Raw genomic sequence first — 138,885 nt, forward strand, 5'->3', positions numbered from 1 at the left:
GTGGTGGGGCGGGGCGGGAGCAGATCGGTGGCGGGGGGGGGGGGGGGGGGGGGGGGTGTGTGTGTGGGGGGGGGGGTGGGGGGGGAAGATCGGTCTGGTTCTCTCTCTCTCTCTCCCTGCCCCCCTCCTGTCTGAGGCCCCACACCCACTCCCGAGGACGCACGAGCAGCACGGATCGCGGGCTGCTTTGCTCGAACCCCCCCAGGCCCCGGCCCCCCCCCCTCCAACACCCCCCCACCTCGCAACGAGGGACCCGGAGCCTTGGCGATCGCGCCTCCCCGGAGGCTTCCCCCCGGGGAAGAGGCCGGGAGCCTCGGCCGCCACCCTCGGGCCACAGGGCTGCAACGGGGCGGGCCAGGGACAGCGCGGACACCCCCCCCCCCCCCCCCCCGTCTCGCGTGCGCGCGCACGGCCCCACCCCCCGCGCGCGATCCCGGACCCCTGAAGACCCCGGCCCAGCCCCCGAGCGCGACCCCGGGTCCCCGTTCCCGCCCCTGTGCGCGACCCCGGGCCCCCGGCCCCGCCCCCGTAGGCGACCCCGGACCCCCCCCGGCCCCGCCCCCGTGCGCGACCCCGGACCCCCGGCCCCGCGTGCGCGACCCCGGACCCCCGGCCCCGCCCCCGTAGGCGACCCCGGACCCCCCCGGCCCCGCCCCCGTGCGCGACCCCGGGCCCCCAGCCCCGCCCCCGTAGGCGACCCCGGAACCCCCCGGCCCCCGCCCCCGTGCGCGACCCCAGACCCCCGGCCGGCCCCGCGTGCGCGCGCACCTCTGGAAGACGCCCGAGTCGAGCGCGGCGCGCAGCACCCAGCCGATGAGCGGGACGCCGGCCAGGCGCCGGATGTTCTTCAGCGGTATGCCCTTGCTGCCGCCCGCGCGCCAGCACCAGCGCCGCCAGGTGAGGCGGCTTCTCCGCGCCCCGGGCCGCGCCGCCGCGGGGCGCTGCGCTGCAGCTTCGGGGGGCGGCCCCGCGCCGGCCGGCCCCGCGGGCTGGACGCCGAGGCGGCGGGCGCCCGCTCCACCGCGTCCATCTTCCTCCCGCGCCGCCGCCCCAGCTTCTCCGCATCCGGCAGCGCGGGGGCCCGCCCGCCCGCGCCGCTGCGCCCGGCGACGCCCGCCCGGGGCTCCCTCCCCGGACTCCCGCGCGCCCGCTCGCAGCCGCCGCCGCGCCGGCCCCGCCCCTCCGCGTCCTTCGCGAGGCACGCTGGGAGTTGTAGTCCACGCCGCCGATCCAGAATGTGGACGCATTCCGTCACGCCCCTTCTGGCAAGGCGCGTCGGGAAATGTAGTGTACGCCCCCGCCCCTCGGAAAGCGGCTGCCACTCCAGAAACGGCCACGCCTATGTCACGCACCTTCTGGCAAGGCATGCTGGGAAATGTAGTCCACACCGGCGCAGCTCTAAGGGCGGTCACGGATAGTCACACCTCCGCCACGCCCCCTCGTCGCAATGCACGTCGGGAAGTGTAGTCCACACCACCACCACTCCAGAATACGATTACACCTGTGTCATGCCCCTTCTGGTAAGGCACGCGGGGAAATATATTCCAAGGCCCACCGCTCCAGGGAAACGTCATACTTGTGCCACGCCGGGAAATACAGTCCAAGCAGCCGCTCGGAAGACGAACCATGCTCCCGTCGCACGTCACGCTCCAAACGTCTTGCGAGGCACGCCGGGAGATGTAGTCCGTGTTCCTGCTGGCCATTGCTCCACCTACGCCACGCCCCCTTTCACAAGGCATGCCGGCTGATGTAGTCCCAGCCGCAGTCTCTGACTCAGCCTTTCCACACAGGAGGCTGAGCTCTTAGGTTGGTGGTTCAAAGCTAGCCGAAGCAGGAAAGTCTGTGGGACTCCTATCCCCAATGAACCAGCACAAGGCTGGAAGTGGAGCTGTGACTTTGAGTGAAAAAGCTCAGGGACAGCGCCCAGGCCTTGAGTTCAAGACCCAGGACCTGCACACACGCACACGTGCACACATGTGCACACATTACCCATGGGCATGACGTCTTGTAGGTTCTTTTGAAGCACTGCTGCAGTGTGAACTCAGGCCCTTGAACTTGCCAGCTGGTGCCCTCCCCCCTTGAACCATGTATCCTGCCTGGCTTCTTGCTGGTTCCTTTGGAGATTGCACTCGTGTAAACTTTTCTGGTCAGGCTGGCCTCAAACCTTGATCCTCCAGACCTCAGCCTTCCATCTCAGCAGGATCACAGGAGAGAGCCACCATGCACGGTTGTGAGGTTGTTTTCTTTTCCTTTTGCTTTTAAATAGATTTTTTTTAATGCACATTATACATACTTCAGCTTTCTCTGTTTTGGCAAATCTGGATCTGTTGTGTGTTTTTTTAAAATTCATTTATTTTTGTTTATTTACTGCCCATCTTCTTAAAGGGACAGAACGAGGATGTGGTCTTTGGTACTGTGTTTGGGGTCCTATTTCATTCAAGGCTTGGTGCTCTGCCATTTTGAGCCACAGCTCCACTTCTGCTTTTTTGGTGGTTGGAGAGTAGAGTCTCACAGATTCTCCTGCCCAGGTTGGCTTTGAACTGCAATCCTTGGATATCAGCCTCCTGAGTAGTTAGGATGACAGGCGTGAGCCACTAGTATCTAGCTTGTCTAGATTGTTCAAAGAGGGAGACAGATGTGTCTGTGTAATAAGGAGAAAAAGAAATAGAAGTCAAAGCCGGGCACCCCCAGCTACTCAGAAGGCTGAGATCTGAGGATTGTGGTTCAAAGCCAGCCTGGGCAGGAAAGTCTGTGAGACTCTGATCTCCAGTGAACCACCAGAAAACTTGAAGTTGCGCTGTGGCTCAAGTGGTAGAGCACCAGCCTTGAGCAAAAGAGCTCAGGGACAGCACCCAGGCCCTGAGTTCAAGTCCCAGAAACAGCCTCCCTTCCCCCGCCCCCCCCAAGTTACTCCTCCAACTTTAGAGTAAAGATATAATCAGGCCACTAGATGGCTCCCTTTCCCTAGACTGGAGTTTGTTTCATGTGTTTGTGTGTGTGTGTACGTGCGTGTGTGCTGGGACTTGAGCTCTGTCCCTTGTTTTGCTCAAGGCTCTACCACTTAAGCCACAATCCTCTTCCTCCTCCTCCTCCTCCTCCTCCTCCTCCTCCTCCTCCTCCTCCTCCTCCTCCTCCTCCTCCTCCTCCTCCTCTCCTCCTCCTCCTCCTCCTCCTCCTCCTCCTCCTCCTCTTCCTCCTCCTCCTCTTCCTCCTCCTCCTTCTCCTTCTTCTTTTTTGCCAGTCCTGGGGCTTGAACTCAGGGCCTGAGCACTGTCCCTGGCTTCTTTTTGCTCAAGGCTAGCACTCTGCCACTTGAGCCACAGCGCCACTTCTGGCCGTTTTCTGTCTATGTGGTGCTGGGGAATCGAACCCAGGGCTTCATGTCTACGAGGCAAGCACTCTACCACTAGGCCATATTCCCAGCTCTCCATTTCTAACTCTTTACTGGTTCATTGACAAGTTTTATGGACTTTCCTACCAGGGCTGGCTTTGAACCATGATCCTCAGATCTCAGCCTCCCAAGTTACTAGGATGAAAAGCGTGAGCTACTGGTGCCTGGCTATGAGAAAATTTCTAGACATTCTCCTTTCTTAAGGGTGTATGTGGTTGGGATGGAACAGGCCGCATATATAGGAATTAATGGCTTTTCATTTCATGTTATCTGCCATAGATTTCACCTGTTTTGCTAGCCAACAATCAATTATTGAATGTTTGTTCTAGGCAAATTGCACAATTACTAAGCATGAAGCTGGACTATACAAGTTAAAAAAAACACCAAGATCTAACTATCAAAGCCCTTTGTGACGGGCTGGGGATATGGCCTAGTGGCAAGAGTGCCTGCCTCATATACATGAGGCCCTGGGTTCGATTCCCCAGCACCACATATACAGAAAATGGCCAGAAGTGGCGCTGTGGCTCAGGTGGCAGAGTGCTAGCCTTGAGCAAAAAGAAGCCAGGGACAGTGCTCAGGCCCTGAGTCCAAGGCCCAGGACTGCCCCCCCCCCAAAACAACAACAACAACAACAAAGCCCTTTGTGAGTTCATGGAGGAGAACAGATAGATAAATGATTAAATATGACATGTAGAAAGTACAATTTAAATTGTCTTCAGTCTCCATGCATTTATCATCTAGGAATGGGACTTCAACTCAGGGCCTGGTCTAAGATGGTGCTCTACTACTTGAACCATAGCTCTGCTTCCAACTTTTTGGTGGTTAACTGGAAATAAGAGTCTAATGGATTCTCCTGCCTGAGCTGGGCTTCAACCCGCAATCCTCAGAACTCAGCCTCCTTCACAAAGCCTAAACAAAGGAATCTGTAGAGTAAACTCATTCAAATCTCATGTGTGGCTCGATCCCTATTAAAAAAAAATTTAACCTATTACCGGGGTGCTGGTGGCTCACACCTTTTATCTGAGCTACTCAAGAGGCTGAGATCTGAGGATCACGGTTCAAAGCCAGCCTGGGCAGCAAAGTCCCATGAGATTCTTATCTCCAGTGAACTACCAGGAAACCAGAAGCGGTGGCTCAAAGGGGTAGAGGGTCAGTCTTGAATAAAAGAGCTTAGGGACAGTGCCCAGGCCCTGAGTTCAAACCCCAGGACAGGCACCAAAAAAAATCCACTAAGAGTACTATTAATAACAATAATAATAGAGCAGAATACTTTTCTCTGGAGCTTTTTGGCTGAGGATAGCATAAAGGGAAAAGAATATACTGAGTGCCCATGAAATTCCTGAGCCTGTCTGAAGAACTCGGGGCCAGTAGCTACCCCACCTAATCTGGTCCCCAGTAATGACTACTTAACCGTCACCACCAAACCCAATGGGTAGAATCACAGAACGTTCTCTCTCTCTCATGCCCTGGTGTGTTTGTTGAGTGACTTCACAGGCCAGGGAGAGAGAGAGAGAAAGAGAGAGAGAGAGAGAGAGAGAGAGAGAGAGAGAGTCCACCTCCTGTTTATTTTGGGGTCACACATCTAGGACACTAGGTCTGTGTGGATGACCAGCTCTGGTGTGTAAGCCTGCACGTCTACATTCTTCCTATCCGGACAAGGGAACCGGCCCACTATCGAGTTCTCACAACACCAAGGAGACTTAAGATTTAAAATACTCCTCAGTGGGGTAAAGGAACTCCCCCCCCCTGCCCTCCAATTTGGCCCAAGACCAAAGGCCCAGGAAAAAACTAAACAAAACAAAAAAAAAAAAACCCATCCTAAAACCACTGATGACAATACAACCCCTTTGGGCCAAGAGAATCTACAAATGATACACACATACAAGAACAGCTTATTATATTATTTTAAATCCTATGTGCTTCCCACATTTGTTTGTGTCCCCAGATATAGTGTTTAAATTTGATCAGCCGTCCAAAAAGATCCCACGGGAAGGACATTTCTCCCACCACAGCTTCCTGGCTGCTAAGAGATTCATGGAAAGAACCATCAAAGATTATTCTCACACAAGCCCGGGAGGCCTTCTAGAATAGTCTTTCCCCACAAATCCTCAGTCTCTGGGCCTAAATGAAAGGTGTTTCTGTGTGTGTGTGTGTGTGTGTGTGTGTGTGTGTGTGTGTGTGTGTGTGTGTGTGTGTGTGTGTGTAGTAGGTTCAATGTTTTTATGGGGAGAGAGGGGTTTGTGCTGGTCCTGGGACTTGAACTCAGGGCCTGGGTGCTGTCCCTTGTACTCAAGGCTGGTTCTACCACTTGAACCACAGCACCATTTCTGGTTTTCTGGTGGTTCATTGGAGATAGGACTTTCCTTTCCAGGCTGGCTGTGAACTGCGATCCTCAGATTTCAGCCTCCCAAGTAGCTGGGATGACAGGCGTGAGCCACTAGCACTTGACAAAGCCACTATTTTGTAATTGCATGATTGATTATATTCAGACCAACGACATCGACTGCGGTCAGTGGCAATCACCTTTCATTTTGTTCACTCAGAACGAATCACTTTCATTGCCTAATCACGTTTGGTCATACATGTTTAAAATGAGAAAAGACAGGGCTAAAGCCATTTTTTGAATTGTCTGAGTTATCTGTGGACAAGTAAGAACAGAATATTCCTGAGAGATTGATCAGTGTAATTATAGAAAATAAACCAACGCTTGCTGTGTATGACATAGCAATGATGAAACACATTCAAAATGCAGTGCAAAGTGCTCTATTTCCCATCCATCAAGCAGTCATTTTTATTGACTTAAAAGTTAACAAGTAGTTACTGATTTTCTAAAACCAGTCTTTCCTTCTTTCTTTCCTTCCTTCCTTCCTTCCTTCCTTCCTTCCTTCCTTCTCTTCCTCCCTGTCTTCATTACTTCTTTCCTTCTCGTCCTCCCTTTCTTCCTTCTCTCCCTCCCCTCTCCCTCCTTGCCTTCCTTCCTCCCTCTCTTCCTTCTTTCCTTCCTTCCTTCCTTCCTTCCTTCCTTCCTTCCTTCTTCCTCTTCCTGCCTGTCTTCATTCCTTCTTTCCTTATCTTCCTCCCTTTCTTCCTTCCTTCCTCCCTTCCTTCTTCCTTCCTTCTCTCCCTCCCTCCTTCCCCCCATTCTTCCTTCCTTCCTTCCTTCCTCCTTCCTTCTCTCCCTCTTCCCCCCTATTCTTCCTTCCTTCCTTCCTTCCTTCTTTCCTCCCCCTCTCCCTCCCTCCCTCCCTCCCTCCCTTCCTTCCTTCCTTCCTCCCAACCCCTCCTGATTTTTCCTCTTTCCTTCTTTTCTGTTTTTAAAGCAGCAAAAGGAAAAGCAGTATTCTTTTCAGATGATTGCACAAATGTCTTTGAAAATGCCTTGGAAAATTATCTTTTCAAAAGCAAAAAAGTATTCGAACAGCCATTTTGGAAGTCCAATAACATTTCCAGCTTCAATATGGCAAACAAATTGGTGATTTACCAAATTTTAAAATCAGGAGCTCTGTAAGTTTTCTGTCTTCCAATCAGTGTTATCAGTTATGATGTTATGATTCGTCTTTTGTTACTAATGACAGTTTAGTGAGATGTTCAATTTCTTGTGTGTGTGTGTGTGTGTGTGTGTGTGTGTGTGTATGTGTGTGTCCTAGGACTTGAACTCTTGGCCTGGGTGCTGTCCCCAAGCTCTTTTGCTCAAGGCTGGTGCTCTACCACCTGAACCACAGCTCCACTTCTGATTTTCTGGTGGTTCATTGGAGATAAGAGTCTCATGGACTTTCCTGCCCAGACTGGCTTCGAACCGTGATCCTCAGATCTCAGCCTCTTGAGTAGCTGGGATGACAGGCGTGAGCCACCAGTGCTGGGCTTTCTGCTGCTGTTTCAGTGTCTGCTTACTTAGTCCGTCCGGTTTGAATCTCCTAGCTCTTCTCTCTCTCTCTTAGATGAGTCCAAATTAAGTCAGGCTCTTGTCTTTCCACTGCTGGGGTGAACTTTGGAGAGTTGAGGCGAGGGTGGAGGGATTCGGGAAAGAGAAAAGCTAGAGGGAGGTGGTGGGAAATTGGCAAGCCAGTGCGTTCCAGGAAGGAAAGGGGAGAAAGCTGATGTTCCAGAAGGATAAACAGGAAAACCATGTCAGCAACTCACCTCAGAAGAGAAAGCTCACAAGCTCACACGCTTTCCCGATCGGCAGCTGGATTTCATAGTTTAGTTCTGCTGTCTCAGAAGTAGGGAAAAAGTCTCTTTTGTCCTGAGCCTTGCAAGAAAACAATGGCGGGGCCTTGTGGGTTCCTAAAGACAGGGGAAAGGAAATTCTCCTCCAAAGGAATGAAAACCGAGTACCTGCCACTCAGGAGGCTGAGGCCTGAGGATCGTGATTGGAGGCCAACCCAGGCAGGAAACTCTTGTGAGACTCTTACCAATGAGCCACCAAACAGCCAGGTGTGGAGCTGTGGCTCAAGTGGTCGAGCGCCAGCCTTGAGTGGAAAAGCTCAGAGACAGAGCCCAGGTCCTGAGTTCAAGCCCCAGGACTGGCACAAAACCAAAACAAAACCATAATGTCACTGAGTGCTTTCTTACCACAGCCTCAGTGTAAATGTTTGGCCTTTATTGAATAGGTTTCTTTTCTTTTTATTTTGGTCAGTCCTGGGGCTTGAACTCAGGGCCTGGATGCTGTCCCTACGCTCTTTCCACTCAAGGCTGGTGCTCTACCACTTGAACCACAGCTCCACTTCTAGTTATCTGATGGTTTATTGGAGATAAAAGTCTCACAGACTTTCCTGCCCAGGCTGGCTTTGAACCGTGATCCTCACATCTCAGCCTCCTGAGTAGATAGGATGACAGGTGTGAACCACCAGCCCCTAGCAGGTTTCTTTCTTATTAGACTGAAAGCTCTAGAAAGCCATTGCCTATATTACCTCATGACAGTTCTTCCGATCAGAGCAAAGATGTGTATGGAACACACAGCAAATACTTGTGAGTCAAGTATGTATCATCTGTCTCAAGACTCAAATGCTTTGTGTGTTTTGTGGCAAATGAATGAGGCACAACACCGCCTTGATGTCTTACTACTTGTTTCCAGAAAGATCGAATGTCTTGTATTGCTATTCTGTTCCTTTGCGTTTTGACCTATGACCTCGTCCTCTCCAATGACCCATTTCCAGTAGGGTGAAAAATTATTACGTGACAGCAGCCATGCACCATCTTTACTGTGTATCTGAGGTTTTAAAATATCCTCCGGATGGCTTTTCCACATTAGCCGGCTCTGATTTTGCTATTCCAGAATGACACCAATGACTCCCTGTTCTTTCTGTTGTTTGTTTTCTTTAACCTTTAACCTCATATCTTCTTTTAGCACGTTGCCTGGACATTTCTCTGTAGGGACACAGGCAAATGGATGTGTCATTTATTAAGATGGATGTGACTGAAGGTATACATTCGACCTCATTATTTGATTTTAGTTTTTGGTGATTCATTGGAGATAAGGGTCTCAGGGATTTTCCTGCCCCAGGCTGGCTTTGAACCGGTGATCCTCAGATCTCAGCTGCCTGAGTAGCTGGGATTACAGGTGTGAGTCATGGGTCTCCTGCTTCCAATATAGTTTTGCTCCATTTTATTTTAAATTTTTATTGTCAGACTGATATGCAGAGAGGTTACAGTTTCATATGTGAGGCATTGGTTACATCTCTTGTACTGTTACCTCCTCCCTCACTCCCCACTCCCCTCCCCCTTTCCCTCTCCCCCATGAGTTAGTTGTTCAGTAGATTTACACCAAACAGTTTTGCAAGTATTGTTTTGTAGTCGTTTGTCTTTTTTATCCTGTGTCTCTCGATTTTGGTATTCCCTTTCAGTTTCCTAGTTCTAATACCAGTATACACGGTTTCCAATGTAGTCAGATAAGATACAGAAATAGTGCAGGTACAACCACAGGAAGGGGATACAAGAGGATCATCAACAATAGAAGCTACAGTTTCACATCGCATGTTGAAAGTCATTACAACATGCTTCATTTTTTTCTTCTTCTTCTCTGGGTTGTTAAAGGTTCACAACTGGACTTTTGAGCTCTTTCAAGTTGAGTTTTGTTAACAGATAGCCGTGTAATAATTGTCTTTTTTTTTTCATTTTTTAAGGGAGGGGAAAAAAAGATGGCTATCTGCTACATTGGTATCTTCTTGATGTCAGTCTTCATCAGTCAGTTTTAATATTGACCTATTAGTAGCATTTATACCATTTGTTACCTCTGCCTTCTTCCTTTATTTCTGAACACAGGGACTGGAACTCAGTATCTGATGCTTTTGCTCAGTGGCTGCCCTTTTGCTGGGTTACCTAATGCCGTCATGAGAATAAGCTCGAGAGAAAAAGGTACAGGAGCCCTCTAAACATTATGTCTAAAACAAGAAAATGTCCAGTAAGGCCCTGATTACATGTGGCCAAGAGTAAATCCTCAGATCCAAATGAAACCCAAAATTGCCCGGCAGGATAATACAAGCCTAATAAAAATAAATCAATTCAAAGACCACCATCTAACTGTCCGATTTCTCTCAGTTAGATTATTTCAATTTTTTTCCACATGTGCTTATTCAATTGGATTATTCATCAAAATAATAAACAGTGCTCTTGCCTGCACATTTTAAAATTAATGTATTATTATTTATATATTTATGCATGTATGTATGTATTTATTTACCAGTCTTTGGGGCTTGAACTCAGGGCCTAGATGCTGTCCCTTATTTTATTTTTCTGATTCATTAGAGAGCAGAATCTCTTAGATTCCTCAGCCTGGGCTGGCTTCGAACTTCGAGCCTCAGATCTCTCAGCCTCCTGAGTAGCTGGGATGCTAGGTGTGAGCCACCGGTGCCTGAAATAGACTGTAAGTCAGGTTCCGAGAGACAGAAGGCTCATGTTGTCTCTCGTGTGTGGATCTGTGCATGGCCCTCACGTAGGCACAATCACACAAACACAAGCATGGAGAGGCAGGGCGGGGTTCAGCCGTGTTAGTCCTTTCAACAGCTAGCTTACGGTGGCTCAACATGAACAGGATTCTGGAGCTTGGGGGGGGGGGGGACGTGAATGCACTCAAGCATGCTTGCAATGTCCCTAGATGAAAATAGAAAGGGGGGGATGGGGTCAGGAAAGATGAGGGAGAAGGATGGAAGTGGGGGCATTGATCTTGTGGAATGGAAACGCCTTTGTATTTAAAGATTATCATTAAGAATATAATAAAACCATGTAAAATAGCACAAATACATCACCTAATCATAAGATAATATACAACCATATAAATACATAATATAAGCTAATATATAACAACATACCACATTACAAAAAGATTCAAGTAACATGCATAGGGTAATGAATAAAATACATACTGTAAAATGATATATAAATGATATAAAATAATAAAACAAGGCAATATGTAAATAATATGTGACACTACAAAGCTGTATCTAAATCACATGTATAAAATAGAGAGTAACAAAAATCCATAACAAAATGGTACGTAATGACATATAAACAATGTACATAAAACAAGGTAGTGCAATAAAATAATTATAATAAGAAAATCATGCGTCACATAGAAATAATGTACATAGACTGGGAAGGTGGCTTAGTGGTAGAGCGCTTGCCTAGCTTGCACGAAGCCCTGGGTTCGATTCCTCAGTACCACAGAAATAGAAAAATCCAGAAATGGCGCCGTGGCCCAAGTGGTAGAGCACTCGCCTTGAGCAAAAAGAAGCTCAGGGACAGCGTCCAAGCCCGGAGTTCAAGCCCCAGGCCTGGCAAAACAAACAAACAAAAGAGAATAAGATAACATGTAGCAACAAGAATAATATATAATAAGAAAATAAGTGATAATAGGCAAACAACGTATATACAATAATATATAGCAACAAATGAAGAGATAAGAACAAAATAATATATAAATGGTGTGGATGAACAATATACAATAATACAAATGACCTATAATAACAAAATAATATACTATATAAATGATGTGGACGAATAATATACAATAATACAAATGACCTATAATAAAATAATATGCGATAATATATAAGTGTATAAAGGGACATATATATAAATAAGATAGCATGTGATAAAATATAAAATAATATGTCATATCCATCCAATAACAGATGATAGCAACATAAAGCAGTAGTTAGACTAAGCGCAGGTTTTCTGGCTCAGACCTGTGAAGCGCTTGCCCCGCGCCGGCTGCATGGGCTCCGAGGGTGGGTGGGGGGAGTGGAGGAGGGAAGGGGGGTCGAGGCGCGAGGGGCACGCGGGGCGCCTGGCCCTATTTCCCGCCTGGCGCTCACCGCGACGGCGGGGTCTGCGGGCGTCGGCGTAGGCCCGCCGGGACCGTGGGTCGCCGGCGGTTTGTGTCTGGAAATCTGATAGGAGGCCGCAGTTGCGCTGCCCCCACCGCGCCCGCGGCCACTGCTGCCGCCGCCCTAAAAATACCCGGGGCCGGGCTGGGGAGCAGGGGGAGCCGGGGAGCCGCTGCAGCTCAGCTTGGAGCCGCCTGCCAGCGCCGGGTAAATACAGACATATATGCATATGAAGGAGGAAGAGGAGGAGGAAGAGGAGGAGGAGAGGAGGAGGAGGAAAGTTTCCCCAGAACTTTTCTTAGGGGGAGGAGAGAGGGGCAGGAGGGGGTGCGGGGAGGGCGCCGCCTTCTAGACCTTTCCGCCGCCACTGTTTGTTCATTTTTATCATTTTATTTTATTATTTTAATTTTTAGGAGTCCTTTGACCTTGACAGGAGCCTGAAGACTGTTCCCATCCCAAGACTCCAGGTATAACACTTGATTATTGTTATTATTCATTATTATTATTTTATTATTGTTGGAATGATGATGTGGGGGATAGGATTATCTCTCCTCGGCTGCTCAGTTCCCATTGCAAGGTAGAGAGAGAGAGAGAGAGAGAACTGGAGTCTCTTCTCCAACATTTCTCCTCTCAATCAGAAGCGCGTGTGTGTGAGTGTGTGAGCGTGTGTGTGCGCGTGTTTAATATCTTTATTGCTAGTGACTTGTCCATTTGAATCTGCCCTAGTGCCAACAGCCGGCTAGACAGCTAGTTGGTTAGCCAGATCATTAGCTAGCTGGTGACTGAAATAGAGAACTGCATAGCTAACCCCAACAGCCAGCCAGCTAGACAGTTTCAGCTGCAGGGCTAGTTAGCAAGCTGGATGGGTAGTCAGCAAGAAGGAGGGCTAGTTAGCAAGTCAGACGGCTAGTCAGAAAGCCAGAGAGCTAGTTAGCCAAAGAGCAATCGGCTAGCTGGACGCCCCAGCCCATTCTTGGCTGGCCACATCTTTGAGGTTGTTCTGTAAAGGTTGGACTGTGCAGGACCCTGCAGCCCACCCTTCCAGGGTGATCAGGCCCCAGGTGGGTGCTTGCAAGTGTCACCCTTCTGTCCTGGTTTTCATGGGGTTCATCTCCGAATAGCTGTGTAACCATCACGTATGTTTTTCTCCATGGGAAGAACAGAAAACTCTCCAGTGGGGTTAGTTATTAATTCATGTTTAATTTTACCGGAAGGGTTCAAGCAAGCCTTTGGCTGTCTGCAGAGTGTGGAGTTGGGGGTTCCCGGGCTCTCCAGTGACTCCTGATTGAGGGAAAAGCGTTAGGTCTTGGCTTGCTACCCCCCACCCCCCAAAGCCCACTGTCCAAGGTGGAGGGGGGGGGGCGGTGGTCAGGAGTGAGTGTGATCACCTGTGCAGCTGAATAACTTCCTCCACTGAACTGGTACCTGGGACTGGCCTGTTTGCTCCGGTCCCTCAGTTTACCCTCCCATCTTCCCCCTTATTCTGGGAGGCCGTGTGTGTGTGTGTGTGTGTGTGTGTGTGTGTAACGGCACCCCTGTACTTCAGGGAAGGAGAAAAGCCAGTATTCTAATTCCCAGATCCTGAATTGGAGCATCAGGAAATAATTTCCTTTTTCTCGTTTTTTCTTGGGTGGTGGTTGTGGCTTCTGTTCCACAGACCAGGCCTGCAATCAAAGGTTTGCTTTTGACAGGTTAAGTTGCTCTTTCCAATCAAGTTCTCAAAAGGAGGTCAAGAATGGGATTTTTCACTTAAAATTGTTGGTTGTTGTTGTTATTGTGATTACTGTCTTTAAGTAGTCAGGAGTGTAAAGGGTTATAATTCAACCATGTCCGTCCATGAGGACGAAGCCTCTTGATGCATCTTGACCCATGTCACCCCTTCCCTCCTTCTCCCCATTTATCCACACCCCTCCCTTCCCCTCCCCTCCCCCTGTGTTCACCTATGGACTTTGAATGCGAGGACTGCCTACTCCCTCCCACCCTCCCTCCCTCCCTCCATTCGGCTGCCTTCCACTCCCCTTAAGATAATTCACACACTCCCTCCTCAAATTCTAGCTTTTTGGTGTTCTTCTTTCCTCCTCTCCCTCCTTCCTTTCCTCCTCCTCCCTCTTCTTCTGTTTTTGGTTTGTGTTTTTTTCCGGGGGGGGGGGGGCTAATTCTGAAGCTTGAACTCAGGGCCTGGGCGCTGTCCTGAGCTCTCTTTGTTCAAGGCTGGTGCTCTACCACTTGAGCCACAGCTCTACTTCTGGTTTTCTGGTGGTTCGTTGGAGATTAGAGTCTCAAGGACTTTCCTACCTGGGGCTGGCTTTGAGCCGTGATCCTCAGATCTCAGCCTTCTGAGTAGCTGAGGTGACAGGCGTGAGCCACCAGCACTGGCAGGTTTTCATTTTGTTAAGACTATAAGTTCGTTGTTCAAAGGAATCACACCATTGGAATCCTCTCCTGCATGTATTCCATACTTTAGTTAATACATGATATATATATACAAAACGCATACGATATATATACTATATATAGTTGATATATATGCATATGAACCCGTATACACAGACATATGTATTAATAAATTAGATCCAACTCCATATAGGAGAGAAAATACATGTTCTTTGTCTCTCTGGTCTCAAGACCTACTGGCTGACATAAATGCTGGAATATCTTTCAGAAGGTTTTTGTGCTTGTAGGAAGAAAAAGAAAACAATTGTATTTTCCCATCACACCGGGTCATCTTCTTCCTCCCTGCTGGGCCTCTGTTAGCTGAAAAAGGAAATGGGCACAGAAGGAGGTCAGAGGTCAGCTAGCATCGCCTCCCTAACTTTACTGAATGACAAGTGGGAATTTAAGAATTAGAGTACTAGAGTACTAGTCACCGCCCCCCCCCCCCTCCCCGGGGCTCACACCTGTCATCCCAGCTACTCAGGAGGTGGAGATCTGAGGATGGCAGTTCAAAGCCAGCCTGGGCAGCAAAGTCTGTGAGACTCTGAACGCCATTGAACCACCAAAATGCTGGAAGTGGCGCTGTGGCTCACGTGGTAGAGGGCTAGCCTTGAGCAAAAAAGCTCAGGGACAGTGCCCAGGCCCTGAGTTCAAGCCCCATGACCAACAAAAAAACAAACAACAGAGAATTAGAGGGCTAGGTGAGAAGCTTAGATAGTAGAGGGTTTACATAGCTCGATGTTCAATCCCCAGCAACACACACACACACACAATTAGAAATCTTGACTGAATAAAATGTCCTCAGGAAATAATCTTCACCTTCCTTCTTTGCTTGCTTGCTTCCTTCCTTCCATCTGTCTTTTTCTTTCTGCCCCTCTTTTTCTTCCTCCCTTCCTTTTTTTCCTTCCTTCATTGTTCTGTAATGTAGAATTTACATGGGAAAGTAGATTCTGGAAAAGGAGGCTGGAAGTCAAGGAATAAAGGAGAAAGGCAGAAGATGGGGTGGTGGGCAGGTTGGGAGTCAGGGGTGGATGTAAAGCTAGAGATGAGAGCACAAAGAAAATCATTCTGTTTTCATTAGGGCTGGGCTTAAAGTTTCATCATTTCTAAAGGGAGTAGGGTGTTTATTTTTGTGTGTGTTTTGTTTTTTAAGTTCCTAACTATAAGCAAGCAGCTGGTGGCTCACGCCTGTCATCCTTGCTCATCAGGAGGCAGAGATCTAAGGATCTCAGTTCAAAGCCAGCTCGGGCAGCCACATCTAGGAGACTCTTACCTGCAAATTAATCAGCAGACAACCAAAAATGGAGATGTGGCTTAAGTGGTAGAGCTCTAACTTTGAGCGAACAAGCCAAGACCTTAGTTCAAGCCTCAATCCTGGCGCAGAAATAAATACAAATAAATAACAACAATAAAAATTTCCTTACTAGCTGTTACTTTTCAGTTGGTTTCTTTCATCTGTACTAGCAAAACACGTGTGAATTGCCAGCTTCCACTTTACTGCTATTTAACAAAACTCAGATGCTTTTCTTTTATTATCTCTCTCTCTCTTTCTGTCTCCATTTTTCCCTCTTTCTCTTCCTCCCTCCCTTGTGCCAGTATCGGGGCTTAAACTCAAGATCTTTCATTCTCACTTGGCTTTTTCACTCAAGGCTGGTGCTCTACCACTTGAGCCACAGCTCCACTTCCAGCTTTTTAGTCCTTAATTGAAGATGAAAGTCTCATGACCAGCTGAGTGCTGGTGGCTCACACCTGAGGATCACAGTTCGAAGCCAGCCCAGGCAGAAAAATCCCAGTGAGACTCTTATTTCCAATGAACCACACAGAAACCAGAAGTGGCACTGTGGCTCAAGTGGTAGAGCATTCGTCTTGAGCACTAAGAGGCTCAGGGACAGCGCCCAGGCCCCGAGTTCAAGCCCCACAACCGACAAAAAAAAAAAAGTTTCATGGTCTTTTCTGCCCTGACTGGCTTCAAACCACGATCCTCTCAAGATCTCAGCCTCCTAAGTGGCTAGGATTACAGGTGTGAGCCACCAGTGCCCAGTGGTATTGATCTTGAATTCCTCTATACCCCCATCAACTAGTAATCTAACAGAACGTAGATTTCCAACCCCCAGCTCCCCTTTGAGTCCAAACCAATAGAGTCCTTTTCATTCCACAGATTTCTGACTCTGAGACTCAAGCGGTTCCAGGGCTGGGAATATGGCCTAGTGGCAAGAGTGCTTGCCTTGTATACATGAAGGCCCTGGGTTCGATTCCTCAGCACCACATACATAGAAAAAGCCAAAAGTGGCGCTGTGGCTCAAGTGGTAGAGTGCTAGCCTTGAGCAAAAAGAAGCCAAGGACAGTGCTCAGGCCCTGAGTTCAAGGCCCAGGACTGGCCAAAAACAACAACAAAAAAAAAAGCTCACAGACTCAAGCGATTCCATCACTTGTCCCTTGACTTGAATTTCATTTGTCTTGGTCATTGGAGGTGAATTTTCCTCAGAGGAAAGCCCAGAACTACCTACAGCTGTGCCATTCCCTTTGCATTCCTGTCTTCTGCAATCAATGACTGTTTTAGTCATCTTTGTGTGTTTTTCCACCCGAGGGATGAACACAGGAAATGATTTGATATGGCATCATTTTGACTTTTCAGGCATTGCTTTAATTTTTGTTCTTTGTGCTTGAGTCATACCAACAACTCGATATAGGTCTTACTGTAACATTTTCCAATTAATGATAAAGTGTTTTTTCTTTTAATAACGGCTATAGAAAAGAGGCCTTATAGAAAACATAAAGTCCTGGAAAGAGACTCTCAAGTTTTGGGGCCTGGCTTTTATTTCCTTAATTACAAAAATAGGGAAAATTAATTTTATGACATGATCCCCTGTAGGTTTGGTTTATTTATTTGTTTTTGGTTGGTCTTGGGGCTTGAACTCAGGGCCTGGGCGCTGTCCCTGAGCTTCTTTTGCTCAAGGCTTAGCGCTCTACCACTTGAGCCACAGCGCCACTTCCGGTTTTCTGGTGGTTCATTGGAGATAAGAGTCTTATGGACTTTCCTGCCCAGGCTGGCTTTGAACCATGATCCTCAGATCTCAGCCTCCTGACTAGCTTTCTCGGCTCTGTTTCAGAGTAAAGCCTGGAAGGAGAGATGAGTTTCGCCTTCTGTGGGAACAACATTTCCTCCTACAATATCTACGATGGCGTGTTGCAGAACCCCTGCTTTGTCGACGCCCTCAATCTGGTCCCTCATGTCTTCCTGCTCTTCATCACCTTTCCCATCCTGTTCATTGGTGAGTACTCTGATGTCTGGTGTTAGGTCATTGGACATTTTCATGTCCTCCGTAAGGCTGTGAGTTAGAAAAAGGGGGCAGTGTTTTTCCTTCCAGCGTGAATGCTGATGTGTCCACAGGTGAGAAAATACAAGTATTGTGTGTTTTCTGATGATGCTTGGGTTCTGGCGGCCCAACACACAAGTCACTTGTGTGTCTATGTGTGTCACACGTGTGCTTAGAAATTGGAGGAGAAACTGGGAGAGAGCCAGGGAAGGGGGGGGGGACATGGTCCAAAAAGAAATGGACTCATGACCTGACATATGGAACTGTCACCCCTCTGTCCATCACCTTTATCATGACGATAAAACATAAATAAATGACAAAAAGAAATGGGACTTTTTTTTAAAACAAAGAGGGAAAGAGACATTCTATAAGGTAGAATGGAAGCTATGTGGATCTCTTGCTTAGGACCAGGAGAAGGGAAACAAAGAAGATGGGTTTAAAAAGTGGAGTACTAGGTGGCACTGAATTGTCTAGAGAAGCAGAAATGGCCAGGAGGAAAAAAAATGACAATACCACATTACCAGCCCATTTATACATTCCCCAAACTAATGACCTCAGGCATGAATCTTCCAGAAAAACAAAACTTAACTTTTTCATGGGGTTGGTGAAAGATTTCATAGAGCGAGATTTCTGGGGACTTAAAGTTAAAAAAAATAGGAGTGATGGAGTGTGTTTTAGGTAGAAATAATATACACAAAAACTATTCGGAAATGAGGAGGTAATATAGTTTCCCTATGATTTAACCATGGGCCTAATGAGAATAACAATCCAATTATTTAGGGAAGCTCTGTGTAATTTCCTCCAAAGAAACAAAATAGATTCTTTTGCTTTTGAAATATTATAAAACTGTTCTGTGATACCTAAGATAATCAAGGATTTAACAATTCATCTGAAAGAATGGAGCTGGAGAAGAAAAGAGATTTGCTCTGTCTACCATTCATTCATTCAAGTGTGAATTGAGAGCAATACACCTGTGTTTGGCCTTCAAAAAGAGATGGAAGATTTGTTTTTCTGTCATGTGATATGTACAGAGGCCGTGTTTTAGTTTTTACATTTGCCAGTTCTGGGGCTTGAACTCAGGGCCTGGGTGCTGTCCCTGAGCTCTTTGGCTCAAGGCTGGTGCTCTACCACTTCTGGTGGTTTATTGGAGATAAGGGACTTTCCTGCGTGGGCTGGCTTCGAACCACAATCCTCAGATCTCAGCTTCCTGAATAGCTAGGATGACAGGAACCATTTATTTCTTGATGTCCAGATAACTTGTTGAGGGATAAACTTGTGAGCTTCCCTATTTCATCCCAGAACAGAGGCTGGCAAATAAGAATCATTAAACAGAGAGATCCTGAAATGAACATTGGAAAAGGGATGTACAAAAAACAGGTGGTGGTTGCTAATTATCACTTTATCCTGCTAATTACTCAGGCTGCCTAAGTTAGCGGGATAGAGCATAGAGAAGTCTCAAGGAAGTGTCAGGAAAATTACAATGCCTCAGGAAAGACAGTGTTGAAGAGTTTATGGAGTTCTAGGGAGAATACACTAAATATCACTTAAATGCCAAAGTACATTTGGAAACAACTAAAGCATCAATCAGTTTTCTTTGCAAAGAATGTTTTAGGGTATTTTTTTTTCCATAGAGGAAATTCTTTCTACAAGCACATGTTCTTGTACATTCTTGAAATAAGTTGGTCTTTCCTAGAATCAAAAAGAAGAGAAATAAAAAGGAGAAAAGGAGAGGCGACTAGGTTATTTTCATAATATAATTTCACCAATGAAATATTATTCTACCTATCATGGTCAGGGGAAATCTGTCCATGAGATCTTGTTTTCCCCTTCCCTGGTGAGTGAGGATGAAGTGACCATGTTTCTGAAATTAGGAGGTTTCTGAACCTGTACAAAGCTTAACCTTTCTTTCTAGAAAAGCCAACAGAATACTTGGTCTTGGCAAAGCATCATTGCATTTCTCATCTGATAGGTTAACGCTTCCGACCGAGTCCAGTCGGCGAATCCTCTATTTCGTCACATCTGGTTCTTTTGTGTGAAATTCCCAACCAGCCCTGATTTTCAAGGTTGGAGACAAGCCAGGTACTGGTGGCTCACGCCTGTCATCCTAGCTACTCAGGAGACTGAGACTGGAGGATCTGGGTTCGAAACCAGCCCGGGCAGGAACATTCCCAAGAGACTCTTATCTCCAATGAGCCACTCAAAAACCACCGGAAGTGGAGCTGTGGCTCAAAGTGGTAGAGCCCTAATCTTGAGTACAAAGAGCACAGGGACAGTGCCCAGGCCCTGAGTTCAAGCCCCATGACTGACAAAACAAAAAACAAAAACAGTCTGGAGACATCAAATTTCTTTGTGTTCCAATGATCATATTGTCTCTTCTGGAATGAATCAGAAAGCTGTCAGTAAGAGCTTTTGATGTCCTTGATGCACACATGCACGCATGCTCAGACTTGCCTTTGTAAATAGTGCAACAGACAAATGGTGAAGGGATTGCTAGATTTAGTGCAAAGGGTTATTCTGTGTGTCGGGTATGTATGTGTGCGCATGTGCACATGTACATGGCGTGTGCAAGGACGTGAGTCAGGGTCTCACCCTCTTTCTTGGCTTTTCCACTCAAAGTTGGTGCTTTGCCATTTGAGCCACAGCTCCACTTCCAGCTTTTTGGCGGCTCGTTGGGCTGGATTTGAACTGTGATCCTCAGATCTCACCCTCCTGTGTAACTGGGATGACAGGCGTGAGCCGCTGCTGCTTGACTGGTTATATTTTTGCTTTTTGAATATCGTGAGAATGGTCTACAATTTCCCTTGTTAGTTTAAAAATGCTCAGGTTTCAGAAACCATACAGGAGTACGTTATAATAGTAATAAATCATAATAAATAATAAACCAAAACAAAATATGTTATAATAATAAACTATGCAGTAATATGTTATAATAATAAAAATTACTATTATAATTTGTTATAGTAGATATAGCCAACATATAATATAGATTTGCATTTACATGTTATTTACATTATAACAAATGTGTTATAGTTTCATAGAGATTTGCATATATTTATATGTTTTTATATTTATATATAAATATATCTGCCATAGTATTTGTGTAATATGCAAACATGTATATAGCTATCATTTTATAAATATGCATTATGTAGCTCACACACAATGAGACCAAAGGAGGATGCTCTTAGGGGAAGAACACAAAGGCACAAAGCCTATATGCCTCTATCATACAAAATAATGCCTATCAAAATGAATGCTAGGAAATGGAAAGGAGTGTGGTTGTTGTTTTTTATGGTTTGTCTTCTTTTTGTTCTGTTTATTCATTTCTCTGTCTTTGGGAGGGTGAGGGGGGGGCACAGAAATGGAGGGACAGAGGGTAAACAAAGGCAGCCGTGGTCCTCACTGGACACGATGTGGAAAATGAACTCAACAACTTGTGGGTGGGGATGGGAGGGGAAAACTAGGAGAGAGTGAGGGAAGGGGGGACACAGTCCAAAAAGAAATGCGCTCATGACCTGACTTATGGAACTGTCACCCCCTCGTCCATTACCTTTATAATAACAACAAAAATTTTAAAGATATATATTATATAAGTACTTATTATGTACATATTTATTATATAAATATATAATATAAATATAGAAGCAAATTGGTGGAGTATAATTAACGTATGATACAATTATATCCATAATTACAACCAATTCTTTTCTAAGAGGAATGATAACATCAATTAAAACATGTGTGGTTATCAATGATCACTTTGTCTCAGCTAGGCTTTGTTTTTGACCAGTCCTGGGGCTTGAACTCAGGGCCTGAGCACTGTCCCTGAGCTCCTTTTGCTCAAGGCTAGCACTCTACCACTTAAGCCACAGTGCCACTTCTGACTTTTTTCTGTGTATGTGGTGCTGAGGAATCAAACCCAGGGATTCATGCATGCTAGACAAGCACTCTACCACAGAGCCACATTCCCAGGGGTGTTCCAGCTAGTTTTAATCTCTCTCTTCCCCCTCTCTTTCCCTCCCTCCTCTCCACCCCCCCCCCCAGGATGGGGGAGCCAGAGCTCTAAGGTGCAAATCCATCACAACACTTGGCTGCACTTCCCGGGCCACAACCTGCGCTGGATTCTCACCTTCGCCCTGCTCTTCGTGCACGTGTGCGAAATAGCTGAGGGCGTCGTGTCCGACTCGTGAGTGTCTCAGCCTGCTGGGCGCAGTTCCTGGGGGCAGGGAGGTAAACTGAGGCCACCAGCAGCTGGAAGCAGTAGCAACTGGTGGGAGCAGCAGTGCAGCAGTGCTCGCCTGGTCCCGCAGGGTTTTATCTGCACTTGGGGGGTGGCACCTGCATTTCCCTGACCCAGGTGAGTTCAAATCAAAGACTTGGAACTCTCTCCTGGGCTTTGTATGTTTTGTCCTCTGGCTCAGGTCATTCTGAAATTGAAGAAGACTCTGTCTTTTTGAACAAGGTCATGTTAACTTCATCTGCAAATATAGGTATAAGTACAAAGATCATCCATGCGCGTCTATGTTGTTTTGTTCTCTGTCTTGTGCCAGGATTGGGGTTTGAATTCAGGGCCTCACAATCTCGCTTAGCTTTTTCTCTCAAGACTGGTGCTCTACCACTTGAGCCACAGCTCCACATCTGACTTTTTATGGTTCATTGGAGATAAGAGTCTCATGGACTTTCCTGCCTGGGCTGGCTTTGAACCGTGATCCTCAGAACTCGGCCTCCTGAGTAGCTGGGGTGATAGGCGTGACCGACTGGCCCCTGGCTGCTCTAATAGTTTTAAATTTATATTTTAATATACAAGGGAGTTCTCACATAAGCATTGGAATTTCTTCTGCAGAAGAAGCAAAGATGGACGATACAGGAAGGAAGTATAAGAAGGAGCTAATGTGGACCCACAAATTAAGGGAAAGGAAGAAAATACATCAAACCCAAGATTTCCCATAAACTCACATTGTTCAAGGCATTTTGCCTTGATAAATGTTTGCGTGAGGCAGTCAGGTATAAAGAATTGTCTTTATCATCTTGAACATACTGGGGCAGAATTATTTTTTTCATGTAATAAACAATCAAGTTAAGTAATAGTAATATCTCAGTTTTGAAATTATGCCAGAAGGGGGTTGGAACGTGTAGCTCCATTGAGAGAGTGCTAGCCAAAGTGTCAGGTACTGAGTTCAAATCCTTTAGGTCTCCTAACTTAAAAAAAAAGGAAAGGAAAGGGACGGAAAGGAAGGGAGGAAGGAAGGAAGGGATAAAGGAAGGAAGGAAGGGAAGAAATGAAAGAGGGAAGGAAGAAAGAAAGGAAGAAAGGAAGTTGTTATACAAAAAGGCACACTTTTCATTAAAGAATTGATAGGGCTGTAAAGTTGTTTTTATTCTTATTTATTGTCAAAGTGAGTTAAAAAAAAAAAACCACCAAAACTCCCAAGCCATTTGCTTCTTATCAGCTAGAAGCTCTTTCTCTGACATCTGTTTATGTTTTTCTGTTGCAGTTGACAAGGAATGAAAGCTCTGAGCTGTGTACTGGGGCCAACTGTTTGGAAATGCTATTTATGAGTGTTCTCTGCAGCTATGCCCACGTATTCTTTTCTGATAAAGTAGGAAAAATCAGAAACTAACATAAGCCAGCCCTCTGAGCCGCAGGAGCTCAGCTGTCCCTGATCTGATCCATGGAAGACTGATGCTCTGTGATGGATTGCCATTTGCATGAACAGACTCAGTTCTGTTAATGCTTTTGCTTGTTTAACATGTAATGTCCCCTCCCTTTCTTCCTTCTTTCCTTCCTTCCTTCCTTCCTTCCTTCCTTCTTCCCTACCATTCCCCTTCCTTCTTTTGCTCCCTCCCTTCTTTCTTTTATCCTTTTTTCTTTCTTTCCTTCCTTCTTTCTTCTTTCATCCATCTCTCCCTCCCTCCTTTCCTTCCTTCCTTCTTCCCCCTCCTTTCCTTCCTTTGCTTCCTTCCCCCCTTCCTCCTTCCCTCCTCTCCTCTCTCTTTTTTTATCTTCTTCCCTTATTTCCTTCCTTCTCCTCCTCCCTCTTTTCCTACTTTCTTTCTTCCCTCCCTCCCTCCCTCTGTCCCTTCCTTCCCTCCCTTTCTCTCTCTCTCTTCCCCTCTCTCCTTTTCTCTCATTTTAAAAAAATTTCTCTAGTCTTAGAGCTTGAACTCAGAGGCTTGCAAATGTCAAAGCTGGCTTGATCATGACTGAGATGCTACCACTTGAGCCAGGCCTCCAGCCTAGCTTTTTACTGTTTAATTGGCGATGGGGGGGTGTCTCTCAGATTTTTCTGCTCTGGATGGTTTTGAACATTCATTCTCCATGTTGCAGTCTCCTTTTAACTCCCCCCCCCACCCGGTGGTCAGCTGGCCCTGTTTCTGTGTGGATGAAATGGAAGAGAGACTAGGTCCCAGTTTTCTGGGAGTCTTGACATTATGAGAGGGAAAAAGGATTCCGAGGAAACATAAGCTGCACTGATAATCACCCATGCTAACAGGGGCCCTATGTCTTCCTTCTTCCCCTTCCAATGATTTCTCAACTAAATATTAGTACTATAGCTTGATTTGCACTCTCCCTTTCTTTCTGATTCTCCGCACAAGACCCAGAGAATGTGACTGACACATGAATGGATTCTGTTCTGTTTTTCATGAGTGCTAAGTTGGTGTTGATGATCAGACTCCATTTGTTGGTTATAGGGCATCCATGAGACTCTTATCTCCAGTGAGCCACCAGAAAACTGGAAGTGGAACTGAGGCTCAGGGACAGCACCCAGTCTCTGAGTTCAAGTCCCAGGACTGGACTGGCAAAACAAACAAACAAACCCTGTTTTGTTCTCCATAGTCGGCGGGAATCCAGGCATCTCCACCTTTTCATGCCAGCGGTGATGGGATTTGTTGCCACGACCACATCAATAGTATATTACCATAACATCGAAACATCCAACTTCCCTAAACTCCTTTTAGGTAAGCGTGGCTACAGAGAGAACATTTCCAGCCTAATGATACCGAGTCCCGGCTTATTCTCCATTTCTCTCTCTCTCTCTCTCTCTCTCTCTCTCTCTCTCTCTCTCTCTCTCTCTCTCTCTCTCTCTCTCTCTCTCTCTGTATCTCAGTATAGAAGTCTTCACATGTCTGGCTGTTTGTATATGTGTATGTGTATGATGGTGTCAGGACTTGAACTCAGGGCCTCAGGCTCTCACTTAGCTTTTCCCCTCAAGGCCGATGGCGCTCTACCACTTGAGCCACTCCACTTCCGGCTTCTTGCTAGTCAATGGGAGGTTAGGAGTCTCTCAGATTTGTCTCTCCAGGCTGACTTTCAAACTGAGATCCTTAGGTCGCAGCCTCCTGGGTAGCTGGGATTAAAGGAAGTGCACCAGAGCTCAGCCTGGATACTGTATCACTTGGTTTTTTGTTTTTTTTTTTCCCTACTGCTGTTGTAAATGGAATTGTACTTCTGATGTGACTTGCCACTTGTTTGGCACATGGTATAAAATAACAGTTGATTTCGTGTGTTGATTGTGTAACTGGTCATCTTGGAAACTGGTTTAACATTAATGCCAGCCTCTTAAGATTGCTAGCTAATAAGTACACATACCTCTACAAAAAGAGACAGGGCTCACTCTTCTAGCCCGCTCTTCTTTCCCTTAAATAAGATAAAAGGTAAAGTTAGCTGATGTCCTGATCTAATGAATATCTTCCCTTTCATTTTTTTTTTTTTTTTTTTTTTTGCCAGTCCTGGGCCTTGGACTCAGGGCTTGACCACTGTCCCTGGCTTCTTTTTGCTCAAGGCTAGCACTCTGCCACTTGAGCCACAGCGCCCCTTCTGGCCGTTTTCCAAATATGTGGTGCTGGGGAATCGAACTGAGAGCTTCATGTGTAGGAGGCAAGCACTCTTGCCACTAGGCCATACTCCCAGCCCCTCTTCCCTTTCTTGTTAACTGACAGTTATTGGAGTTTGATCTCAGTGCCTAGGCCCTGCGTTCAAGCCCCAAGACTGTCATCAATAAAAAAAATACCAAAAAAATAGACAATGGAGAAAGGACAGCCTTTCTTCAACCAACGATGATGAGAAAAAGAAATATTCACATGTAGAAGATTGACAATTGACCCCTTAGTGTTCCTTGCAAGTAGAATATTTAAAATTGCCTTTACTATTTCTTTCTTCCTTTAAGAAAAAATTTGTGCCTATCCTGGGTCTTGAACTCAGGTCCTAGGCATAGCCTCTGAGCTTATTTTACACAAGACTTGAGGTCTACCACTTTGAGCCACAGCTCCACTTCCAGCTTTATCAATGGTTGATTTTATTTATTCATTCATTCATTCATTTTTCCAGTCCTGGGGCTTGAACCCAGGGCCTAGGTGCTGTCCCTGAGCTTCTTTTGCTCAAGGCTAACACTCTACCACTTGAGCCACAGCTCCACTTCTACCTTTTCCTGTGTATGTGGTACCGAGGAATCGAACCCAGGGCTTTGTGCATGCTAGGCAAGCCTTCTACCGCTAAGCCACATTCCCAAACCTCCGTGGTTGATTCTGAGATGAAAACCTCATTCCTGCTCTGGCTGGCTTCGAACCGTGATCCTCAGATCTCAGCCTCCTGAGTAGCTAAGATGACACCAATTACACCCAATTGCCTTGGTGATTTGAAAGCATGATGTGTTGTTGTTTTTTTAATTGAGATATCAGTGGGGAAAAACATTTAAATTTCCAGGAGAGATCTCTTTTTACAAACACTTTCCCCACTCTCCTCTTTCTCTCTCTCTCTTTCTCTCTATTACAGCCTTGTTTCTGTATTGGGTAATGGCCTTTATTACCAAAACAATAAAACTGGTGAAGTACTGGCAGTCGGGCTGGGGCGTGTCGGATCTACGCTTCTGTATCACAGGCATCATGGTGATTTTGAACGGGCTTCTGATGGCGGTGGAGATTAACGTGATTCGGGTCAGAGTGAGTCGCCTTTCCTTCCCTTATGGCTCTTCTGGGCCTCAAGCAAGCATGGCAGTCAGCCGGAAATGACCCAGACTCAATAGAATGCCCAAATAGATGTGTGTGTAAATTCAATGTCGACTTGATCACTGAGCTTCCGGCCATTAAGGCTTCAGAGATTTCAAGCCAGGCGCTGGTGGCTCACGCCTCTTAATTCTAGCTATTCAGGAGGTTGAGATCTGAAGATCATGGTTCAAAGCCAGCTGGGCAAGAAAGTTTGTGTGAGACTCCAATGAACCACCAGAAAACCAGAAGTGGCGCTGTGGTTCAAGTGGTAGAGCGCTTGCCTTGAACACAAAAGCTCAAGAACAGCACCCAGGCCCTGAGTTCAAGTCCCAGAACTAGCAAACACACACATGGACACACACACACACAGACACACACACACAAGTACACACACACGCATGTACACAGGAAGACTGGGATCTGCTTTGCAAATGTTACTGTGGAAGAACTTTTCTCAGAGACAACTTTTGATATCTATCAAACATTCTTTCCATGTTTTGTCTCTACTCACAAAGTTATTACACTTTTTGTTGTTTTGGGTTGTGGGGCTTGAACTCAGAGCCTGGGTGGTGTCTCTGAGCTCTTTTTGATCAAGGCTGGTGCTTTACCACTTGAGCCACAGCTCCACTTTTGGCTTTATTTTCTGGTTTATTGGTGATGAGAGTCTCATGGACTTTCCTGCCTGGGCTGGCTTTGAACTGTGATCCTTAGATCTCAGCCTCCCGAGTAGCTAGGATGACAGGTGTGAACCCCATACCTGGCTTATTGTACTTTCTACCACATAGTTCTGTCAGTGTTATTTCATGAAATACTACTGACTGGGTCTTTGACACTCATTTTCTTTAAAAAGAAAGAGGTTTCCATTTAACACATCGGTTTATGAGGACAATACATTTTGATCCACATCTCCCCTTTCGTTCTTCTCCCCCATCTCTCCCCCCTCCCCCGCCATTCCCCTCCCCTCCGGTTACCTGGTCTATTTTCACATATGGACATTGAATATGACGACTTTATTCATTTTTCTAGCAGAGAACTTTGAATTTGCTATTTTCTTTCTTTTTAGTGTGGGTTGTTTGAGTCTCAAAGTCAGTATCTGATCCTTTTGCTCATTGGCAGGTGCTCTACCACCGGAGCTACGCCTCCAATTCCTTGAATTTGCTTATGAATAGAAACACATACACACTGATGAATGAAGACAGTAATGAACCACCCATCGACAGGGTAACTCAATGGTGGTGTTACTCATATGTTTCAAAATCTAAATAATATTTGAAAATTGGCCTAAGATTGACCCATGAGAATAAAGACAGGAATAATGGTTAAAATCTGGCATTCAATTATAAATCGATTGGAAACCAAATGAGAAGTACTGCAAATATTATTTCACAAAGGGACAGAGAGCCATAGGGTTTTGTTTTGTTTTAATGGCTACCTGAAATTAAATTGTAGGAGAAAAAAAAATTGAGCCTAGGGCTGGTGGTCACACCTATCATACCAGCTACTCAGGAGGCTGAGATCTGAGGATTGGGGTTCAAAACCAGCCCAGGCAGGAAAGTCCATGAGACTCTCATCTCCAGTGAACCACCAGGAAACCGGAAGTGAAGCTGTGGCTCAAGTGGTAGAGCACCAGCCTTGAGCAAAAAGAAACTCAGGGACGGACAGCACCCAGGCCCTGAGTTCAAGTCTTATGACTGACCAAAAAGAAAACAAAGTAATGAAATTTTACTTTCCAAATGTTAGAGGAGAAAGCAAAGAGCAAGAATTCAGCTAACGATAGCCCTGCGGGATTCTTCTCTGCCACAGAAATACGTCTTCTTTATGAATCCTCAGAAAGTGAAGCCTCCCGAAGACCTTCAGGACCTGGGGGTGAGGTTCCTTCAGCCCTTCGTGAATTTGCTCTCCAAAGCTACCTACTGGTGGATGAACACCCTAATCATCTCCGCCCACAAGAAGCCCATTGACCTGAAAACCATAGGCAAACTCCCCATCGCCATGAGGGCCGTGACCAATTACGTTTGCCTGAAGGACGCTTATGAGGAGCAGAAGGTGAGTTAGCCTGGTCCCCCCGGCTTCGTGAGATCGAATCCTCATGCTTCAAATCCTGGTGATGGGTTACCATACTTGCATGTGTCTTATCCAGGAGTTTTGATATCAGGGGACTGACACCACAGAGTGAAAAGAAAGGAAGAGCCAGGCAGTATAATGAATTACCTTGTATTATCTGCCCAATAAATGGGGGAGGAAAGATGGCGTGTGGCGCCAAGTAGAAATGAAGATTTTGCTTCAGTGGGTCCTTCAAATTAACGTGTCGAGCCGGGTGCTGGGATTCACGCCTGTCGTCCTAGCTACTCAGGAGGCTGAGCTCTGAGGATCACAGTTCAAAGTCAGCTTGGGCAGGAAAGTCTATGAGACGTTGATTGCCAATGAACCACCAAAAAAAAAAAAAAAGCTGGAAGTGGAGCTGTGGTTCACGTGGTAGAGCACCAGCGTGGAGTGAATAAAACCTCAGGGACAGAGTTCAGGCCCTGAGATGGAGCCTTAGTACTGTCGCATACACACACACACACACACACACACACACACACACACACATACACACTATATTCATGGAATCTGAACATTATTTCAGGTATCTTGTGAATCCTTCGTAACACATAGGCAAAAGAGATCACATTCACAACCAACCACGGTGAATCAATTCAAATTCTTGAACCGTCCCCCCTAATTTAGATTCTATAGTTGAAAGCTGGGAAACCCATTTACTTACTTTGTGTATCATCCTATAGATCCTCTCAAACTGGTTTATTCTGAGCCCCGCCTGTTGCTACATTCCTTTAATCCCTTACCCTCAGAGACAGAGGTGGGAGGATCTTAGTTTGAGGCTAGTCCGGGCAAAGACAGCAAGACATTTGATCAAAAAAACAAAAATAAGAACAAAAATGTTTCACACCTGACATAAAGCAAAAAAAAAAAAAATACACACACGTATACACTGGTTCCTTCTGGGACTTTCTTTGTGTATCCTTCATTGCTTTAAGAATTTAAATATCATTGGGTATTTCCCATTTTGTCTCGAAATGCTTCACCATTGTGATCATCCGCTCCTATCGGGATCTTTTAAGAAGAAAACGATGAATCTAGTCAAGATTCCTCTTATTATTTTGACTGCTCTAAAGCAAGCTCTGCTAAGCACTTATAGTAAATGATGAGAATGACCTTATGTGTCCAAAAAAAAAATTATCTCTTATGAAATTACGGCAAACCAGAAATGAACCCACGTCAACTCTTTTGTGTCCCGGGAGAAAACCATTACATAATAACTTCTCGATTTCTCTGCCAAGGTCAAAGATTTACGATGGAGAAGACGAACTTATGTTGCTTGCTTAAATCAAATCCTAACATTTGATGGATTTTAGAACAGAGCAAAATGGTGCCTTTTAAGAGGGAATTTAATATCTGATATGGTGCCTCTCCCATTCCTTGAAATCAATGAAACTAGTTTATCCCTTCCCAGGTTATGCTGAGTCTCAGAAACATTTTTAATTTATTTTTTGGTTGCCTATATTGGGGCTTGAACTGGGGCTTACATTCCTGCTTAGCTTTTTTTTCAAGATGAATGCTCTTACCATTTGAGCCACCCCTTCACTTCTAGCTTTTTGGTAGCTAATTACTTCTGGCTTTTTCTTTCTTTTTCTTTTTGGTGGTGGTGGAACTTGAACTCAGGGCCTGGGCATTGTCCCTGAGCTTTTTTGCTCATTGCTGGTGCTCTACCACTTGAGCCACAGCGCCACTTGTGGTTTTCTGGTGATTCATTGGAGATAAAAGTCTCATGGACTTTCCTGCTTGGGGTTGGCTTTGAACTGCCATCCTTCGATCTCAGTCTGCTGAGTAGCAGAGATGACAGGTGTGAGCTACTGGCTGGAAGTTTGATAGGAACCTACCTAGTTTTTGTTCTTGTTGTTTTGTTTTTCAGAAGAAAGTAGCAGATCATCCAAATCGGACCCCATCTATCTGGCTGGCCATGTATAGAGCTTTCGGCCGGCCTATTCTTCTCAGTAGCACATTCCGCTACCTGGCTGACCTGCTGGGCTTTGCAGGGCCTCTCTGTATTTCTGGAATAGTCCAGAGGGTGAATGACACACAGAACGGGACAGTGCATACCGGCGGTGTAAGTGTATGGTGCTTCAGGAAAGAAGCAGAAATTGTGGTCTGCCATTTTTGTTGTTGTTGTTACTGGGGCTTGAACTCATAGAATCTGGCTGGCTTGCTCAGTCCTGGTGCTCTACCACTTGAATAGGCCTCTAGCTCTGCTTTTTGCTAGTGATTCCAAAATAAGACAAGAACTATATCTATGATTTGATGCCAGTCCAGGCCAAAAAACAAAACAAAATAAAAAACAAGGCCCCCCTATCTCAACAACCACGTTGGGTGCGGTGGCTCATAATTACAATCCTGTGTACACAGAATATATAAATAGGAGGACTATAGTCTGGGTCCTATGCAACAATATAAGACACCATCTGAAAAGGAGCTAAAGGGAAAAAAATGGGAGTGGTGTGTGGCTCAAGGAAGTATGAAGCCTTGAGTTTAAACCCCAGAAGTAGATTGTTTTAACAATAAAATGATCAGCCAAGCAAGCACCGGTAGCTCAGGCCTATAATCCTAGCTACTCAGGAGGCTGAGATCTGAGGATCACGGTTCAAAGCCAGCCTGGGCAGGAAAGTCTATGAGACTCTTATCTCCAATGAACCTCCAGAAAACTGGAAGTGGAGCTGTGGTTCAAAATGGTAGAGAGCCAGCCTTGAGTGAAAGAAGCACAGGAACAGCACCCAGGCCCTGAGTTCAAGGCCCATGACTGACAAAAATACATAAATAACATAAAATGATCAATGAGAGATGCATGTATACAGTTCCTATCACATGATAAATGCTGATTAAATATTAGTGGACACCGAATCTGAGAAATAAATAAAACAAATTGTCTGACCAGATACATCAGTAAAAATAATAATGCATGGTTTTCTCCACAAGGAAAATTACTGATTTTGTTCTTAAAAAGTACTCAATCTTCTGTCATGGTAAGCTCATTAAGAGTAACTCATAAAAATGCGTTAATTAAAAAAATGAGAATTGCCAGGTGCTGTATAATCTTTGTTCTAGAGGATCAACATTCAAGGCCAGCTTGGGCTCTGTTAACAAGTTAGTCATATTTCTTCTAAGACCACTTTTCCTAAGAAGTGTTTTATATTTAGAAGCATCAAGTGGTTAAAATTGATGTTACCGTGGGCTGCGGATATGGCCTAGTGACAAGAGTGCTTGCCTCATATACATGAAGCCCTGGGTTCGATTCCCCAGCACCACATATACAGAAAATGGCCAGAAGTGGCACTGTGGCTCAAGTGGCAGAGTGCTAGCCTTGAGCAAAAAGAAGCCAGGGACAGTGCTCAGGCCCTGAGTTCAAGGCCCAGGACTGGCCAAAAAAAAAAATTGATGTTACCTATTTTGTAACATTAAGTTTAGTAATTTGATTGTATTGCTGATGTACAAAGGTGTTGCGGTTACATACGTAAGGCAGTGACATTTCCTGTCAAACTTGTTACCTCCTCCCTCATTTTTTTTTTTTTTTTTTTTTTTTTTGGCCAGTCCTGGGCCTTGGACTCAGGGCCTGCGCACTGTCCCTGGCTTCTTCCCGCTCAAGGCTAGCACTCTGCCACTTGAGCCACAGCGCCGCTTCTGGCCGTTTTCTGTATATGTGGTGCTGGGGAATCGAACCTAGGGCCTCGTGTATCCGAGGCAGGCACTCTTGCCACTAGGCTATATCCCCAGCCCTCCTCCCTCATTTTTTTTTTGTACCTTAAGTTGGTTTATTTATTTATTGGTTTGATTTTTATGTGTATTGCCGATCCTGAGGCTTGAACTCAAGGCCTAGGCTTTGGCTCTGAATTTTTTCACTCAAGGCTGGCGCTCTACCACTTGAGCCACAGCTCTGCTTCTGTGTGTGTGTGTGTGTGTGTGTGTGTGTGTGTGTGTGTGTGTGTTTCACTGGAGAAAAGAGTGTTAGAGATTTTCCTGCCCAGGCTGGCTTCGAACCGTGATCCTCAGACCTCAGCCTCCTGAGTAGCTGGGATGACAGGCGGGAGCCACTAGCTCCTTTTTTAAAAAAATAAATGCCAACTATCTACCTGCTAAATGAAAAGATCTGTTTTGATTTGTTTCCATTTGTGTCCCCTTTGCCAAAAGATATCAAAAACGCTCTCCTCAAAGGAATTTCTTGAGAACGCTTACGTCTTAGCGGTTCTACTCTTCCTAGCCTTAATTCTGCAAAGGACATTCTTGCAGGCGTCCTACTATGTGACCATCCAAACCGGCATCAACCTCCGAGGAGCCCTGCTGGTAAGTCCAAAAGCCCTGAGCGCTCTTTGTTTCTTGGCAATGCTCTTACCAGGTCTTGAACTTCTTGCTCACAGCTAGTACTCTACCACTTGAACCATGCCTCCAGGCTGGCTTTGCGGAATCCCACCATCTTCCTGGGCTGGCTTTGAACTGTGATCCTCTGGATCTTAGCCTCCTGAGTAGCTAGGACATTTAAAAGAATGATTATTATTACATTTATTTACTTATTTAGCCAGATTTCAGATGTGAGCCTCCGGCACCTCTTTTTTTTTTTTTGCCAGTCCTGGGGCTTGGACTCAGGGCCTGAGCACTGTCCCTGGCTTCTTTTTGCTCAAGGCTAGCACTCTGCCACTTGAGCCACAGCGCCACTTCTGGCCGTTTTCTATATATGTGGTGCTGGGGAATCGAACCCAGGGCTTCATGTATACAAGACAAGCACTTTTGCCACTAGGCCATATTCCCAGCCCTCACCTAACTATTCTAAAAAACAACAACAACAACAAAAAACACATTTTACTTTTTTACTTTTTACATTTTTACTTTCTTTTCATAGCAGCAACTCTTCTAGGATCTGCTTGATGAAAGAAGCAGAGCTAATTAATAGACTCACTGAATTCAAACTGACTTTTAAAACCATATTAAAGCCAAGCACTGGTGGCTCAATTCTGTCATCCCAGCTACTTAGGAGGCTGAGATCTCAGGACCACTGTTCAAACCCAACCCAGGCAGCAAAGTCTGTGGGACTCTCATCTCTAATGAACCACCAGAAAACCGGAAGTGGCGCTGTGGCTCAAGTGGTAGAGCACCAGCCTTGAGCAAAAGAGCTTAGGGACAGCGCCCAGGCCCTGAGTTCAAGCCCAGGACTGACCCCTCCACCCCCCCCCCAAAAAGTTTAAAATATATAGAGAACTTAATGTCCCTGTTTTTGTCTGTTTTTGAGCTTCTGTTCGGAGCTGAATGTAAGTTCTGGTTATACTGCTGAAAAAATAAGTTTGTATTTTATTGAGACAAAAACGTAACTATATTAATAGAATTAGCAGGTGATTTAAGAAGATAACCTTAGCATGTCCCTTTCTTATTCTTCATTTTATTAAAATAAATGTCTTTTTAAAGAACATGCCAGAACTGGGGCTTGAATTCAGAGCCTTCCATGCTTGCTTGAGTTTTTCCATTCAAGGCTGGCACTCTACCACTCGAGCCATGCCTCCACTTCCAGCTTTTAGCTGGTTCATTGGAGATGAGAGTCTCCTGGACTTTGCTGCATGGGCTGGCTTTGAACCTTGATCTTCAGATCTCAGCCTCCTGAGAAGCTGGGATGACAGGCGTGAGCCATTGGAGCTTAGCTAATCATTTTCTTTTGTTGTTGACCATGAAACTAAATCATGGCCATGCTGATTTTGTGTTGGGAGATTTACGTACCTTTTGTCGATTTCCTCCTAGGCCATGATCTACAATAAAATCCTGAGGCTCTCGACCTCGAACTTGTCAATGGGCGAGATGACTTTGGGGCAGGTGAACAACCTGGTGGCCATTGAAACCAACCAACTCATGTGGTTCCTCTTTCTGTGTCCTAATTTGTGGGCAATGCCTGTCCAGGTAAATCAACCTTAATTAGTTCTGGTTTGCAGAAGAAGACAAACAAACAGAAGGACCCAAGCAACAATGCTTTTGTGTGTGCTGGTCCTGGGATTTGAACTCAGGGCCTGGGCGCTGTTCCTGAGCGATTTCACTCAAGAATGGTGCTCTACCACTTGAGCCACAACTCCACTTCTGGCTTTTTGGTGGTTCTTTGGAGATAAGAGTCTCATGGACGTTCCTGCTGGGGCTGGCTTTGAACCGTGATCCTCAGATCTCAGCCTCCTGAGTAGCTGGGATTATAGGTGTGATGCACCAGCGCCCTACAAGGAGTAGCAATTTTTAAATGAGCTGCTACTATGATTCTTCTTTTAAAAAATATGCTTTATTGCTATTGTATTGTATTGTAATTATTGCGTTATTATATTGTATGTGCAGTGGGGTGATAAGTACCTAAATCAGGGCATTTGTGGTAACTAGAAGGTGACTATAAATCTACAAGTATATACACTGAAGGATTTCTTTAAAAAAATATACCAGGACATGATAAAGTATCCAGTCTCTAGTTCTTCACGCAATGAGGCCAAAGGAGAATTCTTCAGTAGTCAAGAAACCGACACTCAGAAAAAGATGGCGTCCATGAGCAAAGTCGGATTTGAAATGAAGCCACTGGGGTTCAAATAGCTGCTCAATTGGCTGCGTTTGCCAACAATGACATTCTGTAGGCATGGCTCTTCCTTAGCTGTGGAGGGTGACAATGTTTTTCTAGAAGGGTTCACCTCCTTTCAGAATGGAATATTATTTTACAAGACCCCAAAGCACCATGGGGCATTCGGTAGCTTTGTACAACCCATTGCATTCTTAGCATTCAACCTTCCCTAAAAACAAATGACAGCTGCATCACCGTTGAGTCAGCTTGCAAATAAAATGTAATCTGCTTCCAAGTAGAAACATGGCGTTCTTATGAAGAGACTTCCTTTCCAGGGATAGCTCTTGTGGAGGAGTGGGGAGGGGGGCACTGATTTTTCTCTGCTGCCTATGTTTCCTTCCTAGATCATTATGGGAGTGATTCTGCTCTACAACTTGCTTGGATCCAGTGCTCTGGTTGGGGCCGCTGTCATCGTCCTTCTTGCTCCCATCCAGTACTTCATCGCCACAAAGCTGGCAGAGGCTCAGAAGAGCACTCTGGTAAGGAGCAGGCTTTGGGAGACGTTCCGAGGGAAATCTAGCCAAGTTTGACATATTCATGCATGGATATTTTCATTTGTGTGTGTGTATTTATTAGTTTAATTGTTGTGCCAGTACTGGGACTTGAACTCAGGGCCCTGCATGCTTTTTCACTGAGGGCTAACACTTTGAGCCCCAGTTTAGAGATTCAAGAGTCTCCTTGGGCTTTCCTGCCAGGGTTGGTTTCGAACCAGGATCCTCAGATCTCAGGCTCCTTGAGTAGCTGTTCTATTTCCTGATCACTTATCTGAAGACTATTCTTTTTAGTCATATTTTATTAGGACACATGAATAATTCAAGCGGGGGGGGGGGAGGTTCCTTGTGGGAATTTCAAAGCAGACTTAAGAGATGATGTCAGTTGCTGACATAGAGGAAATAGATCTATGGAAGAGTGAAGGGTTGAGTTTGGTGCTTTTGAAGTTCAAATGTCCTGGGGTCGATTCTTCCTATTTGATTACTTATGTATTTTCACTGACCTATTTCCGTGGCAAGCCAGGAGCCGGTAGCTCACGCCTGCCATCCCAGCTACTCAGGGGGCTGAGATCTGAGGATCGGGGTTCAAAGCCAGCCAGGGCAGGAAAGTCTGTGAGACTCTTATCTCCAGTTAACCAGCAAAAGTCAGAGGTGGAGGTGTGGCTCAAGTAGTAGAGCACCAGGCTTGAAAAAGAAAAGCCAAGTAAGAGTTCCTGGGTTTAAGCCCTGGAACTGACACACAATAAAAGAAGCCTGCTGATCCTTTCTAAATTCAGTGTTCTTTTTCTTCGAGTATGAATGATACTTGCAAAGGAAGAATAATATATATAATATATAATACACAGTATTAATTTATAATATATGAATATATAGCAACATATGTATTGTGATATAGAACATATATTGTTATATATAATATATAATGAATTGTATCTTAATAAATATTAATACATTAATATATTATATTTATTATATTATTATATTAACATTAACATGTTGATATATTAATATTAATACATTATTAATATAATATTAATATAATTAAGATATTAATGAAATATTATGTTAATAATATTGTATTAATATATTATATGTGATATATTTATATTATGTTTATGTATGACATATATTAATATACATAAATATATTAATACAATATTATATACTATTTATACATGGCATGTGTAATATATAACATGTCATATAAAATGCAATGCACTGTATGATCTATTATCATAATAATTACATAATACATAATAATTATATAATATTGAGATATAGACTATAATATTACATAATATATTATATAATATATAACATTATATGTTATGTTGTATATTCTAGTTATCACTATATATTGTAATTAGTAATTATGCTTAGTATCATTAGTATATATGATACTATAATCGTATATATCATACAACATATAATACGTTACGTTATATGTGTATATATAAGTTTTAATTTTTTGGTCATGGAGCTTGAACTCAGGTTCTGAGCACTGTCCCTGAGGTGTTTTTTTTAGCTCCAGGCTGGTGCTCTACCACTTGAGCCAGAGCACCCCTTCCGGCTTTTTGCTGGTTCATTGGAGATAAGAGTCGCAGAGACTTTCCTGCCTGGGCTGGCTTTGAACTGTGATCCTCAGCTCTCAGGCTCCTGAGCAGCTGGGATGACAGGCGCTGGATGTCACCCCTCGGCTGTTGGGTTCATTCTTGGGGGACGGTCGCAGTCGGAGTGAACAGAGCCCATGCTGTGCATCCTATTGTATTCCTCCGAGTGTGTAGGATTATTCCACGGAGAGACTGAAGAAGACCAATGAGATCCTCAAGGGCATCAAGCTGCTCAAGTTGTACGCTTGGGAGCACATTTTCTGCAAGAGCGTGGAAGAGACAAGAATGAAGGAACTCTCCAGCCTGAAAACCTTCGCCCTGTACACGTCTCTATCCAGTAAGTTGGGGGGCTCTTGGGGGCAATCGGGTGACCACCAAGAGTCATCAACAAACACAGAACACACCCACCACACATTGTGTTCCTGACAGGAGAGCCCGGGGCTTTTCTGGGCCTGTGCTGACCACGTGCCACGAACCACACGTGGCTGATTCTGTGGGAGACACACCCAGGCCCACAGCAAGGAGACCTAGATTGTATTACTCCTTGCACATCCTCTCCCACGTCATTGGATGCCCTTGAATTCCTTTGCCCTTCACCCATCACGTGACTGGCCACAGTCCACTTGGGAATCAGTCACCGCTGGGGATGGAGAGCTCGTCTTCCCTACAGAAAATCAGTGTATTTGATTTTTATTACAGAGTGGCCATTTTGAATGCCCCCCCCCCCCCCGTCTCCCCAACCAATGACCCTGCTAAATGAATCTACAGTTGTTTGTTTTGCTGGAGCGCCATCTGGTCATACGCAGATTATACCATTTTCCACAAAGAAAGGAAAAAGAAGTCGAGATCAAACCAGACACCAGTGGCTCACACCTGTCAGAGGCTGAGGTCCAGAGGATCACAGTTCAAAGCCTATGTGGGCAGGGAGGTCTGGGAGATGCTTCTTTCCAGTTAACCAGCTGAAAGTCAAGCTGGAGGCATGGCTCAAGTGGTAGAGTACCAGTTACTTCATTTTTGGGTGGGGAAGGGGGAGCCTTGGTCCCTAAAATACTAAGGTATAAGCAGAACTACAAAGCAACTTGGCCATTGTATCTTTGGGCTGTTGCCCAAATGCTAGTCCTTTGGCTGAAAACTTTGAGTTTTCTTTGTTCTATCTGTGCATAGCTTGAGTATCACGTGACAATGATTAATATTTCTAGAGAGATCTTTGAACAAGATGTGGGGTTTTTTTTGTTTTGTTTTGTGCCAGTAGTAGGGATTGAACTCAGGGCTTGGGCACCATTGCGGAACTTTTTTGCTCAAGGTTAGCACACTACCACGTAAGCCACAGCTCCACTTTTATCTTTTTAGTGGCTCATTGGAGATTTGAATGTCACGGACTTTCCTGTCTGGACTGACTTCGAATCATGATTCTGAGATCTCAGCCTCGTGAGAAGTTGGGATGGCAGGCGTGAGCCTCTGATTAATATTTATATTACAATCTACATTTATGGTATAAATAGAGAATAATATAATATTAATATTTACAGATTAACTATAAATCCACTGAGGAATGTAGGTGACATTACTTTTTGTTCGCATCTTCGAAGGATGGTGTTTCCTCAATTCCGTTGCTTATTGTGTTTCCAATGGGGGAAAAAAAATAGATGCAATTCCTCAATTAGAAAAAAAATAGTTTCTCGCAAATGGCAATGCAATCTTTAGCTCCCCAAGAGGCTGAGATCTAGAGGATCAAAGTTTGAGGCCAGAGGCTAGGCTGACATGACAGGCATAAGCCACTCGCACCCAGCTTTTGAAATGTGTTTGGTTTTGCTCTGGACCCAAATGAAAATGGAAGGGGTCACGCCTGCAGAATTCCTTCCTCTTGGGGAATCTGTAGGGGACCCTCAGATGCGGGGTAGGGGGGAGAGGGGGGGAGGGATGGGAGAGCTAAGAGAATGGGAAATAAACAGAGACATGCAATGGAAGGAGTAAGAAACGCAGGGCCTTGGAAAGGTGGGAGAAGCTTGGAGGATGGAAAAGGATGCATGATGGGTTTTTCCATTGCAGTGGGCGGGGCCTGCTGACGTTTCCCATCTCTTGTTCAACTACAGCGGGAAAATGGTACCCAACCGATCCACAAATGGACTCCTGTGTCCACAGGTGTTCCCTCCATCTCATTGGAAACCCATGTACTTTCTCAATTTTTCTTTTCAAGCAACAAATTCCTTCCCAAACCAAACCTCCTAGTACAAGAATATGTGTGCATTTTTTAAAGGCTCAATAGCTATGTGCATATAGCCATCTAAAATGAAGCTTCTCGAAATGAACTCCCCCCCCAAAAAATACCCCACCCATGCACAAAGAATCCATCTCCAAAATAACCAGCAAAATGCCTGGCTAGTGGTATGGATCAAGTGGTAGAGCACCAAGCCTAGCAGGCAAGGGAAGCAAGAATGGGAGTCTGAGTTCAAACTTTGGTTACCTAAAAGGGGAAAAAAAAGTGAGAAAGAAGAAAGAAAAATGTTTCAGCTTAAGATTAGTGTGGATGGGGCAGGGAATCTGGCCTAGTGGTAGAGTGCTCACCTCATATACATGAAGCCCTGGGTTCGATTCCTCAGCACCATATAGATAGAAAAAGCCAGAAGTGGCGCTGTGGCTCAGGTGGTAGAGTGCTAGCCTTGAGCAAAAAGAAGCCAGGGACAGTGCTCAGGCCCTGAGTTCAAGCCCCAGGACTGGCAAAAAAAAAAAAACAACCACAAAACAAAACAGAAAAGATTAGTGTGGAAAGTTTATTCTAAAACAACAGACTGCCTTAGAAATGTTTGTGCACACCAAACAAAAGGTTATTTAATCTATTTGGGCCTTCAAGGAAATGAAAATATGAATCGAGGATTAATTAAAAATCCCCACAAAGTGTTTTACCCAGTCGAATGAGACTAATGTACTGGATTTCTTTCCACAGTCTTCATGAATGCCGCCATTCCGATTGCAGCCGTCCTTGCTGTAAGCCATTTTATTTCTTCTTCCTCTTCCCCTTCCCCTTCCTCCTCCTCCTCCTCCTCCTCCTTCTCCATGTTTGAAAAATGATTTATGAAACTGGGCACTGGTGGCTCACGCCTGTAATCCCAGCAACCCAGGAGGCTGAGATCGGAGGATCCAAGGTTCAAAGCCAGCCTGAGTAGGAAAGTTCCTAAGGGGCTCTGAGTACTCTTACCTCCAAGGAGCCAGCAAAAGTCAAAAATGGAGGTGTGGCTCAAGTGGTAGAGCACCAGCCTTGAGCAGAAAAAGCCAAGCGAGAGCATGAGGCCTTGAGTTCAAGCCCCAGGACTGGTACACACACACACACACACACACACACACACACACACACACACAAACACACAGAGATAAGTGTGGGTATGTGATTTCATCTCTGCCAGTTGTTTCTTGTAAAGAATGATTGCTAGGGCTCAGAGCTTCTCTGTTCTGATATTATGAGGCTGTTTGGGTGTTTTCTTCCATGTGATGCTTTATTGTAAGAAAATGTCTTTACCTTGAACTCAGGGCCAGGGCGCTGACCCCGAGCTTTTTCACTCAAGGCTGGCGCTCTACCACTTGAACCACGGCTCCACTTCCAGTTTCCTGGTGGTTCATTGGAGATCAGAGTCTCAGGGACTTTCCTGCCCAGGCTGGCTTTGAACCGCAATCCTCAGATCTCAGCCTCCTGAGTAGCTGGGCTGACAGGCGGGAGCCACCGGTACCTGCCTCCTCTTCAAATATTTTATATATGGTGGCGTCCCTCAAAGGCCCCCCAATGATCACTTCTGCCGCTCTCTCTGAGGGGAATCTTTCCTTTGCACAGACGTTCGTGACACACGCGTACGCCAGTGGGAATAACCTGAAGCCGGCCGAGGCCTTCGCTTCGCTGTCGCTTTTCCATATACTTGTCACACCGCTCTTCTTGCTTTCCACCGTGGTTAGGTTTGCCGTGAAAGCCATCATCAGGTAAGGCCGGGCCCAGCCAGAAGCCTTGGCTGATTGTTTCATGGAGGAAAGGGTTCTTTGGAAATAACCAGGAAGGGCCTGGCCTCGGTGGCTCCCGCCTGTCATCCCAGCTAAATCAGGAGGCTGAGATCTGAGGATCCTGGTTCAAAGCCAGCCCGGGCGGGAAAGTCCCCATGAAAGTCTTATCTCTAATGAACCACTCAAAAACCAGAGTGCTAGCCTTGAGCACAAAGAGGCTCAGGGACACAGCCCAGGGCCTGAGTTCAAGTCCCACAACCGACAAAAAATAGTGAAATAACCATGAAACAAAAAAAAATGTCTGTAGCTTTCACCTCCTAGTTCCTTTTCTGTTTTCCATTATTTTCTCTTACATTGTAGTCTTAAGATTATCAGGTATTTATTGCTATGGGATAATCTACTCTCTGATAGTATTATGATAATTCCCTTACTGTTTTTATTATTTTATTATTTCTTGAATGATTACTCTTTTTTTTTAAGTATTGGGGAGAATTCATGAAGTGAGGGTTTGTTTTTTTAACGTGGAAAATATAATTGAATATTCAACTGCAGTATAATGTGTTTAACAGAAACTTGTAGCAAAATCTAGGGGTTCAAGATGTTTCTCTAGCCAGGCACTGGTGGCTCGCGCCTGTCATCCCAGCTAAATCAGGAGGCTGAGATCTGAGGATCAAGGTTCAAAGCCAGCCTGGGGGCAGGAAAGTCCGTGAGACTCTGATCTCCAATATACAACTCAGAAAAAGCTGGAAGTGGCACTATGGCTCAAGTGCACAAATTGCACAGAAAGGCTCAGGGACAGCGCCCAGGCCCCGAGTTCAAACCCCAGGACCGACAAAAATAAAATAAACCCCCAAAAGATGTTCCTCTATATTGTTTAGCTAATCTTGACAAAGGCAAGAGGAAATATAAATATCTGCTATGATTAATGATTAGCCTGGGTCATATTTGGGCCTTCAAGGAAGTCTAGTCATTTAGAATATTTCTGTGTTCTAGATATGTATCTAGTATGTATCTATATCTATGATTATATATGCATATGTGATTATATTCTATCTGATTTTATACATATATGTATATACATTTATAATCCTATGTACACATATAATCCTATATACACACATCACACATATTGTATATATGTACATGACCATACATACATACATAATCAGATATATACATTTATATGTGATGATATACATACCACAGTCAAAGACTATCCATATAGTCTCTCTCTATATATGATTATTTATGAATATTATAATGTTTCATTGGAGCCATTGAAAAATTGAAAAATTAGGTATTCATATAGGAAAGTCCGTGAGACTCGAATCTCCATTGAACCACTAGAAAACCAGAATTGGAGCTGTGGCTCAAATGGTAGAGCGCTAGCCTTGAGCAGAAGAACTCAGGGACAGCACCCAGGTCCTGAGTTCAAGCCCCAGGATTGGCAAAACAATAACAACAACCATAACAATTGGCAAATGAAGGCCTTAGGTAAACAACCTAAGTTGTCCTTGACAAGCAGCGTGGAGCATTTAGACTTTGGAAATGAGACAATTTCCCCATTAAACATAGATTGAGAAAATCAGCGTGGGTTGTTCATTCCCATTTTAGGCAATGGCTCATTATCAACGTACTAGTGGCCTAAAACCAGATACCATTAAAATGTAGCCAGGTGCCAGGGGTTCACTCCTCTCATTGTCATGACGAAGGAGGTTGGGATCTGAGGATTACAGTTCAAAGCCAGCCTGGGCAGGAAAGGGCAGGAGAATCTTATCTCCCCAGAACCAGCAAAAAGTCAGAAGTGGCGGTGTGGCTCAAGTGGTAGAGCACCAGTGTTGGGTGGAAAAAGCTGAGTGAGAGTTTGAGGCCCTGAGTTCAAGCCTCAGTACTGACACACACACACACACACACACACACACACACACACATTGAAGTGCCTATAAATTGTCCTACTATAAATCAAGATCTGATAGGACACTTCTAGCCTCTTTTCTAAGTGAGGTCATTTGTAATCATTGGAGAGTTGTTAGGGGTTTGGAAGCTCAGGACCTCTGGCTTCAGCCCCCCTCAGTTTCTCTGACATATTGTTAAGCGCCCCAGAGCTACTCAGAAGAGATTACAGGCTGTACTTTGAAGCTCCACTTCCAAATTAGGCAGTGATCTGGAAAGAGAGAGGAGAGAGAGAGAGAGACACTTCAAACAATAAAGTTGATAAATGACCAGACTGCTATTTCTGGCTCCTCATTTTCATCTCTCTTCTCCACCCTACCCCCAACACCCTGGACTCCCCATTTCACAGCTATTCCTTTCATGGTTGCTGTATTAAATCAAAATTCTGACCCTCCCTTCCAACGCAGATCAAAAGCAGTGGAAGACAACACAGGCAAAAAGCAAACCAAAACAACAACAACAAAAAAAAAACCCTCTGGTGAAATCATGAAATTATCCAATGCCAAAAAGACCTTCAAGAGTTGGGTCCGGGGGAGGAGATCAAAGCAACCCAAACATTTGTTTTTTTCTGTCCTTCTACTCCCGTACATAGTTTGTAATGCTGTTCTAGTAAATTCCAGGACACTTAAGGGGAGATAATTCCCTAAGTGTTTCTGTATAAGCAACTCCCTTTTTTATATCTCCACCAAAGGGATTTACTGGTTTGATAAAAGGCCAGTCTGTTTATAAAAGTAACAGTTCCTGATTGCCAAAGGCACAGGCCAAGTAGAATCTCCTTCTAAAAACTTATTTCTCTGAAATGAATTTTAGGGGTGGACTTGATAGCTGTTTTCGATAGCGCTGGTCCACAGAGAAAAGGCAGAAGCTTTTATTTGATTTTTGTACCAGTCCCGGGACTTGAACTCAGGGCCTGGGCACTATCTTGAGCTTCTTTGTGCTCAAGGATGGAACTCTATGACTTAAGCCACAGCAACACATCTGGCTTCTTTTTGGATGGTTCGTTGGAAATGAGAGCCTCCTGGACTTCCCTGTCTGGGCTGGCTTCAAACTGTGATCCTCAGATCTTAGCCTCCTGGGTAGCTGGGATGGCAGGCGTGAGCTACTTTGCCTGACCAGTAAGCAGATCTTTTTCCTCACCACTAAACATTGGTTCTGCGGATCTAACAAACCATCGCCCGCTGTTGGCTGCCCTTTGTCTTTACTGCTGTGCCTAGAAACTCATGACTGGTCTTTGGAGCCAATTGGCTTACAGGGACTTGAACAGCTTGTTTGTCATGGGAGACTTTGGGTCAGCTGATTTTGAAATCTGCTCGTCAGGGCTGTGCAAAATCATCACCATTTCTTTGCTACGTGCTGTGCATGCCTTCCGCAGCGTGGAAGATTTAAGGGTGAGTAAATGCACACTCTCCAGTGTATGGTATACAAGCAGAGAAGAAACTCAAGAAGTTTCTAGGCTGAAGGAAAATGCCATACCTAGTCAAATAGCCTACTTCAGGTTAAATTGTCACTCTCTCTTGCCAATAAAGTCGTCTTTATGGCATTCATTGAATGGGTGAAACCATAGGTGCATATGTGTGTGTACCTAAAATACGTGTGCATATTTGTACATATAATGCCAATGTGCCTGTATACTGGATGGAACATGTAGAACATGGAAGAACAATCTAGCACATTCTACGTGCCCTATTTAAAACGTTGGGCACAGTGTGACAGTCTGTATTAGCAGAACCCAGTGGAGAGGAAAAAAGTCAGTTATTTATTAAATATTTTAAATGCTTGGACAAGAGTAATTTTTTTTTTCTTTTTGGTTGGTTGTGGGGCTTGAACTCAGGGCCTGGGCGCCGTCCGTGAGCTCTTTCACTCAGGGCTGGCGCTCTACCACTTGAGCCACAACTCCACTCCTGGCTTTTCTGATGGTTCATTGGAGGTAAGAGTCTCACGGGGACTTTTCTGCCCAGGCTGGCTTTGAACTGTGATCGTCAGATCTCAGCCTCCTGCGTAGCTGGGATGACAGGCGTGAGCCCCCGGCTCCTGGTTGCTTTCTGGACCTTTCTGAGCTCACCTGTGCCACTGGATGTAGAATGCCCGCCCTTCAGTGTGCAACGGGAAGGCATTCAGGCTAGCCGTCGTCCACACAGCCCTCTGCACAATGTTACCATGCAGCTTTTGCTTCTTAATTGCCCAGTGCCAGCAGAATGGGGCAGAGGTCGGAGATCCTGGGTGGGTAAACCAAGTGCGAAGTCCCCTAGAGTCTCCTGAACTCAGTCCTGGCATTTCCTTGTTTGTAGATTCCAGTGCTATATACCATGATACATGACATATATGTAATAATCACACACATCACGCTTCTACTTGGCTTAACTAGATACGATTCGACACTACCTGCGTTGAATGGAATAATGACACATTCTCTATTTATAATAAAAATGTGTGTAATTAGATACAATTATAAGTTACATGTACTGAATTTAATAACTATAAGTTTTTATGTATAACATAAATTATATGTTGTATGTATTGTGATATACAATCATACATTCTATGTTTTTAACTTAATAATTATAAATGTTGTAGCTATGACATAAATCTGTATAATTATATGTAATTATACATTCTATATCTAGCTTAATAACTAAATACTTATGTAAATTTGTATAGGTGTATGCAATCATACATTACACGTGTTCAATTTAAAAATTATAAATTTTCTAGTTATAACATGAATTTGTATAATTATATACAATTATACATTATATATTTAATTTAATAACTTTTATTTATGGCATATATTTGTATGATTATATGCAATCATACATTATATGTATTTAACTTGATAATTATGAGTTTTATATTTTCAACATAAATTTCTATAATTATATAATTAGGTACACATTATGTATTTAATTTGATAATTATAAATTTTATACTTGTACTATGAATTTATACATTTAATTTATATTATAAATATAAATGTTCATGTAATATTTATAATTATTATAATTATGCAATAATGACATAACTATAATTATACATTATATTATGTGTAGTTTTATAAAATATACTTGTATATTTTATATAGTTCTAGATTACATGTAATTACCTAATTTATTGTTATATATTATATATGAGTAATATTTTAAATTATATATAAATTTATTTTTGTGGCTTTACCTTTATGTATAACTGTGGTTATATTGATGGCTATATTATAACTCTCTGTATAGTTTGTATATGTTATTCTGTATATATATCCATATATAGATATTATTGTACATCTTATATCTAATTTACATTCTATATGTTCACTATATCTAATTTATTTGTATCTATATTATATCTACAATTATATTTACATTGTTTATATTTATGTCTCTATCATCTCTAACTTTATATCACATGTACATGACATTGACATCGACATCCATATATCTATATTTATATTTTTGTCTCACTATCATATCTACCTCTATGTCTAGCTTTATATTACATTTAAACTATATTTACATCTGTAATATATTTGTATTTATGTCTCTATCATCTCTTTATCTCTCACCCTATGTTCCACTTCTAGTCTATGTATGCATACATTTATATATCTGTGACATTTCTGTTTCTGTTTCTAGCATCTCAATCTCTATATTTCATTTATACTGTGTGTCTCCATTTATAACTACATATTATAGATACATGTCATACATATGTGTATATCATATACTACATATAATACATATTATATAGATATATGACACATAACACAATCATATAAAATGCAATGTACTATAATATATGGCATATCTATAATATGCTATATTATATTATATTAATTATATTATAATAGAATATTTATATAATATTTATTATAGATATATAATGTTTATATAGGTATATAATATTTATTATAGATACACCTGTAATATATAGATATATTCTATATACAATATAGATATATATTACATAATATACACTATACATTATGAAATATATAGCTATATATTCTACACGATGCTTTCTGCCCACTCTATTTCAGGTTCTTCCCACATTCTATGCTGCTTAACCAGGAGTGTCATTGAAACACAAAGCCAGCACCATGCCCACAGAGGCTTGCTAGCTCTGGGCTGGCCCTGGGGTGCTGGGCTAGGGTGCTCAGGAGGCCTGGCCCGTCCTCCCTAACCTCAGCCCCTCTGGAGAAGTGGCCCTGGGGGACTGGGGGCCGGCGGGGCTGGGCTGTGCGTTCGCTGGGCGGCCGGTCACCCTTGCTGACCTGGTGTTTGTCTCTTGGCCTGCGCAGTGTGCAGAAGCTCAATGAGTTCCTGTTGAGCGACGAGATCAGCAGCCACAGCTGGAGAGCTGGAGAAGGCTCGCTGCCCTTTGAGTCGTGCAAGAAACACACCGGAGTGGTAAGTGCCCTGCCTTGCTGGGGGAGGTGGGGGTGGGGGAGAAGGGGGGCTGTGGCCAGAGACGGGGTGCTGACATTCCATGGCTTTCCATGGCTGCCTTCATTTTCAAATCTATACAGACCTTCACAGAGCTGGAATGAGCAGACACACGCATACAACTTGTAGAAAGATCATCTAAGAACTGGGCTGAGCTGTAGCTCCATTGGCAAAGCGCGTGCCTAGCAAAGTCCAACGTCCTGGGTTCGATCCCCAGTAACCCCCCCCCCCCAAAAAAAAAAAATTCAACAACAAATACAGTTTAGAAAAATCAAAACTCAGGGTCTTGTACATGCTAGGGCAGGTGTTTGGCCACTTGAACCATACCCCTCTCCCCGTCTTTTTCTACGTTCGTCCTTTTTCAGGTAAGTTCACCAAATGGGATCGTGTGCCTTGCACATAGCTGGAATGGCAAGTGTCTGCTACCATACCTGGCTTACTGATTGAGATGGGATCGCCTGGGTATTTTTGTCCAGGCGGGTCTCAAAGCTCAGTCTTCCAACCTCTGCCTTTTGAGTAGTTGGGTATACAGATCTGAGCTGCCTTGTATGTCACATAAATAAACACACGCACACACACTCACACACACACACACGATAGATGGATGGATGTGTGTGTGTGTGTGTGTGTGTGTGTGTGTGTGTATACTGAGCCTTGAATTCAGTGCCTGGCCGCTGTCCCTTAGCTTTTTGGTTCAAGGCTGGTGCTCTACCACTTGAAACACACCTCCACTTCTGACTTTTTCAGTGCAGTGGAGATAAGGGTCTCACAAACTTTCCTTCCCCGGAAACCACAGTCTTCTGATCCCAGCCTCCTGGGTCGCTGGGGTTATGGGTGTGAACCGCTGGTGCCTGGCTCTATCATGTTTTTTAATTTAAAACATACTTTCTGAGGTATTTTGAATGTGGTCCACCTCCTATAATAGATGACTTATTTTTATTTCTAGTTGGATACTTAGAGTTTGTGATTTCATGTCACTTAATCAAAGTTTTGCCATTAGTTAGGGCAGAGCCCCAATTCCAAACCAGAGTCCATAGCCAGTTAGTTCACTGATCACTGATACACACATTTACTCAGCATCTGGAAACAATTAGCATTATTATTATTATTATTATTTGTTATCCTTAACTAGCTGTACAAAGGAATTACCACTGAAAGAAGTAGTTTATGAATACAATATATCTTGATGGATGGCACTCCTTCCAACATTCTCACCCGCCCCTCCCCTCTCCTACCTACCCCTTCCTTTGTTCTTCTTCATCTTATAGCATCTACACTGGGTTCTTCAAAAAATTATTCTTATTATAAAGATGATGTACAGGGGGTGACTTAAAGATTGCATGGTAGAGATGAGGAAGGGAGCTCAAAGCGATCTATACCTATATCTGTATCTACACACATATAATATATACACATATACACATGTACAATATATATGTTTATATGTGTAAATATATCTGTATCTACTGTATGTATGTATAAATATATGTATGTATATGTTTATATAAGTGTATACTTTGTGTATATGTATATATGTGTATGCTGTGTGCACATATATTGTATTTGTGTATGTGTATATTTGTGTATACACATATATGTATACCTATACACAAATATGAACACATGTGTGTATATATGTGCATGTATATATATAGAGAGAGAGAAAGAGAGAGATCCTATCCTAGAACACTGACTTGACCACTGGGGTGTTGAAGGGTGGAGCAATTAATTGAAGCAGACTGAGCAACGAGAGGCTTAGTGTTGAACTGAATTGTGGACATAACGATTGTGCGATACTTAAGGACACCCTAAGAACAGAAATGGGCATTGCAGATGTAAACATACAAGTCATTTGACTGGGGATGCTATTTGAATTAATGAGATTCTATCATAGCAGAGTCTAGTGGGAAGGGCGTTGTAGCCGGAAAAAAAAAACAACAACAAAACAATGCTGAAGGAAATCTTTAAAGGCAACATCTACATGTCACATGAAGTTAGACTGAGGATGAGACCCCCAAAGGAGCCATGTTATAAATTCCAACTTGCTTTTCCTGGGACCATTGGAACAATCCAAACATATTTTTGTGATATCCATCAATGTCCAAGCTCTCTGTCCTGACTGGTAGCTAAGGGCCAGTGGGAAAGTTTGCCAACAAGTCAGTGGACATTCCACTTTTCTTCCTATTTTGCTTAAAATGGCTGAAAATACTTAAGACAGGCACTTAGCCATATTTTGACTTCCCGCTTGCTTTTGCTTTCCCGAAGTGATTATTATTTTTTGACCCTTCTCAGAAGTCACTTTATCCAGCAGTTGGGATTTTTGTTTTTATCTGAGTTATACGGCTGTCGTGAGCGTAGCTCGAGATGCTGTTGGACGTGCTAAGAATAATAACCCACATACAGGGATGGCTGAAGGAATACCTGCTCTTAGCTGGGGGTGGTAGCACCTCACACTAGTCATCCCAGCTACTGAGGAGACTGAGATCTAAGGATTGTAGTTCGAACTCAGACCCTGGGTGAGAAACTGCATGTGACTCTTATCTCTAATGAACCAGCAAAAAGCCAGAAGTGGAGCTATGTTTCAAGTAGTGGAGCAATAGCTTTAAAAAAAAGAAACTCAGGGACAGTGCCCAGGCCTTGAGTTCAAGCCCCAGGACTGGTACACACACACACACACACACACACACACACACACACACACACACACAGAGGAAGGGTCAAATGTTAGAACTAGCCTGGTCACACTTTTTGTGTGATCTTAGCCTACCAAAGAAATCATTATATTAGCATCCAGAGAAATAGGAATGCAGAGAAACAGATAAACTCAAGAAAAGAGACATGGGAGGTCAAATTCCATGAGCTAGGAAAATTTATAAGAATGTGTGTGTGTGTGTGTGTGTGTGTGTGTGTGTGTGTGTGTAAGAAAGACAGACAGATGGAAAGAGTGGAGAGAGAGAGAAAGAAAGGGAGAGAGAGAGAAGGAGGGAGGGAAAAGCTAGTAAGGGATAGAAAAAAATTGAACCAAGAAAAAGATGTTGGGAGGAAAACCAGAGTCCCTTTCATGATGCTTCTAGTGTCATCTTCAGCGTGATTGAAACCAGACTGGATTTCTGATGTCTTGCAGGTCATTTGTCAATACCCAGGGGCCAAACCACAAATGACAAGCTTTTATAAACAGAGTGAAAAAAGCTGTGTGTGTTTGCAGAAAGAGCATTCGCGGGGAGCCCTTTCCGAGGGCCTTTTGATGCGATGCATTCTGTAACAGGTCCAGTGCTAAGTGGTTTTGGCGATGGTCTCTCCGTGGAGGGTTAGCGGCTGCTGAGCCAGAGTCTCTTCACATTACGCTTGCAGGACTCAAACCCAAGTCCCTGTCAACACATTTTTTCCTCCCAACCGCTCTTCAGCTCTGAGAGGCCAGAGGCATCGCTTTTGGAGCTCAGTGGGCCAATATGACAGAACTAAGGATTCTAAAAGATGGGATAGATAGGTAGGTAGATAGATAGATAGATAGATAGATAGATAGATAGATAGATAGATAGACAGACAGACACATACATACATATGTACATAGAGATGCAGATAGACAGATACCAATAAATAGATAAATACAGATAAATAGATAGATAAATACATAGATATAGATAGATACAAATAGATGATAGATAGGCAAATAGGTAGATATAGATAGATAGAGATAGATAGATGATAGATAGATACAGATAGATACAGATAGATGATAGATAGATAGATGATAGATAGATAGATAGATAGATAGATAGATAGATAGATAGATAGATAGATAGACAGACAGATAATGTGGAGATCTATTTTGTGGGGAACATACACTCACTAGAAAGAATGAAGGAAAATTTTGTCAGTCATGGGACTTGAACTCAGGGCCTGGGTGCTGTTGTTCCATCTCATTTATATGAGGACTTAAGAGTCATTAATCCTTAGCATTCTTTCTGGTGTGTGTGTGTGTGTGTGTGTGTGTGTGTGTGTGTGTGTGTGTGTGTTTGCCAATATGGAACTTGAATTCAGTGCCTGAGCACTGTCCCTGGCTTCTTTTTGCCCAAGGCTAGCACTCTTGAGCCACAGTGCCACTTCTGGCTTTTTCTATATATATGGTGCTGAGGAATTGAACCCATGCCAGGCAAGCACTCTACCACTAAGCCACATTCCCAGCCCATCTTACCATCCTAAGAATGAGGGATTGCTTTTTTTTTTTTTGAGTGCACAGCTGTAATAATCTTAAGAAATGCATTCTAATTTGACCTGCATTTGGTTTTTTTTTAATAGAACCCAGACTGTGTGTGTGTGTGTGTGTGTGTCTGTGTGTCTGTGTGTCTGTGTGTCTGTGTGTGTGTGCGTGAGCTAGTCTTAGGTCTTGAATTTGGTGCCTGGATGCTATCCTTGCTCTTCTTTTGCCCAAGACTGGTGCTCTACCACTTGAGTCACAGCTCTATCTGTGGCTTTTTGCTGGCTCATTGGAGAGAAGAGTCTCACAGACTTTCCTGCCTGGGCTAGCCTTGAACTGTGATCCTCAGATCTCACCCACCTTCCTGACTAGCTAGGATTACGGGCGTGTGCCACCGGAGTTTTTACTGCTTACATAGAATTCACTCATATGTCTGGACAAAAGAAAAATACTCTCTCACCTTGTTGGTGAGATGGAATTTTACATGCCATATTCCTTTCTGTTTTTTGTTTGTTTGTTTGTTTGTTTTCTCTTCTCATTTGGAATGTAGCAATCCAAAACCATAAACAGGAAGCAGCCGGGGAGGTATCACCTGGATGGCTGCGAATCCACACGACGCCTGCGGCCTGCAGAAACAGAAGATATTGCCATCAAGGTCCGGTCATTTCCTAGATTCTTGTACCAATAGAGGCACGCATGGGACTGGTTTGTGCTGGCTGTCTCGCAATGGTGTTCTCAACCGGGTTCTAGGGTGGCCCTTACTGGACCGTAGTTTGTAGTTAAAAATAACTGTGGAGCATTTGGTTTCTCAGTTCTGCCTCTCTGTCCCAGTTACTGTGCCCAATAGCACAAATGTAAGAAATTAGAACCTCTTTTGTGTGCGTGCGCGCGTGTGTGTGCGTGTGTGTGCGTGTGTGTGTGCATGCACGCTAGTCCTGGGGCTTGAACTTGGGGCCTGGGATCTGTCATTGAAGGGAGGGAAGGAGGGAAAGTGTATACAGTAGTGCCAAGCTCTGAGTTAGGTTTGCCTTTATCTGCTGTTGTAGTAAATCTGCCTCTGCGTTGAATAATCAAGTAAGCGCGTTGCTTGAACATGACTTTGGGGCAATGGCTTAGGCCTCTCTGAGCCATGGTTTGCCGCCAGAGGTGGACATGAAGCTTCAGTATAGGTACTTGGAGGGAAAAACTAAATGCTATGTCACCTGTGAGTTTTCAGGAGAATTCTCATGATTAACTTTGGTGATCCACCTAGGTAATCTACAGTGCTTTAAAAATGTAGCTATGTGTTGGGCGCTGTTTGCTCACGCCTGTCATCCCAGCTACTCAGGAGGCTGAGATTAGAGAATCATGGTTCAAAGCCAGCCAGGGCAGGGAAGTCTATGAGACTCTTGTCTCCAATGAACCGCCAGAAAACCGGAAGTGGAGCTGTGGCTCAAAGTGGTAGAGCACCAACCTTGAGTGAAAATGCTCAGACACAGTGCCCAGGCCCTGAGTTCAAGCCCCTAGACAGACAAAACAAAACAAAACAAAAAAAGACTTAGGAAAAAAAAACATTCAGGGAGAACCAGAAAGACACAATATCACCCCCTGATTTGGTGTTAGATAGGAAAAGAAGAGGGAACAATTGCCACCCAACATCAAGCGCCCATAGATGAAAGATCTGATCACTGCTTTACCATCCATCATATGATCTAAATGAGGGCATGGGCCATCTTAGTTTGTGCAGAGATAGCCTACAGTGTGCATAGTAGGACATACTTATTAAGTACACAGATAGCAGACAATATCCAACAGCAAGGTCTAAGCACCAAAGAGACAGAGAGAAACGGACAGTTCAGAGCAGCAGCAGGTTAGAGAGTAAGCGCTTGATGTCTGCCATGAGTCAAACGTGTCTGGAAGAAAGCTTTGTCGTGAAGTTGCGGGAAAATATATCTTGCATCCATGTGTGCATTGCTGGGTAAAAAGACTGCAGTGGGAACTCAACCACGCAGTTGAAAGACGATGAAATAGACACAGTCATGGGAAATGAAAGGAATAGAGCCAGCCCCAAGGGCTGTGGTTTAAGCCAGGCTGAGTTAAGTGACAAGTGACACACAGGAAGTGGCAGCGAGGGAGACCATGTTCCTTCATGGAGAACAGAGCACGGAGCCTCAGAGTGGTGGGAAAGTGGCCAAGCTTGTTATCGGGGCTGGATTCGAGAAGGCGATGGACCGGCCGTGCTGACAGGTGGAATGCTATGGTAGTTTGGGGAAAGAATGCCCATCGGAGACCTGTGGAAAGGTCTCGGACTCTGGAGGGCCAGTGTAGGTCAGAGAGAAAATCTGGGGGCGGTGTCAAGTCTTTTTGTTTGCGCCAGTCCTGGGGCTTGAACTCAAGGCCTGGGAGCTGTTCCTGAGCTTCCTTTTTCTCAAGGCTGGCGCTCTACCACTTGGAGCCACAGCGCCACTTCCTGCTTTATGGTGGATCATTGGAGATAAGAGTCTCACTGACTTTCCTGCTCAGGCTGGTTTTGAACCATGATCCTCAGATCTCAGCCTCCTGAGTAGCTGGGATGACAGGCGTGAGCCTGGTAATGTCAAGTTTGATCTCCATGTTGCTTTTCCCTACATTATCGAGAAGCCTGGCTACAGAAAGACCGGGATATGAAAAGCTGAAGTTTGGTTGATTACAGGAATTTGCTGGAGGCCTTGGGGAAAAACAAAGGGTTAGACGGCTCAGGTGTCAGCAGCCTGGGAAACAATTACCAGGAAGAGGCACTCTTGAGAACTTTGGAGGAGGATTGGCCCCCGCCTAGCCTTGTCAGGCCAATTGCATTTCCAACTTCATCTCATTCTAGAATAAGCTCTCTAGGGCTCTGCTGGTTGATCATCGAGACGGCGCCTGTCTCATTTTGCAAAAATTCCCGAAAAATCATGTGCTAGGGAATTGCATCATGTGTGTCTTGGAAATGCACACTGCTGTGTTTTGAACAAGGGATATCGAGTTTCCCCCTGAATTGTAGCCACCGCTTTCTCCTCCGTCTCTGTCTGCTTTATCCTTCAGAGACTTTGGAGTTCACATTTTGTATCTGTTCGTTGAAGCGGACGCCAGCAGCTCATGCTTGTAATCCCAGCTACTCAGGAGGTTGAGATCTGAGGGTTGAGGTTCAAAGCCAGCTCAGGGAGCAATGTCTATGAGGCTTTTCTATTTTTTTTTTTTTTTTGGCCAGTCCTGGGCCTTGGACTCAGGGCCTGAGCACTGTCCCTGGCTTCTTCCCGCTCAAGGCTAGCACTCTGCCACTTGAGCCACAGCACCCCTTCTGGCCGTTTTCTGTATATGTGGTGCTGGGGAATCGAACCTAGGGCCTCGTGTATCCGAGGCAGGCACTCTTGCCACTAGGCTATATCCCCAGCCCAAGGCTTTTCTATTTTTAAGCCCTGGGGCATGAGCTCTGGGCCAGGGCACTGCCCCTCCTACTTGATTTTTGCTCCACATTTGAACGCTCTACCACGTGAGCCACAGTGCCATTCCTAACTTTCTCTGAATAGTTCACAGACTCTCCTGCCAGCCTGGCTTTGAACCATGATCCTCATGGCTCAGCCTCCTGAGTAGCTGGGATGACAGGTGTGAGCCACTGGCGCCCATCTTGTGTGCTGTTGATATTTAAACCCAGTCTTGCTTCATGTCTGTGTTTATTTTCTGCTTTCCTGGACTTCTTCTGACATTACCAAACGGTGGTAAGTCTACACCTTTCCAGAAACTCATTCATTACAGTACCTCACTCAGCTACGAAGGCCTTCTTGTGGGAGCAATGTATGATGATTTATGTACTTTCTGTTGCTCATTTTGCAACCATGCCACTCTGAGCATTGTCTACTGGATGAGAAAAATAAGGGAGGGATTTCTTTGGAAAAAGTTCATGATCGTTTTTATTATTTTTCAGTAAAGAAAGCTTCCCCTGTAAATGATTCAGCAATGCCAAGTGTTCACAGGAACTTGCTACGCATTTTGGTATTTTTCATGACACCATGAATCAAAAGATCTGTGCACTTCCATTATTTTCTGTGCGTCATTGAAGCCTCTAGGCAGCTGTGACACAAAATTGGGATGTTTGCCTCCATGTTTTGAAGTGCTCAAAAAGAGACAAATCTAGGGCTGGGAATGTGGCTTATCGGTAGAGTGCTTGCCTAGCATGCATGAAGCCCTGGGTTCAATTCCTCAGCACCACATACACAGAAAAAGCCGGAAGTGGTGCTGTGGCTCAAGTGGTAGAGTGTTTGCCTTGAACAAAAGATCAGGACTAGCAAAAAAAAAAAAAAAAAAGAGTGAGAAAAATCTGTTTTAATTCTGAGGTGCCATATCTGTGATTCAACTTCAGCACTCTTATTTTCCAGGTCACCAATGGGTTTTTCTCCTGGGGCAGTAGTGTCCCTACGTTATCCAACATAGATATTCGAATTCCAACGGGTAAGAAAGGCTCATGGGGCAGTTTTTTGATTGTTTGTTTTGGTGATTGTGAATTGTAACTGCCAGTATATTCCAGAGGATTTGAGCACTAGGGAGGGAGAGTTTTCGAAGGCACAGATGCTAATAATGATGACTGACTTAGGACATGGGCTATTTATGGTTGCATACTTACAATGACTAGAACTGGTGAAGCCTGCCTTTTAATACAGAGCGTGTACCTTGAGATAGAGTATTCACCCCCTATTGGTCACCTGTAGCATTTATATAAAGGGTTATTGACGTCCTTATTTTGTTTGGGAGATGCTTTAAAGAAAGATGATATATAAGTTACTTTTATGTATTTATACATGGCATATATAAATACATAATATATGTTAGATATAATATAACATTATTGTGTTATACTATAAATGTATTATACTATATATAATAATATGCTGTATATATTATAGTATACGTAATACACTATATGTATTACATGCCAAACATATATACAGAAGATACATATACATATTATATGTAATACATATATACATGTCATATATAACGTAATGCAGATATACACAATACATTGTATATTATATACACATATACCTGTATATAACACATATACATATATTATATAATATGTATATTACATATACATGTGTTATGTATTACATATTATATATACTATATGTACAAAACATACACATTTTAATATGTATATCATGATATATGGTTATAATATATAACATAATACATGTATAATGCATAATATATGTAATAACAGCATGGTAGTATGCATAAAATATATATTATATTACATATATATGTATGTGTGTATATATATACACACACGCATACATATATATAGCCCTGAAGAACATGAATGGAGCTTTTCAACTAAAGAAGGCTTAACTGTCTGTTTTCACTCATTTTCTTATGTTTCCTTTGCATAATTAATCTACAAGAAATCACACACCTACAGCATTAATAATCGGGGAGGTTGGCCTTGTGAACTTACCTGTGATGCCATCAGTGCAAATAGGAAATTAATCACGTCTAACAATTCCCTTGTATTGTCCAGGCTCACACCAATAATCCTATCAATTCAGAAGCCTTAAGATCTAGAAGATCATGGGTTCAAAGCCATCCTGGGCCGAAAAGTCACAAAACCACCATCAGCTATGCTCAGTTTCAAAAATAATAAATCACTACTTATACATTTAAAACTTTCATTTTCTTTCCCAAAAAGACACGTGTATCAGGGTAAAGCTTTGTTTAGATTTTCTTATTTCCAGAAAGCAAACCAGGCCATTGGTAATTAAATGTGGGGCTTTTGGTTCATTTGCTTTTTTATTTTTGTTTATTTATTTTTTTGTACCAGGGGTACTAGGACTTAAAATCAGGGCTTATGTTCTATTTTCCAGCTTTTTCATTCAAAGTTGGTGCTTTACCATTTGAGCCACAGCTCCACTTCTGGCTTTTTTTTTTGCTGGTTCATTAGAGATAGGAGTCTCATGGATTGTCCTTCCTGGGCTGGCTTCAAACTCTGATGTCAGCCTCCTCAGAGGTTAGGATGACAGATAGGAGCCAACAGCGCCTGGGTTTAGATGTGTTTTCATTTTATTTTTTTTCCTAAGAAATTTCTTTCTCAGCTTGTGGTTGCCCTGTGTTGTTCTTGTAGGTCAGCTCACCATGATCGTGGGCCAGGTAGGGTGTGGCAAGTCCTCTCTTCTTCTAGCCATTCTTGGGGAGATGCAGACTTTGGATGGTAAAGTTCAGTGGAACAAGTAAGTATACTTTTAGTTCATTTGTATCGCCCTGGCATGCATCTGACCCTCTTCCAATGAAAGGCCATAGAAAGACCAAACCTCTGAGTTATATGGACCCTTCACAAATAAGCACAGGTCTTTTTTAAGTAGTGGAAATCTTAAATATTGTACATAAAAATTATGAAACAATTCACTCCTGGGGTGTGTGTGGTAGTATAAATAGTGCGTTGTGAGATAACAGTAAGATTGAGGTAGTGAAGACAAGATGTTAAAGGTAAATGAGTCATAAATATCTTTAAAAAATGGTATTAAAATCAATAGTAAACCGATTATTAATTTTTTTTTAAATAGAGAACTAGCATTATTTGTAAAGCTCAAATGTAGAATCTGGTGGATCCCTGTTCAGAGAAGAAATATGGAGTGGTCGATTGCAAAATCCTTACCACAGACTGAATCTCACCATTTTCTCTCCCCACCAGACCAAAGGAGACACTAGAAGAATCTATTTAGACATGTGCAGGCCGTCGTAGTGGGTTATTTAATTCAAAAGGGATGAAATAGGAAATTATCTCATCTGATGCCTTTTCTGAATATCAGAATGGTGGTTTGGGAGTCTTCAAAACAAATCATAGTAATAATGATCTAGATCCTCCATAATAACAAATTGAGTCCGAAAGAGTAAATCGTGTTTATTAACCCAGTAGACACCCACTAAATTGTTTTGCAGAAATTGTCAATTGCTTTCATATGAAATCAGATTATCATCTAGTGGTGGTCAAATGAGTAGGATTTGGCGAGGTGTGCAGATATAGTTGCTTGTTAAACTGCAGAATTGGACTTGTATTGCCCTGATTATTAGAAATCGGAGATGCTGATAAACTTCTTGCAATGCATAATGACCTCCCAGCATGCACTTTGGCCTAAATATTGGTTTTGCCAAAGCTGGGAAGCCTTGCTCAACAATTTCTAATTTTAAACCTACTGCTGGGAATTCTATCCTAGCCTTGTTTGTTATTTTTGTACACTGGCATCTCTCCGGGCGTGAACGAAGACTTATTTATAGAGCTGTTTTGATGAGGCTCCATTTTATTTTATTTTATTTTATCTTTGTCGGTCGGGGGAGGGGGAGAGACTTGAACTCAGGGCCTGGGTGCTGTCCCTGAGCTCCTTTTGCTCAAATCTAGTGCTCTACCACTTGAGCCACAGCTCCACTTCTGGTTTTCTGGTGGTTCATTGGAGATCAGAGCCTCATGGACTTCCCTGCCTGGGTTGGCTTTGAACCACAATCCTCAGATCTCAGTCTCCTGAGTAGCTGGGATGACAGGCGTGAGCCACTAAGCTCAGCTTTCTTTTACTCTTTGCATCACAATCTATATGCAGTACTCTCCTCAGTGACTGCATTACCACTGGCACTTGACTATGCCCTTAATGAGACTCAATCAGGAAACATTTCTACTTTATTTTGACCATCGTTGGAATGGAACCCATGAGTATTGGATATGTTGAGGGCATCTAAATTCGCATCTTCATCCTGGGCTGGCATTTTTCAGAGTCCAGTGGGCGTTTTCATCTGCATGACAGGCTACAAACAGTGCCATTTGCTCTCTGCTTCTCCTCTGGTCCTTATTCTCTTTCTCAGAGGAGCTAAAACACTGCTGAAGGCATCTGCTGGCATTTTAATCCAAAAAAGGACAAAAAGAGAGAGAAGTCCAAGTGTCATGGTAGGGCTGTCGTAGTTCTGAGACAATGTCTCCGGGACAAAGGGAATATAGTTCCTCTCATGTGGAAGTTTGATCTAAATAAGAAGAATTTAGGAGTCATGTGCTTATATATACAGTATATCATTGTATATATTATATGTGTTACATATAATATTGAGATATAATGATCTGAAATGACATATCCTATCTCAAATGACGTATAATTATATATATAATGTAAATATCATTTATGTATCTATAAATAGTTAATTTATATATAAGTATATATTTATACATATGTGTGTACTTATAGAATGACACATATTCTGTTATTTTTATATACAAACATATCATGTAATAATATAATTGCATAAGATAGATACCATATATTTTATTTAATTTATATATAATTATATATACACATAATTTCATTTAATGATATGCATATTACATATATAACAACATATTATATTGTCATTATATAATATATGTTAGTGTATCACATATTATAGTACTCTATCACACATATCAAATATAGCTTTCATAGATAATGATCTATTACGATAATGTTATAATATATAGTATTGGTACGTAAAACTCTATATTATAGCATTATGATAATATAATGATATAATGTATAGTATTAATACATGATACTATATATTACAACAACATAATATGTAGCATGTGTAATATAATAATAAAATATTATAATGGTCTATCAGTACTATATATTATATTGTGATATACACAGATCTTTCGTGTAAGGTAGAGTACGCACAGGAGAGGATCGCAACGGGCTGTCTGCTTTGAGAAGTGACCTCCTGGTTTAAGACAATGAATTATGAGGGGGCTGACGCATCTGTTGTGAGGGGAGGGGCTGAGCTCAAGGGGAGGGTTGGGTGGGAGAGATAGAGGAGGACGATGGAAGGGGGGACGTGGATCAAGATACCTCATTCTCACCCACACTATTTAAAGATTTTTTGTTTTAAACAACCAAGAGGGAATATGGCCTAGTGGCAAGAGTGCTTGCCTCGTATACACGAAGACCGGGGTTCGATTCCCCAGCACCACATAAATAGAAAACAGCCAGAAGTGGCGCTGTGGCTCAAGTGGCAGAGTGCTAGCCTTGAGCAAAAAGAAGCCAGGGACAGTGCTCAGGCCCTGAGGCAAGCTCCAGGGATGGCAAAAAATAAAAAATAAAAAATACATAAAATAAACAACCAAGAGCTAAATGTCTCTTGCATCGCTCAAATCAAGGACTGGCCATGTTTAGCTGTAACTCACTTCTTTCTGCATTTCTCAGCTGTCCTAGAAATGACACGAACACCCAGGGCGAAAATCACCCTTCCTGGTTCTCAACCAACCGTCATGAGTAACACAACAGGTTCCAATCAAATCGTGAAGCAATTGATCTTCAGGGACTGTTCCCCCCCACCCCCAATCACACAGGCAATAACCAAATCTCATTCTGAAACACACTCTCGAGGTACATTAGCTCCTCCAGAATATTGAATTAGACTCCCATATTGATTTTGTTTTGTTTTGTTTTGTTTTGTTTTTTGCCAGTCCTGGGGCTTGAACTCATGGCCTGAGCACCGTCACTGGCTTCATTTTGCTCAAGACTAGCACTCTACCACTTGAGCCACAGAGCTATTTCCAGCTTTTTCTATATGTGGTGCTCAGGAATCGAACCCAGGGCTTTGTATATATGAGGCGAGCACTTTACCACTAGGCCATACTCCCAGCCCTGGACTCCCATATTGGGAGTCTGATTTATTATGCATGTCTGTCTTTCCTCCCTGCTTGCTGGGGAACCTCAAGGTGATTGGCAGACCCTAAAAATATTTCTTCTGACAGCCAGCCATGGAAACAGATGAAATACAAATGGTGAAGATAAGGAGATACTGGAAATTCAGACCTCTTAGCTGCAGAAGGCATAAAAGAAAATGATTAGGGGCTCGTGTGTGTGTGTGTGTGTGTGTGTGTGTGTGTGTGTGTGTGTGTTTGTGTGTGTCAGGTAGCACCTTCCTATTGCCGATGTTTATTTTTTAATCTCTTGCCTCGTATCGCACACATTTCCTTCCGTGTTTGTGCTTCATTATTAATGAACGTCGTTTGCCATACTTGCAGTGTAAATGAATCTGAGTCTTCTTTTGAAGGAACCAGAAGGTATTATTATTATTATTATCTTAACTCATGTTTAATAAGAATAACTGTCTTCTTCCATCTTTACTTTAATCCCTTACTCCCCAACCATCTTGTGCGCATTCCCATATATAGTTGCTTATTAAAATATACCAGCCTCCTTTGGCAACTAGCAATGATTCTCCAACCTTGGTAGCCTGCCACACGGATTCATTTGCCAAAGGACATGGCTCCTTGGATTGGCTTTCTTCTTCTTCTTCTTTTTCTCCACCAGTCATGCCTCTCCACTTTGGGTTGATATTCCAATTGTCTTTCATAAAAGAGTTTTGGAGTTGATAAAATAATGGGAAATTGTAGCTGTACATTGACTGTGGGCAAGAAAGACATTCTTAGGGGAAATTCTGTAGAATGTAACTCAGGGGATCAAGCCCGTGTTTACGCTGATCGAAAGCTCTGGGTTCAAGTCCCAGTCATTTTTTTTTTTTTTGTAAAGCAACCAAAAACTCTTGCAAAGCCAAAGGGAGAAGGAGGCAGACAAATCAAAGTTTGGGAGTCATTGCTTCGTTGTGTATACACACACATATAATTATCTTAAAGATACCTAGTGGTAGCGGATATTCTCTTGTCTTCGAAATAACCTCCAAAAGCGAGGCTATTTCAGGATGACTCCTGGCCATCTCTAATGTCTCATTTAACCTTCCTCTCGGTTAACGGAAATTCCAGATCACTAACCGACTGCAGAATACTGACCTACCTGTCCCTTCCCCCAAACCCAAGCCCTTCGTCTTCATTATCTCCCTCGCCTCTTTATTTTCCTCATTATTGCAAATTAAACCCTTAACAGATAGAGCATCTGGTAAAATCTGCAAGCCAAATGAAAAAATAGGATGGGGGAAAGACTTTATTCATTTTTTTTTGACAATTAAACTCTTTCACTATGATTTCCAATAAGGAGCCCAGATGTACAATTTCAACATGGAATGGGCTTCCCATTTTTAAAGTTATAATTGTTATTATTATTATTATTGGTCCATGTGTGCCCGTTTAGGGCCTTATAGTCGTGTACAGCTCTCTTACTCATGGCTGGTGTTCTACCTCTTTGACAATGCCTCCAGTCCAGCTTTTTGCTGGTTAATTGGAATCCTTTGTCCTTTTCTGTCAAATCCTGATCCTTTAGGTCTTAGCCTCCTATGTAGCTAGGATTCTATTCTCAAGCCATAGGTGCCCGTTTCTTATTCTTTGTTTTGAAATATTCATATTGTTATATTATCTATGTATGTTTTACATACTTATAATTTAAAATGTGTTCATGAAGCCACAAACAAATGCTTTAGTTACAGCATCAATTCATGGTTTGTTTTTTTTTTTTGTTTGTTTTTTTTGGCCAGTCCTGGGCCTTGAACTCAGGGCCTGAGCACTATCCCTGGCTTCTTTTTGCTCAAGGCTAGCACTCTACCACTTGAGCCACAGCGCCACTTGTGGCTTTTTCTATATATGTGGTGCTGGGGAATCGAACCCAGGGCTTCATGTATATGAGGAGAGCACTTTACCACTAGGCCATATTCCCAGCCCCCAATTCATTTTTTAAAAAGGTTTATATACAATACTAACAGTTAATTAAAATGTTTTTTTGTTTTGTTTTTGTAGCAGCTTGAACTCAGGGCCTAGGCATTGTCCCTGAACTTTGTTGCTCAGGGCTGGTGCTCTTAGCCCTTGAGCTGTATGTAACACCACATGCAGCTTTTTAGTGGGTCATTGAAGAGAAGAGTCTCACGGACTTTCCTGCCCAGGCTGGCTTTGAACCAAGATCCTCAGATCTCAGCCTCTCGAGCAGCTGGGATGACAGGCCTTGAGCCACCAGTGTCTGGCTTTAAAGTGCTTTTTAATATAAAGCAAAGTATCTGGCTCCTTGAGAGACTTGAGTATTGGTTGGCTTTTAATTATTTTAAGGTGTTCTTTTCTCTCATTTTAGAAAAGTAAATTTCAATTTGTGGTTGATAACCTGCACTTTGTCAGAATAACATCCAGTGTTTCTATGACATTTTGATTTAATTCCAGCCTCTTCCATGTAGGTAGCTTATCTAATCATTTCCGAATTAGGCCGATGGTTCTTAAAGTTTTCTCTTTTAGAAGTTTACCCACTTCTGTGTCTGAGATAGGTCACCAACCTTTATTTTTCCTTAGTTGTATTAAAACACACACAGACCACAGGGCCTTTGCATAACTCCAGTATCTCCTTTTTCCTTTTCCATTCCCAGCAGAAACAGGTATTCGGTGGCTTATGCCGCTCAAAAGCCTTGGTTATTAAATGCCACCGTGGAAGAAAATATTACATTTGGAAGTCCTTTCAACAGACAGAGGTAATTGTTCATGTATAAATTTTTGAACTGGATCAAAATTAAAACAAACGAAAACCCCCAAATACAAAAAACCCCACAAAACTACTTTTTTTTTTGGTGCCAGTCTTAGGATTTGAACTCAGGGCATGGGTGCCGTCCCTCAGCTCTTTTGCTCAAGGCTAGCGCTCTACCACTTTAGCCACAGCGCCACTATTGGCTTTTATTGGTGGTTTATTGGAGATAAGAGTCTCACAGATTTTCCAGGCTGGTTTTGAACCATGATCCTCAGATCTCAGCCTCCTGAGTAGCTGGGATGACAGGCGTGAGCCACCAGCACCCAGCAAAAAAGAACAAAAAGGAAAAAAAAAAGCTACTCTGATCCATTGCTTTGGTCCTTGGTTTCTGCAGTATTTCCACCTGAAATTTCCTTCTCTCTCCTTACTTCATTTCCATTCTGCTGAACCAGGGCCTCTGAATCAGCTTGTGCATAGGTGTGCAAGTGCACACCCATGCACACGTACAGGGAGGGAGAGAGCGACAAAGAGAGAGGTAGACAGAAAGGAACAGAGGAAAACAGAGAGCTAGAGACAGAGAGACCAAGATGAAGAAACAACAGAGAGAAACAGAGACAGAGAAACAGAGAGAGGGGGAGGGAGGGAGGGGGGAGACGGAGAGGGAGGGAGAAGGAGGGAGAGATTCTGAATTCCCAGCCAGGAGAGGTTGGATAGGCAGCAGGTCTGCCCTGTAGCTGTTTACACCTGGGGTTGACAATAGAAATACAAACTCCAGAGCCCCGGGCTCTGTGGTTCACGCCTGTCATCCCAGCTAATCAGGAGGCTGAGATCTGAGGATCGCAGTTCAAGGCCAGCCTGGGCAGGGGAAAAAATAAATCTGTGAGGCTCTCATCTCCAATGAACCACCCCCCAAAAAGCCTGAAGTGGAGCTGTGGCTCAAGTGGTAGAGCACCAGCCTTGACAGACACACACACACACACACACACACACAGAGCTCAGGGGCAGCCCTCAGGCTCTGAGTTCAAGACCCAGAACCAGTAGAAAATAAAAATGTTTAACCCCCAAATACCTCACAATGTTGGTTATTTTTTTTTTTTTTGCCCCCACCAAAGGTACAAAGCTGTCACAGATGCCTGCTCCCTTCAGCCAGATATTGATTTATTACCATTCGGGGATCAAACTGAAATTGGAGAGAGGGTGAGCTGCCCATCATTTAATGAAGCAAATGCACAGGAAAGCCATTGACATGATCTAGCGAGGTCTCCTGGTTTGTACATGCAAGCGGGTCTCAGGAAGTCCCGGAAGCTTGGGAATTGGGTGCTATTCTAGCCACACGTCTGCAAGCACAGACTCAGGTGACACGTGATTACACAGTGCCTGGAGCCATTATTGAGTGACTACTGCATACATAACTCCGTCGAGACCACAGAGGAATTCTCTGGGAAAGGAAGATTCTAGAAGCCCTGGCTGGGACCAAATGTGATTCTGGCCAGCTGGGAATAAAAAATATTCAGGCCTGATAAATATTTATTTATTTATATGTATTTTATTTATTAATTAATTTATTTAGTGGTCCCTGGGGCTTGAACTCAGGGCCTGGGCGCTGTCCCTGAGCCTCTTTGTGCTCAAGGCTGGTGCTCTACCACTTGAGCCACAGCGCCACTTCCAGCTTTTTTTCTGAGTAGTTTATTAGAGAGAAGAGTCTCACAGACTTTCCTGCCCTGGCTGGATTTGAACTGCGGTCCTCAGATCTCAGCCTCCTGAGTAGAAATGAATGTAACTAGTCCAAACTATGGATATCCTTCAAGCATTGACTGCTAGAAACTTTGAGACTTTTTCTTCCCGATATTGCCATCGCTTAATTCATCTGTGACTAATCGTTTAAAAATTTTTTTGAGGTATTTAACAGATCCTTCACTAATGGGGGACATTGAGGGGATTCTCGATGCTTCTCTCCCAGGGTATCAACCTGAGCGGGGGCCAAAGGCAGAGGATTTGTGTAGCCAGAGCGCTCTATCAGAACACCAACATTGTTTTCTTGGTAAGATGGCGTTGCTTTTGTTCCTTCGTTACTTCTTTTATTTCTGTTTATTTTCCCTCTGCACCGATGAGTCTTTAAATACACAACTACCTTATGGAAGGAGGCTTTGTTTTGAAACAACTTGGCATATTCAAAACACACAGACTATCATGGCTTACTCGTGTGTGTGTGTGTGTGTGTGTGTGTGTCTGTCTGTCTGTCTGTCTGTCTGTCTGTGCCAGTCCTGGGGCTTGAACTCAGGGCCTGGACACTGTCTCTGAGCTCTTCTGCTCAAGGCTGGTGTTCTACCACTTGAGCCACAGCTCCACTTCTGGTTTTCTGGTGGTTCACCGGAGATTAGAGTCTCATGGACTTTCCAGCACAGGCTGGCTTTGAACCTTGATCCTTAGATCTCAGCCTCCTGAGTAGCTGGGATGACAGGCGTGAGCCACCAGTACCTGGAAAACATATATATATTTTTTTAAGATGAGAGAAAATAAAGCTTTTATTTTTGAATGAAAAAATCTTCCTCTTCAGTCCAGAGTCTTTTATTTTTATTTGCCGGTCTTGAACTCAAGCCCTGGGCGCTGTCCCTGAGCCTCTTTGTGCTCAAGGCTGGGGCTCTACCATTGAGCCACAGCTCCACTTCATGTTTCCTGGTGGTTCATGGGAAATGAGTGTCTCATGGACTTTCCTGCCCAGGCTGGCTTTGAACCGCGATCCTCAGATCTCCTGAGTCGCTGGGATGACAGGCGTGAGCCAGCAGGCTCCAGTTATTTCCATCTGTGCTCTTTGGGGCATGGAGTAGTATGCAGGAGAGAACACTCATGGTGTGTGTGACCCGATGGCAGGATGACCCATTCTCGGCCCTGGATATCCACCTGAGCGATCACCTGATGCAGGAAGGGATCCTGAAGTTTCTCCAGGATGACAAAAGGACGCTGGTTCTGGTGACACACAAGCTGCAGTACCTGACACACGCTGATTGGGTGAGCGCGGGAGGGGGGCGGGGCCTGCGGGGGGGGCGGAGCCCGCAGGCTCTGCAGAGCTTGCCCGTGACCTTCCCACTGACCTTGGCGCCTCGCAGATCATCGCCATGAAAGATGGAAGCGTGCTGAGGGAGGGGACGCTGAAAGACATCCAGACCAAAGACGTGGAGCTGTACGAACACTGGAAGACGCTGATGAACCGGCAGGATCAAGAGCTGGAAAAGGTGAGCCCCGTGGTAGAGCGCCCGCCTCCCATGCACGAGGCCCCGGGTTCGATTCCTCGCTTCCCCGGGAACACAAAAGAAGGCACGTGGTGCTGTGGCTCAAATGGTAGAGCGCCAGCCTTGAACCAAAGAAGCTCAGGGACAAAACCCAGGCCTTGAACTCCGGGCCTCAGGCTGGGACTTGAACTCAGAGCCCTGGGTGCTCTACCACTTGAACCACACCTCCAGTTTGGGCTTTTTGGGGGGGATGGTAAATTGGACCTAAGAATCGCTTGGGTTTGTCTTCTCTGGCTGGCTGTAAATCTCACTGCTTAGATCGCAGCCTCCTGAGCGGCTGGGATTACAGGTGTACACTACCAAACGCGTATTGGACCGGCAACCATGTTCTTTGTCCTATCAAGCAAGCAAAAATAAACTCCTGGGGGTGGGGGTTGATGTTTCCCAGAATTCTCCCCGCTCCCCTCTCCTGACCTGGTTTAGTAAAGATTTCTTGGATAAATGAAAGTGCTCTGTACTTAGTCCTCAACACAAACTCAAACCTCAGCACAGTTTCAAATAGTGAACCTGTCATGGATGTACTATGTGTATTTATGAAATTTGCTTTAATAAGGATTCCCTCCCCCCCCCCAGCTTTTTTTGTGGGTGTGCCAGTTCTGGCAGTTTGTCTTGAACTCAGGGCCTGGGGTGCTGTCCCTGAACTTCTTTTGCTCAAGGCTAGTGCTCTATCATTTCAGCCACAGCTCCACTTCCGGCTTCTTCTTCTCCTTCTTTTAACTGATAGTTTAGTGGAGATCACAGTCTCACGGACTTTCCTGCCTGGGCTGGTTTTTGAACCCCGATCCTCAGATCTCAGCCTCCTGAGTGGCTGGGATGACAGGCGGGAGCTACTGGCTCCAAACCACCAAATGCATTTCTAAAGGAGGGTATTTATGAACATCAGTGCTACCCTTAGAAGAAGCAGATCTTCCGAAAGGGATGTAAAAATAAAAATAACAGGGGCTGGGGATATGGCCTAGTGGCAGGAGTGCCCTGGGTTCGATTCCTCAGCACCACATATACAGAAAATGGCCAGAAGTGGCGCTGTGGCTGAAGTGGCAGAGTGCTAGCCTTGAGCAAAAAGAAGCCAGGGACAGTGCTCAGGCCCTGAGTCCAAGGCCCAGGACTGGCCAAAAAAAAAAATAAATAAATAAAATAAATAAAAATAACACAAGCAGCGGTGGCGGAAGGATGCTTTAAGACTGGAGGAGGAAGCACAGCCCTGGGGTGAGTTCGACCCCATTGTGAAATTCCCTCTGCACCTCTGGGACGTGAATTCTGGGTCTCAGTACTGAGTGTCAACCCTCGAGACTGATAGAAAGCCAGTGGTGTAAACCAGGCACTGGTGGCTCACGCCTGTCATCCCAGCTAATCAGGATGTGGAGATGTGGAGATCACGGTTCAAAGCCAGCCCAGGCAGGAAAGTCTGTGAGACTCTCATCTCCAATGAACCACCAAAAACAAAAGATGTTCAGGGGAGCTATGGCTCAAGGGGTAGAGCACCAGCCTTGAGCAAAAAAAAGGCTCAGGAAGAGCACCTAGGCCCTCAGTTCAAGCCCCAGGACCAGGAAGAAATAAAGCCATTGGTGTGTTGAAGTCATTCATGGGGAGGTAAAGGTGTTCTTTTTTTTTTTTTTTTTTTTTTGGCCAGTCCTGGGCCTTGGACTCAGGGCCTGAGCACTGTCCCTGGCTTCCTTTTGCTCAAGGCTAGCACTCTGCCAACTGAGCCACAGCGCCCCTTCTGGCCGTTTTCCATATATGTGGTACTGGGGAATTGAACCTGGGACTTCATGTATGGGAGGTGAGCACTCTTGCCACTAGGCCATATCCCCAGCCCCATTAAAGGTGTTCTTGTCATTACAAGAGATTCCATTTTCACTGCAGGACATGGAAGCGGACCAGACCACCCTAGAGAGAAAAACGCTGCGAAGAGCCATGTATTCAAGAGAGGGCAAAGCTCAGATGGAGGATGAAGATGAAGGTTAATCTCTTTCTCTCTCTTTTTATTTTGTCAGTGGTAGGGCTTGAACTCAGGCCCTGGACGCTGTCCCTGAGCTTCTTTCACTCAAGGCTGGCGCTCTACCACTTGAGCCACAGCGCCACTTCTGGTTTCCTGGCAATTCATTGCAGATAAGAGTCTCACCGACTTTCCTGCCTGGGCTGGCTTTGAACCTCGGTCCTCAGATCTTAGCCTCCAGAGGAGCTGGGATGACAGGCGTTAGCCACCAACTCCTGGCTCGCTTGGTTCTTTGCCTATAAAACCTCTCACTAGCTTAGCACTGGCTTTCCACTGAGCTGTTTTCCTTCCTCTTTCTCCACCTGCCAAGAATCTGGGATTACAGGCGGGAGTCCCTGTGCCCAGCCTCACTCCCCTTCTGTGTATGTAGAGGAAGAAGAGGAGGAAGATGACGATGATAACATGTCCACCGTGATGCGGTGTAGGACCAAGATGCCCTGGAAGACATGCTGGTGGTACTTGACTTCCGGAGGCTTCTTCCTGCTCTTTCTGATGATCTTCTCCAAGCTGCTGAAGCACTCTGTGATTGTGGCCATTGACTACTGGTTGGCCACCTGGACCTCCACCTATAGCATTGCCAGCGCCGGCAAGGCTGACCAGGTACCTGGGTGGTTCAAAGCCAGCCTGGGCAGGAAAGCCCATGAGACTCTTAGCTCCAATGAACCACCAGAAAACAAGAAGTGGAGCTGTGGCTCAAGTGGTAGAGCCCCAGCCCTAAGGAAAATAAATGGAGAGCTCTGAGACCGTGAGTTCAAGCCCTAGGACTGGCACGTGCGTGCACACACACACACGCACACAATTGAGATCTGCAATATTTCGGTCATCAGAAGAAACATTTGAGCAGAAGGCGTGGATTTGAACTGAAGGGAGTTCTGTTCACACGTGCAACACACGTGTAACTTGTGTGTGTCATGAGTCTCACAACCACACAGGTGTATATGTATATGCATACACGTATATATACACACACGCACATATATATGCACAATACAGATACATGCATACACGCATGCATGCTCATATATATACACACATACACGCACACATATATATGCCTGTGCACACGTATACACATACACGTGCATCTAGCACGTTTTTGTCATGGCTCTGATGAGTTTTGTTCTAACTCTCTCTACCACTGGTTGAGTGGATGATTCCAGAGAAGAATCAAGTTAATGTTACCAAAAAACAATCAAAGCATCTACTCTGATCTGAAAACACCATTGATTCCTCTACTATCCCAAACCTTGAAGGGAGTGAAGGAAGATGGCAGACTCAGGCTGGGCCCGTGGGGTGGGGTGGTGGTGGGACTCTACTTCAAACCTCCCATCCTTGGATCTCAGCTTCCTGAGTAGCAGGGATTACAGGCGGGCGCGCCTGAGCCCGGCCGTAGCTGCTTGCCGTCTGGATCTCTCGGGAGAATGAGGGCGCTGGTGAACTCTGGGCTTTTGCTTTGTAGACCTACTACGTGGCTGGATTCAGCATCCTCTGCGGAGCTGGCATTGTGCTGTGCCTTGTCACTTCCCTCACCGTGGAGTGGATGGGGCTGACGGCAGCCAAGAACCTGCACCACAATCTTCTCAATAAGATTATCCTGGGACCTATAAGGTAAAAAGTAAAGTCCTCATTTCCCCTTCCCACATGTGACACGATCAAAACCTCACCTTGCCCACTTCAGTGAAATGTGAAGAAGAAAAAAAACAAACTTCTAGAATGTCCAGAATGATGGAGAACAAAGTGAAAATCTTTCACGGAGCCAGGAGCTGGTGGCTCCCGCCTGTCATCCCAGCTACTCAGGAGGCTGAGATCTGAGGATCGTGGTTCAAAGCCAGCCCGGGCAGGAAAGTTGGTGAGATTCTTCTCTCCAAGGAACCACCAGAAAACCAGACATGGAGCTGTGGCTCAAGTGGTAGAGCACCAGCCTTGAGCATAGAAACAGACATATAAAATTGTACATAGAAACATAGTACATAGAAACAGACATGTTAAATTATACATAGAAACATAGTACATAGAAACAGACATATTAAATTATACATAGAAACAGACATATTAAATTATACATAGAAACATAGTACATAGAAACAGACATATTAAATTATACATAGAAACATAGTACATAGAAACAGACATATTAAATTGAACTCCCTTTGTACAACTCTTTAGACATGTCAACAATGTTGGAAAGAATATAAACAAATAATAATAATAATAATAAAAGGCGAAGACTTTCCACAATCATTCAGCAAATGCATGAGATAGCGTCTCGCCTCTGTGACCCACAATGTCCATGAGCCATGTGAAGGTTCTAGAACATTCAGTGAGATAATACAGAGCCGGTCTCCTCCTTGTGCAGGTTCTTTGATACAACACCCCTGGGACTGATTCTCAATCGATTTTCAGCGGATACTAATATCATCGATCAGGTGCGTCTCAAACTGCATTGCCCAATGGGGGCTCCACGGCGTCTCCCACACTTAGCACGGTGATTCTGGATCTTTCTTTTTCTGATCTTTGAGAAACATGATTATTTCCTCCATTCTCCATTTCCTGCCCATGTAAATACACCTATTTCCCCTTCCACACGTGGTGGAAACGTAACTCTAAAAGTGATTCTGGCTCTGGTGTCCCCCGCCTGTCATCCCAGCTACTCAGGAGGCTGAGATCTGAGGATCGTGGTTCAAAGCCAGCCTGGGCAGGAAAGTCCCTGAGACTCTTATCTCCAATGAACCACCAGAAAACCACAAGTGGAGCTGTGGCTCAAGTGGTAGAGCACCAGCCTTGAGCAAAAGAGCTCAGGGACAGCCCTGAGTGGAAAGAAGGGAGAGAAGGAAGGAAGGGAGGGAGGGAGGGAGGGAGGGCGGGAGGGAGGGAGGGAGGGAGGAGGAGAGTGAAGGAAGAAGGAAGGAAGGAAAGTAGGAAGGCAGGCAGAGCAAAGCAAGCAGGCAAAAGCACAAAAGGAAGGAGGAGGGAGGAAGAGAAGGAACAGAAGCGAATGCAATACAGGAAGGGGCCGGGCTGGGCAGGTGGGGTAGCTGGTCCTCCATGGCGGGTGGGAATGGGTGCGGGCTGGGATGGTCTCCTTGGCACTGAATCCAGACGTTCTGTGCCATCCTTCTTCTAGCACATTCCACCCACCCTGGAGTCCCTGACACGCTCCACCCTGCTCTGCCTGTCGGCCATTGGCATGATTTCCTACGCCACCCCCGTGTTCCTGGTGGCCCTCCTGCCCCTGGGGGTGGCCTTCTACTTCATCCAGAAGTACTTCCGGGTGGCCTCCAAGTAGGTCATGCTTTTCTTTCCTATTGCTGCTGGGGAAATAATGCAACAAAGCCCACGATGGTGGTGGGGGGGGGGAAGCCAAGCGCGGAACTGAGCAATGCCCCTTCCTGAGTTCAAATCCAGCTCTGGTTGTTACAATAATACTGACCCGCTCTGGCTGATGATTGATTTTTTTTCCGTTTTTTAAGCCGATCGCCACACATTTCTCTCAACTGCTTGTCTGGGCCTTTGCAATGGTAATGTGTGAACTGGTCTTTTGAAGTGTTTTCTTGTTGTTGTTGTTGTTCAATCAGTCCTGGGGCTTGAACTCAGGGCCTGGGCACTGTCCCTGAGCTATTCTGCTCAAGGCTGGCGCTCTACCACTTGAGCCACAGCGCCACTTCCAGGTTCCTGCTGGTTCATTTGGAGAGGAGAGTCTCATGGACTTTCCTGCCCTGGCTGGCTTTGAACCATGATCCTCAGATCTCAGCCTCTTGAGTAGCTGGGAGGATAGGCGGGAGCCACTGCTCTGGTGCCTGGCTTAGATGATTTTTGCTCATTTGTTAGTTTCATTGCGAATCATACCCTATTTCAACCAGTTATTCACTTGGGCTTTTTAGTTTTAACCATTTGGCAAGTCAATTTGAATGCAAAAGTCTGACACTATATATATTTTTATATATGTATATATAAATATATAATATAATATATAATATAATATAATATAGAATAATATAATTACTATAATATATAATATATAATGTCATCCCAGCTACTCAGGAGGCTGAGATCTGAGGATCGTGGTTCAAAGCCAGCCTGGGCAGGAAAGTCTGTGAGACTCTGATCTCCAATGAACCACCAGGAAACAAGAAGTGGCGCTATGTCTCAAGTGGTAGAGCACCAGCCTTGAGTGAAAGAGCTCAGGGACAGCACCCAGGCCCTGAGTTCAAGCCCCAGGACTGACCAAACAAACCCAACCCCCCTTTTTCAGATTGTGTCACACCTGAAGTAAGCGCTACAGGAAATCCAGCGACTTGCAGCTGCCATTCCGGCCTGGGGGATGCGTGGTGTTTATTTGGTCAGGGAAACTCGAGGACAGACCTTTGACGAGGATGTCCGTGGCGTAAATAAACATGGACTACAGGCGTCAGCGCAGCACTGGGCAGAACCCGGGAAGTTCAGTGCGGGTCTCTGACCCTTGACACAGGCGAAGCTTTCTTTTTCACCCGTTCCCTCTCCCCCTAGGGACCTCCAGGAGCTGGATGACAGCACCCAGCTCCCTCTGCTTTGCCACTTCTCAGAAACGGCGGAAGGACTCACCACCATTAGGGCCTTTAGGTGAGTATTCACCTTGCACACGTGAATGAAGGCCCTCTGGCTGGATGGGGAGGGGTCCCCCAGTGAGCTGACCCAGGAGTATAAAACCCGGGGTCCCCCACCCCAAGTGTTCACAGGCGATCACAGAGTCGGAGCGCCGGTGGCTCGAGCTCATGATCCTAGCTACAAGGATCGCAGTTCAAAGCCAGCCAAGTCCATGTGACTCTTCAGCAAAAAGCCAGAAGTGGCGCTGCGGCTCAAGGGGCAGAGCGCCAGCCTTGAACAAAAAGGGCTCAGGGGCAGTGCCCGGGCCCTGAGTTCAAGCCCCAGGACTGGCACACCCACAGAAAGGGTGCAAAAGAGGAGAGTCTGGGGGCAAGGCACATTTTATGCGTTTATAGACGTGCCAGAATGAAAGCTTCTTGCGTGAATAATGGAGGCTGCTCGCTAAACGCGAGGGGGAAAGCAGCAAGACCAACAAAAGACCAAATAATATTCTGGAGACATATTAACTCTGTGATTTAGGCCAGGTACTAAAAAATCCCGAATTCTGTTTGCTCATGGTAAGGTAGAGAAATTGATTTTATTGATGAAATCAATCTGGCTTATGTTTTTTTGTCTTGTTTTGTTTTTGCCAGTCCTGGGGCTTGAACTCAGGGCCTGAGCACTGTCCCTGGCTTCTTTTTGTTCAAGGCTACCACTCTGCCACTTGAGCCACAGCTCTACCTACACATTTTGCTGGTTCATTGGAGATGAGAATCTCACAGGACTTTCCTGCCCAGGCTGGCTTCAAACCTCGATCCTCACATCTCAGCCTCCTGAGGAGCTGGGATGACAGGTGGCAGCACCAGCGCCCAGCCGGTAGACCATTCCGTACTGTGAACTACCAACAGTTTTAAAAAGCTAGAATGATTGATTTCCCTTCCCCTCCCCACCCAAAAAAAAAAAGTCTCAGCAAAAGTTGAAATCATACTTCTCAGTCAAACTCTGTATTTTGGTGTGTGACTTGGGATATTTTTTTACTTCGCATTGACCATGTCTGGACACCTGAGAAGTCTGGGTGGTGGGTAGTGGGATAGCTTACCTAGGTCCTGGAAAACCCATGCAGGATCTTAGACATAACCAGAAGAATTCGTTATTAGCTGATGTTAACTCATTTGATAAGGGTTCTAACTATACCATCTTAAAGGTAAAAACTTCCCACAAAAAGTACATTCTGAGACTTTTGAAGGGTCCATGTGTTTAATTTTGTGTTAGGCACTGGCTCATATTGTTCATTTATTCCTTTGTCTCCCATCTCACTTAATAGTGGCTGGGAATATGGCCTAGTGGCAAGAGTGCTTGCCTCCTATACAAGAAGCCCTGGGTTCGATTCCCCAGCACCACATATACAGAAAATGGCCAGAAGTGGTGCTGTGGCTCAAGTGGCAGAGTGCTAGCCTTGAGCACAAAGAATCCAGGGACAGTGCTCAGGCCCTGAGTTCAAGCCCAGGACTGGCACAAAAAAAAAAAAGAGACTTAATAGTAAGTGTATGTAAAATTTTCACATTGAAATTATACAAACATTTGATAAAAAAAATAAAAACCTTGTTAGCTTGATACTTAACAGGAATTACAACCTAGCAGTCTTGTTGGAGAAAGAATTATCTTCATCCGTGGAGAGCTTGGAGAAGGAACCATATATAAACCCAGAGACAATATGCTATGGTACAGCAAAAAAAGGAAGTTTTGCAAACTCACATACTTCTAGGCTTGAAATTCTTTGCGGCAGGGCCTGTTTGCTATAATTCTTGAGAGTGTTGGTTGAAATTTTCAGAGCTTCTCTAAGGAAAAGGTTTGGGCTTCAACTAGTGTTAAGTCTGGTCCCAAATTTCAGTGGAAATTCAAATTCACACAATCGGGATTTTATTTAGAGGTTCTCCTAATAGACCAATCCTTCATTTTGCTCTATTGTCTTAAAATTTCTGTTTCAAACAGCTACATTACTTGATTAAGACAATGTTAAAATGAAAAAAAATATTTAAAAAGCCAGAACGAGCAAGCGTAGAAAAGGCAGGGTATGGCTGGCTCCTAAAGATGTTTCTAGATTCCTTCCATGTGATATTTGTGGCCTAGAAGGGGCTGTGTTCTTTAAATATTTTTTTTCTATCCGTTTGTTTCTATCTCTCACCTCCCCGATACGTTGCAATCTTGAGCTCTTTGGAAATAAGTGAGCATTTACTAATTAGTCTCCATCCACACTCTGAGTTCTTGCAGTTCCATATGCAAACACAAAGCTCTTTAAAAAAATAATAATAACCCCAAATAAAAACCCTACCACAGTTCAATTAGACTCCGAAGTCAACGGCCTTTCCTATATATTTTTTTAAAGACAAAACTTTTTATTTAATTAATTACTTTTTTTGGTCTGACAAAATAAAGGTCTCAGAATGTACAAGGAGATAAGTTGCATGTGGACGAAGAGACACAGGCAAGAATGAGTCCAAGTTTCCATTAGGAAAACGGGTTTCCTGCCAAGTTAGAGACAGGTTTAGTCCCCGCATCACCATGGTGCAGCCGGGGCTTTCTGACTGCTCTAACTGTTGTGTATGTAAAGCCTTCTGCTCAGCACGCCGGCTACCTGGAAAACTCTCCCTCATCCCTAAAAACCCTTTGCCCAGTGTATTCTGGGAGATCGGTCCTCCATGGAGTCGTAACCACTTCCAGCTCAGCTCCCTTCTCTGCAGTGCACAGAGCGTGTTTTTGCCTGACACTCACTCTGATTTAGAGTCTGGGATGTGCTTTTATTTTATTTGTTTATTTTTTGCTGGTCCTGGGACTTGAACTCAGGGCCTGGGCACTGTCCCTGAGTCTTTTGGCTCCAGGCTGGCGCTCTACCACTTGAGCCACAGCGCCACGTCCGGCTTTTGGGTGGTTCATTGGAAAGAAGAGTCTCCTAGAGTTTCCAACCAGGATCCTGGGATCTCAGCCTCCCGAGTGGCCGGAACGACAGGCCTCAGCTACCTGACACACACACACATCTCTCTTTATAGGTCACATTTACCACCTCTGTCAATCACCTTGGGACCCTGCCTGCTTCTGGTGCATTCACTGTACTGTGCCTTCAAGGCTCGTTTGGAGGCTGGTGATTGTGTTGGGGGGGGGAGGGGGTGGTTGGGTTCGGGCCCCCTGTGCAAGTTTGGGTCAAAGCTGCAGTCCTCCAAGTGAAGTCATCGTTTGGCTCTGATGACGGAATCTTCCAAGGCGTGCAGATGAGAGGCGGCTGTCTGACTGAGTTATCTCTCTGCTTTGGCACAGTGGAGTGACTAGATTGATTGGAATGATATGAGAAATTTGCTATGTATTGGCTGTGTGGATTGCTTGGGAGAGACAAGCCAACGCCCCACACAGGAATTCTTCATTCATATATATATATATATATATATATATATATATGCACACATAGATGCATATATATGCACACAAATGATCATTTACTAAGAAGATTTGCAGTTATGTGTTCGGGTTTTGTTTTGTTTTGCCAGTCCTGGGGCTTGAACTCAGGGCCTGGGCACTGTCCCAGAGCTTCTTTTGCTCAAGCCTGGTGCTCTACCACTTGAACCACAGCGCCACTCGTGGTTTTCTGGTGGTTCATTGGAGATAAGAGTCTGGTGGATGTTCCTGCCCAGGCTGGCTTTGAACTGTGATCCTCAGATCTCAGCCTCCTGAGAAGCTGGGATGACCGGCGAGGGCTGCCTTTTCCTCACCTGTCCTGTGGGGCTGACACGGCCATGTTGTTCACTGCAGGCATGAAGCAAGGTTTAAGCAGCGCATGCTGGAGCTGACTGACACCAACAACATCGCCTACTTGTTCCTGTCGGCGGCTAACAGGTGGCTGGAAGTCAGGACGGTGAGTCTCCTTCCCGGACTTCAAGATGGAAAACCCAACAGAAGGAGAAGGCCAGCAGGCTGCGAAGGTGGCTTAGTGGTAGAGTGCTTGCCTCGCATGCATGAAGCCCTGGGTTCGATTCCTCAGCACCACATATACAGAAAAAGCCGGAAGTGGCGCTGTGGCTCAAGTGGCAGAGTGCTAGCCTTGAGCAAAAGGGAGCCAGGGACAGTGCTCAGGCCCTGAGTTCAAGCCCCAGGGTGCTCTCTCTCTCTCTCTCTCTCTCTCTCTCTCTCTCTCTCTCTCTCTCACACACACACACACACACACACACACACACACACACACATTGTCATTCTCTGAGAACCAAGACCAGCCTCACATTTCTTTTTTTTTTTTTGGCCAGTCCTGGGCCTTGGACTCAGGGCCTGAGCACTGTCCCTGGCTTCTTCCCGCTCAAGGCTAGCACTCTGCCACTTGAGCCACAGCGCTGCTTCTGGCCGTTTTCTGTATATGTGGTGCTGGGGAATCGAACCTAGGGCCTCATGTATCCGAGGCAGGCACTCTTGCCACTAGGCTATATACCCAGCCCCCTCACATTTCTTGAATTGGGCAAAAGAGCTCATGCTGTTGAAGCGCCCAATGGAATTTAAGCTAAACATTTTAGTCAATTGCAAAGCAGCCTCAAAAGAAGCAAAAACCAAAAACAAATTATGTTTATGATGGTGCCTAGAACACATAACTTAACAGAATAGCAAATATTTACAGAACCGGAATTTTTTTTTAAAGGCTGAATTTGACACGTGGTCACACGCAGGGGGAGCTGGATTTGCCCAGAGAGAGGATGCAGGTTGCTAGGTGTTAAATCAAAAATAAAAACTACAGTTAATAGTCATAGCTTGTGGGCTGGGAATATGGCCTAGTGGCAAGAGTGCTTGCCTCGTATACATGAAGCCCTGGGTTCGATTCCCCAGCACCATATATATAGAAAACGGCCAGAAGTGGCGCTGTGGCTCAAGTGGCAGAGTGCTAGCCTTGAGCAAAGAGAAGCCAGGGACAGTGCTCAGGCCCTGAGTCCAAGCCCAGGACTGGCAAAAAAAAAAAAAAAAAAATAGTCATAGCTTGCTTTTGTGTTAATTTTTCTTTCTTTTTTGCTCAAGGCTGGAGCTTTGCCCCCTGGCCCACGTGTTCATAAGAGGCTCTCTGATGTCTGCCTGGTTTGGCTGGCCTCAAACCTCAATCCTCAGTTCTCAGCCTCTTCGGTCACTAGGGTTAGAATCATGAACCAGCAGTGCCTAGCTATCGTTTACAAAATTTAAAAAAAAACATTGATTTAAAAAAGAAAAAATATCTAGATACTTGTATGACTTAGGAGGCAGAATTTCTCCGAAATGACAGGTAACATAAAGACAAACTAAGTGTTGCTCAATATTTATAACCAAACACAAACATATTCCCGAACCCTCTCCATGCCTCCGTCCTCATGTTAAGCATCTATTTCTTGTGTGTATGTGTGTTTAACATTTGTGTTCTGGAAATCCAGCTGTGGCTCAAGTGGTAGAGCGCTAGCTAGCCTGGAGCAAAAACAGCTCAGAGACAGCACCCAGGCCTTGCATTTCAAGCCCTAGGACCAACACAAAAAATAATAATATGAACATTTGCCTAATATCTCCTAAAGGAAACCACCCTATTGCAGTAACAGAATTCACTGTAAAATATAGCTTAATAAAAGAACATTCCAGCCGACTCACTGAGGAGGCTGAGATCTGAGGATTGTGGTTCGAAGCCAGCCTGGGTAGGAAAGTCCGTGAGATTCTTCTGTGCAACGAACCACCAGAAAACTGGAAGTGGAGCTGTGGCTCAAGTGGTAGAGCACCAGCTTTGATCAGAAGAGCTCAGGGACAGCACCCAGGCCTTGAGTTCAAGTCCCACCACTGACAAAAAATAACGCAGACTATTCCAGAATTGTAATGGCGGAGTGGTAGTAGGTCTGTCTGTCTGGATGAGCAATAAGTGTGTATTTCATGTGCACGGATTTTTTGTGGTATGACAACCCCATTTCCCACACAAGTGTTGAACAAGAATCTGCACACAAGCCTTATGTTCTGTTCTCAAAGCCAAAACACCAGCTAGCAGAGCTGCACGCTTGCCAAGAAAGGCCCGGCCTGCCGGGGCCAGGAGAGCGCGTGGAGAGGTTTCATTAGGTCCCACAATTGCCACTCTGCGTGGAAAACCCATCCCACTCCCCGCGTGTTCAAGTCCCGGCTCCACGTGTGCAAACGTCAGGGAAATAATGCTATTTTGAGCAGCAAGAGCCACCGCTGGCGTTCATGGCTTTCCCTGTGCATCCTTCCTTCATGCTTGTGAGACAGGGCTCACTGTGCAACCAGGCTGGCCTTGAACTCATGGCCCTCCTGCCTTCCACCCTGCAAGGGCTGGGATTCCAGCCTCATTTCATCACGTTGTCATCCAGGGATTATGATGCATTGGCTTGCTTGGTGTGCATTGCAGTCGGTCCAAGATGGACTACAGCAGTCTTGTGGCTCAAAACAAATGTCCTTTAAAAAGGAAAAGAATAGGGGCTGGGGATATAGCCTAGTGGCAAGAGTGCCTGCCTCAGTATACCCGAGGCCCTAGGTTCGATTCCCCAGCACCACATATACAGAAAACGGCCAGAAGCGGCGCTGTGGCTCAAGTGGCAGAGTGCTAGCCTTGAGCAAAAAGAGGCCAGGGACAGTGCTCAGGCCCTGAGTCCAAGGCCCAGGACTGGCCAAAAAAAAAAAAAAAAAAAAAGGAAAAGAATATACACGGGCGTTCTTCCTGGGGTTGAGAGAGAGAGAGAGAGAGAGAGAGAGACAGACAGACAGACAAATAGAAACAGAGAGAGAGACAGAGACAGACAGAGAGACAGAGAGAGAGGAAGAGGGGAGGGGAGAGAAAAGAGAAGGAAGAACAGTAGGGGAGACCAGAAGAGGGGAGGGAAGGGAGAGAGAGGAGAGGTGGGAGGGTGGGAAGATGGGAGGAGAGAGAGAGAGAGAGAGAGAGAGAGAGAGAGAGAGAGAGAGAGAGAGAGAGATCACAGCATCCTTTGCGTCAGATTCTTTGCAGGAAAAAGCCAGTTTGGGTAAGGAACTTTAACTGATGGATTGCATTTCTTCTGCAGATAGATAGAAGGGTCCTTTGTGTGTCACAATGTCATCAGCTGTACTTGAATACCATCATGTTTGTGTGCACACTCACACGCATGTACACACACACACATTGTCCTGGGGACAAACCCGTAAGATTCATTCGGTTCAATGACTTTTTTTTTTTTTGTTAATGGTGGGGCTTGAACTCAGGGCCTGGGCACTGTCCATGAGCTTCTTTTTGTTCAAGGCTGGCGCTCTACCACTTGAGCCACAGCTCCACTTCCGGTTTCCTGGTGGTTCATTGGAGATAAGACTCTCACTGATTTTCCTGCCCAGGCTGGCTTTGAACTGTGATCCTCAGATCTCAGCTCCTGAGTAGCTGGGATGACAGGCGGGAGCCAACTTGCACCTGGCTTTCATATTTATTTGAACCTGGAGAAATGATATCATAAGACACATTAGGACAAAGGAGAAGAGTCTAGAAGAATATTTTTTTAATGTTTTGGCTGGTATTAAAGTCATTTTTTCCAGGCCCCCCTCCCCCCAGTTTTTCCTGGCAGGGGTTCGAGCTGTGATTTTGTGCAATGTGTCACTCATGGCCTAACCTTTGAAATGCTGTCCAGGGCAGGGTTTGTTTCTCTCTCTCTCTCTCTCTCTCTCTCTCTCTCTCTCTCTTTCTCTCTCTCTCTCTCTCTCTTCATCTCTCTACACTAAACAATTCCACTCTCTTGGCCTTCACACATCTACATTTGCAGAAGTTGTGTAATTCTATCTGAAGCCTATCTGTCTTTTCCCAGACTTTTGTCTTGCTCTGTGGTGAAAGATAAAAGAAAACTGACATGGAGAAGCCAAAAAAAAAATTTTTTTTTAAGATTTAAAAAAAAAAAAGCTTGGGTCAACATCAACATATTAAAATTAAAGTAGCCTTCAGGATGGGCTTGCACAAGAATCTGGCTTGGGAAATGACCAAGGCCCTGGAAATTTTGTGTGGATTCACAATATCACCCTAGACTGGTGGGCAACAATCCAATCATTTGGAGGCCCTCTACGGGGGTTTTGTGTCTGATTGGAATGGAAAGAAAGAGGTTGTTAGGCTTTTCTCAGTTCTACTTACAAATCTGTTTCATGGACGACTACAGTTTTGGTTGTAAGGCAGGGAATGTTGTTTAGTTCCTAGAAATATGACAAATGGCTCCATAAAATCGAAGTCTTCTCTTCTGTCGAGGAGATTCAGCTTCATACAAATTAATGGAAGTTAGGCTTGGTGCCAGTGGTTCACGCCTGTCATCCCAGTGATTCAGGAGGCTGAGATCTGAGGATCAGGGTTCAAAGCCAGCCTGGGCAGGAAAGTCCATGAGACTCTGATCTCCGACGACCACCAGAAAACTGGAAGTGGAGCCGTGGCTCAAGTGGTAGAGCACCAGCCTTGAGCTGAAGAGCTCAGGGACAGCGCCCAGGCCCTGAGTTCAAGCCCCAGGACTGGTATTAATATATATATATATGAATATATATACATACGTATATATATATATGTACATTCATATATATGTGTGTATATATATGGAAGGGAGTATTACTGCCTCTGGGATTTATTGCTTCAAGATATTAATGCAATCATTTTTCTTTTAAATTCTATGTGCTGATTGGGTGAATCAATATGGAAGTATAGTTTGGATGTTTGTCGTGCACACACTTGTGTGTGCGTGTGCATGTGTGTGTGCGCGCACGTATGCGTACCAATCATGGGGCTTGAACTCAGGGCCTGGGCGCCCACCCTGAGCTCTTCTGCTGAAGGCTAGCGCTCTACCACTTGGAGTCACGGCCCCACTTGCAATGTCCTGGTGGTTGATTAGAGATCAGAGTCTCATGGAGTTTCCTGTCCAGGCTGGCTTTGAACCGCGATCCTCAGATCGCAGCCTCCTGAGTCACTGGGATGACAGGCGGGAGCCACCAATGCCGGGCTACAAATGGAGATTTTTTTTGAGGAAGAAAATGTTGTGTCCAGTCCTGGCTGACACAGGGTTCACAGCAACCCCCCCTGGCAAAGTATTTAACTTCTGTGAACCCCAATTGTCTTCTATGGGGGGGTAGTGGGGGTCACTTAAAGCCATCAAAGGTCAGGTCATGTCTCCGGATCTGACCACCCGCAGCCTAAGACACGGTGAGTCCTCATTCCGACACCCCAGGGTCCTGGTGTGATCCCGTGTCCCCTCCACCTCTGCTCTTCTGCCACGGCTGGTGTGTTGGGGTGAGGAGCTGGGGGGGGGGGGCGTCTCCCCACTCCCCTCTTTGCTTCTCTCCCAGGACTACCTGGGTGCCTGCATCGTCCTGACCGCCTCCATCGCCTCCATCAGCCGGCCCTTCAACTCCGGCCTGGTGGGCCTGGGCCTTCTCTATGCCCTCACGGTAGGTTGATCCAGAACGTTCTGGAACATTCTCACTCTTTCCATCTGCCCTCCCTGGGTCACTGGAGAGGAAATGTGGGATGAGGAGCAAAATGATAGCTTGGGAATCAGCATTCTGTGGGCCCCAAAATGTCACACGGGCTTATTTCTGACATTTTCAACCCAGTGTGGACAGACTCCATTTTCTGGGCTCTCCCAAAGTTGTTGGGAAATCCCCCGGCCTGGGCTGTGCACACGCGGCTGGGGACGTGCAAACACTGTGAGCAGTGTGGAAGGGAAAATGAGGGGGGTCGAGGAGACGTGGAACCGCTTGTCCTGGGGTGATTGGTCTCACGTCTGCTACCCCACCGTGGAGTGCACCCCACAATGGAGCCCAACGGCCACTGGCACCCCACCCGAGAACGTCCAGTGATCAGGATAAGAGCACAGTCTCCTACTGATAGACATGTTCTAGACAGACAGGCAGGCAGGCAGACAGATGGACGAACAGATGGATGGATGGATGGACAGTCAGGTAGATAGACTGACAGACAGATGGACAGACAGGCAGACAGACAGATGGATGGATGGACAGATGGATAGATAAGTGGGTGGATAGATAGATGGATAGGTAGATGGCTGGACAGATGGATGGACAAAGATGGATAGGTGGACGGGTAGATGGGAGACAGACAGGTAGACAGATGGACAGATAAATAAATAGATGGGTGGATGGACAGAAAAATGGTGTGGACAGATGGACAGATGGATGGACAGAGAAAAATAGATGGACAAATGGACAGAGATGGAAGGATGGATAGATGAATGAATGGGTAGACAGACGGATGGATGGACAGATGGATGGATTGATAGAAGGATAGACAGACAATGGAAAGACAGGCAGCCAGACAGGTAGGTGGGTAGGTAGGTAGGTAGATAGATAGATAGATAGATAGATAGATAGATAGATAGATAGATGAACAGACAAGCGGATGGATGGATGGATGTGTGGATGAGTAAATGGATGGATGGGTGCATGATGGATGGATGGATGGGTGGATGGATGGTGGATGGATGGATGGGATGGATGGGTGGATGGATGAGTGGATGGATGGGTGGATGGATGGTGGATGGATGGATGGATGGGTCGATGGATGGATGGGTGAGTGGATGGATGGATGGATGGGTAGATGGGTGGGTGGGTGGATGGATGGATGGATGGATGGATGGTGGATGGATGGATGGATAGATGGGTGGATGAATGGTGGATGGATGGGTGGATGGATGGATGAATGGATGGGTGAGTGGATGGATGGATGGATGGATGGATGGATGGATGGGTGAGTGGATGGATGGATGGATGGGTAGATGGGGTGGGTGGATGGATGGTGGGTGGGTGGATGGATGGATGGATGGATGGGTGGATGGGTGGATGGGTGGATGGATAGATGGATGATTAGGGAAGATGGACAGAGACATCGAGCTGGCAGACATGACAATAGCAGATGGACAGATGATGGCTAGCCTCGGTGTGCCATGTCAGTGGGTGTGCCTTGGGTCCACGTGTGAGGTGATTTTCCCTGCACTCCCTCCCCCACGCTTACGACTTCGCCGCGGCACAGATCACCAACTACCTGAACTGGGTGGTGCGGAACCTGGCGGACCTAGAGGTGCAGATGGGCGCCGTGAAGAAGGTGAACAGCTTCCTGTCCATGGAGTCAGAGAATTACGAAGGCACCATGGGGTAATGCTGCTCCTTCCCCCGGGGCTCCCTGCTGGTCTCCATCTCTGTGTGTGTGTGTGTGTGTGTGTGTGTGTGTGTGTGTGCATTCTTTTTTTTTTTCCTTTTTCTTTTTCCTTTTTGTTCAGTCGTGGGACTTGAACTCAGAGCCTGGGCGCCATCCTTGAGCTCTTTTGCTCAAGGCTGGTGCTGTACCACTTGAACCACAGCCCCACTTCTGGTTTTCTGGTGGTTCATTGGAGATGAGAGTCTCACAGACTTTCCTGCCTGGGCTGACTTTGAACAAAAACAGTTCATTTAATTTGAATGTGAATTAAAATGTAAAAAGAAACAGAGAGGCTCCTCTGCCACAAAGCTTGATTCAACATTAAAATTGGGGGGAGCAGTTAGAGGTATATTAAATTATTACTGAAAATACACATTTAAAAGAATGAATTTCTGTATATCCATCCATCTATCTATCCATCCATCATCTCTATTATGTCATCAATTTGTCTATCTATCTATCTATCTATCTATCTATCTATCTATCTGTCTGTCTATCATTTATCTCTCATTTATTTATCTCTAATTATCTTCACTATCTACCCATCCACCTGCCAATCAGTGAATTCCTCCACTCCTTCTAGATCCTTCCCAAGTCCCAGAGCACTGGCCGCAGGAAGGGGAGATCAAGATTCACGATCTGTGCGTCAGATATGAGGAATAATCTCAAGCCCGTTCTTAAACACGTCAAAGCTTACATCAAACCTGGGCAAAAGGTACCGAATTCATGACCTCTTCATTTGCTGTCTAACATAAAATCTCCGATGAAGCCACTGAAACCCCTCATTCTTTCTTTCTTTTTTTTTTTTTTTTTTCTTGCCAGTCCTGGGGCTTGGACTCAGGGCCTGGAGCACTGTCCCTGGCTTCTTTTTGCTCAAGGCTAGCACTCTGCCACTTGAGCCACAGCGCCACTTCTGGCCATTTTCTGTATATGTGGTGCTAAGGAATTGAACCCAGGGCTTCATGTATACGAGGCAAGCGCTCTTGCCACTAGGCCATATTCCCAGCCCTAACCCCTCAGATTCTTGGTGCCTCCAATCCATCAGTATATTATTACTAGGGCCCATATGATTTGCCTTGCACAGCAGGGTAAAATTGTCTGCACAGAAGATAAAGGAAGGCCAGGTGCCCTGTCATCCCAGCCACCCAGGAGGCTGAGATCTGAGGATCACAGTTCAAAGCCAGCCCGGAAGGAAAGTCCATGAGACTCTTATCTCCAATGAACCACCAGGAAACCAGAAGTGGCGCTATGGCTCAAGTGGTTAGAGCGCCAACCTTGAGCAATAAAAAGCTCAGGGACAGTGCCCTGAGTTCAAGCCCCCAGGACTGGCATTAAAAAAAAACAAAGTGAAGAAAAAAAATGGACTCTGTCTACCTTTTCTTATAAACTCATACCTTCTAAGAAAAAGAAATAAATGGGACAACGTGTTCTTTGATCTAACTGTATACTAAGCCAACCATAAAGCCCAGAAGATAGACAGAACAGAAGATGAAAATGAAAAGATATAAGATTTAACCCTGGAGAATTGGCTGAGGACGTCAGCATTTTATTTTTTCATCATGATAATTCATCAGCCCTAAGCAGCAGAGATCATAGCCAGAACTGTGCTGTCATCATGCTAGCTTAGCTCAGCTCAAAATCCTATGCTCTTTCTCCTGTCTTTTGCCCAAATCTCCACCTTGATGGCAGTTGCTTTATTTCAGGTGGGAATCTGCGGTCGAACCGGCAGTGGGAAATCATCCTTATCTCTGGCTTTCTTCAGAATGGTTGATATATTTGATGGTGAGTAGTAAATTCAATTCCCCCCCCACCCACCCCCCATCAACTCCATGGTGCTTTCCTTTCAAAATTAAATAACTAAGGAAAAAAAAATAGCATCAGTTGACCTCATTCTGCAAATATTTCTGAGGACGCTGTGTCCTGCACAAGGTACAAGGCAGGTATCCCAAATAAACAGCCCAGAGATAAGGAGGGAACCTCAACTTGGGGAAAGAAAAAGAAAAATGATATGCTCAAAACACCAGTCTGGAATTGGGGTGACATGGGTTCTAACGAACTGGCAAAGTAAGACCCCCAACTCAGGGCCTGGGCGTTGTCCCTGAGCTCTGGTGTTCAAGGCGGGTGCTCTACCACTTGAACCACGGCGCCACTTCTGGTTTTCAGGTGGTTCATTGGAGATCAGAGCCTCATGGACTTTCTTGCCCTGGGCTGGCGTTGAACCATGGTCCTCAGATCTCAGCCTCTTGAGTGTCTAGGATGACAGGCGTGAGCCACAGGCACTTGGGGGTGAATGAGAGGAGACCCAGAAATGAACCAGCACCGCCCCCGCCCCCCTGCCAGCTAATCAGCATCGTCCTTACTCTCAATACTCTGCATCTTGATCGCACCTGACAGCTCATATATTTGATAATAACCCACCTCAGGGCTCTGACACACGTGGTTCAGCCCCGTCATCCTAGCTATTCAGGAACCTGAGCTCTGAGGTTCAGAGTTCAAAACCCACCCAGGCAGGAAAAAAAAAAATCCTTGAAAATCTTTTTCTTCAATGAACTACCCAAAACAAAAACAAAAAGAAACAAAAGCTTGAACTGGAGTTTGTGGCTTAAGTAGTAGAGTGCTAGCTTTGAATAAAAAAAAAAAACAAACCCAAAACAAGCTCTGCCACACAGCCCACAACCCGGGAGTTCAAATCCCAGGACCAGCACAAAACAAAAACAACTTGTTCACACTAAAGTGTAAATGACTTAAGAAATGGGAGTTCTTTTCAAGAAATCTTCTCCCTAAAGAAGTGTCTGGAGATATTCAGGGAGAAGAAAAACTTCCTGTTTCCCTTGCTGCCTCCAAAGATGGAGGCGTGGTTCAAGTGGTCGAGCACCAGCCTTGAGGAAAATTAATTTAACAACAAAACAAACTCCAGTGATAGAACCTAGGCCCTGAGTTCAAGCCCCAGGACCAGCATTCACACACACACACACACACACACACACACACACACACCCCTTTAAGCATTCCCCCTGGGAGCGTGTGACACACCTGTGACTTTGCTTTTCTCTTCTCCTCCACAGGGAAGATCGTGATCGATGGGATCGACATTTCCAAACTCCCTTTGCACACCCTGCGCTCCCGACTCTCCATCATTCTTCAGGACCCCATATTGTTCAGTGGCTCCATCCGGTAGGTGAACCCCTGCGTTTGGTGTTGGACGTCATCAGGATGCCATCAGTCACCCCTAAAAACCAGCTGCCCCGCCCCCCAGGAAAATGGATCCTGAGGTTGAACTTTGCACACTCCCCGCTGTCTCTTTCCTTTGTGCCCTAAGCAGAGATTCTTGGCAGGCAGTTCTGGAATGTTCTACAGCCTGTTTAATTCTTGGGGGGTAGGGGTGGGGGGTGGTGTCAACTTCGGCAGAGATTTTGAATTCAGTTGATCTCTTTACCCATCTCCCTGCCCCCCCGGCTACCATCTCCATCACAGCTGTGGTCTTCATGCTTGTTCATGGATGTACACGCAAACACAAATGAAGGAAGGAAGGAGGGAGGGGAAGGAGGGAGGGAGGAAGGGAGGGAGGAAGGAAGGGAGGGAGGGAGGAAGGGAGGGAGGAAGGAAGGAAGAAAGGAAGGAAAGAAGGAAGGAAGGAAGGAAGGAAGGAAGGAAGGAAGGAAGGAGGAAGGAAGGAAGGAGGAAGGAAGGAAGGAGGAAGGAAGGAGGAGGAAGGAAGGAAGAGAAGGAAGGAGAGGGAGGGAGGGAGGGAGGAAGGAAGGAAGGAAGGAAGGAAGGAAGGAAGGAAGGAAGGAAGGAAGGAAGGAAGGAAGGAAGGAAGGGCAGGAAGGGAGGGAAGGAAAGTCTGTGAGACTCTTCTCTCCAATTAACTATCCAAAAAACAAAGCCAGAAGTGGGGGCTATGGCTCAAATGGGTAGCCTTGAGCAAAAAGAAGGTCTGGGACAGCGCCCCAGGTCCTGAGTTCAAAACCAGGACTAGCAAAAAATAAAATAAAAAGGAAAAGAAACTTGAAGTAATTACAATTTTCCCATTTCTTGTACTTAGTAAGTTTCAGAAACATAATTTTAAATGAACCTTGTCTAATTTCTTGGACTCCCTTGGGGCAACCTATCAGATGATGCCCTCTTCCTATCCTTCCTCCCTTCCCCTCCCTACCCCCCTCTCCTTTTCCCTCCCGCTTCTTCCTCCAGTCTCTCTCCCTCCCTCCTTCCTGACTCTCTCCCTCGGTCTCTAGATCCCCTCTTCCATCCACTTATAAAGAGAAATGTTCTCTTCTCCATTTAATGATGTATTTCCCTCTACCTCCCCCCCCCCCTTTTTTTTGTCAGTCCTGGGCCTTGAACTCAGGGCCTAGGCGCTGTCCCTGAGCTCTGTCACTCAAGGTTGGGGCTCTACCACTTGAGCCACAGCGCCACCTCCGGTTTTCTGGTGGATCACTGGAGATAAGAGTCTCACGGACTTTCCTGCCCTGGCTGGCTTTGAACCACGATCCTCAGATCTCAGCCTCCTGGGTAGCTGGGATGACAGACGTGAGCCACTGACACCAAGCCCAGTGCTTTTTTTGTTTTTCTTCTGAGCACTTTTCCGAGACTGAGTTTCAGTACCCCCGCTCACCCAGGCAGGACTGTGATTGTAAGCAAATGCAGCAATGATACATTAGCAATTTTCTTTATTTATTGGCTAATACACTGTTGTTGTTTTGAACCCCCTCTCTCCTCCCACAGATTTAATTTAGATCCAGAGTGCAAATGTACAGATGACAGGCTGTGGGAAGCACTGGAAATCGCCCAGCTGAAGAACATGGTCAAATCTCTGCCTGGAGGTTTAGGTATATATATATATATATCTTCCAGAAAATAGCTATGTATTACATATATAATCAATAACATGAGAGCTTCAACCATGTCTTATACTAAAAAAAAAATTCACTACCTTTCTAGCATTAAAGCAATCTAACTGAAGATCCTTAGGGTATTTCTTGAGATATATAGATAGATAGATAGATATAGTATTTATTTATTTTTTATCAGTCCTAGGGCTTGAACTCAGGGCCTGGGCACTGTCCCTGAGCTCTTTTGCTCAAGGCTGGTGCTCTACCATGTGAGCCACAGCGCCACTCATGGTTTTTCTGGTGGTTCACTGGAGATGAGAGTCTCAGGAACTTTCTTGCCCAGGCTGGCTTTGAACCATGATCCTCAGATCTCAGCCTCCTGAGTAGCTGGGATGACAAGCTTGTACTCCTGGGGCCCGGCTTGTGTTCGATTGTCCCTTCCTTCTTCTTCTTCTTCTTTTTTTTTTTTTTTGCCAGTCCTGGGCCTCAGACTCAGGGCCTGAGCACTGTCCCCTGGCTTCTTTTTGCTCAAGGCTAGCACTCTGCCACCTGAGCCACAGCGCCACTTCTGGCCATTTTCTGTATATGTGGTGCTGGGGAATCGAACCCAGGGCCTCATGTATACGAGGCAAGCTCTCTTGCCACTAGGCCATATCCCCAGCTCCCCCTTCCTTCTTCTTGTGCCTCAGATGCGGTGGTCACAGAAGGCGGAGAGAACTTCAGCGTTGGGCAGCGGCAGCTGTTTTTGCCTGGCCAGGGCCTTCGTCCGCAAGAGTAGCATCCTTATCATGGATGAAGCCACGGCCTCCATCGACATGGCCACGGTGAGTGCGCCTAGCCTCTGAAAAGGGGCGCATTGGAGACAGAGAGACACAACTATGATAGTCCGTGTGTGGTATGTTAGCACTGAGTGCCGGTGGCTCACACCTGTCATCCCAGCTACTCAGGAGGCTGAGGTCTGAGGATCGGGGTTCAAAGCCAGCCAGGGCAAGAAAGTCCGTGAGACTCTAATCTCCAGTGAACCACCAGGAAATTAGAAGTGGAGCTGTGGCTCAAGTGGTAGAGCACCAACCTTGAGTGAAAGAGCTCAGGGACAGCCCAGGCCCTGAGTTCAAGCCCCAGGACTGACAGAAAGAGGGGGGGGGGGAGAGAAGTCTTCTGAGAATTTACCATCTGTTGTTTTTTTTTTTTTCTTCACCAGGAAAACATTTTGCAGAAAGTGGTCATGACAGCTTTTGCAGATCGCACAGTTGTAACCATTGCTGTAAGTATGAAAAATTAGGTTCATTTCTTTTTCTGGAAATTTCTTTTTCTCTTTTCTTTTCTTTTCTTTTTTTTTTTTTTTTTGGTCCAAGATTTTGTCATCTTCAAATCTGAGTGGTTTAAAAAACACGGATGTTGAATGAGGTAGTAGTAGTAGCAGTAGTAGTAGTTGTTGTTGTTGTTGTTCTTCTTCTTCTTTTAATGTTTCTGTATCTGTGTAAAACCAACTCAACTCCGAAAGCATCATTCTTTTCTCAACTTTGTACCCCACCTAATACCCCTAAATGACAATCACACGTCATCCTAATTCTAACTCCAGCAAGCTCGTTGCTAATTCGCTATATGAATTACCTTTCCCAGCATGCAATGGTCTGATGAGGAATTTTAACCACAAAAATCTTAAATTTTCCTGAGACTTTTGCTAATATTTATCCATATGTGTAAATCCTGTTGCTTTCATTTGTTTGTTTGTTTTCTTTTATTTTAAATAAACCAATGAGCTGGGCACTGTAGCTCATACCTATAATCCTAGCTATTCAGGAGGCTGAGATGTGAGGATCTTGGTTTGAATCCAGCCTGAGAAGAAAAGGCTGTGAGACTTTTATCTGCAGTGAACCAGCAAAATGCAAGATATGGAGATGTATCATATTGCTTAAGTGGTAGAGCACCAGCCTTGACCTAGAAAGCCAAGCAACAGTGCAAGCTCCTGAGTTCAAGTTTCAATCGGGCATGATAGATGAGAGGTAGATAGATAGATGGATGAATGGATGGATGGATAGATGGATCAGATGGATAGATAGATGGATGTAGATGATAGGTAGATAGATAGATGGATGAATGGAGGGGTAGACATGTGATAAAGGAGTATATGGATTAGATAGATACATAGATAGATAAATAGATATGTTGATCATAGATAAATACAAGGATAGATAGATAGATAGATAGGTAGATACACAGATAGATACACAGATAGATACATAGATAGATACATAAATAGATACAAGCATACATAGATAGATACATAGATACATAGATAGATAAATACAAAGATAGATAGATAGATAGATAGATAAATACAATGATAGATAGATAGACAGATAGATACATAGATACATACATAGATATGTAGATACATAGATAGGTACAAGGATACATAGATAGATAGATAGATACATACATACATACAGAGATAGACAGATACATACATAGATAGATAGATAGATAGATAGATAGATAGATACATACATACATACATACATACATACATACATACATACATACATATGATGGATTGATGGATAGATGATAGATGATGGATAAGATGGATGAATGGATGTATGTATGAGACAGATGATAGGTAGACAGGCAGACAGACAGATAATTTAATTTCCCTGTCTCCATATAATTCCCAATTTTCCATATAATTTCCCTGGCTCAGGTTGTACCACCCATGTAGAACAATACCTTGAGCTCTAGTAAATTCACCTTGTCTCTGACTTCCAACAGGACCTGGTTTTCCCACGCTTCCTCTTGCGGGCTGCTGAGATGCTGAACTCCCCATTTCCAATGTAGACTTTGCTTCCCAAATCCCATTCTTCCTCTGTCCCAGAACGAACGTGTTTTCCTCCTGCTGATTCTCCTCCTTTCTTCCCGTTATTTCCTTTTCTCTTCTCTCCAGCATCGTGTCTCTTCCATGTGGACGCGGGCCTGGTGTTAGTCTTTTCTGAGGGTATTTTAGTGGAGTGCGATTCAGGCCCCAATCTGCTCACGCATAAGAACGGACTCTTTTCTACTTTGGTGATGACCAACAAATAGACGGTCCTGATCTCCTGGGCCTCCCCATGTTCTGGTAGTTATTTGGGGGATGGGGTGGGGAGGGGGGAAACCTTTCAGTCAAGGAGGGCCTGGGAGAGGGAAAGTAACTGTTTAGAAGCTATGAAAACTCTAGTGAGCTCATCCTGCTACTCTTCCATGTAACACTTCTTTCCATTCAATACTAAATTTGCTTCCACAAATATGCAGATTGTATGCAAATCTATGCATAGCAGGTTGTGTTCATGAATCCGAAAGACCTGATTTACCTCCCTTCGCAGTACACGCTTCCCAGTTCCCTAAAGATGTTTTCTCTAGACAATCTTAAAATACCAGCTCAGTGGCACACGCCCACCATCCCAGCTACTCAGGAGGCTGAGATCTGAGGATCGCGGTTCAAAGCCAGCCTGGGCAGGAAAGTCAGACTCTCATCTCCAATGAACCACCAGGAAACCGGAAGTGGAGTGAGGGTTCAAACGGTAGAGCACTAGCCTTGAGAAGAAAAAGACCAGGGACAGCGCCCAGGCACTGAGTTCAAGCCCCAGGACTGACTGGCATACACACACACACACACACACACACACACACACACACACACACTTCATACAGCCCTGATAAAATTCCAGCATGCTGTTGATATTTTAGAATATGTACGGAAACCATGCATTCAAATAAGAGACAGAAAGGGAGCTTAATTTCCTGCAGACCCAAGGGAATAAATGCCCCCAAACACTGGATGACATTTACACACTCTATGGATCTTGGTTTTCAGTGTGCAATTTGTCCCATATATTTATCTGCACATATATATATATATATTTTTTTTCTTTTCTTTCACAGCATCGTGTTCATCACCATTCTCACAGCCGACCTGGTTATTGTGATGAAGCGAGGAAATATTTTAGAATATGACACCCCCGGAAGGCCTTCTGGCCAGAGAAGATAGCGTCTTTACTTCCTTTGTCCGTGCAGATATGTAAAGGGGGGGCTTAAGAGAAAGATATATATATTTCAGAGAAAACAGCCATCCCCTAATGAATGGCTCATTAGCTTGACCTTCGTAGAGAGGTATCAAACTTCTACACAGTTGTGTACAAGAAGTTGTATGTGGTGTGTGTGTGTGTGTGTTGTGTGTGTGTGTGTGTGTGTGTGTGTGCCAAGACACCTGCTTTCTCTTATTTTATTCCCACAAGACTGGCGCTCTACCATTTGAACCACGTCTCTCCTTCTGGCTTTTTGCTGACTCCTTGGAGATAAGAGTCTCCGATTTTTGTCTGCTCAGGCTGGCTTTGAACTGAAATCCTCAGATCTCAGCTTCCTGAGTGGCTGGGATTACTGGTGTGTGCTACAGGTTCCTAGCTGAGTAGATATTTCTCTCTCTCTCTCTTTTTTTTAAAGATATTACCACCTTAGTGCCATTTCATTTCCTAGAACTCAAGCCACTATACTTGTAAGAATAATAGGCTGTATTAGGCATGGGTGAGTTACTTTGATTATATCAACAGCTTATGTGTATTCATAATTTTAAGTCTGGCAAATATCTCCCAACCATATTATTATGTATACTTGCTAATTATTAAACTCTTCTTTGTACAAAGCAATGCTTCTGTGTTTGCCAAGTCTGTTGTAACTGAAAGAACTGAAACAAGGATACATTCTCTGGTGAAAACTCAAATTCCTTATGTGCTTCATGGAAATTTTTTTTTATTCATTCACATTAGCAGTATTGATTTTTTTTTTTTTTTTGGCCAGTCCTGGGCCTTGAACTCAGGGCCTGAGCACTGTCCCTGCCTTCTTTTTGCTCAAGGCTAGCACTCTGCCACCTGAGCCACAGCGCCACTTCTGGCCAGTTTCTGTATAGGTGGTGCTGAGGAATTGAACCCAGGGCTTCATGTATACGAGGCAAGCACTCTTGCCACTAGGCCATATCCCCAGCCTCAAGTATTGATTTTTTTTTTTTTAAGCAGTCGATTCATCCTTTCTTCATCGTTTTCTGTCACCAAAATTTGTCACATTTGTGGTAGTTGTACAAAGCTGCTGACTTCTCTGCTAGAAATCACAAGAAGGGTTTAGAAATTGGAGAAATTACTCACCCTCATTTCCATTTTTCTGTTTAATAAGACTGTTCTTTTTGTTGTTGTTGTTACTGCTGTTTTTGCTTGTGGGGCTTGAGCTTCTTTTGCTCAAGGCTGGTGCTCTTCCACTTGAGCCACAGCACCACTTCCGGTTTTTTGGTGGTTCATTGGCGAGAAGAGTCTCACAGACTTTCCTGCTCAGGCTGGCTTTGAACCATGATCGTGAAATCTCAGCCTCTGAGTAGCTGGGCCACTGGTACCTGGAGAAAATGACAGAAGGCATGCCTTTTGTACAACTACTTAAAGATAGTAACAAAATTTTAAAGCAATGCAGGGTCCCTATTGTCATGGAAAAAGTAGAGCTATTTTTAGAGGATTGTGACCTTCTGTTATTTCTCTAGACCCTTCAAAGATTAACTCTATTACCATTGGAAGATTTTCCTACATAACTGATATTTGAGATATGAAATTATAATCTCTGTACCCTTGGCACTAAATGCCAGCACCTAGCCCACCATAGACCTTAATAAAATATGACCGATTGATCTGTGGCTTTATTTTACTGTTATTCTCTTCCTTGATGATTTGTGTTTACTCCACTATCAATAAATGGGATTCGTCTGTGGGTTCATGTTCACTGTTCACCATGTACCTAGAGTTAGTATCTTCCTTTCTGGTTTGTGTTTATTCCATTATTGACTCTCTACAATATCTGAAATGATGTCTATCTCTACAGTAAATGTGTTCAACAAAATATTGGCTAGCTCTCCATTACATTACAAATATTCTGCAAGGGTGCTTTTATGACAAGCAACCATTCTACCACTACTAATTTTTTTTTTTTACATCTCAAGTAGAGCTAGACACTGCCAGCCAGCCAGAAAAACAATCTACAAATCACACACCAGGACTTTCAGAAAGAAGAAGAGGAATTTCTCATCATTACTACATTTTTCTTTTGGAAAAAAAATAAGACTCAAGCCATCCTTACTCACTAAACTGAGCTGGCTGACTACAGCTGTAGAGTGTGGAGAAACCCAAACAAGGATGTATTTTCTATGAAAATAATATATATATATAGAGAGAGAGAGAGAGTTTTATGTTGGTTTTTTTGTTGTTTTTGCTTGAACTAAAGGCCTATTCTCATTTGGCTTTCATGCTCAAGGCTGGAGCTCTGTTATTTGAGCCACAGCTCCACTTCAGGCTTTTTGCTGGTTCATTGGAGATCAGAGTCTCACAGACTTTCCTGCCCCGGGCTGGTTTCGAACCACGATCCTCCTATCTCAGCTTCCTGTGTAGCTGGGATGACAGGCATGAACCACAGCACCCAATAAGGTTTTACCCCTGGAAAGAATTGGACCTTCTCATCTTTGTTCTGGCTGGCCTGAATTTTCTAGCATGTATACCCACACTGCAATGAAATATGATATTGAAAATGCAAGAGAGCCAGGCCTTTGTCCAACAACGAAGGGGAAGAAAAACTATTGGCAAGCCAAAGAGTTCATGGGAAATTCTTGGCTTAAATAATATTTTAATAAAGCGCAGCTATGTGTGCCAATAAAGCAGAGATGACATAATGATTGATGATTTAAATATCCTACGAGACCGATAATGTCTAGGGCCATCTTGTACAAACACCCCAAAGAAGCAAAAATCACAGGGGAAAAGAACAGTGGAAAATTGTGAACCATTCAGCTATGACTATATAGAATATACGTCACATGAACTCATTAAAAAACCAAAGTTGCTCTGAGAGTAATGGTTGAGCTGGTTGCTCCCACCTGTAGTCCAAGCTACCTAGAAAGGTTGAGATCTGAAGATTGAGGTGTGCAAGTCAGGCCTGGGCAGGAAAACTCCCTGAGACTCTTTTAAATTTCCAATAAACCACCAAAAAAGCCAGAAAAGTGGGAAAGGGCCTTGAGTTATGAAAGCTCAGGAAACAGTGCTCAGGCTCTGAGTCCAAATCCCAGGATTAGCGCCATCAGCCAACAGAAAAACAAATACAGAAATAAGAAGATCGAGGCCACCAAAATGCTTGTACAGAAATACTCGTAATAGCAAAGACACAAATTGTTCCTAGTGTTTGGGACACACAATGAAATGCGATGGTATACAAAATAACCTGACTAGAGCTCACAGACAATTATATCCAAAGCAGGTAGAATTCCCCAAGCTCTGCTAGACAGGGAAAGAACCATGTTGGGGAAAAGGGCAAAGAATTTTCTAGAAGGAAGGAGATATTTTCATGGCTAGACTTGCAAAGCCGCAGCTCCACTACTGGCTTTCTTTAGCATGCATCTCAGGCAGTTTTTAGATTTTCTCAACTATTTGCAAAAGAAAAAATTTTTTTTACTTTCAATGCCTAATCTATTTCTGTAGTTATCTGATGGCAAGTTCATTATCCCCTATCTTTGGACATAACAAGCTAATTTGACATTCTGAATTAGCTACAACTCTCCACTCTTTAAGTCCAGCGTTGAAACTGGTTGTGGGGGAGAAACCGATCTAGAGAAAGTTTTTGGGGGGCTCAGATAGTTTTTACATCTCCCTATCTTCCCCAAATTATCTTTTAACAAGAGAAAAAAATAATCCTTAATAGAAGGAATAAAGGGAAAACCATTGCTAGATTTACTGGGTGCAACAAATTGGACTATCTCTTACACGTCAGGTTGGACTTCCCGAATCTGCAGCCTGTGCTTTTGAAAGGTGGTAGAGAAAAAAAAAAACAACACTCTACAGAAAGTTCTGGAAAATGTCACATTTCTCTTTCCAAGCATTGCCTATGAATCACTGGTTTTGCAAGGCTGAGATGGCTTTAGAAATCACCCTTTCCCTAAGAGCTAAGAGTTTTTATAGCAGGACAGATACCAGGCACATAGAAACTTGCCTTTTATTTTTTTTTCTGTCAGTTGTGGGGCTAGAACTCAGAGCCTAGACGCTGTCCCTGAGCCTCTCCCAGCCGAGCTGATTTCTGAGTCCCGGTGCTTTGGTGATTGTTCCTTTCAGTTTGAACAGTTAGATTCAATCATAGAGTGATAAATCTAAGATGCGGCTCCTTGGTAGGCTGGCCAGAGCTTAAGCACCAAATGCAAGTCTTAATCTCCCACAAGACAGAAAGCTAAGTAGTAGCTAAAGGAACCTGCCGTCTATGCCTGTATCTTCTCACCCACAGAACCAAACCCCTTAGATTACTAAGGGAGACGTGCAGCCGCTGGTTAAGTCAGGCTGGCGCTATTCCAAGAATTTTATAGAATGCAATGTGACTAGAACAAAACTCCCTAAAGTGAGATACTTTATAGAGAAAAGCCAATGGCCCCTGATGAATGCCTTAACACAGATTAAATCATGTCCAGAAAGGATATAAGAAGAAGAAAAAAAGACTGGGAAGGTAGCTTAGTGGTAGAGTGCTTGCCTAGCATGCATGAAGCCCTGGGTTCGATTCCTCTGTACCACATAAGCAGAAAATGCCAGAAGTGGCGCTGTGGCTCAAGTGGCAGAGTGCTAGCCTTGAGCAAAAAGCAGCCAGGTACAGTGCTCAGGCCTGAGTTCAAGCCCCAGGACTGGCAAAAAGAAGAAAAGAAATCACAGGGCAAACACAAAGCCAGAGAAAAACAGATGTTAAACTTGCTCTTTTCGACCCACTCTGTATGAACCAACTTGTCCTTGAGATCCACATTAATTCCTACTTTCAATTATGCTCCTGTGACCTAATTATTTTCCATTTGGCTTCATCTTTTTTTTTGTCTTTTTTTTGTACTGGTCCTGGGACTTGAACTCAGGGCCTGGGCACGGTCCCTGAGGTTTTTTTTTACCCAAGGCTAGCCCTCTACCATTTGAGCCACAGCTCCAGTTCCAGCTCTTTGTTGGTTCACTGAGAGAAGAATCTCATAGATTTTCCTGTCCAAGTTAGCTGTGAACTGTGGTCCTCCTATTTCCTCAGCCTCCTGAATAGCTAGCTGCAACTACAGATATGAGCCACTGGTGCTTGACTTGCTGTAGTTTCTTGCTGGAAGAATTTATACCTTCTTGTTAAAGATAGTTTCTTTTCTAGACCAAAGGTCTTACATTTCATTCTTTGTTCAGTAAAATCCTAGAGAGGCATAGCTGTGTGTGTGTGTGTGTGTGTGTGTGTGTGTGTGTGTGTGTGTGTGTTGGTCCTGAGGCTTGAACTCAGGGCCTAAGTGCTGTTCCTGAACTTCATTTTTCAAAGCTAGTGCTCAACTACTTGAACCACAGCTCCACTTCCAGTGTTTGATGGGGATTCATTGGAGTTAAGAGGCTTACCAACTTTCCTGCCTGGGCTGGCTTCGAACCGAGATCCTCAGATCTCAGCCTCCTGAATAGGTAGGATGACAGGCGTGAGCCACCTGTGACCATTGAGCTCCTCAATGCTCAACAGCTTCTGCCTCACGATTGTCTCAGAGTTGAGACAGGATTGGGTTCACCTAGACAACAGATGGAACCGTAGTGACTGCCTTTAATGTCTTCCTGACCAGTTGATTTAGACTTGTGCAGCGATCTGACCTGAGCACACCAAGCTAGAAGAAGAGCTCTTTTGTGACTAGTTCTGGAGAGTTCTAATTGAAAGGAGAGAGATCTTATTTTGCAGATAACCATCGTCTCTGAGCCAGGCATCATGCCTATAATCCCAGTGACTCAGGAGGCTAAGATCTGAGGATCGCAGTTTGAGGCCAGCAGGACAGAAAAGTTTGTGAGACTCTTTTATCTCCAATGAACCAGCAAAAAAAAAAAAGAAACAAACCCAAAATGGAGATGTGGTTCAAGTGGCAGAGTGCCAGCCTTGAGCAAAAAAGGCTCAGGGACAGAGCTCAGGCCTGGAGTTCAAGCCCTAGGTACACACACACACACACACACACACACACACACACACACACACACACAGAAATATTCTCTGAGCTCACTGGAACAGATAACAAGGATGAGTCACGCTGTCACTCTTGATGCATGATAACTCCAAAAAAAAAGTGAGTTTCTAACATGTTGTTTTGATTACAAGTTTATGTAACCATTTTTATTAAGCTGAGTCCAAAGCGATGTGTTCCACAGCGAGCTACATGAAGACATGTAAAGCAATCAGACCGATCAATGTGTGAGCACTAAACACGAATCTTTTCCGTCACCATGTTGAAGAATCTCTAAGTCCTTCAGTCTAATTCTTTTCTGACATGTCTGAAAGCACCAAACTATATTCAGAAAAACGAAACTGAGTAGACACCCGTGGCACACGCCTGTAATCCCAGCTACTCAGGAGGCTGGGATTTGAGGTTCGCCAAGTTCGAAGCCAGCTGGGCAGGAAAAACCCATGAGACTCTTATCTCCAGTAAATGACCAAAAAGCTGGAAGTGGAGCTGTGGCTCAAGTGGTAGAGCGCCAGCTTTGAGCTAAAATGCCAAGTAACAGTGCCAGGTCCTGAGTTCAAGCCCAAGTTTAAAAAAAAACATAATTAATGACATATTGATTGCCACTTACACACCAAGCTAGCTAGTCTTGAAGGGGTTAAATGTGATTTCTACACAATGGGGGAAAGAAGAGAAAAGAAATTGTCCTTCACTTGCCTTCCATTAAAGATGAATTTGAGGTCTTTGGGTAAATGAGCAGTGTGTTTATGCTCTGTATACGCTCAGCCCCTCGGGGGCCTGGGAAACGCACGAAATTTCCAAGAATTAAAGTTTCCATCGACAACAGTGCCAAAACCAGGGGGCCCCGATGATGCCAGAAAACAAGCCTGCCTCTGTGGTCAGCCCCTAAAGATAGACACTGGCTGGCTGTGCAGAGATAGTTACCGTCTATGGAGAGACAGTTACCGTCTATGGAGAGATAGTTACTGTCTATGGAGATATTCACTGTCTATGGAAAGATATGTACTGTCTGGAGAGACATTTACCGTCTATGGAAAGATAATTGCTGTCTGGAGAGATATTCACTATGGAGAGATATTCACTGTCTATGGAGAGAGATATTCACTGTCTATGGAAAGATACGTACTGTCTGGAGAGACATTTACCATCTATGGAAAGATATTTGCTGTCTATGGAGAGATATTCACTGCCTAAGGAGAGAGATTTACTGTCTATGGAGACATTTACTGTCTATGGAGAGACATTTACTGTCTATGGGAAGATATTTACTGTCTGGAGAGATATTTACTGTCTACGGAGAGATATTTACTGTCTATGGAGAGATAATCACTGTCTATGGAGAGACATTTACTGTCTGGAGAGATATGTACTGTCTATGGAGCCATTTACTGTCTGTGGAGATATTTACTGTCTGGAGAGATATTTACTGTCTATGGAGAGATAATCACTGTCTATGGATATTCATTGTGTATGGAGATATTTACCATCTATGGAGATAGATATTTACAGTCTGTCTATGGAGATAGTCGCTGTCTATGGAGCGGTGTCTGCCGTCTAGGGGGCCCTTTCCTGCCTGGCCGCCCCGTCAGTGCCCACCTGCCTGTTGAATCTTTTCTGATGATCTGTGTTGTCTCACAATCGCAAACCACTGAGGCCGCAGCCACTCAGAAAGCCCAGGGCCCCACTGGGGGCGAGATGTCCTTGTGAGATGAGGCTAAGTCCCCATCCTTCCTTCCTCCCTCCCTCCCTCCCTCCCTCCTTCCCTTCCTTCCTTCCTTCCTCCCTCCCTTCCTTCCTTTCTTCTTTCCTTCCTTCCTCCCTCCCTTCTTTCCTCCCTCCCTCCCTCCCTTCCTCCCTCCCTCCCTCCCTCCTTCCCTTTCTTCCTTCTTTCCCTCCCTTCCTCCTTCCCTTCCTTCCTTCTTTCCCTCCCTCCCTCCCTCCCTTCCTTCCTTTCTTCTTTCCTTCCTTCCTCCTTCCCTTCTTTCCTCCCTTCCTCCCTCCCTCCCTCCTTTCCTTTCTTCCTTCTTGCCCTCCCTCCCTCCCTTCCTTCCTTTCTAACTTCCTTCCTTCCTCCCTCCCTCCCTTCCTTCCTTCTTTCCCTCCCTCCCTCCTTCCCTTCCTTACTTCCTAACTTCCTCCCTCCCTCCCTCCTTCCCTCCTTCCCTTCCTTCCTTCCTTCCTTCTTTCCTTCCTTCCTTCCTTTTTGCCTTCCCTCCCTCCCTCCCTCCCTCCTTCCCTCCCTCCCTCCCTTCCTTCCTCCCTCCCTCCTTCCCTTTCTTCCTTCTTTCCCTCCTTCCCTTTCTTCCTTCTTTCCCTCCCTCCCTCCTTCCCTCCCTCCCTCCCTCCCTCCCTTCCTTCCTCCCTCCCTCCTTCCCTTTCTTCCTTCTTTCCCTCCCTCCCTCCCTCCCTCCCTCCCTCCCTCCTTCCCTCCCTCCCTCCCTTCCTTCCTCCCTTCCTTCCTTCCCCTGTTTTTCTGGCTCTTTCCCCAAGCCTCCATGTGTCTCCTCCCCATCAGAAGCTGGGGCTCAGGGCTAGGGCTCCCACACCTCCGCGGGGGGTGGGAGGGAGGCCGGGACTGATCTCTGCGATCTGATTTGAAAAGACAAATGTAAATAAAATAATGATAAGCAATAACAATAACAACAAGGCCCCACCGCCTCCCAGATCTATGTCAGGACGCTGGGACAGAAAGTTCTCTCTTAGGAGAGAGGAAACTTTCAAACGCTTCCTGTGACCCTAGCTGGCCGGGGGGGGGGGGGGACTGGGAAAAGAGCTGGCTGTTGGGGAGGGGACCCCCCCCCACCCAGACAGCCCCCCTCCCCCCCTGCTTCCCGCTGGTTCCCCAGCTCCCCAAGCTCTGGCCTTGGCCCCTCATCCTCTGGCACGCGTCAAAAGCCTCCTCCCTCCTCCTCCTCCTCCTCCTCCTCCCTCCCTCTTCCCTCCTCCCTCCGCCCTCCCCACGGGGGAGGGGAAGGCCGCCACCCAGCCCGCGCCGCCTCCCGCAGGCGCTCAGACGCGGCGGCGTGGGTCCGATCGGGCGGATCGCGGTCCGGGCGCGCATGGAGATGGAGATGAGGAAGATGGAGCCGCCCAGCCGCCCTGGGCGCGGGGAGCCCCGGCCGGGGAGCCCGCAACCTGCGCTCTGTGAGTCCCCGCAACTTCCCTGCCGTGCTATTCTGGGGTGCAGGGGAGGGGTGAGGAAAGAGATGGGCTCCCCACTATCATCACCACCCCAAAATGATCTTCCACTGCCAGGCAGGGTCTGCGCTAGGGGCCAGTGCGCTCTGGGTTTCCCTTTTCCAGCCTGTGTCTCTTGCGCCCCTTCTTCTGGGAGCCAAGGGCTCCATGCGGAACCCCAAGAACCTCCCTGGATGATTGGATTTCATGTGATGAATGCATTGTTCGATCTGACACCATTTATCCCCCGCCTCCTTATCCACCCGTCTGATTTCCATTGAACACATTGGAGCCATCTTGGGGTTCAAGAACTTGGACCCCACCATCCCATCCCCTGCCCCTGCTTTCTTCCTCCCACCCCCCACCACCACCTCCCTTTGCTTAGTTTCTAAAAATAAGAATGTCTTCCCTGGGCTGCTTGAAATAGTTCTCCCTCGACCCCACAGCCGGGGGTTCGGGTCCAGCCAAAGGGTTTGATTGGTGTGAGCTCTCCTGTTGGTGTGTTGATTGACTCGTCAGGAGTTGTGCAAAAAAGTGCTCTCCATTTCCGGAGTCAGGTGAGGGGCACAAGGCAGCTTCTTCTCCTCCAACCACCCCCCCCACACCCCCCTCTCTACCCTCCCACCCCGGTTTGGAAGAAAGTTCTGGGCTTTGTCTCACCAAAGCTGTGCCCCACAATGTATTCCGTGGGGAGGAGACTTGGAAGCAAGCTAGACTCCAGTCAGCCTCAGTGGACCCCCATCCTGCTTGCTTCCACCACAGACTTGTGAAGTTTGATCTGGGGGAGGGGTGTGTGTGTGTGTGTGTGTCAGTCCTGGGTCTTGAACTCAGGGCCTGGGTGCCTTCTCTGAGCTTTCTTTTGCTCAAGGCTGGAGGAACCTCTACTTCTCCCCTTTTGGGGGTTCATAAGAACCTCATGGATGTCCTTGCTCAGGCTGGCTTCGAACTGTGGTCTTCAGATCTCAGCCTCCTGGGTAGCTGGGATGACAGGCGGGAGCCAGGGTAAGCCAGCTCCCCATAGATTTTTTTTACTCTTATCTCTTGAGCCATGGCTCCCCTTCTGGCTTTTTCTGGTAGTTGATTTGGGGATGAGTCCCCACCCCCCAACCACCACCCCCAGCCCCCCGATTTTCCTGCCCTGGCTGGCTTTGAACTGTGATCCTCCGCCCTCAGCCTCCTGGGGTTGGCTTTGAACAGCCATCCTGAGACTTCCGCCTTGGGAGTGGCTGGGATTGCAGGCGTGAGCAGCGGTGCCCGGCTGGCATATTGGTAACGGGGTGGGGTGGGGGGGGGGTCTCCCCGGGGCAGGAGGACCGATCGGGACGGACGGACGGACGGACGCCGGCGGCGTGGCAGGTGATGGTGACCGGCCGGGACCATGCTGGCCAGGAAGAGCATCATCCCGGAGGAGTACGTGCTGGCCCGCATCGCGGCCGAGAACCTGCGGCGGCCGCGCGTGCGGGACCGGCTGGCGCGCGCGCGGTTCATCGCCAAGAGCGGCGCGTGCAACCTGGCGCACAAGAACATCCGCGAGCAGGGCCGCTTCCTGCAGGACATCTTCACCACGCTCGTGGACCTCAAGTGGCGCCACACGCTCGTCATCTTCACCATGGCCTTCCTGTGCAGCTGGCTCCTCTTCGCCATCATGTGGTGGCTCGTGGCCTTCGCGCACGGCGACCTGCACGCCTACATGGAGAGGGCGGCCGAGCGCGGGCCCGAGCCCACCGCCTGCGTGACCAACGTGCGGTGAGTGAGCCCGAGCCCCGCGCGGGGGGCCCGGCCCCGGGACACCGGACGCGGGACGGCGCATGCGTGCGGGGAGGGAGGGAGAGGGGGAGGAGGGAGGGAGGGAGGAAGGAGGGAGGGAGGGAGGAAGGAGGGAGGGAGGGATAGATGACAGATAATGGATTATGGATAGGTGGTTAGGTAGATGGATGGATAGATGATAGATAGATAGATAGATAGATAGATAGATAGATAGATAGATAGATAGATAGATAGATAGATAGATAGATAGATAGATAGTAGATGGATGGATATTTGGGTGCATAGATGGATGGATGGATGGATGGATATTTGTGTGGATGGATGGATGGATAGTTGGGTGATAGATGGATGGATGGAGAGATATTTGTGTGGATGGATGGATGGATGGATGGATATTTGTGTGGATGGATGGATGGATGGATGGATGGATGGATGAACAGATGTTTGTGTGGATAAATGGATGGATGGATATTTGTGTGGATGGATGGATGGATAGATGGATATTTCTGTGGATAGATGGATGGATGGATGGATATTTGTGTGGATGGATGGATGGATAGATGGATATTTCTGTGGATAGATGGATGGATGGATGGATATTTGTGTGGATGGATGGATGGATAGATGGATATTTCTGTGGATAGATGGATGGATGGATGGATATTTGTGTGGATGGATGGATATTTGTGTGGATGGATGGATGGATGGATGGATGGATATTTGTGTGGATAGATGGATGGATGGATGGATGGATGGATGGATGGATGGATGGATATTTGTGTGGATAGCTGAATGGATGGATGGACAGATGGATATTTGTGTGGATAGCTGGATGGATGGATGGCTATTTGGGTGGATAGATGGATGGATGGAGGAATGGATGGAGGGAGGGATGCATGGATGGATGGATGGTTACGTGGATGGATGGATGGATGGGCAGATAGATGGTAAATGGATGGATAGGTAGAGGGATGTATGGATAGATGACAGATGGATGATGGATAGATAGGTAGATAGATAGACAGGTAGGTAGATAGGTAGGTAGGTGGGTAGGTAGATAAGCAGACCAGGTAGGTAGACAGACAGACAGGTACATAGACACATACATACACAGATGGATAGATTAGACATAGATAGATAGGATATAGATGGATAAATGATAGATGGATGATTCATTTGATTACAGATAGTTGTATTGATTATTTGATAGCTGGAAGGATAGGTAGATCAGAAGATAGGATGATAGATGGATTAGTTGTTAGGTGGATATATGAAAGATTACATGATAGATGGATTGATTAGAATATAGATGGTGGTTGGAATGATTAGACAGATGGATAAAGACATATGATAGATTGAGTAGATGATAGATAGATGAGAAAGATTAGAGAGATGAGAGATAGGTAGATGGATTGATTAGATGATGGATAGATAAATGATAGATAGGTTGGTTGATTGGATGATAGATGGATAGATAGGTGCATTAAGTGATTGAGAGCTAGATGATTGATTAGATAATAGATGCTAGATAGATTGGTTAGATAATAGATGGATAGAAGATAGATTGATTAGGTGATAGATGAGAGACAGAGTAGATCGGAAGATGAATGATAAATAAATGGATTGATTAGATGATACGTGGATAGATGATGGGTAGATTGATAAGGTGATGGATGAACGATACATTAGAGAGATGAGATGTAGAATGATAGGTTGGTTAGGTGATAGATGGATAAGTGATAGGTAGATTAGATGGATGAAAGATAGATTAATAGATTAAATAGATGAGAGACTGATAGATTAAATAGATGAGAGATTGGTTAGGTGATAGATGATGAGAGATAGATAAATTGATAGACAGATGCATAAATAGAATAGGTAGATCGGATGACTGGAACTTTATGATTGATAGATGACATAGATTAATTAGGTGATAGATGGATAGATGATGGATAGATGATAGATTTAATAGACTGGAGATAGGTTGATAGATTAGATAGATGGATGAGAAAGACACATTAGATAGATGGAGATATAGATTGTTAGATTAGATACAGAGGTGGATGAGAAATCGATTAGATGAGAGATAGATTGATAGATAAGGTAAATAGATCAGATGAGAGATAGGAGGATAGATACACTGATAGAATGGATAGAACAGATAGAAGGATAGATAGAATGATAGAGACACATATCTAGATAGATATTGAGGGTGATGATGAAGATAGATGGGATAATCTATCGATTATAAATACATGCATAGATTGGTAGATGACAGATGGATGCTAGATAGATAGATGGTAGATAACGAATGGACAGATAAATAGATGGATGAATGGACAGATATAGATACCTATTTAAATGTCTTTTCTCTTATTCTCTCATTTCATTGATAGTGAAATAAAAGGTTTGTTCTAGAATATTCAGAAACAATCAAAATCAAGGGGGAGGAAGCACCTGACATATAAATAACGCTTGGTGGATGAATAATATTCTCTAAAACTGTGAGGCTTCAGTCCTTAGGAATGGCCTTCAAAATAGCACATCAGTTATTTAAAAATTGTTTTAGTTCAAAGGATTCCTGGCACCGAAAGCACACATGTGGGGTTGGAGGTTTGGTTCAGGTGGCAGAGCACCATCCAAAGAGTGAAATCGTCAGATACTGAGTTCAAGTCCAGGTCTTAGACATCCCCCCCCAACACACACACACACACACACACACACACACACACACACACACACACAAAAGCATAATTTAATTTTCAGTATGCAGTCAAGTAATAATGATGGTGTGTGGACCATTTTTCTTTGGCTACTCATATTTGTGGTGTTTTCAGAAATAATAGAAAGCATTTGAGGGAGGAGAAAGGAGGGCTCTTGACTTAAAAGTAGGCTAAAAATTAAATAACTAGCAGCTCTTCTTTAGTGAGGTTGTCTTAATATAACAGATTGGTTGCCTGGGATTCAGAAATCCAAAGTTGGCCTAAAGATTCAGAAATTACTAGTGGTTTCTTTTATTACTGCTGGTTAATTATGCAAAGAGTTTTCACCCAAGATATTTCACAATGCAGATATTGTACATTGATCAGATGAACTGCATTTCCATCTTTTCTTTTCCTCACAGTCTGCCTGCCTGCCTTCCTTTCTTCTCTCCCTCCCTCCCTCCCTCCCTTCCTCCCTCCCTCCCTCCCTCTCTCCCTCCTTCCCTTCCTCCCTTTCTCCCTCCTCTCTCTTCTCTTTCTTTATCTCCCTCTTTCACCCTCTCTCCTTCTTTCCCTCCTCCTCCTCCTTCTTTCTCTCTCTCTCCCTCCCTCCCTCCTTCCCTCCCTCCTTCCTTCCCTCCTTTCCTTCTGTGCCAGTCCTGGGGCTTGAACTCAGGGTCTGGGCATTGTCCCTGAGCTTTTTCCCTCACGTTTTTCACTCTACCACTTGAGCCACAGCACCACTCCTGGCTTTTTTGTTTTGGGCAGTTTGTTAGAGTTAAGAGTCTCAGCTGGGTGCTGGTGGCTCACATCTGTCATCCCAGTTACTCACCAGATCTTAGGACTGTGGTTCAAAGCCAGCCCGAACATGAAAGTCCATGAGACTCTTATCTCCAATGAACAACCAGAAAACTGGAAGTGGAGCTGTGGCTCGAAGTGGTAGAGTGCCTTGAGCCTTGAGCGAAAGAAACTCAGGCACAGCACCCAGGCCTTGAGTTCAAGCCTCATGACAGACAATTAAAATGAAAATGTTTCATGGACTTTCCTGCCCAGGCTGGCTTCAAACTTCCAATCCTCAGATCCAGCCTCCTGAGTAGCTGGGATTCTTGTTAGCTCCATGTAAAGGCAGGTAAAGTGCATTTGGTTATAATGATTCCCTTGCCAGTTTTTTCCATGGTCTAACAATAATTTAGTTGGAGTGACTTTCTTCATTTGTTTTATTGGAAGCTAGAAAGACATGATGTATAACAATTGCAAAAACCAAAGTTCTCTAAAACCAACCAATAGTAAATTATCATGCTGGCTATGTCACCTGGATCTTTTGAGAGTAATATTTCAATTTATATAAATGCACAAAGCAAAAATAAATCTTGAATAATCTACAAGGCTGCCTGACAGTTGTAAAGACTGAGACCTGGCTGGCAATTAAATTATTTTTTAAAAAATTAACTGATATAACCTGACGCTGGTGGCTCACACCTGTAATCTTAACTACTCAGGAGGCTGAGATCTGAGGATCACAGTTTGAAGCCAGCCAAGGTAAATAAGTCCAAGAGATTCTTATCTCCAGCAGCAAAAAAAACCCTGGGAATGGAGGTGTGGCTTAAGTGGCAGAGCACCAGTCTTGAGTGGAAAAGTTACGTGAGAGAGTTCAATTCCCAGTACTGGCACAATGAAATAACATGAAATAAAACATGTCATTAAAATACATTCTATGAACCCTGTCTCAAACCATTAAACAAATATTTGGGGATTTTTCACCATTAAACCTGAGCATGGACCATTATTCAAAATTACTATTGTGTCCAAGTCTCTCCTGTGGGTGCACTTTTGTTCGCTGACATATTTCTCGACTAAATTTGTATCTTATACTGTGTCATTTGCAAAAAAAAAAAAAACAACAATGCCTATCCTTTTCTTTGACTTCTTTTAACCACAACAGAGGTTTAAAAAAGAGCAGTTCTCACACTCCAATTAAAAGCAAATTGAAAGTCAGACTCCAATAGCTCATGCCTAGAATTCTACCTACTCAGCAGGCTGAGATCTGAGGATCATGGTTCAAAGCCAGCTTGGGCAAGGTAATCCCTGAGTCTTATCTCCAAATAAACACCCACAAGCAAGAAGCCAAAAGTGAAGCTGTGGCTCAAGTGGTAGAGCACCAGCCTGACTACAAAAGCTCAAGGACAGCACCCAGACCCTGAATTCAAACTCCAGGATACACACACATACACACACACGAAATGACTAGTATTTTACAGTGATGTCTTTTATACCAATTATAGGCACTGTGATTTGTCTAGATAAGGTACACAATAAATGTTGGCTGGTGATTATGATTTTGACTATTATATATAATGGAAAGTTCAGTCATTGTGCAATACTTTCCATGTGACTCAAGCCTCTTAAACCCCAGGCGTTAGCTAATGTACTAAATAACAAACAGCTATCTGGAAGAATACCCTGCAGAGTAAGCCTTCAAGAATGCAAAGTATTTCACAAAATATACCTATAAATGTAATGTAATAGCTACTACTGACATTTATTATGGTAATGCTTTCACATACTTGATGACTAAACAACATTAAGAAAATGTTGCCCTGGAAATCTATTGCAAGGAGGGGGGGAGGTAGGTAGATAGATAGACAGACAGACAGACAGACAGACAGATAGATAGATAGATAGATGATAGGTAACGGACTGAAACAGATGATTGATAAATATATACTTACATAGATGATAAAGAGAGACAGAGAAAGGAGGTAGATAGATGATTGATTGATAAGTGATAGATATATAGATAAAGAGAGACAGAGTGGATAGCTACATAGATAGAGACAGAAATAGATGATAGATAAACTGATAGACAGCTAGATGAGAGACAAACAGAAAGAAGATAGATAGATGGATAGATAGATGATAGATAGATAGATAGATAGACTGAAATAGACAGGAGATAGATAATAGATACGAAGAGGCAGGTAGATGATACAGAAAGAGTGGCAGAGACATGGGTATATGACAGATAACATGCATGCATACATACATACATACATACATACATATGTACATGGGTGCATAGACAGATGATAGATAGATAGTGACTGTGTTCCTAAAACATTGCATTTGATAAGTCAGCTAGTCTTTCCAAAAACATTTAATAGCCATTTGAAGGAGAAAATGCAGGTCCTGCTTGGGGTATGATTTTGAAGCCAGAGTTTGAGACCCCAGGCTCAAACTTCAGGGAGTTTGCACCTGTCTGGTCCAGCCACTCATCCAACATGGCGGCCACTCATCCAACATGGCGGCCACTCATCCAACATGGCGGCCACTCATCCCACATAGAGGCTGTTCATCCAACATAGGGGCCACTCATCCAACATGGAAGCCACACATCCAACATGGTGGCCACTGGTCCAACATGCCCAGTAAAGGCTCAGCTCATGGAGGAGGGGAGGGGGACACAGGAAGGAGAGATGCTGCATGATGAGAACAGGGCAGCTAGGGGAAGAGACCACGTGAGTGTCTCACACCATCGGGATACAGACCTGAACTTTAGGTTTGACTAGGCAGAGACACAGGGGGGTAAGGGAAGAGAGGTGAGCGCAAGAGTGAAATGATCTTGGTCAAAAGATCACGGTTCAAAGCCAGTCTGGGAGAGGAAGTGATCATGAGACTCTTCTTTCTAAGGAATGCCCTCCCCCCTCCAGAAAAACAAAAACAAAAACAGAAGTAAAGCTGTGACTCAAGTGAAAGAGCACCAGTCTTGGGTGTCCAAATTCTGTCCAGGGGGCTGGGAAGGTGGCTTCGTGGTAGAGCGCTTGCCTAGCATGCACAAAGCCCTGGGTTCGATTCCCTAGTACGACACACACAGAAAAAGCCACAAGTGGCTCAAAGTGGTAGAACGCTCGCCTTGAGCAAAAGCAGCCCAGGGACAGAGCCCAGGCCCTGAGTTCAAGTCCGGGTACTGACACAAGGAAGCAAAAGGTGGCAACAAGCTTTTTCCCCCTGCATCTAATCACAGTTCAGTCTCTGGGTCCAAAGAAGGTGTGGGTGCTTTTTCAGCCCAAGCAGTTTGATTTCACCCAAACAGCAAGGGGCTCCTTCCCCCATCAATCCATGATCCCCTTTGGTTGGTTGGTTGGTTGGTTGGTTGGTTGTTGCCAGGCCTGGGGCTTGAACTTCTGCCTTTGTTTTCTGTGTCTGTGGCACCGAGGAATCGAACCCAGGGCCTCACGCATGCTAGGCGAGCACTCTCACCACCGAGCCCCCCTTTCCCAGGTCCTCACGATCGGTGGATCTTCCCCCCACCCCTCCCCTTGGCCCTCCTGCCCACCCCACCCCACCCCACCCCACCCACCCCCCACCCCACAGGTCCTTCGCCTCGGCCTTCCTCTTCTCCATTGAGGTGCAGGTGACCATCGGCTTCGGGGGGCGCATGATGACGGAGGAGTGCCCGCTGGCCATCACGGTGCTCATCCTGCAGAACATCGTGGGGCTGATCATCAACGCGGTGATGCTGGGCTGCATCTTCATGAAGACGGCGCAGGCGCACCGGCGCGCCGAGACGCTCATCTTCAGCCGCCACGCGGTGATCGCCGTGCGCAACGGCCGCCTGTGCTTCATGTTCCGCGTGGGGGACCTGCGCAAGAGCATGATCATCAGCGCCTCGGTGCGCATCCAGGTGGTCAAGAAGACCACCACCCCGGAGGGCGAGGTGGTCCCCATCCACCAGGTGGACATCCCCGTGGACAACCCCATGGACAGCAACAACGTCTTCCTGGTGGCCCCCCTGATCATCTGCCACGTGATCGACAAGCGCAGCCCCCTCTACGACGTCTCGGCCAACGACCTCGCCACCCAGGACCTGGAGGTCATCGTCATCCTGGAGGGGGTGGTGGAGACCACGGGGATCACCACGCAAGCGCGCACCTCCTACGTGGCCGAGGAGATCCAGTGGGGCCACCGCTTCGTGTCCATCGTCACCGAGGAGGAAGGGGTCTACTCGGTGGATTACTCCAAGTTCGGCAACACCGTCAAGGTGGCCGCCCCGCGCTGCAGCGCCCGCGAGCTGGACGACAAGCCCTCCATCCTCATCCAGACCCTGCAGAAGAGCGAGCTCTCCCACCAGAACTCGCTGCGCAAGCGCAACTCCATGCGCAGGAACAACTCCATGCGCCGCAGTAACAACTCCCTGCGCAGGACCCACGCCCCCCTGCTGGTGCCCAAGGTGCAGTTCGTCACCCCCGAGGGCGGCCAGGGCCCAACTGAATCCTGACAGCAAGATAACCAACCATCACGGGACTGAATGGGGGGAGTGGGATGGGGTGGGGTGTGGGGTGGGGGGTGGGGGGGAGTTTGGATCTGGGGAGTGGGAGGGAGGAGAGGTGAGGCCCAGAGTCACCTCTTCTCCCTGGGCATGAATAACACTCACCAAGTTGCTTCAAGACTCAAAAAAAAAAAAAAAAAAACACCATACTTTTCTGTATGCAGAAGACAAAAATAAAATAAATCAATCACCTGAGCTGCAACTCTACTCAGGAAGCTGAGATCTGAAGATCCCGGTTCAAAGCCAGCCTGGGCAGGAAAGTCCGTGAGACTCTTATCTCCAATGAACCGCCGCACACATACACACAAAAGACACACAAAAAGCAAAACAAACGAACGAAGCAGACACAGAGAGATGGTTCCAGTGGTAGAACACTTAGTGTTGGGCACAAAATCGTACGGACAGCGCCCAGGCTCTGAGCTCAAGCCCCAGGACCAGCACACAAAAAAGAGAAGAAGAAGAAAATCTGATTAAACACCTTTTGTGTTCGTGAAAGTATCTTCCAGAGAAAATGCTCATTTCATGAGATTTTTTTTCTTGTGGTTCAAAAAGCAAATGGTCCCAGGCTTGGGTCTCTCTGTCTGCAGGTAGATTCACTTCAGTCATCTGACCTTTTTGTTATTCCACTCGTGTTTCCTTATCCTTCTTGCCTCAGCCTGACGAGAGAAGGACTTCACAGAGAAATCCTGTATTGAATATTTTTATTAAACCATTTTCTTTATGACTCACTGGGGTTGTGTGGTTCCTCATACAACAACTTGTCTCAAATCAAAACTCAAAGGGGCTGGGAATATGGCCTAGTGGCAAGAGTGCTTGCCTCCTATACATGAAGCCCTGGGTTCGATTCCCCAGCACCACATATATAGAGAATGGCCAGAAGTGGTGCTGTGGCTCAAGTGGCAGAGTGCTAGCTTTGAGCAAAAAGAAGCCAGGGACAGTGCTCAGGCCCTGAGTCCACGCTCCAGGACTGGCCAAAAAGAAAAAACTAAAAAAGACTCAAGAAAAGATGCACTGCTCATGCCTGTCATTCCAGCTATTCTGGAGGCCAGGAGCCAAGGATTGAGGTTCACCAAGGGCAGACAAATTCGTGTGACTCAGACAAATCTGTGTTACCAGCAAAAAGGCAAGGAGTGGAGCTGTGGCTCAAGTGGTAAAGCACCAGCCTTGAGTGAAAACGCCAGTGAGAAAGTGAGGCCCTGAGTTCAAGTGCCAGTATCAGCGAGAACACACACACACACACACACACACACACACACACAATACTGAAACATTTCTGTATGGGTTGCTAAAAGAAAACCTTTCTCTCCCTTTCTCTCTTCTTCCCTGTCTCTCTTCTTTCTTTCTCCTTCCTTCCTTCCTTCCTTCTTTCCTTCCTTCCTTTCTTCCTTCCTTCCTCCTTCCTTCCTTCCTTCCTTCCTTCCTCCTTCCTTCCTTCCTTCCTTCCCTTCTTTCCACGTTTTTGTGCCCGTCCTAGGCTTGAACTCAGAACCTGAGCACCGTCCCTGAGCTTTTGCTCAAGGCTAGCACTCTACCACTTGAGCCACAGCACCACCTCTGGCTTTTACTTACTTATTTTTAGTGGTTCATTGGAGCTAAGAGTCTCATGGACTTTCCTGCCCAGGCTGGCTTTGAACCATGAACCTCAGATCTTGGCCTCCAGAGTAGCTGGGATGACAGGTGGGAGCCACAGTACCCGGCCAGAAATCTTTGGTATGAATACTCAGCCCCGTTCCAGTGAGAGATGGCTGCGGGATTTCTTAGTAATGTGGAACGCCTCTCCATCTTCCCCCACCCTGGGAGTGGGGAAGATCTGGAAGGTTCCAGCCATGCTGGCGGTAGGAAGAGGTACCGTGCTTGTGTTCTGCCTATCATGAAAGGTAGATGATTCTGCACAGATCCAGGCTCAGAATAGTTGAATTCAGGGGTGTCCATTAAAGAACCTCGCCATTTCCCCCACAGTCTCCAGCCACCAAACCGTCACCTGAACACGGAAGTCAAAGGAAAGGTTTGATGGAGCTGCTCACTGTATTACCAGAATATTCTGTTGCAGTCCTTGACCTCTGGGTCTCTACAAGAGAAAATACAAAGCATTACGAAAGCAACAACAATGTTTATTCAGAAAAATAGGGCTGGGCACGGGTGGCTTACCCTATAATCCTAGTTACCCGGGAGGCTGAGACCTGAAGATCACAGTTCAAAGCCAGCCCAAGCAGCAAAGTCCCAATTAACCACCACACAGGCAGGAAGTGGCTCTGTGGCTCAGCCTTGAGTGAAAAAGCTCAGAGACTGCAGTGAGGCCCTGAGTTCAAGCCCCAGGGATGATATAAAATAATAAAGTAGGTGGCTATAGATAGATACATGTACAGATACTCAGATATATAGATCAAAGATAGACAGATCATAGATACATAGATATATGTGTTATATAGATACATGGATACATAGATCATAAATAGAACATGGACAGATAAATCACATGTATATAGATACGTGCATACATAAATGGATATGTATATACTTATGTAGATAGAAACATAAATGGAGAGAGACATACATAGATACATAGATCACAGATAACTCATAGATAAATATCGATGGATATATAGATGCATCAATCATAAATAAGTCATACATACATAGGTGGAAAGATACATAGATATATGTACATAGATCATAAACTGATCATAGATCAATCATATTCATAGATACATGCATAGATAGATGGATACATAATATATTTATATAGATGGATATGGAGAGAGATTCATAGATCATAGATAAATATAAACATACATGGATGATATATAGATACATAAATAAATATGTAGATCATAAATAATAGATGGATGGATAGATAGATGGACAGAGGGATGGATAGATACATACATACATATAAATAGATACATAGATGGATAGATAGATGAACGGATGGATGGATAGGTGAATGGATGGATAGATAGATGAATAGATACATAGATGGATAGATGGATAAAGATAGATAGATAGATAGATAGATAGATAGAGTGGGTGGGTGGATGGAAAGAGAGAGAAAAAGGAAGAAAGATGGATGGATAGACAGATAGATAGATTCACAATGCATAGAGCCCTGGCCAATGTTGTACCGTACAAATGTGTCTCAGAATTCAGTGTCCCAGTCCTTTAAGAAAATGACCTATTTCCCCCAAGAAGTGGTCACTCCCAGAGAAGTAGGTGGCTTTACCGAATCTGAAGCAGGTGTGTGGTGTGTGTGTGTGTGTGTGTGTGTGTGTGTTCATTTCTCCCCCTCCAACAACAGAAAACTCATTGTTTCATGGTTTGTCTTCCATGGATGAAGAAGTTTCCATTTCTGGATAAGAAATCAATCCAAGACAGCAAAGAAAGAATGAATGAGAAATTATCACCATCTCCTCGCCCCCCCTCCCCCGTCCTTACATCCTGCCCCCCAACTTTGGCTCTGTTCCGGATGTGGAAGGTAGAGGAAGAAGTTGACATGTGTGTCTCTAAGGACCCAGGGAATTGGAGTGAACATAACAAATCTCTAGGCCTTAGAGGAGGAAAACAAAGGCCACAAAATTCCCATGCTCTCTGCCCACCCATTCCTCTCTACGGTGGTGGGAATTTCCTGACGGACTCTAATCCCACCCCTTGATAATTCACGACTCTCATTCAAGTTCAAGTTCATGAGAACCCTGATCCGCCTTGCACCAGGCCCTTCCAATTATCACGTCACAAGGGCGCCCAATGACATAGCTGGTTATTTCCATCTCCATTAGCACTGTCTTTTCTTTTCTTTTTTTTTTTTTTTCCCAAGAGGTGCCTTTATTCTCAGGGAGAACAAATGAATGCTATCCATGGCTCCTTTCCAGAACTCTCTGGCGGGGGGGGGGGGGGGGTGTCATTGAAATGTAATTCCTGCACCCCAAGGGATTGCTTTTAATTACTTTAAGAAGCAAAAAAAAAAAGAATAATAAATAGGCAGCATACTCTCATGACATTGGAGTGATAGCTCCATGGGAATGGATGAAGGAGAGAATAAAACAATTATCTGTAAAAACCGAGTTGACTGTAAAATAAAACTCAATTATCTGTAAAAAAAAAAATGAATTGGAATCACGAGTCAGACTGGGGACTCATTTCTTTCTCTCTGTGAAACTATACAATTTCATGAGTATTCAAAAGGCTACAATTATTTGCCAAATTGAATATTGGAAAAAGGCTATACTTTCTTGTGTGATGTGTGCTGGTCCTGGGGCTTGAACTCAGGGCCTAGGCTTTGTCCCTGAGCTCTTTTTTCCACAGCGTGAGCCACAGCTCCACTTCCAGCTTTCTGGTGGTTCCCTGGAAATAAGAGTCTTACGGACTTCCTTGCTCAGGCTGGCTTTGAACCATGGTCCTCAGATCTCAGCCTCCTGAGTAGCTAGGATGACAGGCACAAGCATTTGCCTTTGTTCCAGGCTCCTCGAGGACCCCAAATTCTTGCCGCCACCCTGCTTTAGCAACTGTGATTTTCAAAGGTGATTTGTCTATTAAATGTTGGAACGTTGGGTTAAGAAGGTGGCTTAGCCGTAGAGCGCTTGCCTAGCATGCATGAAGTCCTGAGTTCGATTCCTCAGCACCACATACCCAGAAAAGGCCAGAAGTGGCGCTGTGGCTCAAGTGGCAGAGTGCTAGCCTTGAGCAAAAAGAAGCCAGGGACAGTGCTCAGGCCCTGAGTTCAAGCCCCAGGACTGGCAAAAAAAAAAAAATGGAGCCATAATGATGTACAATTATCCCTAAATAAACAAAAGATAGGTGTTGTCAGATGCCCCCTTAACACACGTTTCTATCTCATCCTTGAGAGAAATATTCTCCTTTGCAAATACTTTTTGTGGCCAGGAAAATCATGGCTCTGAGTGTTTAACCTCCCACCAGGGCAAGAATCTGCCTTTAATATGTCCTTGCTTGGTTCCCACAGTACAATAATTATCCCAGCAAGCAGACAAAGGTCAGAGGGAGAAAAAGTCACTTTTGCAACTTTTCTTATGTTTTTTTCTTCCCTTTTTTTTTTTTTTTGTCAGTCCTGGGGCTTGAACTCAGCGCCTGGGCGCTGTCCCTGAGCTTCTTTCACTCAAGGCTGGTGCTCTATCACTTGAGCCACAACACCACTTCTGGTTTTCTGATGGTTCATTGGAGATCAGAGTCTCACAGTCCTTCCTGCCCGGGCTGCCTTTGAACTGTGATCCTCACATCTCAGCCTCCTGAGTAGCTGGGATGTCAGGCCTGAGCCACCATGCCCAGTTTTCTTCTTTTTAAACCAAACATTGCAGCTTGTTGAAGAAGCAAAGGGCTTAAAACAAAGAAAATAGTTCCTGTGTGCGCTTAATCAAGCAGATCACGGATACAGTCTTTGTCTCTGGATTCCTGGGTGCTGTTCCCCAAGGCCTCTTTTTCTCTGGTGTATTTGGCCTCAACTGGACCAGTTCTTCCTCTTGTCTCATCCTCAGTCTTCATGGCTCCTGTTCCTTTACCTGGAGAGCTGAGTCCAGTTACACCCAGGGAAATTGTCTGGGGTCCGTCTCAAATAGCTCCAAATGCCAAGCAAACATTATAATTCATGAACGTCTTACAGACTTCTGAGGATGTAAATAAATGGCTTATCCAACAGTAGTCAACCTCCTTCCATCTAAGAATATCTGTAAGCCAGGCACCAGTAGCTCACACCTGTCCTCCCGGATACTCAGGAGGCTGAGATCTGAGGATCACAGTTCGAAGCCAGCCCGGCCAGGAAAGCCCATGAGACTCTTATTTCCAATGAACCACCAGAAAACCGGAGATGGAGCTGTGGCTCAAGTGGTAGAGCACCAGCCTTGAGTGAAAGAGCTCAGGGACAGTGCCCAGGCCCTGAGTTCAAGCCCCAATGGTTTCAAAAATAAAAATAAAACAAGTAGAGAAATCTGTTTTTTTGTGTTGTATATAATAAATGAACTGTGGGTCTTGTGTTACTAACACAGACAACAGGCATCCTAACCAAAGTGTACAGCAAGTCCTTGCATTGTATTTATTACGCGTGGAGGAGTGGGGTTGGGGGGTTGGGCTGAGGGGGGGGGCAATTAGCTGTGATTTCCAGAATTAGTAAAGCTGGTCTGTTACATTGGCCAAATGTCAGCCTCTGGACCAGCTAATGAACAGCCGTGCCTTAATTCAACATTTGGAGGAGGTCCAAAGCCAGCCACAGTAAATCTTAAAAAAAACACACACACCAAAAAACGACTGCTCATTTTCAGCTGGAGTCAGGCACTTGGTTTATTTTCTAGGCCTGCTCCGTGGGTTCGTCCTCCAGAGAAAATGACCTTGTTTGGATCTCCAAAGGCCTGGAGACCACTTCTTTTTTTATATAATTTATTTATTAATTAAACAAAAATTTTTGACAAGGTGTTGTGCACAAGGGGTACAGTTACATAGTAGGGCAGTGTGTACATTTCTTGTGGTATCTTACACCCTGTTTTTCTTTCCCTTCCCTAGGTCAGGTAGACATATATATAATACACAATGTACCAAGAACATATATAGTAGCCACATGGCCTACGCCAAAGAAAATTCGTCTAGGGCTTTATGTCAACAATAGTCTTATATGAACGTACATACATAGCTTTTGAGCTATTGTGATCCACTGAGAGGTCTATTTTTGACCTTTATATGTTGAGTAGTTGTTTGGTTCTGGATACATAATGTAAGGTCACTGACCTACACCTGAGGGAAATACCATTTGACAAGAAGTTTTTGGTTTCACGGACCTGGTCTCTACTGTCTCTCCATCACCCCATCTTAACAGTCATATATCAGGGAGATCATGCCCCTTTGTTTTCTGTGTTCTAGGCTTGCCTCGCTCAACATTATTTGTTCAAGTTCTGACCATTTCCCTGCGAATACCAATATGTCACCATTTCTAATCGCTATGTAGTATATTCCATTGGTATAGGTACCATATTTTTTGGATCCATTCATCTGTGGAGGGGCATCTGGGTTGGTTCCATATTTTGGCTATTGTGAATTGTGCAGCGATAAACATGGAACTGCAGATGTCTTTTTGATATCTTGGGACTTGTTGTTCAGGATAGATGCCTAGGAGTGGTATGGCTGGGTCATAGGGTAGGTCTATGTTGAGCTTTTTGAGAAACCTCCATACTGGTCTCCAAAGTGGTTGTACTAATTTGCACTCCCACCAACAGTGGAGAAGGGTTCCTCTTTCCCCGCACCCCCTCCAGCATTTGTTGTTGCCTGAGTTCAGAGTATAGGCCATTCTTTTTTTTGGCCAGTCCTGGGCCTTGGACTCAGGGCCTGAGCACTGTCCCTGGCTTCTTTTTGCTCAAGGCTAGCACTCTGCCACTTGAGCCACAGCGCCGCTTCTGGCCATTTTTTCTGTATATGTGGTGCTGGGGAATCGAACCTAGGGCCTCGTGTATCCGAGGCAGGCACTCTTGCCACTAGGCTATATCCCCAGCCCAAGTATAGGCCATTCTAACTGGAGTGAGGTGGTATCTCAGGGTTGTTTTTATTTGCATTTCCTTTACTGCCAGGGATGTTGAACATTTCCTCATATGTTTCCTTGCCATTTTTATTTCTTCTCTTGTGAAGTCTCTCTTTAGCTCCTTTGCCCATTTCCTAATTGGTTTACTGGGCTTGGAGGGGCTTAGTTTTTTGAGTTCTCTGTAGATGATGGATATTAGGCCTTTGTCTGTTGCTGTGCTGGTAAAGATCCTTTCCCATATGGTTGGCTGTCTTTCTAGTTTGGTGCCTATGTCCTTAGCTGTGCAGAAACTTTTTAATTTGTAGTAGTCCCATTTGTCAGTCTTTCCCCTATTTGTTGTGCCCCTGGGACTCTATTCAGGAAGTTCCTTCCTGTGCCTGTAAGTTCTAGCGTCTTTCCTACTCTGTCCTTCAGTAGTTTCAAGCATTCAGGTCTGATGTTGAGGTGCTTGATCCATTTTGAGTTGATCTTGGTGCATGGTGATAGGCTAGGGTCCACCTTGAGTTTTCTGCATATGGCTGCCCAGTTTTCCCAGCACCAGTAGTTGAAGAGGCTCTGTTTATTCTGGAGACCATTTCTTAACATGGTGGACTCTTCATTCTAGAAGGTTCCTGCAAAGGTGTAAACTCGCAGGCTTGCATGAACACCTAGCATGGCTTTTACTTCATTAGCCAGGGTTTTGATTTATTTTATTTTTTTCCTTTCAAACCGATGTGCAGAAGACTGTGGGAACATTTCCCCCTTGTTTTTTTTCCTCCATCTCTGCTGATCCCAAAACAAACAGAATAAATGCCCGTGGCACGTTGCTCCAAGCTGATTTTAGTGATTATGAAGGTGTGCATAGGAAACATTCTGCTGCTAAATCCTCGATTCTTTTGCCATCTTGCACGAGAAGAATCCCAGAAAGACTTAGAAAGCCAGAAGGCAAATGGTGAAAGAAGTTTTAGGCAAATCCAGGTGAGAGTTTTCCACCTGGGAAAAGAGGCAGGCTTGACTAGGCTCTGGCCCATCCATGCTGCTTCAGAGTTAGGTGTGGGTGATTCTTTGATTTTATTTTATTTGGGGGCGGGAATTCTGCTGGGCAGATTCATTGACAGGCGTGGTCTGTGGGTCCCAGATGTGCCATCTGCGCATGCGCGGCTCTGGAGCCGACTTCCTATAGAGACAGAAGAGTAGAATGAAGGTCCTGGAGTTGGGCCAAGATATCATTCTAGGGGCCTCGACTTTACCTGGTTAGCAGGGCTGGGCACCAGCTAGGCTGACACTCAGGAATGTTCTTAGCCTGTTCTTAGCATTTATTTATTTATTTATTTACTTATTTATTTATTTATTTATTTATTTTGCCAATCCTGGGGCTTGAACTCAGGGCCTGGGCACTGTCCCTGAGCTTCTTTTGCTCAAGGCTAGCGCGCTATCACTTGAGCCACAGAGCCACTGTTAGGTTTCGAGTAGTTCATGGGAGATAAGAGTCTCACTGAAATCCCCTCCCCCCCACCCCTTCTAGGCTGGCTTCGAACTGTGATCCTCAGATCTCAGCCTCCTGAGTAGCTGGGGTGACAGGTGTGAACCACCAGCATCTGGCCAGAAACGTTATTTTAAAAATAAGAAAACTTAAAGCCCCAGGACTGACACATGCATGAAATCAGAATAAATAATGATCATTATAATAACAATAGTCAATATGTTCAAGAGAATGACACTACTGAACTTAGCACCATGAACTGCAACAAGACAGATGTGACAGCCAATTATAAGTCAGTAGATACAATTAAAAGTGTGGAAAAGACACAAGAAAAGCAGGACAGATGGGGTGAGAAGAGGGTTAAGAGACAGAAAGGAAAAAAATGCATAAGGAAGTATGTAGCAGTATGTGGGTGGAATACCTAGAAGAAGACATAAATAAGAAGTATAAAGAGTAGAATATTTTCTATGGAGTTAAAGTACTTGTACTTGGGTTCCAGAGAGGGAAGAATTGAGAAAATAGCCACCAGGGGCTGGTACCTCACACTTGTCATCTTAGCCACTCAAGAGGCTGAGATCTGAGGATCACGGTTCAAAGCCAGCCTGGGCAAAGGGGACAAAGAGCTCAGGGACAGCACCCAGGTCCTGAGTTCAAGCCCCAGGACCAGCACCCAAAAGAAAAAAAAAATGACATAAAATTAACATATTAAAATGGAGACGTAGAATTAAATGACGTTAACCCACCTAACAAATACCCATTACAACCCATGAGTTTGGACTTGCTAATTACTTTCCTTCTTAGCCTCTAAAGTCCTGGAGTCTAATATTTATGAATCTTAAGAAGTGGCTGGAATCATTTTGTATTCATGGAGCCAACTGGGATTTTTTTTCTTTCCTGGCAGGAAGAAAGAAACGTGGAAGAAACTCAGCAAACCAAACTGACAGCCAAAATACAACATCCTCTAAATGACCCATATTTATTGAAACACAAGTAAAGATAAAGTTCATGGGAGTTTCAAGTATGTGCCATGGACCACAATGTCTTTAAAAAAATTCCATAACTGATTTGCAAACACCACTCTCTTAGCTAATTATAGTTTTTGTTTTTTTAAAGGCCCAGCGAGTTAGAAAAGCTGAAGACTTGTAACAAGTCCATAAAGATGTCAATGATTTAATAAGGGTGATTTTTCACCTACAGATATTGATGGAAATCCAGAAGAAAATGACCCTGTTCGCTAGGCTTCTTGTCCTTATCTGCCCCGGGCAGGCTGTTTATCTCTCTCACTCTCGTTCAAGTTCAAATCAAATGTCTCCTGCTAAAATAGGAGGAATTCTAAGCGAATTAAAGAAATTGGTTACCAGAGTCCATGCAAACACCCAAACTGTAGTTTTCCCCCCTTTCCTGGGATATTTATTTCCAACATTTAACTCTATGGAATTGTAACCGGAGATTTTTTTTCTTTTACCCATAGGAAATAATCCGATTTTAACCCACTGCTGGTGGCTCACGCCTGTCAGCCCAGTGACTCAGGAGACTGAGATCTGCAGGATCGTATAACTCCAAAGTCAGCCTGGTCAGGAAAGTTCACCATGTTCCATCCCCAAAGTAACCAGCAAAAGCTGAACTGGAGGCTTGGCTCAAGGGGTAGAGCACCAGTTGAGCAAAGTAAAACCCTGAGTTCAAACCTGACTATCCTAGGAAAGGAAGGAAGGAAGGGAGGGAGGGAGGGAGGGAGGGAGGGAGGGAGGGAGGGAGGGAGGGAAGGAAGGAAGGAAGGAAGGAAGGAAGGAAGGGAGGGAGGAAGGAAAGAAGGGAAGGAAAGGAGGGAGGGAGGGAAGGTATATATACCATACTATATTGTTTAAGCTCTAATTGCTATAACAATGATTCTTAAAACTCTCCAGACTAATTAGGCTATTTCCAAAGAAATTCTCTATTTTAAAATATGATTGTCATCCAGGTATCCACACACAGGGAGACCAAGGAGGACGCTCTTAGGGGAGGGACACAAGGGTTCAAGGCCTCTGTGTATATGATCATATACAGTAATATTGATAGAAAGGAACTCCAGGAAATGGAGACAAGTTGCTTTCTTCTGTGTTGTCTTTGTTTTCTTTTCTCTTTGTCTTGTTTGTTGGTTTCTCAGTCATTGGGAGGGTAAATGGAGGCACAGAAATGGGGGGACACAGGGTGAGCAAAGGCAGCCGTGGTCCTCACTGGACACGATGTGGAAAATGAACTCGACAACTTGTGGGTGGGGACGGGAGGGGAAAACTGGGAGAGAGCGAGGGAAGGGGGGACACGGTCCAAAAAGAAATGCGCTCATGACCTGACTTATGTCACTGTCACCCTTTGTACATCGCTTTTATCATCACAATAAAAAATCAGATTAAACAAAATCGGATTCTCAGAATGGTTCTTGCTTGGCTATTTGGAGAAGCTGTGAGTGGTTTCTCATGTACATATACACTTCAGAGTTCATTCTCCAATTACCAAAAAATGTGCAGGAATAAAAGCAGCCCATGCAGAGAGCTTTAGGGAATACGAATACTTGAAGCCATGACTGAAATAATGGCTGATTTTCTGAGGCCCAGCCATGTGCTTAGCATGAGGAGAGACAAGCCCAGCCATTGGGCTTCTGTGAGAGCCGGACACACAAGCAAACAAATCACACATCACAATGGCTAAGACCACGGTGTGAATTTCACAGGCGTATGTCATGGTGTTGATTGACTCTTCTGAGACATTAAAAAAAATTAAGTTGTTCCAGAAATCACAAAGCTCATCAATGCATGTGACTGATCCAAACCCAGAAGGAGCAGCCTGACTGAAGTGTGTGTGTGTGTGTGTATGTGTGTGTGTGTGCGTGTGTTTTGCCAGACCCAGGCTGGCTTTGAACCATGATCCTCAGATTTCAGCCACCTGAGTAGTTGGGATTCCAGGCGTGAGCATCAATGCCCAGCCTTCATAGATTTCTCTTAATCTGGTAGATGTAAGTCTCTTCTCCTTATATTTCCTAAGTTAACATACTTTTCCCCTTGGCTCTGATGAGCGTTCAAGTCTACAGAAATTTAGTGGCGTCTACAGTGCCAAAGCTAAAAGTAGAGTGGAAAGAATTTGCTAGAATATACACAGCCATCAGTAAACCCCAGCCACTTGTTATGGCTTAATCAGGATCCATTTCCACAAGCCATCTTAAGGAAGCTCATTCTTTTCTTTCCCAGGGACAGATGCCAGAGACTCAGTTTCTCATTTATTCAATGTCTTCTTCTATGGACATACCCCATGAAGGAAAGGTTTCAAGTAGTCACTCATTTAAACTTCCCTCCCCCACACCCCCTAGCCTGGAGAAGAAAGTGGCGTTTGCACTTGTATTTCATAGTTAAGTGTGGGTCAGTTGGATGAAGTGGGGAGTCACCCAGCGTGGGAAGAGCAAATGGGGACTCAAGTTGAGGGGGTACTCGAGGCTAGAGCAGCCTTGGCCACATCCTTTGGACACCCCAAACATGGCAGGAGGCGACCGGAAGTGGTGATGTGGTTCAAGGGGTAGAGCAGCCACCTGGGAGTGGAGAGAAAGAAAGCTAAGCAAGAATGCAAGGTCCTGAGTTCAGATCTCAGTACTGGTGTGTGTGTGCGCGCACACACACACACACACACACACACACACACACACACACAAGCAAATAGAGGGAAATTAGTGAGACTGAGTCCTTACTTATTCAGACTGCTGTGGCCATGCTGGGTAAGGAGAACAGGTTCCTCATCTCAGTTCATCTTGAGGATGACATAGCTACCTTGTATCCAAAACACTCATCCAAGATTCAAGGCAGGCATCAATAGCTCCCGCCTGTCATCCCAGCTACTCAGGAGACTGAGATCTGAGGATCATGGTTCAAAGCCAGCCCAGGCAAGAAAGTCCATAAGACTCTTATTCCCAATGAACCACCAAAAAGTCAGAAGTGGAGCTGTGGCTCAAGTGGTAGAGGGCCAGCCTTGAGCACAAAAGCTCAGGGACAGCGTCCAGGCCCTGAGTTCAAGGGTGAGAACCAGAAAAAAAAAATGTGTAAAAATATATGGTCTGGGACTGGGAAGGTGGCTTAGGGGTAGAGTACTTGCTTAGCATGCATGAAGCCCTGGGTTCGATTCCTCAGTACCACATACACAGAAAAGGCTGGAAGTGGCGCTGTGGCTCAAGTGGTAGAGGGCTAGCCTTGAGCCAAAGAATCTCAGGGACAGTGCCCAGGCCCTGAGTTCAAACCCCAAGACAGACGGACAGAAGGGAAAAGAAAGGGAGGGGAGGGGAGGGGAGAGGAGGGGAGGGAAAAAAAGGGAAGGGAAGGGAAGGGGAGGGGAGGAAAAGGAAGGGAAGGGAAGGGAAGGGAAGGGAAGGGAAGGGAAGGGAAGGGAAGGGAAGGGAAGGAAAAGGTTAGGGGCCAAGTGCAGGGGTGAAGTTGACCAAGAAGAGGCCATCACGCACTAGGAGCAGGAATAGGAAAATCCTCGCAGGTGCCTGGCTTGCAGAACCATCTGGAATTCTCAATCTCTGTCCTCCCACCCTGACAGCCCTGAGGACCACGCCGTCCATCCTGCGATATACAAGCGCCCCTCAAGATGGCAGAAACCACGAGTCGGTCCCCACTTGGACCTTTGTCAGCTTCTCTCCTGACATTCGCTGTTCTCCTGCGCCGGAGCAGACATTGCGCGGAGCTTCCTACAAGTGAATTTCCTGTTATTTTAAAAAGACATGTTTGCAGGGAAATGTATTTAAAAAAAAAAAAAGACAAGAGACAGCTGCAGAAATTCGGCCACTCAGTTAAAAGCTTTAACCTTTCCAGGGAGGTGGAAAATTCCACGCCTGTCACCATGTTTGGGGGCCTCTCTGTTGGACCTGTGCACGCCTTATTTCTAAGGACTTGGTGTCATTTCTCTTTCTAGTCTCAGGCTTTGCAGATGTGTGGTATCAATCTAGCCACTGCAAAATCCATTGGTGTAAACGTGTGTGTGTGTGTGTGTGTGTGTGTGTTTACTTGGTATTTGAACCCAGGACCTGCGCTCTGTCCCTGAGTTCTTTCACTCAAGGCTGGTGCTCTACCCCTTGAGCCACAGCTCCACGTCTGGTTTTCTGGTGGTTCATTGGAGATCAGAGTCTCCCAGACTTTCCTGCCCAGGCTGGCTTTGAACCTCCAACCTCAGATCTCAGCCTCCTGAGTAGCTGGGATGACAGGCGTGAGCCACCAACATCTGGGGCTGTTTGTCTTCCATGCAACAGAACAACACATTCACCATCAAGGATTCATGTTTTCTGAGGATGGAAAGAAATCTCCCAGAGGAAAATAGCAGTTTTAGTAGATAGCACGGCATGGGAAGAAAGACCATGTCTGGATTGTCTGACAAGGCAATGAAAAGAAGGCTTAATCCCCCTAATTTCCCCCCAACCAGGCCAGGACAGAACTACCGAACCTCAATGTGCCAAAGAACAGCACTCAGAGAAGCTGTTTAAACGGCTGCAAACGTCGGTTCAATTTATGACCCCAAGGAACATGGTAAGTGCTAGAACACCCTGCCAAGAAACCGCCTCGCTGGGTTACTGTAAACGGACTGCAAGTTTACAGGCCTTTAACCAGACTTAAAACTTTGAAGTGTGTGTGTGTGTGTGTGTGTGCGTGTGTGTGTGTTTTATACAAGAGCCAGAAAACTCTAAGTGAAAAGAATCAGAGAGATAGGGAGGAGAAGAATTTAAGTATTTCATGCTATTAGATAATTGGGGCAGGGGGCAGGGAGAGATCCTATTCCCTTCCCCCCTACCAAACAGTGAGATATATATATGTGTGTGTGTGTGTGTATACACACACATATGTATATATTTTTGCACTATTGTAATATCTTTGCCTTGGCTCTTTGCCACTCAAAGGCTACTTTGTGAAATTCTGCTGTGTTAGCTGGCTCTTCCTAGCAAAGATGCAAGCCATAAGAAGACACAAGAGATTACTGTCTCATTTTAGATAGAAAGAGAGAGAGAAAGAGAGAGGAAGGGGGGAGGAGGAGGAGGAGGAGGAGGAGGAGGAGGAGGAGGAGGAGGAGGAGGAGGAGGAGGAGGAGGAGGAGGAGGAGGAGGAGGAGGAAGAGGAACTATTTTCATACATACATCTTGGTCCTGGCTATGTTCATGTCTTAAATAACTTTTTTTGTCTTGTCTAATTTTTTTTATTTTTTACTTCCTGCGGGGCTCTTTCTCAGAGGAAATGCAATGTGTGTCCTTGCAAACTTTATTTCCGGAGTAAACAAAGTGTCAGGGAAACTGTCAGAAATCACGCAGAGCATTTTTTTTTCCTTGATGTGAAGAATGGTTATCTTCCCCACACATTTCTTGTTGTTGTTGGATTGGAGATTGAACTTGGGGCCTTGAGCTTACTGCGCAAGCACGCTCCCGAGGGGGGGCCACATCCTTGAGACGGGGTAGCCTAGGGCATGGCAAATGGCTGCCAGGAATTGAAAAACTCAAGTGTAAGGTGTATTCATCTACTCCCATTAAGATTAAGGGGACAGGGCTGGGGATATGGCCTAGTGGCAAGAGTGCTTGCCTTGTATACATGAGGCCCTGGGTTCGATTCCCCAGCACCACATATACAGAAAATGGCCAGAAGTGGCGCTGTGGCTCAAGTGGCAGAGTGCTAGCCTTGAGCAAAAAGAAGCCAGGGACAGTGCTCAGGCCCTGAGTTCAAGGCCCAGGACTGGCCAAAAAAAAAAAAAAAAAAGATTAAGGGGACAAAAGTCATTTAGGGGTGGGGGGTGGGGGTGGGGGAATGAAGCCAGATAGACTTAGGAGAGAATGGGTTCTGGTCAGCTTAAGCAAATGTATTTATTCATCTACTTCCCTTAGGATTAAGGGACCAAAGGGACCAAAGTCATTTAGGAACAGGATAACATAGGGAAACTGAGGCTTAGTGAAGGCAACTCAGAAGTATGGTATTTAGAAACACAGAAGCGCTGTCTTGCATCAAAGAGAAACAACAGGATTCCTTTCTTTCTGGGGGGGGGGGGAGACGCATACCCCAAGAATGACCACTTGTCTGATTTGTAGGCCAAGTGTTCTTCCCATCGCGATGTTCAAATGGCTTTTGACGCTTCCAATCAGTTTACCCACTTGTAACCCTGTTTGAGAGGAGCGTTGCTCAACGCTGACCAGTGAGAGGAAGCATTAAATGAGCACATACTAAACTCCAGGGCACACCACTGACCCGCAGATGTATTGGGTACATGGATATGTATCTCAGTTCTAACAGCAGAGTCAGAGAAGCAAAGGACAGCTCTGTGAGTCAAACGTCCTCTCTCCTTTCTATTTTTAGAGGTGAGTGACAATAAGGTACTTAATAATGTCTTCTGTGCCAAGCCTGGAGAACGTGCTGTCTGTGAATAGGCACACAGGAGACCCCAACTTCTGCCTTACAAGTTTTTCACTTTGCAATGGCGAGAAAGCCATCCGACATCCTAATGGTGGTGATTTGGGGCCATTTTGATGTTTTCCCCAGCTATCAATACACAAGACTGTATTTTCTAGCTGTGTTGGAGAGTCACAGTGGGCAGCTCCCAATCAACTATTGGTTGGATCATCTGTCACTCTTCACTGGGCGGGGCTTTGTGGGGCAGCTTCCAATCAGCCATTGGTTGGATCATCTGTCACTCTTCAGTGGGCTGGGCTTTGTGGGGCAGCTTCCAATCAGCCATTGGTTGGATCATCTGTCACTCTCCAGTGGGCTGGGCTTTGTGGGGCAGCTTCCAATCAGCCATTGGTTGGATCATCTGTCACTCCTTAGTGGGAGGGGCTTTGTGAGCCCTTGTAGTCAGGAGGCCCTGGTGTATCAAATGTGTTTTTAGTGTATGATATTATCAACTTCCTGTGTTTCTCAGGATGAAAGATGAGGAGTATCTCTATATGTATGTATATGAATAAATATAACCAATTATATGTAACTCATACGTGGTGCGTGCATACGTGAAAAGGTACACAAAAATTTGTAACAGAAGTCTGTTAACTAAGTATTTATAGGGAAAACCCAAGTCTGTTTTCAACAGAGGAATATCCATATCCTCCTCAAAATGATCACATTTTTATAATGGAAAGGTTAAAGATCCAGCCTTTTAAAGTTTTCATCCAGGGCTAATGTAGTGCCCTACGCCCACCTGCAATCCCAGCTACTGAGGAGGCTGAGATTTGAGGATCATGGTTCAAAGCCAACCCAAGCAGCAAAGTCTGTGAGACTCTTATCACCAATGAACCACCCAAAAAAAAAGGCCGGAAGTGGCACCGTGGCTCAAGTGGTAGAGTCCTAGCCTTGGGCAACAAAAGCTCAGGGATGGTGCCTAGGCCCTGAGTTCAAGCCCCAGGACTGGTACCAAAAAAAAAAAAAAGAAAAGAAAAAGTAAAGAAAATTCTAGTCTTTCAACCTTTCATCTAGATTCCCCCTGGTATTCTCAGATTGTCAACTTGAGTTACAAAAACTCCACCATTTCCGGCTAATTTCCAACAGCTGTGGCTGTTATTGTTCAAGATGTTATTTTCATTTCCTGTTCCCTACTTCACACAGAGAGAGTTCTAGAAATCTGCCTCCCAGCCAAGATCAACTTACCTCACCAAACCCTACAGTAGGAGACAGTTGGACCCCATGACTGGGCAAACATGGCTGACAAGCGTAGGAGACTCCTACTGCGATCCTCACACGCTTGGGTTTCATGGAGATAGGCGGTGAATTGAGATTCTTCTGACAATTATAATGTACCAGGCACCAGTGGCTCACACCCGTCATCCCAGGTACTCAAGAGGCTGAGATCTGAGGATGGCAGTTCAAAGCCAGCTAGAGCAGGAAAGTCCAGGAGACTCTTATTCCAAGGAATCACCAAAAAACTACAAGTGGGGGTGTGGTTCAAGTGGTAGAGCACCAGTCTAAAGTGATAAATCTCTAGCGGGAGCACAAGGTCCTGAGTTCAAGTCCCTGGTCCACACACACACACACACACACACACACACACACACACACGGGCTAGTTCAACCTCGGAGCATTCTAAAACCCTTTGCACAATTCCAGACACTGTGCTTGCCTTGTTATTGGATCTTGAGGCTTTGCAGGAAATAGAGACGTTTCTCATGACCCAGAGACTCAGCAAAATGACCTCAGATGGTGTAGACCAAGAAAATTGCATGAAGTCCCGCGGAAAAAAACTTTTTTAAAGGTTAGAAACAACAACAACCATAAAGAGGAAACGAATAAAGTGAGGCCAGCAGGAAGGTACGTGCGTAAGGGAAACACCCGATCTACGGCTCTGAGATTTTTAGCATGTGGAGTTTGTAAAAAAAAAAAAAAAACCACAAAGGCAAAAAAAATGAGAACCAAAGTGACTTCCAGACCCTGGGGTTTGCATTTCCCATCTTTATGCACAACAGAGATTTATGGAGCCTCATTCCCATAGTTTTTTTTGTTTTTTGTCAGTCATGGGGCTTGAACTCGGGGTCTGGGCGCTGTTCCTGAGCTTCTTTTACACAAGGCTGGTGCTCTACCACTTAAGCCACAGCTCCACTTCTGGTTTGGGGGTGGTTCATTGAAGATAAGAGTCTCATGGGCTTTCCTGCTAGGGCTGGCTTTGAACTGTGATCCTCAAGTGCTAGCCTTGAGCAAAAAGAGCTCAGGGACAGCTCCCAGGCCCTGAGTTCAAGCCCCGAACTGACCCCCCAAAAATGTAGATTGTACGGGGGTACCCTGCATCTTTAAGGATGTATTAATTAATTAAATAAATAAACCCAAGGAATGGTAGTTTCTCTAGAAGGAGGATTTTAGGAGGCAGTCAGCACCTGGTACCCAGCCCTTGACCACTGGGCTGAGTTAAAGCCCAGCCCTGAGAGTCACCAACTATGTGCTTAGCTTCTGGAACCTGTGCCGGGCTCACCAGAGAAGGGCCTGGTACATTATCAATGGGTCATACGTGTTTATTCAGTTTTTAGCTCTTCATTCGTTTTTTCCAAGCAGTAGGAATTGTTCTTTCTGTCTCTGTCTCTCTTGTCTCTTTCTCTCTGTGTCAGTGTCTCTCTGCATCTGTCTATCCCTGTTTCTCTCTCGTCTCTTTTGTTGTTGTTGTTTTGTATTTGCCAGTCCTGGGGCTTGAACTCAGGGTCTGAGCACTGTCCCTGGCTTCTTTGTGCTCAAGGCTAGCACTCTACCACTTGAGCCACAGCGCCACTTCCAGCTTTTTCTGTATATGTGGTGCTGAGGAATCGAACCCAGGGCTTCATGTATACGAGGCAAGCACTCTACCACTAGGCCATATTCCCAGCCCTCTCTCATGTCTCTTTTGTCTGTTTCTCTCTGTGTGTCTGCATCTGTCTATCTTTCTTTCTGTCTCTCTCTCCATCTCTGTCTCTTGTCTCTCTCTGTTTCTACTTCTCTGTGTGTGTGTCTCTCTCTCACACACACCACACACACAATTATTTAATGGCATTAAATCTTCCACACAGATCACACAGTCGCTTGCAGAAAACAACTCCATGCAGGGAAATTAATGATCATTGCAGTGAGAAATGAGGACAGGAACCGCACTGTGGGTCATGACTGCCATCTGGTGGCCATGATGCAAAAATACAGGCATTCCGGTCGGAGAGATCAAAATAATAATAAATGAGGTCTGAGAAAAAAAAAATTTATTTATATGTATATATTTACATGTATGTGTGTATGTATGTCTATATATTTATTTATACATTATATATTTATATCTATGTGCCTATCTATAGGTATGTCAAGAAGATGTTCAAATGTTTAATTTGAGGATGATTATCAAGTGATTGGGGGCTATTTTGGGGGAGCTGCTCTTTTTGTCTTTTTTGTTTTGTTTTGTTTTTGTTTTGTTTTTTTGGCCAGTCCTGGGGCTTGGACTCAGGGCCTGAGCACTGTCCCTGGCTTCTTTTTGCTCAAGGCTAGCACTCTACCACTTGAGCCACAGCGCCCCTTCTGGCCATTTTCTGTATATGTGGTGCTGGGGAATCGAACCCAGGGCCTCATGTATACGAGGCAAGCAGTCTTGCCACTAGGCCACATCCCCAGCCCTCTTTTTGTCTTTTATAAAGTCATTTTTTATTACTACTTTTAACCCAGACTAGCTGGAATTTGGGATGGGAGAGTGTACATTCGTCTCCCCCTCAATATTCCCAATTTTCAGGTCCAAGAGTCAGACGCAAACATTGATGTAATGAATCATCCTATTGATTTCATCTCCCCAAAGGCCTTTGCCTCTTGAAAGTCTCCTTCTGGAACTCAAAGTCAAAGGCCATGCCGTGCCCCAGTCTTGGGGGGGTGGCGGGGGCTAGCATTCAGGGGGACACCTGCAGCCTATTAATGGGTGTTTCCTAGAGGGGGTTGGCATAATTATCCACGGTGAACTTCAGAGACCTACAAGGGGGTGAAATATGGTTGGGAGGGATCCCCTAGCCCTGTCCTCCTGTTTAAGCTTTTCCTGTTATACCCATCCCTTCCACATGCTAAATAATAAGTGCCCCGTTGCACAGTAGGCCAGACTTGTGTTGAACTTTTTTGTTGTTATTTATGAATAAATTTATCCAAGTAGTTAAGCATTTAGAGCCAGGCAAATCTTCAGATCGTAATCATTCCCTGTGAAAGAACTTTAAATAGGAGGCGGGAAGGAAGCAATAGAAAGATGGTACAGAATTTGTTCAAAGTACTCGCATGGGAATAGGTACATGTGTGGTAAATGCACACGACCACCATTTTACATTGCAAATATATAGGGATTCCAGAATTAAAAAGAACTCTTTCAGGCACTGGTGGCTCACGCCTGGCATCCTAGCTACCCAGGAGGTGGAGATCTGAGGATCGTGGTTCAAAGCCAGACTGGGCAGGAAAGTCTGTGAGACTCTCATCTCTCCAATGAGCCACCAGAAAAGTGGTAGAGCGCTAGCCTGGAATGGAAGAGCTCAGATACAGCACCCAGGCCCTGAGTTCAAGCCCCACAACTGACAAAAAAAAACCAAAAACCCAAACAACTTGTTAGCTTTAAACAATCTGCACCTGCAATTAATTTCTTATCATCATGTTTACATTGATTATAGGTAGTATTTCTCTCACAAGATGTGTCAAATAAGTATTACTCAAACGAATACATGATTTTTTAAAAAAAGGGCTTGCAATAAACTTCATGAAGCTAACAACACTTATATTATGTCGCTCAGTTCATATTTGTTCTAAGTGAAGAGAAATAGAAAAGGCGATGTAACAAAAACCAGCCAGTCACTTTTCAAGTTAACTTTGCCTTTCTTCACATCTTCATCTGACAACTTTGTGTAGGAAATTTAAACTTTCTTTCTTCTTTTTTTGGCCGGTCCTGGGGCTTGAACTCAGGGCCTGAGCACTTTCCCTGACTACCACTAAGCCCCCTTCCCAGCCCTTGCTCTCTTCTTTCCTTCAAGTACACCTCCTTAGCCAGACGTTTATGAGCTGTCATCCCAGCTACTCAGGAGGCTGAGATCTGAGGATCATGGTTCAAAGCTAGGCCAGGTAGGAAAGTCCATGAGACTCTTACCTACAGTGAACCACTAAAAAGATCGGTGTGGCGGTGTGGCTCAAGTGGTAGAGCACCAGCCTTGAGCACAAACGGCTCAGGGACAGCGCCCAGGCCCTGAGTTCAAGCCCCAAGACCAGCAATAATAATAATAACTAATAATGAATCTTAAATTGTGCTTTCCCGTTTCACAGCTCATCATAGCTTTACGTGTCAGCCACTGTCTATTACATAGTTGATTAGTGTTTCTCTGCTTCACCCCAGCACAGAAAAGTGAGAGAGAGACTCAGGGTACACAGCAACTAGCATTGATAGGGCCCCCAAATTTGGTGTCTAGACTATCAGGAAGAATACAGAAAAAACGGGGAGGGGAGGAAGAAATTAAGATGCATGGGAGGCTGGGAATATGGCCTAGCTGCAAGAGTGCTTCCCTCGTATACATGAAGCCCTGGGTTCGATTCCTCAGCACCACATATACAGAAAAAGCCAGAAGTGGCTCTGTAGCTCAAGTGGTAGAGTGCTAGCCTTGAGCAAAAAGGAGCCAGGGACAGTGCTCAGGCCCTGAGTCCAAGCCCCAGGACTGGCAAAAATAATAATAATAATCATTAATAATCAATAATAATAATCAGAAATTAAGATGCATGTTCACTGATTTCACATGGTGCACTTCCACAGGATGACCAGCAGGTGGCAGTGTGTGCAAGCGTCACCCCTGATACCAGTTCCATGTTCATTGTAGCAGCAAACCCTGGGCTTTTCCCAAATGCAGCTTCCCAGGCCCCTGCACCAGAGTGCTTTATTTCCCCTTCTTTCCTTCCTTCCTTCCTTCCTTCCTTCCTTCCTTCCTTCCTTCCTTCCTTCCTTCCTCCCTCCCTCCCTCCCTCCCTCCCCTCCCTCATTCCCTTCCTTCCTTTGTCAGTCCTGGGGCTTGAACTCAGGGCCTGGGCACTGTCCTCGATTCTCTTTCACTCAAGGCTGGTGCTCTACCACTTGAGCCACAGCTCCACTTCCGGTTTTCTGGTGGTTCATTGGAGATGAGAGACTCACGGACTTTCCTGCCCAGGCTGGCTTTGAACGGTGATCCTCAGATCTCAGCCTCCTGAGTAGCTGGGATGACAGGCGTGAGCCAGTGGCACCCAGCTCGGTACTTCAATTTAGGACACAGCAAGTTTAGAAACCCTTGAACTTGAGCTCCGCTTTCGGACAGCCTTGTTTAGGACGAGCCAGTTCCCATGAATAAATCATTTTCTCCTCTCTCACTTTCAATGTAGTATACTGTGACGGGGGTTGGGGGGGGGGGGAACCTATTCCCTTTGGGGACCAAGTTCTCAAGTGCTTTAGAAAAAGTGAATTTTCTTTTTTGTTTTAGCATAGAAATAAATAATAAAAACACCTTTTGTTTCCATTTCCCAGAGTCCATTGAATAAATATGATTTTACCTGATGAGAGGCCCAGAGGCCTTGTGTCCTTGTGTCCCTCCCCTAAGAGCGTCCTCCTTGGGTGTCCCTGTGATTGAATGCCCAGAGTCCTGGATCATTTATCCTGTCCACTTCTTCCTTAGCTCTAGCTTCTGCCCATGAGAGAACGCATGCGCCGTTTGTCTTTGTGAGCTTGGTTCCCCACACTTCTCACCATGTATTCTAGATCCCTTCTGGAGAAATCACCTTTCACCTTTGTTGATTTGTTGTTGTTGTTGTTGTTATGCTTTTCACTGTTGATTCGACAGATCCACTGTGGCTGGGGATAAAAATTTAAATCTACTGAAAGATATGCAATGAAAGGTTCATTTCCTTCCTACCCCATCTCCAGTGACTCAGGTTCCAGCCTAGAATCAACTGCCTTTAGTAACACTTAGGAGCCCTGCATAAAAGCATCTGGACATGAAATCCTGTGTCACTAAATTTTAATACTCACATTCAAGCCAGGCGCTGGTGACTCAGTCCTATAATCCCGGCTGCTCAGGATGTGAGGATCACGGTTCAAAGCCAGCCAGGGCAGGAAAGCCCATGAGACTCTTATCTCCATTGAACCTCCAGGAAACCGGAAGTGGAGCTGTGGCTCAAAGTGGTAGAGCACCCGCCTTGAGTGAAAGAGTTCAGGGACAGCACCCAGGCCCTGAGTTCAAGTCCCAGCTCCTGCAAACACACACACACACATACACACATACACACACACACCTACAAATGGTGACTGTGTGCTTGCAGCATGGTAAAGCCACCAGAACTCTGTCTTGCTTAGCATGCTCTGAGTCTGGTGGATGTAGACCAAGATGGAGGAAGATGGGGATGGAAAGTTCCAGAGGAGGCTCCATCTCTGATTGCTCTGATAGGGAAGTCATCATGAGCTGCAGGAGGAGTTCAGAAGCCCTGCAAATGCCCCTTTCCCAACCTGTACAACATTGCATCTAGAAAGACAAGCCAGCCGTGGTCCTCACTGGACACGATGTGGAAGATGAACTCGACAACCTGTGGGTGGGGACAGCAGGGGAAAACTGGGAGACAGTGAGGGAAGGGGGGACACGGTCCAAAAAGAAATGCACTCATGACCTGACTGATGGAACTGTCACCCCTTTGCCCATCACCTTTATCATAACAACAAAAAAATATATTTTTTAAAGAAAAGTAGGAAAGTCATAAGGGTTGTTGATTAAACTACATTAAATCAACTAGGGAGCCGGGGTGAAGATGGACCCGCTGTAATCCCAGCTCCATAGGAGAGCAGAGATCTCAGGATCCTGGTCCAAAGCCAGCCCAGGCAGGAAAATCTATGAGACTTTTATCTCCATTTAAGCAGCAAAAAAAAAAAGCTACAAGTGGAGCTGTGGCTCAAGTAGTAGAGCCTTAGGGATAAAGCTCAGGGACTGAGCTCAGGCCATAGGACTGGCACACGTGCACGTGCACACACATACACACACACAGAGGAAGGAAATAAGTACTTACTTAAGGCTGGGCTATAGCTCAGTGGTGGAGCGCTTGCTTAGCATGCATAAGGCCCTGGGATCCATCCTTAAATAAACTAAGGGCTTTTAATAGTTAAATTCAGATGAGGAAAGTGGCTTTTTTTTTTCTTCAAGAAGTAGCAACAACAGAAAGGCAATGGGACTGGCAGAAAAATGGGTTCCAGAACCTTCTCACCCTGGCTAACAGACAGAGAGGCACAGCCAGGGCCCTAGTGGGGCTCAAGAACCTGACTGATGGAACTGTCACCCCTTTGCCCATCACCTTTATCATAACAACAAAAAAATATATTTTTTAAAGAAAAGTAGGAAAGTCATAAGGGTTGTTGATTAAACTACATCAAATCAACTAGGGAGCTGGGGGGAAGATGGACCCGCTGTAATCCCAGCTCCATAGGAGAGCAGAGATCTCAGGATCCTGGTCCAAAGCCAGCCCAGGCAGGAAAATCTATGAGACTTTTATCTCCATTTAAGCAGCAAAAAAAAAAAAAAAGCTACAAGTGGAGCTGTGGCTCAAGTAGTAGAGCCTTAGGGATAAAGCTCAGGGACTGAGCTCAGGCCATAGGACTGGCACACGTGCACGTGCACACACATACACACACACAGAGGAAGGAAATAAGTGCTTACTTAAGGCTGGGCTATAGCTCAGTGGTGGAGCGCTTGCTTAGCATGCATAAGGCCCTGGGATCCATCCTTAAATGAACTAAGGGCTTTTAATAGTTAAATTCAGATGAGGAAAGTGGCTTTTTTTTTTCTTCAAGAAGTAGCAACAACAGAAAGGCAATGGGACTGGCAGAAAAATGGCTTCCAGAACCTTCTCACCCTGGCTAACAGACAGAGAGGCACAGCCAGGGCCCTAGTGGGGCTCAAGAACCCAGAAAAAAAAGTTATATTTTAACCTGCCTTCAGTCATGAGCAACGGCAGGTCACGCACTGGACATAGAGAGCCGCGCCTCCGTACAGCCTGGGGCCAATGTGCTCAGCATCGTCTGAGTTGAATAAGTTCCTTGAGTTCATTGGCATTGCCTAAATAAATGGATAGCAACCAGCAGGTAAGCGCAGTGCTAGAATATGTGCTAGACATGTTTGAGGCCCGGGCTCAATCCCCACCCCAGGAGAGGAGGAAGGGAGGGAATCTAGATAGTGTGTATTTTTAATATGTATTTTCTAGTTAGAAAAATAATCTGCGCACATTAACCCAAAATGTTCAATATAAGAATATATATGTATATTTTGAATACCAGTCATGGGGCTTGAACTCAGGGCCGGGGTGCCATCCCTGAGCTTCTTTTGCTCAAGGTAGGCACTCTACCACTTGGACCACAGCT

General features: G+C 45.1%; 2 protein-coding genes across 2 annotated transcripts; both read left to right on the top strand.

Annotated features, from left to right (window-relative positions):
* Nucleotides 1-12,114: 12,114 nt before the first annotated feature.
* On the top strand, nt 12,115-94,301 carry Abcc9 (ATP binding cassette subfamily C member 9). Its single transcript, XM_048335157.1, is given in 42 exon segments — nt 12,115-12,182; nt 17,259-17,420; nt 21,510-21,651; nt 24,304-24,425; nt 26,239-26,405; nt 28,254-28,496; nt 30,424-30,618; nt 32,691-32,843; nt 34,284-34,439; nt 35,472-35,606; nt 37,403-37,565; nt 40,173-40,213; nt 41,052-41,194; nt 47,454-47,562; nt 52,347-52,451; nt 56,170-56,242; nt 57,912-58,017; nt 64,106-64,207; nt 65,313-65,397; nt 66,161-66,241; nt 67,072-67,209; nt 67,308-67,433; nt 69,354-69,450; nt 69,857-70,086; nt 70,946-71,094; nt 71,843-71,912; nt 72,611-72,768; nt 73,993-74,085; nt 77,851-77,953; nt 83,368-83,469; nt 85,070-85,190; nt 85,818-85,891; nt 85,893-85,949; nt 86,938-87,016; nt 88,300-88,408; nt 89,960-90,063; nt 90,756-90,808; nt 90,810-90,890; nt 91,268-91,330; nt 93,011-93,023; nt 93,026-93,181; nt 93,985-94,301. Coding segments are annotated over 40 exon segments (4,605 nt in total). The 5' UTR covers nt 12,115-12,182; nt 17,259-17,278; the 3' UTR covers nt 93,148-93,181; nt 93,985-94,301.
* Nucleotides 94,302-103,128: 8,827 nt separating this feature from the next.
* Kcnj8 (potassium inwardly rectifying channel subfamily J member 8) lies at nt 103,129-113,051 on the top strand. The gene is made up of 3 exons (XM_048335227.1): nt 103,129-103,243; nt 104,585-105,022; nt 112,117-113,051. Exons 2-3 carry the CDS (start codon nt 104,655-104,657, stop codon nt 113,018-113,020), a joined length of 1,272 nt encoding a protein of 423 aa, XP_048191184.1. The 5' UTR covers nt 103,129-103,243; nt 104,585-104,654; the 3' UTR covers nt 113,021-113,051.
* Nucleotides 113,052-138,885: the final 25,834 nt, after the last annotated feature.

Source organism: Perognathus longimembris, chromosome 27, assembly GCF_023159225.1.
Source record: "Perognathus longimembris pacificus isolate PPM17 chromosome 27, ASM2315922v1, whole genome shotgun sequence".
Lineage (NCBI taxonomy): Eukaryota > Metazoa > Chordata > Mammalia > Rodentia > Heteromyidae > Perognathus > Perognathus longimembris.

Bases quoted from the DNA above. Each gene is read 5' to 3' on its own strand.
- Kcnj8 (XM_048335227.1), top strand. From the start codon at position 104,655: ATGCTGGCCAGGAAGAGCATCATCCCGGAGGAGTACGTGCTGGCCCGC. The intron at 105,023-112,116 runs GTGAGTGAGCCC...CCCACCCCACAG, and splicing joins GCCTGCGTGACCAACGTGCG to GTCCTTCGCCTCGGCCTTCC.